The following is a 106388-nucleotide window of genomic DNA, read 5'->3' as shown; positions in this document are numbered from 1 at the left end:
CATTAGTGAATACCACCTTTCTAATGAGCACTGAAAAAAAAAACGTGTCTGTTGATGTTTGAAGGATGGCTTATTTTTTTTTTTGTATTTCTAGTTTTTCTTGCTGGGTTTCACCTCGGGCGCAGAGCACATTGTGTGTGCGCAGATGTGCATTTGTTAATAATGTAGCAAAGAACAACAGTAATAAGTGCTTAGTACAAGGCAAGCTTTGGACACAAGACAAAGGTTTAGCTTTTGGTTCAGATCTATTGCAGTCAGTTATAAATAAATGAAGCATTTACTTTTTAAATTAAAACATTTAGGCTACTCCTAAAAAGCAAAGTGTTCTCAGTTTTCCTGTAATCTGAGAAGATGTCGGAATATCTGGAGAGTGCTGGTTTGTGTTAGAAAACGTCTTCTAGGTTTGTTTTAATGCAGGTCCTCAGTTCAATTTATGTTTTTGATGTACTATTACGAAAGAGCTCAAAGATTCAGCCTCTGGCGATGCCACGTAGGAAGCATTTATAACATTGTTTAAGAGAAAATGAAAGGAAAATTGTCTGTCACATCTTATCCTTTTCCCATCTCAGATGAGAATTTGATATAATATTGATAAAAAAAAAAATTCCCCACTGAGTTTGGTGTTTTTCAAATTTCATTGACTTGAATTATTCATTTAAAAAAAAAAAAGTATTTTAATGGCTTTTTAATATGAATTTAATCATTTAATATTTCCGACCTTCAATTGTTTATATGATTTTAATTATATTCTTTCCTTTGTAATGAATTAGGAAATATTTGACTGCTTTTTTTAAATAATAATAAAATGCTTTTTTTCAGAGCCTTAAACAATAATCCAATATGATTAGATGGCATGCTTTGCCTATATTATCTTCCTCATGGCTAATTTTAAGTTATTTTTAGGGGTGTTTATTAGCATTAAATATGTATTCACCTTTGCTCCTGTTCTCACACCTAAAGTGAAAACCATAGGGGAGTTTTTTTTTTTAATAAGTGTTAGTGCTTTCACACATCTCACACACTTATGTAGCTTAATGCATTTAAAATAAATGTGTGAGACAAAGCAGACAAATCCAATTTGGCTCTATAGGCCTGTTTGTGTATTTGTAATAATCTAATAATCCTTCTGAATGGGGTTTGGGATTACGACTGGTACCAGATTGAGGTGTGGGTACCAGACTATACCCGCCGGGTGTGTAAGAAAGCACATAAATACTTCCAGCAGGAGCATCATTCATGCCTCTCTGGACCCGCGTGCTTCAAACTGGGCGCTCTAAATCTGATCTTCATTAACCTTTTACCCCCTTCAGCCCTAAAAGCCTGGGAGGAGGCCTTTGAAATGTCAGAGTTAACAACAACCCTATTGTGCCAGATTTATATGAATAACATTTTGAAAAACTTGTCAGTGATGTGCAATGTTTTTTTTTTTTTTTTTTTTTTTTTTTTTTACATATGGTTTAAAAAATAAATCATCATCATTATTATTATTAATAATAGAAGTAATAATAATAACAAAATTATTATTTATAATAATTATTTATTATTTATAGTCTAAAAGGTCTAAATCTTAAAGAAAAAATATTATTATTATATAAAATATTATTATTATTAATATTTACATATAACATTGTCTACATTTTGATGTAACATTTACACATAATTACTTTAAAATAATAATTGTTATTATTAAAAATATATTTTTTTATAAATGTTAAATCAACATTAATTCTGAATAATAATGATAATAATAAAAGTAATTATTATTTATGAATGTTACATTAAAATGTAGACTAAATCTTAATCTTAAAATAAATTATTGATATTTAATGATATTTTGTATTTAATAAAATACAAATAAGCCCTTCTTTAATTGAATGTTTTATTGTATTTTAATAATAATGTAATTTGGCGCCCATTTGAGGACTGTCAACACTGGCTGATAACATGAATACCCCGCCCCCTCCTCCTCCACCTCCACTCCCACTCCTCCTCCACTCCTCGTCCCCGCCTCCATATTAATCAGATATTGCCCGATCAGGGCTCCACCGGCACGGGCTTTGTCATGCGCTTCTACCGCCGTTGTTCAAACCGGGTGCGAAAGTGAGCGCGAGCTCCGGTTGTTATATTGCTTTAAAACCAGACATTCTCAACCAAGGGAAAGATTTACACCGGATTCGTTGGCGCAGAACGCGGATAGAGTTGAAAGTTGGCGTTTTGGTGAGTTCCTCTGGTGTATTTCGAGGCTTTTGTCTCTGATGTCTGTTGCTTTGTTTTAGTGGCTTGTGCATTTAGGTCACACGAGTTTAATTCGAGTGTGTTTTTGCAAAGGTTTGTTTCCTGTTGCGTTCAGTTAGTCTCTTCCTCCTGTACTGGACTAACACTGCACTTTTATTTCTCTATTAGTGAAAAGCATTCATTGAGCTAAAGAACTATGGTAAGCCGTTTTCATATTTATTTCGTTAAACCAACAGTATCTATCTTTATTTTACTAGTATTTATATTTTACAAGTAATGCAATAGTGACTAGTGTATTTTTCAAATTCACTAGTAACTATTCATTAGGTAGCCTACTTATTCATGTAGTAATAAGTATTCAATTAGTCATTAATATTTATTCTTTGAATGCTAGTATGCACTACTTGCAACTTGCATTTGTTTTTTGCAGTATGCAGTGACTAGTCAGAATGGCTACTACATGGTTCAGGAAAATCTTACTTAATAGATACCAGCAACAATTGGAATACATGCTAGTCTAAAATGAAGTTATTACCTGAACCTCGGATCACTATGAAATTGTTGAAACGAATAAATATTAAGTTGTCAATATACCAGTATCAGCATGCTGTAAATAATTATTAGTGACCAGTTGAATAGATGCATATACTACTAAGATGATAGTCATTCTTGGAATACTTACTAGTAATATAAAAAGTAGGCTACTAGTAACATAAATTGGATAATTTTAAATGATAAAATGGCTTGCCACAAAAAGAGTCCTTAAACCCCTTTCAAGAAAAAGGTTTGGTCATTCATAAGGTGATCCATTGATAGTTCTACTAAAACGCTTCTGTCGATTTCTGCTTTGTGCGATGCTGAATTTACTTTTGTTTTAGCAAGATAATAGATATGCATCAGGTAGATGCATTCGATAACCTATAAGCTATAACTTCCAGCAGAATGGGAAAAAAAAAAAATCTGCTGACTTGAAAGGACTAGTAGAATTACAAAGGAAACGCTCAGATGATTTTTTTTTTTTTTTTTGTACAGAAGCTGCACAAATATTTTTAAGCTTTTGTTCTGTTTTGACTTCAGCTCTTTAACAGATTGCATTGTTTCATTAAATTGCCTGGGGCTCAGGGAACTCTATATCCCCTTTTACCATTCACACTGACACACACGCTCACTCTTTTTCGGCGTTACTCCCCCACAACATGTGGTTCTAGTTCCCGCTGAGCTGAAGCCGCCGTCAGCCGCAGACAGATTGCCCGGGCGTTCGGGTCTGGTGTGGGGCCAAATGTAAATATTGTGGAAGAGATGGAGTAATTACACTGCTTTTGCCCGGACACCTTTGTTCCACATGAGTCGCAACCTCTCCCGTGACCAGACGCCCAGAAGGGTGTGTGTCTGTGCACTGGGAGTCAACTTGGAGGTCACTGGGTCACGCTGCAGCAGACCATAGAGAGGTCATTTTTGTGATCAGCTGGTTCGCTTCATTTTTAAATGCATGGGGTGATTAGTGGGGTAAAGTTTGTTTTTACATTGTCCGTGACCGAGCTCCTGAAAGTGTTTGCGTCTGTTTTGCATGCCCATTGGTGCGCTTAATAAGCTTGATTCCTCACGTGCCTACTTATATTCATAGGATATTTGAATGAGAATCGCACACTTTCCGACCTTCGAATGAAAGAAAACACTTGTCCATTCCTCGCACGCTTTCTCTCGTCTCCTCATTAAACGTCTGCATGGCTCCGGCTTGGTTTTCCTCTCGAGGCCCAGGAGAGCAGCTGCACGTAGGACTCTGTGAAAGCTCCCAGATGTACTTAGCAAAGCCAGCTTCTGCTGACCGCCCGTCAGCCGCCCTGTAATAGGAGAAGTTTATCTGATCTTAGAGATGGCCCATACAGAAGCTATAATAGGGGGATTTGGTGCCATTGGTCTAAAGGAGATGTGTATGAGTTGGGGGATTTCACTCCGATGTTTGGCACTTCGAAAGCGTCGACTTGTGATATTTTACACCTTCATTGATGAATTTGTTTATGCTGTACTGCAGAGATTCATTGTGGGTTTTTGAGGAGACTGAAAAGAATTTGCAGACATTAATGTTATTTGGTTTGCAAGGCAAGTCAATTTTTTTATTAGCAAACTCGCATGGATGCATTTGATGAATTTAAAATGAACATAACTCAGAGCACTGTCTATTTTTATTTTTTTTTCGGTGTCATTTTGTACATCTGCTTGGCAAATCACTTTTTTATTATCATTTTGTCTTTGTTCAGTGCATTCAAATGCCTTTTTTAACACTTAACAATATTTTTAAGGATGTAGGGTGCTTCAAATGAAATCCATAGGGTTCTCTTTTAAATGAGACTATAAAGTAGGCACTGCATTTTGAACCAGCTACAAAATGAATAACACATTAACTTGCCTGCTCAGAAATATTCATAGAAAATTGTTTGTTGCTCTATGCAAGATACAATTGACTTGAAATAAAATGCAAAGATGCTGTTCTAGCTGTGCCTGTGAACTCCTTCCATAGCCCATACTCGTCACATCTTGTCCCACAACGTGATAACCGATAACGCACTCATCCAGGTGGAGAAGGGGGTCATTCTTTCTCCCTATAATGAGGATTACCTGTTGGCCACAGAAAAGAGGCCTTTGACCAGAAAGCCAGTGGGGGGGAGGCCCACAAAACAATAGGGCGCTGAAAAGCACATGCCTCCTGTGGGGCACAATGGCCAGCTGAAACTGTCTCTCCTCACTCCGTCTTAAAGAGGATCTCTAGACAACTCAATTTTTGCGCTCCCCGTATTTAAATAGCCACTTTCAGGGCTGTAATGTGATACTTCTAATATGCAAAATGGCCTCTGAGGAAGAGAATTCGGCAGTACGAAGAAGCGGTCAAATTAAAAAGGAAAATATCAAAGTTTGTAGCTCGTCTCATTCAAATTGCAAAAGAAGTGACTTATTTTTATTTTATTGTGTTTGTGTTGGGCGGGTGAGGGTTGTCTTATTTATGTATTCATTGCATATTGTGATAGCCAATGGGATGATGCTTTGTGAGACAGATTGGTGAAACTGCAGTAAGAGCTTATCATTTCATGTTGAATGTCAGTAGAAATCATCTCATTTAACTTGCGGATATTGCACATGTGAATAGGGCTCAATGTACAAACTAATGTAAACCTTTGGTTTATAGTCATCTTGTTCTACTATATTATTCTACTATATTGTTGTAACCATGATGCTTGTGATGAATAACCAGTTGATTTTAGTAGGATAAAACCTACTAAAAAGTACTATGGTGGGTCTATGGTACAGTATTGTGGTATTGTATTACTTTAATATAAACCATAGTACAGTATGATAACCATATTTATATACAATGCATAGTATTTTACATTATACTCAAAAAAGCATGTTCATGGATTTTTTTTATAATGCCCAAAAAATGCTGTAATCATCAAATTAAGGTATAATTAGATTCATATTTTTAATTAGCATAATATTTGATTTGAACATTTTTGTAATTGTACAGTATTATGTATAGTATTATAACCTTTCATTTTTTTTCTCCCACACCTTTAGTCAATCTCCCGAAGACTCCTATTCCAGCATTGGGCCAGTCCAGTCATTCTTGGCGCCCAATGCAGTCCCCATACCGCCTGCCGCACCCTCTGCCCCCTCTGCCAGTGCGCAAGGGGGTACGAGGGAGGAGACCTAAGAGCCAGACCATCGCGATGCTGAAAGAAGCCGCCGAGGCTGCAGCAGCCGCAGCCGCCACGTCACAGAACGGCCAAACGCAGTCCAATACAGCCAAGAGTCCCATGAGCTCACTGCTCACTCCCAAACCATATAAGAAGAGGGGACCCAAACCCGGCAGCAAGGTACAACTGCTTTTTTGTGGTCGGATGAGTCAGTTAAGGTTTAACGGGATTTTTTATTTTTTATTTTGATGATATTTACAGTTAAATTCTTAAAGGGATAGTCCACTCCAAAAAAATTGTCATTAATAAGTGTTAATTTAATTTATATATATATATATATATATAATCGTCTGTTAATTAATTTAATGCTGAAATAAAACAAAACTTTTTTTCCCACTTAAGTTGCATTTCTAATTTTCATTTAAGTTTTTAATCATCTAGTATTTATATTGCATTTTAAGTACTAAAATTACCGAAACTGTAAGAAGAATACATTTCTTTTTTAAATATTAAAAAAGCACATAACAAATGAAAACTAAAAATATTAACACATGCTATAATGCATAAATGCTAAATAACTAACTTTCACTCAAACCTGTATGATTTTCGTTTTTTCGAGGAACACAAAATTAGATATTTTGATTGATCGATTGAATCTGATGTCATTGGTAGCCAACATAATGGGATTTTAATGATATAAAAAAATGAAGAAAGGGAAAAAAGAAAAAAATTGCCCTGGTAACTGATCATTATGCAGCTTTTGTTTGATTTGAGGGTGGGTCGTATGTCATGAGTGATTATCTAAATTAAACATTAACACTTCTTCTATAATCCTTCCCCATGAACGGTACATTAAACATGCTGGATTCACAATCATGATAAGGCTTTTGTATCCTTCTGCCATTGTTTTGAGATTTAGAAGGTGGGCAAATGATAGTGGGGTTGTTTTGTGAGGGTGTATTGTTTTTTTTTTTTTATCTCTTGCTCTCTGTCTTCCACCTTTACAGAGGAAACCAAAGGTTCCTCATTCACTTTCAAGCCCCACGTTGTCTTCCTCAGTGTCAGATGGGAGACTGTCTAGTCTACAGACAACAAGAGACTCAGGAGTCTTGTCCACTGGTAAGCTTTTGTCTTACTGCATTTCAATACAGTAAAATGTACTCAAAGCAATTCCAAGTTGTGATCATGTATGAATTTATTTACAAAACTAAAACAATATTTTGGCTTGAAGCAAGCCTCATAAACAAGCACTGACACTTCACACAGAAATGTGGTTCATCAGGTTGAAGTCTTATCTTAAGTGCATCATGGGCCATGCACTCCTCAACCTTCACCTGACCATCCACTCTCACCTCTTCTAGTTTGTGTGTACGTGAATAAACACGGAGATTCGGGGCCGCACCTGGACCGTAAGCTGTTGTTGCAGCTGCCCGATCACTTCGGGCCGGGCCCCGTGAACACGGTTCTCCAGCACTCGGTCCAAGCCTGCGTGGATTGTGCGTTTCAGCCCAAAGCTCTGTTCGGCTTCCTGCAGTCTCAGTCTGATGGAGGGGAAATCATCAGAGGTTAGTTTGGATCTGCTTTAGAGTTTGTGTGATCTGCGTTTCATTTAAGGGGGATTCTTTGTTTAGGAGGACTTGGCTGCCAGCAAGAAAAATGCTTTTTTGAAATAAAATTGTATTTATTGATAGGTAACATTTTCTCTGAAATATCACAATATATCCACATCATCACATATTATATTACTGAAATCTTCTTGACGTGGCCATGACATGTGATGCATGTTTTAACAAAGATGAAACATAGTTCAAAGTTTTTTTTTAACCTGAGGGAGTCAAAGGTGCCCCAACTGGAAGAGTCATCCACAATCAAATGTGTTTTGAGAACTGAATGGCATATTGATGTAAGACTTAAGCTCTGTTTGATTTCGTATAGTTGAGTGCTGTTTTAAGACTGTCAACATGTGTGTGCTTTACAATAAAGAGAAAAAAGTAAAAGCATGGGTGTGTGATTGACCTGAAAAGAGAAGGGTGTGTGTGCATGTTTAAAAAGAAGTGTGTGTGTGTGTGCACAGCTGATGTCATCAGACTGCGAGTAATAAGGGATGACATCTGTGTGTAACCTGGTTTGGATCATTTGATTTGGGTGTCCCTAGGGGAAGTGTGTATGTGTATGCGTGTCTATATTTGTGTGTGTGTGTGCAGGGGGTGGGGCCCACGCTAGGACTGTAGAGCCATCTGCTGCGACGCCATGGCCCCTTAATCGGCACCCATTTAGCCAGATCACCCCCCACACACACACACACACACCAAGCAAACAGCATTTGGAGGGTTGGGACTAGATTTAGTTTTTTAATAGCACAAGTGATGTATTCATGAGAAGCATACTAAATTCAACATGCATTCTGTGTGACGTTTAAGAGTTATACAGTGTTTTTTAATTTTGCACCATATCTACTTTGATTCAGTTCGCTCTGAAGGAGGAATCCACTACGTCAAGCTCCCCACTGCCTCCAGTGCTTCGTTCGTTTTGCGCTTTCTGGAAACTCTGTGTCACCATCTGCAGTGTGATAACCTGTTCAGCAGCCAGCCTTTCAGTCCACTAACCACTAACACACACACACCGTATGAAAGGAGCAAATCAGGTATGTGTGCGTGTTATTGTTAACTGAACTAAAACTATGCAGAAATTGAATTAAAAATTATTTGAAATGAAAAACTTAGTGCCCCTATTATGCTGTTTTAAACATTCCTAATTTTGTTTTGGAGGACTCCTACAATAGGTTTACATGCATCCAAGGTCAAAAAACACTTAATCTCAATCAAGGATTCAGTCTCTCTAAACCCCTCCTTTCCGAGAGCTTCCTCTGCTCTGATTGGTCAAATGCCCCAGTCTGTTGTGATTGGTCTTCCGCTTACAGTATGTGTTAGAAACCAAATGTCCATTACCATATTTGAATTTGTAACAATGGCATTGGTTTTGCCGTATCAATTCCAGACCGAGTCCTCATCCTTTGGAAGTGCATGCAAAGTGTATTCGCAGCATAGAAAGCAGCATCTTCTCAACATCTCAACTCCACGAACCAAACTCTGAGGCCTCAGGGCGGGTCAATGTAGACGTTTTCGTAGGCTGGCATTATGCAATAGGCTGGCATTATGCAAATTCGTTTCAGAATCGATTCTTTCTTTTAGGAGACAACTTTATTTTCTGTGCACTTTGATCTTTGAAACTTTGCAGACACTCACAAACAGCTATATTACACATTGCGTGAAAGATAATATTCAGAAAAGCATAATAGGGGCTTTTTTTAATGTATTTATTTGACTAAATCTAGCTTGTGATTTTTAAATCCTGTGGACTTCCAGAAGTGATCTATATCTGCACTCTTCCTCTGTTGCAGTGAAAGAGGAGACATCAGAAGCTTTGTCCGTAGCGCGAGGTACCAGACGTTTCAACCGAGATTCAGCTGCCTACACCGCTGCCCTGTCACCAAAACTTCAGAGAACAGAAGCTCTGCCCTCAGACGGTACGCCCCGTTCAGCTGTTTTTGCTTGTTCGTATCTGTGAGTGAATGATACCGATTGAGTGTTTATGCCACACTACCTGCAGCAGGTCCTGGCCAGTTCTGATTGGTCGAACTTAAAGTGAATGGAGGATGGGGTTTTCTTTAGGTGGAGTTAGGCGCCTCTGTTCATTTTCTTATTAACTGCGCAAAATAAAACAATTAATAATGCAGACAGACTCCTAATTAAATCGTCTACATTGTAACTAATTAAGTGTCTGAGTTTCATTAGGGTGAGAATAACCTGCCAGTTAGGGTTATTTTTACTGCTGTGGGTGATTTATAATTTGCCAGACATGGGTGTTGTGTGTTCTGCTCTCATTAAATGTCTCGTAGATAAAGCTCATTGCCACAAATTGAAGAGAAAGTTAATTTTTTATAAAATTGCTAGTAGTGTTCGCATATGTGTGTTAGAGGACAATTATAAACTCTGAGACGTGTTGCTACTTGTTGCGTCAGATTTCTATTCATGCAGAAGACAGGAATCCTGTACTACATTTATTTTGGTGAGTTTGTGTTAGTTAAATGCTGTAGGTGTGTAGACTTATAGTCTCGAGCGTGCAAGTTAAACCTTCTGTAACCCTGTAATTGTGACACAACTAGTGAGTGTTTATTATGACTACTTTCCACATTTTAATGTCAGAAAAACTATGAAATGGGAGTATAGGATTTATGTAATGACCAAAAATGTTATATTTCAGCTTTATGAAAGCAGTGACAAGTAGCCACAGCTTCGTTAAGTACATCCTGAGATGCTTTTTAAATGGTATATTCATCCATTCAATTATATACAAGATCATGAGAAACAAATTCATTGTTCAAACCTTTGTAGCAAACTACCCTTGTGTATTTGTATTTTGGGGTTGGGAGGATCAGTAAGATTTTGTTTTGAAAGATATTAATAATTTAATTTAGCAAGGATGCATTAAATTGAGCCTTTTACATTATTACAACATGTTTCTATTTCAAATAAATGCAGTTCTTTTGAACTTTCTATTCATCAATGAATCCTGAAAAAATTGCTTTACGGGTTCTGACTCTTTTCAATATTTGATCATAAAAAGAAATGTTTCTTGAGCACCAAATTAGCATATTAGAATGATTTCTGAAGGATTATGTGACACTGAAGACTAGAGTAATGATGCTGAAAGTATTTGCTAACAATATTTAAACTGTGTTTGATCAAATAAATGCAGCTATAGTGGGAATAAGCTTCTTTTTTTTTTTTATTAACGACCCCAAAATTTTTAACGGTAGTGTATAAATGTGTTTATTTCAAACCATATATTACCAAATAATGACCTAGGTATTAATGCAACTTTTCACTCTTCTTTGTGACAGAAACCATTGCCCATGCTGAAAATGGTGCCACTACAGACCAGCAGTTCTCAGAAGAGTCAATGGACTCGGCCTCCAACTCTGTGGCCCCCCGGCCCCCTGCCCTACGCAGCCCGTCTGAGTATCACCCCCCGGCCGGAAGCAGCCCGCACTACCCCTCTCACCCCCCACCCCTCCGCAGACTCTCCTCCAACCCCTCGGAGCTGGGGCCCGCACGCACACACAGACGAGTGGAAGGTAGGCTATGTAAGAACGCTTTGTTTAAACACCTTCACACACACACTATTAATAACATGTAAGATTGCTTGTAAATGACCAGACTTGTTCATGCTTATTTATTTATTTTAAACAGCCCTAGTGCTCTCAGATTTATAGGTAACACTTTGTACTCACTGTTTCATGATATAAAATAAAAAATGTATAATTCTAAACAGATCATTTTGCACAGTTAATGTCAGACACTACTGATCTGTATATAAGCATTGTTTTTTTTAATGATTTATTAATGATAGTTGTTAAAGACTTGTTTATTTATTTTAAATAGACCTAGTGCACTCAGATCTATAGGTAACACTTAGTAATAACTTTAATTTATAATATTAAAGTTGGCATGAAACGGAAGTTGCGATAGTCTTTCATTCCCTGTATGTGAGTGAAACGAGTCAATGACTTCTCGAAAAAGGAAAAATGTAGAGCGGGACTTGATTTTGCCCATCAGGAATTGATTGGATGGTTGATCTCGTGATTGACAGCTTGTCCCGCCCTCATGCCAGTAAACACATCATCAGAGAAAAGAAGAGATGTCTTGCAGGAGGGAAAGGAAGCTATTTTGAAAAATAATTACGAGGGCACATAAACTAAAAAAAAATATGATGTGCACAGATAAATCATTTGACAACTGCAATTTTCCATTAAAAATAAGAATTGTAAATTTGGATATCATGGTGACATTTATATTAACCGATTATTTCATGCAGTTAGAAATGTCATGACACTTTAAACAACTGATCTGATATACGCTTGCATGTTTTTGATGATTTATTTTTGAGTTGTTGAATGATTGAAAGTCTTCAGGGGTTTTGAGCTGTTGGTGTCTGTGCTTGTTGGCATTAGTCTTGTGTTTGAGCTCTAAAAGCAGAACCGTTTCATTGTTCAACTCCCTCAGAATGCTTTCAGACTGGCAGCTTGGCTTACGCGATCACCGCTGCTCTTCGGAGACTTGGATCTATTTCTATCGTGGGATAAACTCCCATATCAGTTCCGCACAGAGTGCTTGTGTGAGGACCAGATGTATTTTCTCTAATCAAATGTCAAATGGCACAATAGGCTTTGATATGGATTAAAGCCTGTTAGCGGCTCGGGGGGCCATATTTATTTAAATTGCATCTCAGAGTAGGAGCGATGTTTGGGGTTCAGTTTTATTTTCCATATTAAAGCGACTGAGAGCTTTAGACTGATTCAAGACCAGCACTCATTCAGGGAGACATAATGTTCAGTTTCCTAAAAAATATGTGTTGGTCAATTTTTGGGTTCTTTGGACCTCTAGCATGACATTTTCAGTCGTGGGCTATATTTGAAGCTAATCATACTATTCTTATTATTTCTTCTATATGTGAATAATATTGTCATAATATAACATTATGCAGTTTTGTTCTAAACATCATTAGTTCATGTTGAAGTATTAATTTAGATACGAACACATGATTATTCATGTACCCTTATCATAAAGCGTTACCCATTTTGTCATTTGTATGTTTTTTGGTGCCCGTTGTGGCGATTATTTTATCATCCAAAAAAATCCATATGTGCAAGTAAAGACCTTTTTGTAGTTACCATATTTATTATTTATTTATATATTATATTTATTTGCTAGCTGCTAGCTCAACCACTGGTCCTGATCATCAAGCAGCAGAGAAGGATTCCTCCAGAACGTCCAATAAGTGTCCGTCATCATGGAGTATAGAGGAAGTGATGCAATTTGTGCGTGACGCCGATCCACAGGCGCTGGGCCCACATGCAGAGCTCTTCAGGAAACATGTAAGATGTGATTTTCTTGACTTCTTTCATATGTTTTTTTGTACTACTTTCAAGTTAAAAAGGTTTATATGTTATAAATGATATAGTAGATGTTATAATGGATTGATTGTTTTCCACAGGAGATTGATGGCAAGGCCTTGATGCTTTTACGGAGTGACATGATCATGAAGTACATGGGGCTGAAACTGGGTCCTGCTCTCAAACTTTGCCATCACATTGAGAGACTCAAACTGGTGAAATAGTGGTTGGAACCTTCCGAGCAAAATCACAGAGGATCCACTAGAGGGCAACGGAGGAAAACGCAGGTCCACTCCATTTCAGAGTCGACACCAGAGACTTCAGTCAAGATTCATGGATATTTATTACCCGTGACATGGATGGTCAAAGGTCCAACATGCTGACCTACTTCACCTGTACTCATTCCCACTGGTTTAAACATTGGGGGAAAGAAAATACCTGCCAAATATTTCCTTTTTTTGTGGCAAAAATGAACCACCAGATTGACTTTTCAAAACTGCCTAACTTTGTGTGTAACCAAGGATGTTCACAATGGCTCTCATCTAGAAACAAATTCAGTGTAGAACTGCAGCTACAGATCTCAGTACCTCAGTGATATGATGCTCTGCGTTTACAGACAATGGTGGAGAAAGCTGAATCCCAAAGGATTTCACTGTGTTCATGTGTCGTGTCCGGTACCGTCTACACGCACATACAAATGTTCACTTTCCACTGTATTTTACTGTTTACGTCTGTTGAAGATGTATTTGACTTTATGCTTTGGGCATTGAATATGAAGGGTTTTAGTGCCGGTGAATCAAATTTCATTGTTCACTATTTGGCGTAGTTTATTTAATTGGACATATTTTCATTGTTTTTTTTTTTCTTTGACATTTGAATTGGATTACACATTGAATTACATTTCAACATGTACTACTGTTTCATAAAGTAACAGAAAAAAAAATAAAAATGATTTTTTAAGTGATATAAACCAAAAATGGTTTTGCTATGGTCTATAAAAAAGCACCAATTTTTAAAGCACAAACTTTTAGTTCTGACTGTTACTGAAGATGTCTACTATTGCTCTTTAACTCAAGTCAATTAATTACTCAGGACACTTGTCATTTATTCATATTTTGTTATGTTTTTCCCTCTAAAAAAACCAGACTATATTAATGTCCACACCAGCACTTCATGTGACACCCATGAAGGTGGACATAATGTCACATGGTCCTGAAACTTAGAGGTTTATCTACATGGAGAATGATGTACGGAGCATGCAGCAATTCCAGAAACGTATGTGGTTCTGTTTGTGTACATCATACAAATGTGTACTTAGTTCAGTATTCTATCATTTAGTGCATTTTTTTTATTTAATAGGTAGAAACTGTTGCTTTTGAGCGCATTTTGTCTGTTTATATAATGGATTGTGACTTTGGGGGATGGAGCCTTTTTGTTTTGATATTATATACATACATTTTTAGCTCCTTTTAGATACACTGTATTTACTTTGCTCTTATACTCAGGTTGAAATATTTTGTATTTACTTATTTGAACACTTTTCTACCATTTGAATAAATAATTGCATTTATAAAGTTGTCATTTGCACCGTATTTTCAGTGGAAAGGCATTTGCACGTCAAAGATGTTATGCTTTGCTTAATGTTTTGCTCAAAAGAAACAATATATGAGCCAGTACATCATGAATCCTTTAGATTTGACATTTAATTAAGTTTAGATTAATAAAAAGCAAATCCCTTTAGCATGCACAAAAAGAGCATAAACATTTCACACAGCCATCTTACTGGTGGTCATTTTACATACAGACAAAAGCATATACTATAAACATGAGTTTGAGCTTCAGGGAACAGATGTATTATAACAATATAAAACAATCACTCACAGAAGCGATCGAATGTTAAAAGCTTCAAGAGAAAAGCTTTGGTGTAGTTCACCCAAAAGTGGAAATTTTGTCATTTACTCTCTTTTCAAGTATTATTTACTGAGTTGAGGGCGAGTACATTTTCATTTCTGTCTGAACTATCCCTTTAAAGGCCCCTTGAACCATAAGGTGTGTGCAACTGCAACTCTGATACATGTTACATTGATTCAACTTCCCATTTTCCATTTTGTGGACAATATACAGTTTCCATGCAATCATTCCCTCTCCTCGAATGCTGTCTCCAGCAGAAGAGGTTAAACCCGGGGTAATAGGCCCATATGTTACTATTTACGAGAAAATTGCAATTTTTTAGTGGCTGAGTAGCCTGCGGTGCATTTGTCTCTGGAGAACACAAATATTCACACATATAAAATAGGCAACATCCCCAAACCATTTGGCCACTTACCACTACAGCATTAATGTAATGTGTGAATCAAGCTGATGATAGCTCAGATTGCATTTGAATTTCCTGATGAATAAATATTTTTGGTCTGTATGGGATATTTTCATTCTAGTGTATGGTAAGTTAACATGAAATACAATGAGAATGAGATACAACATTCAATCCAAAAATGATACTAAACAGAATATTCTTTTATAATCATTAAAAAAAGTATTTTATAATTTTGGTTTCACTTTGTTTTGATGGTATGCATTTAGGATGGTCCTGTCCTGGGCAGTCAATATGTTTTGATATATTGACTGCCCCACATAAGATCTTGGTTAGCAATCATATAAATGAATAATATTGAGCAGATGTAAGAGCTGCTTTGGGTTAAATTGCAAAGAACAAATCTGATGAGAGAAGACAGGCCTTTCAAACTATCATGAAAAGTTTGTGCTTTTTATCTGGCCTCCACAAGTTAACTGTTGTGCAACTAAATGTTTACTTCATATCTAAATTCATGGATAACAAAGCAATAAACACTGTGTACCAAAGGAGAACTGTGGACATGATGGGAAAGATCAGATCATATGCACAGTGTTCCTGTTGCTAAAGAAGAGTGGATTCAACTTTATATTTGGACATTGTAACTTCACAAGTATTTTGGGAAAAATACTCTACAAAGGTTTAATTTTTAAAATGATTATTATTTTCACAAGTGGGAACAGGTGAATGTGATTTCGCCAAGTACAACAACTTTGTTGACCCTGGGACAACATTCCAAACAACCAATAATATATGAGAGACAAGTTTACAGTTTATGTCAAGTTTAGGCTTGCAACCAGGTGCTTCTACATCAGTGTTGTTCACCTATTATTTACCTCTGATTTTAGGGATAAGTTATGGGTAGGTTAGGTTTAGGGATAGGACTACATTTTCGGCTAGGAATGTTGTTCCAGGATCAACAAAATATGTTAATTCAGGAACATGCCTTTCTTGAGGGTGAATAAGTAATGACAAAATGTTCATTTTTGGGTGAACTGTCCCTTTAAAATGCTCTTTAAATCTAATTTACAATATTCTGTTAATTGTGAACAGAAACAATCTTACCTTTTTCTGAAGTTGGCAGTTCAGGTGCTGTTTTAACCAATTATATCTATGTTGTCGAATTAATTTAGTGTAGCAAGTCTCAATTCCTTTTGAAAATTGTATCACCGGATAGAAACAGCAGCCTTGCAGAAGAGTCAGCTCTGTCTGTCTGATAGCTGCAGATCTGTGAGAAGGTATGTAGAGAATTAACTTTAGGACGGCCCCTTCTGTGCTGCTCTATCCTCTGAAATAAGGTTGTCCAGTTCAACATTATTGACTTGACTACTATTTCAGGTGACAAAAGATACAAATTGAACATGTACCAATTTAATGAGTGCAGTGCAGTTTTAAACCTGACTTTAAAGTTTCTTTTCTTAAATTGGGGATCTCAGAGTGTCACTGGAACAAATAGTTTGTCAGAAGTGATGGTGGTCTGTTGCCTCATGTCGTCTCTGGTCTCCTGACTCTGAAAGACCCATTGTCCCATTCAGCCTCAAAGACTGCAATGACCTTCAACAATGAAGTGCACTAACCTCAGGGGCCAAAGGGTCTACCTCTGACTAACACCCTCCAGCCATATTTCGTCTGGCGCTTAATCACTTATCAATGGCTCTTGTCTAATCTCTTATGGAAAGTTCAAAATGGATCCTGAGGGCTTTGTTCACTTGTCTGAGTGACATCTCACTCAAATATAAATACAGTTTAGTCAAGTTTAAAAAAAAAAAACTAATAATAATGTTATGACTGAAATAGATCATGCTTGGTTACTGAAAAACAATAATAAAATTTAAAAGGATTGTTACTTATGCTCAACATGACAGTGCACTGCGAGTTAAATAATTATAACCATTTGCGCAACGTGTCGCCGCATAAAACGTTTTTCTGTTATTAGATTTTTTTAACAAAAATTTAATTTGTAGGCTACTAAGCGTGGCCAACTTCTGGAAAGGAATCAAAATCTTAGCGAAATTATGAATTTACTGAGTAGGCTAATAGCCTATAGGCTAGGCCTACTGTTTTGTCAAGGTTTTTTTTATTTTTATTTTTTTAACCAGAGATTGGTAGGTCCATTAGTGAACAAAATCATTATCAAGCCAATCAGAAGGGCGGTCTCGCTCTGCACTAGCAACGATATGGATAACAAATTCATTAAAAAACAGGCAATTTTAACATTATTTAAAGTACTTAGAAATTGAAACAATCTTTGTAATAATACACTTGTTTGTTCACATTGAGTAGAGTTCACGTTTTTGCCTACATTGTCACTTGCCTACATCATTTGGCCTATGTCACACAAAATTATATTCAAACTCACATTAAATTCTTTTAACATTAAATAAAGTACATGATAATTAGAACCTGAGATTATCATTAGGTCTAGGCTACCATATAGGCCTACTTTGTATTTTGTTGTTCCAGCCGCAACGTCGCAGAAATAGAAACAGTTCGCCATCGCATGCTGGTTTGGACAAATATTGTCTATTCCTATTCCTGTGTTAAGACTAGTTCTCAGCTCCAAAATTATTTGCTGGAGAGTTATCCTAATCTACTCAAGAGGAGTAGCCTAACAAGATGGCAGCAGAGAGAGGAGGAGACCACACACTTTCCAATGACGATATAGGCTATGGAGTTATACGATGCTTGATCGTCAAAAAAAAAAAAAAAAAAAAAAAAAAAAAAGAAAGAAAGAAAAAAAAAGAAAAGATGCTTGAATGTCAAAGTTTTGCTCTCCCTTTCTTGTATGAGCCGAGTTGCCCAGTTCATGGAGAAATGGCCTCCTCTTGTGGCGTTTTCTGGAATTTTAAAAAGGCCTTCTCAGTCTACAAAACAAAGTCCCAACTAAAGTTTCAACACCTTCCTTTGTTTTATTAGTCCAGAATGAGCAGTAAAGTTACTGCTTTACAGAATTACAGCTGTGTTTTAAATAGCCTACATTGTAACTCACTGTGACTGTGGACTGTCACGTCAAGCTTGATGTGTCGCCATTTGGAAATAGGAATGACACTTTTCTAAAACAACAGTCGCATTAGAAAAAAAAAACTCAAGTCGGAATATTTTAAACGAAAAATAGCCTACATTGTCAGGCTCAAATCAGGGTGTCACGAAGACCAAAAATGTTATTTAAATTAGTGTTAAAATCTAAAAAGTCGTAGGCCAATCGATAATTCCCAAGCAGTGGTGGGCCTACATCAAGCAGATCATTTGATTGTGAAAATAAATGTTGTGATGTGCATGGCATCTCGGTATTTATAAATCTTCACCCCTCACTATACATTCACATAATTGGCCTTAAATCACTTATGGGCTCTATCTAATTGTAAGACGTTTAATTTGTTCTTGTATTGAATCAGTATTGCATCGAGTGCATGTAGGCTTACTATGTAAATCATACTTCAGACATCCAGTCATTCTTCAATGCAGTCACATTTATTGGCTTTCTCTATGCACAGTTACTAAGCAGTCACTTGAGCTGGCAAGAAATGGTTCAAATTTACAATGGAATTTTCACAATGTTTACTAAAAAATAAATACAGGACTGAGAGAGTCGCACAGCTCAAAAATATACAAAGGCTTGGAATTAATGTAAACCTTTAAAACATGTTAAAAAATGAAACATTTGTGTCTTGTTTTTTTTTACTTTAAAAAGATCATATGTACATGTTTATACAAAAATACAAAATGGATTAAAATCTCTTGAAGCGGAGCTTGTATGCAGAGTGAGATTTGTTTCCTGATTATTGTAACTGAATGAGATGCATCTTGTCCCCAGACATAATCACGTTAACCCTCATTTTTTATTTTATAGGCCTATTCATCAATTAATTTATTATAATTTGCAATTATTTCACAACAAAACACATTTAAAACCATTTGGCAAAACAGACTGTGCTTCTCCATTAATGCAGAGTAATTCAGCAAAAAATTTGTCTAAGAAAATTAAATTAAAAACAAAGAAACAGTCCAAGATGTATATTTCAGTTACAACAAAGAAAACAATAAAATAACTTTTCTGTGTAGTGTCTTGTGTTTTCTTTCATTCGTTCTTTATTGATATGATCATTTTTGTGTAGTACCTTGTACCTGTTTAAAACAGTCCAAAACTGTGTTGAGGTAAAACAATGATACAGATAACACACTTTGTGATTTCCCTTCATTTTTTTTCTTTAATATTTTGCAAATAAGGCCCAAACTGCCTGGCTAGCTTCACTACAGGTAAGGTTGATACCTCAAATGTGGCTACTGTTATGTTATGAAAAATAAAATAAAACCAAAAAGACATATTCATTGCTACATATCTAAATGTTTGAGTTGTCACGAGTGTTGTTTTCATGACTGCTTTTGCATCACAAGTACAGAGAGATAAATATGAAAAGGAAACTGATGATGCCAATGGCAACAATGACAGAATATGGCCTGGGTATAGAATTCAAAGCACCATAACATTTAACTACAGTTGTATAACATATAGAATAGCTTATTTGTTCAGAATGCAAGTTTACAGCTAATTAGAAGAATGTTTACAAGTTCGGTATCTTCATCATTGGCTGATACACCCCTGATATGAAACATTTTTTTCTTATTTTATTTAAATAAAGCTTTATCATTATTCTTTTCCAAATTCATTAACAAAATAATTCTCTGGATAAAATATCCCATAATTAAAAATACTTTTTTTTTCTATTAAATGTTGCAATCTAAAAGAAGATTTCATAGATTTAGTTCTAGTATATGGACACAAGGGAAAAAAAGTAGTCTGTACTTCCAAAAGTCTGTAGTTATAAAGCAATGCTAATTGCAACAACCATCAGACAGGGTTGTAATAAAGGAGAAATAAGACGTGGCACATTGCAGCTCCTATTTAAGAGAAAATATCTGTTCTGTTAGTGTCTCAGAATATCCTGGAAGATTTCTCTACCGGTATAAAACGATAAAAAGAATTAAATTCTCAAACCTCTTGGACATAATACTTGACAAACCAACAACAGTTCAGAAAAAAGGCTGAAATATTATGTTTAAGTCAATCATCCATGTATATACAGATGAGCAATGGATTTTAAACTGCTGCCTGTTTGCAGTCATTTCATCTATATATCCCAGAGATTGAGATATAAATCAGTTCTCACATTACACTTATCCCTAAATATAATTCTATCATCATCATTTAAACCAAATGGCCCCTTATGCTTCAATCTGTTTCCTCAAAACTCAGCTCTACACAAATAGTGCTTCATTAGATTAGATTGTCCAGTTCCTCCACTAAATGGGAAAAAAGCTCAAACTGTGTATACAGTGATGTAAAACTGCTAATTTCAAACAAATCTATACATTTTGTACATTTACTGAACATAGCACATACTCAACATATTCAAGTGAAGGTGGAAATACATTTTAAGTGGAGATGTGACATGTTCTAGTGTTTTATTGCATGCTGTACAGAGGATGAAGAAACTGAATTACGACCACAGTGAAAGAGCGTTAATCAGACGGATGACTAAAAATCGATCTTTTCACAGCTTGTCACCTTCCCTCCAGTGGCACAGTGTAGGCTTGACAAATTAGCTAAGTCCTATGAGTTTTGAACTCCGAGAAGACTTCAAACTCTGAAGAGTTTAACTTTAAAAGTGAATCCATTCTTCTTCAAATGTACAGTATGCTTGATTTTAAGGGTATTCACAGAATACATTGAGATTGAAGTGAATTTCTCTCGGAAGTCCTCGTTTCTTCTGCAGTCACAAAAAGTTTCCATGTTGGGTGGTTAAGTAAATATACATGATGACACCTGAAGAATGTGACGAAAATACACAACCCAATTTGGGTCTTTGAAGAAACGGTAAACTAAACACAGGTAAAAAGAGTTACATTTGTTTTCGTAATAGTTGTTGGAATGCTGTTTGAGAGATTGAGATTCAAACAGACACACACCATAGACGTTCCATTACTCTAAACGAAAAACTAAAACTGGATTACTTCTTTCTGCTCACCTTGTTTTTTAACATTGCATCCAGGTTGTATAATGAACCAATTAAGTGCAAAAGAATGAATGGTTTTGCAAACCAGTCCACTTTTAGAATTATTTTCGTGACATTTCTGGCTTTTTGTCTCAGAAGTCTTTCCCCCTGCACACTTAGACACCCAGCTAAGAAAGGCCATGGTGCGATTGTCCTCAGAAAAGCTTAACATCCACGTATTCATGTAAATTAGTGATGGATGGTGGAAATAGAATTGTTTTCTATCATATTAAAAAAAAACAAGTTACCTTTTCAATATCTTGTTAAAATGACAAAGGATTTCACCTTTTCATTTTGTGAGCATAAAAGTGTGGGATTATGATTGAAATCATTCCTCAAAAATGATCAATACAGTATTGGGTAATGCAAAAATGAATGTACTTCCATTTTTTTCAGTTGACTTATAGTGTACAAAAGGAGCTTAAAGAAATCAATGTTTTTTTTCAAATCACAAACATCAGGGGAGAACACTAGGCAAATCATAATGTGTACAGCACTCTCACACAGTTCAAATAGAATGTTTTCATATTATAAAATATTTATCATTTTGCTAAGTGGATAAAAAAATGATTATACCACTAAGAGGAGCGGTCATCGTGTGGACTTCCATCTGAGTTCTCAGTCTCTCCTTCTGATATGGCCTGCATTGGGGCAGTGTACAGCCGACTCCGCGTGCTATAGCGACTGCTGTTTGCCGCAGGTGGAATCCTGGAACGTCCCTGTCTGGAGGCAGCTGACATGGTAAGTGTTTTTGGGGAGAATCCCTCACTGTTGGCCTTAGGGAATGAGCTCGGAAGTGGATCACCACTGCTAATGGAATCCTGTAGGGGTAAGGGGGGCTCTTCTGGTTGCCTTGCAGCCTCTAATAGCAGCTCTGCTTGAGTCTTGGGTGTGATGGGGCTCTTAAGGATCTCTGTAGCAGACATGCGGTAACTCGAGTCTGAGCGACTACCCTTCTTTAGCAGCAGGAGTTTAAACTCCTCACTGGATGTACTGGACTTTTTGGCACTCCTGTAGATGGGTCCTGAGGCTCGCTGGAGGCAGGTTGAAGGGACTGAGGCAGCAGGGGTAACCGGGCATACAGTAGGATTGCTGACAGGGGCGGGTGCAGGTGCTACACCAGGCCGACTTTTTCCACTCATCTCCCCTGAGTCTTTACGTCCCAGCACTTTCCTTTTAGATCTGCAATATTTTAGTTGATGGTGTATTAAGGTCACATACATGTGCATTGTATGCCATAATCACTTTCCATGTCTGCATGCAATGTCATCCAATGTCATCATCAAAACCAAAAGTCATAGATACAGAGTGATTCGCAAAACCCTGCATTGGTAGGTAAAACAATCAGGCTTACCTGTGTATCATAGCAAACAGATCTTCAGTTGTGCGTAGTTTGTTGGGGGATGGAAAAGCATTATCATCATCAGGTTTAGAGTCATCAGTCAAAGGAGAGGATGAATTGTCACTGGGAGTTGATTCTGTCAACATGCAAAGCATTCATATATCAAGTTCAACCTCAAAGTTATACATTTTACAGCTTTAATGTGAAATCAGTCTTTTAAAAAATGTATGCTAGGCCTTCTACAGTTATATAATGTGAAAAAGAGGTTGAACAATATATTGGTTTTACTGATTAATCAGCACCTACAGTATGGTTGTGTAGTTGCTGTTTTGGAATAGCGGCCTCTAGAGGTGAAATAAAAACAATCACTGACTCTGCCTGGAGTTTTCTGTGTTTTGTGACTATGCTATGCACAGAGCCAGAAACTTTAGAAGTTGATTTAAAATATTGAAAGAAAAAAGCCAAGGCATGTTTACAGTACTTGTTATCATTGCATATAGTCATGGTAATATAAATCAGATCACGTTTAATATCTTGCCGTTTTTTACAGGACAATTACCCTTGCTGAAGTAGTCCTCTGTGTCCGGGGTCGACTCTTCTTCCCTTATGTCCTGTGAGGCACTTCTGGTTGCGACACCTGATGTCTCATAATCCTCCTCTCTGCCTTGTACATCGCTGATTGTGTAAATGTGCGATGCCTCTTGAGTTGAAACAGGCACTTTGTCAGGACTGCTGCACAGTACAAAATTGCTCCTCTGTATTTCACTATAAGCTGGAGGCGGCATTGTACTGGCCAAACACACGGGCTGTGCTGAAGGCTCTGGCCGCAAAAGTTGATTTATATCTTGTTTTAGTCTCCCTGGTGATATTGTCAGTTGCACATCTGGGTACCTTCTGCTGTCTTGTTCTTGCTCAGAACTTTGAGATGACCTTGTCGAAGAGTCTTCTTTTTCAGGACAAGGATCTACAGTTCTGAAAGCAGTCATTGCCCAGTAAGTACCAGGACCAAGCCTCTCCTGTCTCACTCTAACTTCCTCCTGGGGAAGAACAACATTTTCCACCAGTGGAACTTGTGATTCACAGAACTGTGCCGTAGGGGGTTTGTAGGCTGGCGGTTTCCGGTTGTGCCTATTGCTAGAGGACGGGGCGTCAGTTATTACTGTGGAACACTTGGGGCGAGTTACTGGATTTACACTGGCCAGAGCATAACCTTGGTTCCCTTCAGCTGGTCTACAAATAGATCGCAGTTGCACTGATCTAAGAACAGTTGGAGTAATAGCCAAATGGGCTGAGCTGGATGCTGTGCTTGTTGCACTCTCTGAAGTGGAAGCTGCAGCTGCAATGCGAGCCTCTGCAGCAGCGGCAGCGGCGACGGCTGCAGTGCGTGCTTCAGCAGCAGCAGCAGCAGCAATGGCAGCTTTCTGCTTATTCTGGTGGAGGATGTGCATCTGATTTCTGTGAGCAAAGTGCTTGCTGTGAAGAGCACTTAGGTCGAGGTGACTGGGGGGTATGGCATGGAAGTCAGTTTCCCTCCTGGTGAAAATGCCTGGGTCTCTGACTAAAAGCTGTGGCTGTTGTAGGGAGCAAAGGGAGGACTTCCTTTCAGGGACTTTGGGTTTCCTCTTGCCACTGGTTGGAGACAGGGGCCCTGGGAAGAAAGCGGAGGGGAAGGAAGATGTAGGTGTTTCAGACTGACTGGAATATCCACTGGAAGGGGATGCTAAGCCTGCCAGCTTTTCAGGGGAAGCCAGCTTGAAGTCACCTTCAGGTGGAGGAAGAGTTGGGGAAGTAGGTCTGGACCTGGGTTGACAGGCTTGCATTTCTGCACTTTCTGATGACTTGATGCATTCAATAACAGTTGTACCCGTAGCAGCACTAGAGTTGGACAGAGACCGGTAAGGGTCATTTGATTTTAAGTCACTGTGGAGCCAGAGGTCTGCATAGTCTGCTTGCACAGCACCTTCATCCTTAAAGGAATGTGTGTCTGAGGAACTGAATGGAGAGGAGCAGTCAAGTATGTCCCTGACATTCTCCACTCCCCATGCGCCAAGTGACTCGAGACCTGCAGTCTCAAGGTGCCCTGCAGAACCAGCCAAGTCAAGCTGCAGTTTCATCTCCCTGGAAGACAAGGGCAGCGGCAACTCGCAAGTAATCTTTGGTTCGCTCTGCTCTAGAACGTTCACACCACTGCTTGTTTCCTTTAATGAAGAGCTACGTTTTGGTGGGGGTGGCTTGGCCTTTGGTTTTTTTAAGGAGAGACACGGTCTGCCAAGTGTCCTGGTGGCTCTGTACTCTGACTGAGGGTATTCACCCATGTCAGGTGCTATATTCCCACTTGGGCCACAGTCTGGGTCAATGGCTGCATAGTTGTAGTAGCTTCTGCTACCCTTAAGACCACAGTCAAAGTGCATGGAGGAATAGAATCTTTCAGTGTCAACGATGTAGTGCATCTCAGATTTCCTAGCGGTTGCTTGGTCACCGAAGCTCTCGTAAGTTTCCCCACTAGAATAACTGGGGCAGCTGACGCCGCTCTCATCCTCTCTGGAATGCTTTGGGCTGAAGTCTTGGGGGCAGGGCTGATCCTGCTGTTCCTGTGCACAGTTCCACTCCCCATCACTAGCAGTGCTGACACCTGCATCATCCATCTGATCAGTAGCCGATGAGGTAAAAGAATTGGATCGTTGCCCCTGTCCTTGTGGCTTGTCCATGTGGTAGGGATCAATTATGAAGCCAGTGGAATCATCAATGACATGGGACCCAGTATTGAGGGAGAGCTCTGAATCACAGTGTGAGGATCCAGTCAGGGGAGGGGAGGCAGCAGGCGGAAGAGTCTCAGACGTCTGCGATGGGCAAGTGGAGCTGCTTCCGCTCCAGTTGCCACTTGAGGACTGGTGATCCTCTTTATGGTCGATCTGGCTGCCAAGCACTCCTGTAGTAGAGGCAGAGTGAATGGGGCTGCTGAAAGTATCTGAGCTGGATGAAATTTCACAGCTTCCCATGTCAACTTTGCGTGGGAGCCTGGATCTCCCTCTCTCCATCCATGCGTGGTCAGGGCTTTCCGAATGCTGCATACGCTTGAGAGTTCCAAACTGTAGCTCTGGCATGGCTTGGTCATCAGTACTCTCTTCCTCATCCTTTGGAATTCTCTGTCCTGGACCTGGCAGGAAGTCCTCTGCTTCATACGGAGAGAGCTCCTCATCTTCCTCTTCATCATCTTCATCATTGTCATCATCATCATCATCACTGTCATCTTGGTCCTCGTCCAGAAGTCGGCCACCCTCACGTGGAAGACTTCTGGAACGAACACGGGTGGCTGTTGCTGCAGCATACACGGTATCAGAGCGATCCGGCAGGGAGGTGATGTTTCCAGTGGAGTGTGAGAGAGAAGCTGGAATTCCCTGACCCCTCTGGGCACGGATACGCCTCCGGGATGGAGCAGCAATCAGGAAGTCATCTGTCTGACAGCCAGAGTCCTTGGTGTGCAATACTCGGCCACTCAGGGAGAGCTCCTCATGCCACAGTGACTTGTGTGGGTTGGCATGGATGATCACTGTTCTCTCTCTAGCCACAGGTGATTCATCAGAATCTACCGGTAAATTAGAAAATCAATAATTAAACTTAACTATATGCAGATAAAATGAAAGAAAATGTTATATGTAAAATGAACAGAAGTTTTTATATATAAAGTTCCTTTGATGAACTGGAACTTTAGATGGAAAGTATCAGCTGGCCATACCCATGTCTTGTTGAACCCGTTTGGGGATGCCAGTGATCGTTTTTCGCCTCCTGAGTTTCCGACGTCTCTGTAAAACTGACTGTGAGTGAACAAGAGAGCAGCGAGCACTGGCTTCTCTGTCAAATCCAACACCTATGAAAAAAATAATAATACAGACACTCAGTACCAACTAAACATAATTATGTCATAGTCCTTTTTTGTGTTAGTTTGTATTGAATCTGAAGTAGTTGCTTTACCAGAAACATTTATTGGAATTATACAGGATGAAATCACGTGTGAGTCATTCTTTACTCTCTCTTCTGGTGTGGGAAGAGGCAGGCCTTTGGACCAGTTTGTCTGTTTGTCCAGGGTGGTAGGTACATTGGGAACAGGACATTTAGGCCTATGGCTCATCACTGGCAATTCTCCATCTGTTTCTGTGTTGGTACCAGCCTAACATGGGATGATATTACAATGGTTAGCTCTATTTAGAACCAGATTGATGATTTAATATGTCAATCTAAATACACAGAATGTAAACACACAGTTGAATGTAACAATAAAATGTTATCTACAGGATCACAAGATTTTATACAGTGGCCCCCAAAACTTCTAAAAAAAACCTTATCACTTAATGTTTGAATTTCACAGCAAATATACAATAAAAATACAAAATAGCTAACTAAGCGCAAACTGATGCTTGACTTTCCCCTCAAAACTAACAATGAAGACATTTGGCAGCAACTATATAAAGTAGTCATGCACATACACATACAGTACCAGTCAAAAGTTTGGAAACACTACTATTTTTAATGCTTTTGAAAGAAGTCTCTTATGCTCATCAAGCCTGCAGTTAAAAAAAAAAAAAAAACAGTAATATTATGAAATATTATTACAATTTAAAATAATGGTTCTCTTTTTTAATATACTTTAAAATGTAATTTATTTTTGTGATGCAAAGCTGAATTTTCATCAGCAAGTACTCCAGTCTTTGGTGTCTTATGATCCTTCAGAAATCATTCTAATATGCTGATTTATGATCAATGTTGGAAACAGTTGTGCTGCTTAATATTTTTTTATAACCTGAGATACTTTTTTCAGGATTATTTGATGAATAAAAAGTTAAAAAGAACTGTATTTATTTAGAATAGAAATCTTTTGTAACAATATACACTACCGTTCAAAAGTTTGGGAACAATAACTATTTTTTTTAAAAGAAATTAGTACTTTAATTCAACAAGAATGCGTTAAATTGATAAAAGGTGATGGTAACGATTTATATTGTTAGAAATGTTTTTATTTTGAATAAATGCTGTTTTTATGAATAAATGCTGTTAACGTTTTACTCATCAATGAATCCTGAAAAAAGTATTCCAAAAAAATATATTAAACAGCACAACTGTTTCCATCATTGATAATAACTGAGTATCAAATCATCATATTAGAATGATTTCTGAAGGATCATAAGACATCAAAGACTGGAGTACTTGCTGATGAAAATTCAGCTTTGCATCACAAAAATAAATTACATTTTAAAGTATATTAAAAAAGAGAACCATTATTTTAAATTGTAATAATATTTCATAATATTACTGTTTTTTTTTTTTTTTTTTTTTTTTTTTTTAACTGCAGGCTTGATGAGCATAAGAGACTTCTTGCAAAAGCATTAAAAATAGTAGTGTTTCCAAACTTTTGACTGGTACTGTACATGTATTGTCAAAACAACACAGATAAATGTGAATAAGAAATGCAACTTTGAGATGATGAGGCATAAAGCAAGACAAGAGATTAGGTACTTCTTTAGAACAAGATAAAAACATGCAAATGTAAAAAATAATATCTTTCATGAAGGTCAGGTTTCACCATAGAGAGTAAATAAGAAAGGAAATCGATGGGAAAATCATGAAAGAAATCTGTTTTATTTACACAAAAAGAAGCGGAATAGTATTCAACATCAAAGCAAAAACTATAAGGAAGGATCTTACTATATCAGATCTCTCTGCAATGCCAAATGCAGTATATCACAGAAATATAGTAATATATTTATATATTATATATGCATATTGTCCCAAATGATACTTAGCTGCCCCATTTAAAATGTTGTCAAATAACAAACTTATAAATGATCATTTATATTATAGCGCATATTCAATAACTAATTCTGGTTATAAATACAAAAATATCTTATGAAATAATTTACTTAATTATCATTAGGATTTACTCATACATGGAACTATGATGATGTTTTTAGCAATTCAAAATATGAATCTGCAAAAGAAGAGCAAACAAACTAAATAGCTAAACAGACATATTTACATATGGAGGAAGTCTTGTTCTAACATGATTAGGTTAGGACAAGGAGAAAAAGAAAATGTTAGGAGTTAGAGTTAACAAGCTGTCTTTGAGTGGGCAAAATACCTTTCTCATCCAAGGAATGAAGTTACAACACTGAACAGGGGAGGAGGAACGGGAGCGCTGATACTAAAATTAAAAGATGGAAAATAGAACTAAACCAATGACAAAAAAAAAAAAAAAATGGCATCATGTATAAAAAATAAAAGTCTGATGTGATGTTTTTATGAATTCCATGGAATGAACATGCTGTCAGGAAACAGGGACAACATATACACACACTGGCTTGTGGTTCACATCTGCAACATACAAGCTGAAATGAAAGGTTGTAATCTGATGGAGAAGGAATTTACTAAATTTGATTGTTATGGAAGGATTTGAATCAATCTGGCATCCCCTGGCAATTAGGCCAGGGTTCCATTTTTACATCACAAAATGATGTAATTTACCTTTCTGAGGACGGGTTTGAATTCACCCTCCTTGGCCGGTCTCTCCTGCAGCAGTTAAATGTAAGGAACAATACAGATAAAGAACCCAGAATATATTTCACCCACCCTTGAAATCACATGCAGCAGCTAACTTCTTGTGGATGTTACCTTATGAAAACATGTAAAACATGCAAAAGATGTAAAAAAAAATAAAAATAATAATACATGTATAAAAAGACAAAAAAAACAAAACCCTTACTCCAATCACCACATGGTAACATGTTTTCAGACCAACGTTTGAGTGTTCCTACACAACTCTTAGTTTAGTGACATTCACTTCCCTGTACATTCTCCAGGATACTGAGCGCTTGGACGAAGCAGCATTTTAAGGCCAATTCACACTGCACCGATAGACGCCGACCAATGGCGACAGTCACCAGATTACAGTCCGTCACTTCTCAGACATTCCAAAACCCGACAAACACTGATTCAACATTTTCAACTGGCGAAAACGAGAGCCGACCAGCACCAACAGGGGAAACACACTGATCCGAAAAAACCCGGCGGTCAGTGCAGTGTGAATTGGCCTTTACAATATGCAATTATGCACTGACAATTTAATGTAAAAAATAATTATAGGGCATTAAACGTGCATTATTGATTTTTCTAGCAATTTAACATTCAATATTTTACATGCAGTAAAAAAATATTATTTTCATGTCCCATACTGGACACTGAACACGGAATTTATGTAAAACAGAAAAAAAGTAATTTGCCATTTAATATTTGGTTTATGAACTTTTTTCTAGGGCTGTCAAACGATTAATCGCATCCAAAATAAAAGTTTGTGTTTACATAATATATGTGTGTGTATGGAGTATAATTATTTTCTATATATAAATACACACACATGCATATATATTTAAGAAAAATGTGTTATTTATATGTAAAATATTTATATATAATATAAATTATATATAATATAAATATATATACACAGTATATACATGCAAATATTTCTTAAATATATACATGCATGTGTGTGTATTTATATATAGAAAATAATTATACACCGTACACACACATATATTATGTAAAACAAACTTTTATTTTGGATGCGATTAATCGTTTGACAGCCCTACTTTTTTCATAATGTTTTGTAATGTTCTGGGGTCTTAGGAAGTCAAACAAAACCTTTTGAAATGTGACAAAATATGTTATAATGGGATGGTATCACAGAACAATACAATAAAAGCAAACAGATAGTCTTTACCTTCCTCTGGATAGTCTGCACATCACTCTCTCTAACGCTCCTCTCCTGGTGTGCATGGCAGGAGAGAGTGTGCTAGCTTAGGCCAAAAATATTTTGTTTGTCTTATAACAGTTTATATTTTGCAAGATAAACAATTATAGTACTGGATTAGGTCACCACTTGACATTCTAAATACATTCTAGGTCCTTGAAACAAAACCAGCTGAGAACCACTGATCTTTGGACCTCCTCTCTATAGAGTGGTGCAAGACCCGGAAGACTAAATCGCCAGTGGTTCCCGCAAAATCTTCCAGTGGGTTTTTATAATGCGGTGTTTCAATTTATGAGTACAATAAGATCTTTGCGAAACATAAGTTGCCGATACTTGAATGTTTTGTTCTACAGCATAAATTACACACATTCACACCCCAAACTTTCTGATTTAGTTACTTATTAGAAATATGTTTTTTTTTAAATAAACATAACAGCTCCAAAATGTGCATTTTGGGTGTGTGTAATTAATGTTGTAGAACAAAACGTCCAAGTATCATCAACCTATGTTTACCAAAGTTCTTATTTTACTCATAAATTGAACCCCCACTATAAAAACCCACAGGAAAATCTCAAGGAAACCACTGGCGAATGAGTCTTCAGGGTCATCCCTGCGTCCCAATTCAGAGGCTGCATCGCAGGCTGCATTCGAAGGCCGATTGCGTCCCCGCGGCGCGATGAAGACTGTCCAAATTTGAAGGCTCCTTCAAATGCATCCTTCGTTTCCCGTGAAATGAAGGATACAACTGATGAATCCTTCGCGGCCTTGCCTACCCCAGAATTCAATGCAACAGTGACGACAGGATATTTTTGAGAGAAATTGCCAAATTAGTATTGGGTTTCAACTTACTCAAATATCTGATGATAAAAATGTAAAAAAGCGGTTCAAATGTTCACTTATTTCTTACTAAGATGTGATTATATATAGTTTATACTCTTTATTATATACAGAAAAGGACCATGGTGAACATATTTAAACAGTTTTTGAATCCTGTTTTGTTTTCAGACAGTTTAATATAACTTTCAAAAAAGTCTAGAATAAACGTTACTGTCACTCATCAACGGCAGCTGTCACAGTTGCTAGGTGACAAGTCCTGGAGTCCGACCGGTCCTGGAGGGCCACTGTCCTGCAGAGTTTAGCTCCAACCCTACTCAAACACACCTGAACAAGCTAATCAGCGTCTTAGGATTATTAGAAAACTACAGGCAGGTGAGTTTTATCAGGGTTGGAGCTAAACCCTGCAGGACAGTGGCCCTCCAGGACTGAAGCTGCCCATCCCTGGGCTAATCCGTACCATTTAAAAAAGTTCAGTCCAACCTTCACGGCCTTCGAAAGGATGCAGCCTTTGAATTGGGACACAGCCTATATGTACTACATGAGTGGCGATTAAATGTTGAGTGCCTTACCACCAGGCGTGAGTGTCGCCCCCTCTGCTCCCGCCGTCTGAGTTTGTGAGCTGAAGGGAAGGTTGGCATGGGCGGGGCCACAGATATTGATATGGTGACCCGACCACGCTCTCTGCTGGTTGAACGCTGACGCTGCTGCTGGTCTGTAAAGTACACACACACACACACACACACACACACACACACACTTAAGTTCACTAAGCAATCAGTCTAAACTAAAGTATGAATTATGACAACTTCTGTTTTACAGAATTTACAGACTGTCAACTGATAACTAAAATGTTTCATGTGTAGAAGGCCTCTAATGCATACTGACAATGTAAAATCAATGTTCTGGTCACATTTTATGTGTAATTAATGTAAGTAAAATTGATTCAAGGGAAAAATATGAATTATGCTATGATGGTTCACATTGAGCTTAAGGCAGTGCCAGATCAAATTTCATCATTCAAACACAAGGTGGCAGTATGAATCAGATGTATGAATCACTAAACTCCTCCAACATCTGCCTCTAAATGCATGTCATTTTTTCCCTTATACAGATAAATTAATATCTAATAGTATTTAATTGTTATTGATTATTATCATTATATAAAATTAATTATCTGATTATATAGATCCACATAAATTTCAAGTAACATTTCAAACTCACTTATTTAAAAAGTATGGTATGCAAATATAAAATGATATTCACAGGAAAAATATTTCCATATATACTGAGAATTAAATAGATTTCAAAGGTGACATATAGCGAGATTGGAAGATGGAAGTGAGAGGTTAGTGACCTCTCACTAAGGTCAGAGGTTCATTTCCAGGTAGACTCAGTAACTTGATAAATGTTTATACAGATTGAGGACAACATAGAAACACTTTATTGATCCCAGAGGGGAACTCCAGGATCATAATTCTCATCTATCCTGATCTATCACCATTGTGGCCCTGGGCAGACCACTGAACCACAGGGGGAATTTGGTTACAATTGTTGTGATATAAGATACGTTTGGATGAAAAGAACTTTATAAAAAAAAAATCAAATGGCCATTTTGACCCCACTATGGTTTGAAACAAAAAAAAATGTAGGCTCAAAAGCCTCACTCAGTACCTCTGTGCAGTGCCCGCAGGTTGAGCTTGGCATGTCGGTGTAACTCCTCGAGACATGGTGGCCGTGTACAAGTGTGGAACAGATTGTGTTGCTGATTCCATGAAGCCTGATAGTGGGATGTCAGTTTACTCTCAATGTCCAGATTTGATACAGCTAGAGAGAAAAACAGAGAAATGACAATGTCAGGAATGTCAACAGAATTCCTATTGGAACATCTAAGAATCCAACAGTGAAAGAACAAGTTCCTAAGAACAGACATTTTTTGTGCATTTGATTTGATTGAATATTATGCAATCCTTATCAGAACCCATTGTATTTGTCTTGTGTTGGAATCACATGGAAACTCTTGAATAGTTCATGGTAATCACAAAGGACTTACAAATCCCGAAATATATTTGTAAATTTGTGATGTTCTACAAACTGTGTTCTAAAAGAAATACTTGTTATTTTGTGTTATGTTGGAATCCTATAGGGCATTTCCATGAGGACCCTTCAGAATAGGCTCCAAATTATGAAGGAAACCCCAAAAAGGATCCTATATAAACCCACAATTTTAAGGCATTTACCAAAACATATTCAAGCCCCCCAAAATGAATGAACAATTGACTCAAAAGCTGTTTCATGGACAGGTGTGGGCTATTTCTTCATTTACGCAGGTAAAAGGTCTGGATTCTAAGTGTGGTATTTGAATTTGGAAGCTGTTGTTGTAAACCCACACCATGCCGTCAAAGGATCTCTCCATGCAAGTCAAACAGGTCGTCATTAGGCTTAAAAAAACACAAATCAAACAGACAGATAGCAGGAACAATATGGCTAAATCAACAGTTTGGTACATTCTGAGAAAAAAAAAAAATACACTGGTGAGTTCAGCAACATAAAAAGCCTGGACGTCCAAAGAAGACAACAGAGATGATTGCAGGATCTACTCTATGGTAAAGAAAAACCCATTCACAACATCCAGCTAAGTGAAGAACAATCTCCAGGAGCTAAACTTGTCAAGAGCAGACTTCACGAGAGAAATGCACACTGTCAAGCCTCAAGAATAAAAAGGCCAGATTAGACTTTGCCAAAAAACATCTACAAAAAATCCTGACCAGTTCTGGAAAAGCACTCTTTGGACAGATGCAACTAAGCTCAATCTGTACCAGAATGAACAGAAGAAAAAGGTATGGAGAAGGCTTGGAACAGCTCATGATCCAAAGCATACAACGTCATCTGTAAAACACGGTGGAGGCAGTGTGATGGCATGGGCATGCAAAGCCTCCAGTGGCACTTATTGATCATGTGACAGAAGACAGAAGCAAGTCTATAGGGATATACTGTGACTGTCTGCCCAGATTCAGCCAAATGAGTTAATTGGACGGCGTTTCACGGTACAGATGGACAATGATCCAAAACACTGCAAAAGCAATCCAGGAGTTTTTGAAGGAAAAGAAGTGGAATATTCTGCAATGGCCAAGTCAAAAACCTGATTTTTAACCCGATCCAGCATGCATTTCTTTTGCTGAAGGCAAAGCTAAAGGCAGAAAGACCCACAGACAAACAACAACTGAAGACAGCTGCAGTTAAGGCCTGGCAAAGCATCAGAAAGGAGGAAACACAGTGTTTGGTAACGTCAGTGGGTTCAAGACTTAAGGCAGTCATTGCCTGCAAAGGATTTTCAAACTAAATATTTAAAAATATAAAATATAAATAATGGTTGCAATTCCTAAACTTTTTACTTGATATTTTTACTTGAGTAAAGTCTGCACTTCAACTTCATCTTGATTGTATCATTTTTATTTGATTTTATTCTGGTGTCATAAAGAGCCAACATTATGAAAACTGTGCCTGTGTCCAAATATATATGGACCTAACTCTGTGTGTGTGTATATATATATATATATATATATACAAAAAATATACATATATATGTAATATATAAAAACATATATATATAAACATAACATTTTTATATACATATATATATATAAAAAAAAAAATATATATATATATATATATATAATATATATACATATTTTTTGTAATTATATATTAATATATATATTAAAGGAGCATATAATAATGCATCCTTTCAGCATTTAAATTGACAGTAAATATATTTATAAATGTATAATAAAAAAAATATTTCTAATAAAATAACTTACCTTTGAAGTTTCTATTTATTAAAGAATCCTAAAAAAATATGATAATAATAAGAAATGTTTCTTGATCACCAAATCAGCATATTATAATGATTTCTGAAGTATCATGTGACACTGGAAACTGGAATACTGATGCTGAAATGTCAGTTTTTCCATGACAGAAATAAATTTAATAAATAAATAATATTCACAATATTAATGTTTTTGCTGTATTTTTTTTTTTTTTTAAATCTAATTAATGCGACCTGGGTGAGCAGAATACTACTTTCAAAAACATAAAATCTTACCGGCCCAAACTTTTGAACGGTAGTGTATGTTTCCATTTTCATTCACTGTAATCAATATTATGGATTACAATACAACAAATGACATTCTGAGATGAAGGTGGAAGACGGCTTCATTAGTATTTCTCCCTCTATCTTTTTCTCTTTTGCCCAGCTTCCTGTCTCCTCCTCTCTTCTATAAAGGAGCATCTGCCCATCAGTATTCAATGCACAGTGGTCCCCTTGAACTACCCAGAGTCATCTGTATCCAAGCAACCCTTCATATCTAATTTACAATGAATTAGCAGATCCTTATCAGGCCGTGATCAGCAGAATAATACCCGAAATGCATTTCCTCTCTTAGAAGACCACAGAGAAAAGGTGGAGGGCTGATGATGATGGTTGCTTAGAAAAACACTGGATTTTAAAGCAACAAACCCTTTGTTGTAAATGGAACAAATGTCTTAGGACATATGACTCGAAAGTGTAATACAAAACAGAAGTGGCTTCTCATGGAAGGGTCTGGGAAAAAAAATTCCCCAGACTCACACGAAGGGTTTTCCTGAAGGACGCCCCAAAGGGCTCTTATGTTTCTGAAAGCTATGTCTAAATATGATGCAGATAGTTCAAGCTGACAGTCAGAGAGAAAACATTTTAGTGCTTATTAACCATGAGGTAAACCATGACAATAGCCCAGTCTTTTACAGAAATGAACACAAGGCATCTCTCTCTCTCTCTCTCACACACTCACACACACACACAAACCACTTTCTATAACCTTAACTCTAAACACAAGCAGAGAACCATTAAAATGAACAATGTTTTTGAGTGGTTTTACTCAGCAATGCTAACCTAATCAACTAGTTAAAGACTATTTCTGCTTGTTGAAATGTGTCTGTATAAAAGGGAAATCAAATGTCACTTGCCCAAATTAACTTAAAATAACTTGTATAAAGATATTTTATTTAGTTGCCAGTGGAAACTTAATTGTATTATTTCGATTTAAATTTCATCTTAATATTTCAGATAGGCTTTAACTACTTGTCTCTTAAACACATCTGATTGACACATCACTGATGTATTCAGACCTGAGCTAGTGAGTGGAATTTAAATCTGGATTAAGTGCATTCATGCTTCAATTGAAATTAAGAGCCTCCCATTGATAGTCTCCAATAATACTTTGTCGCTGGGAGTGGGCCAGTTTTAGTTTTTGCTTCATCTATTTAAAGTTGCAGTTTGTAAGTTTTTTTGTGTTCAAAATGTATATAATAAGCGAGTACACCATGAATCCATTTTCCAAACCGTGTTTTTGTCTTATCCTGAATCACTACGGTACACCTATAATAAGTTTTTATATTCTGAGTATTTGAGAATGGTTCGGGTCGTACCGCTGCGGAGTAAACCAGTACCTGCTACAATGTTCTTCCGCAAGTTCTGTTTATCAAAAGTTACGGACTGCAGATTTAAGTACCTTATTAATTTCCCCAAGTATTTTTTTCAGTCCTGTAAGCAATATAGAAAATAAACTACTTCACTGTCTTTACTGACATCAAACATTTGAATGGTATATACATATTTATAATATAGAGAATGCAATAGCAGAATTCATTGCGACAACCTTAACGAAAACTATAAATCCAAGATGAAGGACAAGGTGAGAAAAACACTGATTACATATAATTATATTTATACCTGTGCATGATTATACATAAATGGATACACATACATGATTATACATAAATGTTATAGGCCTACATATACATGATTATACGTATATATACATGATTATACAGAAACAAATACATATACATGATTATACAGAAACGTATATATTTCATTAAATACCAGCTTTGGAAAGAAGTTGGTGTTTTGATCTAAGCCCTAGGGGTGGGCGATATCTCGATATTTACGATATATCGAGATATTTTTTAAACTCGATATGGATTTTGACATATCGTATATATCGATATATTGTTTATATTTAATTCTGATTTCGCCACTTTGCTTGTTTGCCTTCTATGTGCTGTGCTCGCCGTTGCCGTCCTCCGCCTGCTTGCTTTTGTTCCCCCTCCCCTCGCGTGTTGTCTCATTCAACCAAGTCACATCAATCTTTCCCCGCCCAGCGAGTGCTTGAAGTGCGTCCGAAACAGCGCGCGCGCGCGATCAGTTGTTGTTGGTAATTTTTTGTGTAGCGTCGCCTCTCGCCGCATTGCTTTTGTTTGAGGGCGCTTAATTTACAAGTGCTTAGTTTACATCACTCACACTTAACATGCTCCCCTGTAGAAACGGGCCTGGCAGCTCGCGCCAGGTCTAGACACGTGAAAGTTTCCTGATTGTGACGGATGGCCGAATTTACATGACACATTATAAATTAGCGTTAGCCTACCTATTCTGCTATAGATACAGTGCCAAAAAGAAGAGAAGAGGATAAAGGTGGATAAAGACAGAGGTAAAGTGATGTAATGAATGAACAGTTTATCTAATTGCATAGTAGTAAGATACTGTAATTTAATGGCAGTTATTTTTACCTTAAACTTTATGCTAGCAGTTGTTCTGAGTTCTCCAGAGGCCTAAGACAGTGTGATTTTGTAACAATCATGTCAGTTTTTAGACGCATTTTTATAACTTTTTTAAATTAATGTTTTACTCTACAGTTGTGCAGTTTTTGGGGGATATATGGCATTTTTTTAATTTATTTGCCAAAATTAGTAATGCTATTTATATACAGGTTTATTAAAAATAGTGCAATATGTATTATTTCTTCCTTTATTTTACAGTTAAATTATTATTTTTGTATACAGGGATTTTTTTTTTTTTTTTTTTTAATGTCGCAGAAACACTTTGTTCATACATGAACTGCCTACCTCAGTGGTTCCCAATCCTGGTCCTGGGGACCCACAGCTCTGCACAGTTTGTATGTCTCCCTCATTTAACACACCTGATTCAGATCATCATCTCGTTAGGAAAGAGCTCTATGAACTGAACTGGGTGTGTCAGATAAAGGAAACATATAAAATGTGCAGAGCTGTGGGTCCCCAGGACCAGGATTGGGAACCACTGGCCTACCTATTTGCACTTCAATAAAAAAAAGACTTAGTAGTATTTGGCATATTTGTTTTTGCAGTAGTTTTTGGGGGGTTATTTTTCCTGTAAAGATATCGAGATATATATCGTATATCGAGATATAGCAAAATATATCGAGATATATTTTTTGCTCCATATCGCCCAGCCCTACTAAGCCCTACCTCACATGCTCCTCATCTCTCCTCCCCTCCATTTGAACGTGTGCTGTAATGATGTGTGAATGCGGTGAACAGACTATTACTCAGCACTGCTCTGCTGTTCTTTTCGTTTCTGCCTCGCATTATCAAGCACTGATCCTCATGCGGCACATGCGTGACCTGACCTCTATTGTGCACGCTCTGTAATCATTCCCTCTGCAATTTTGGACAAGACATTCAATTGTAAATTAGTTCAGTTGAAGAGGAAGTATGCTTTGTATGAAACATAGTAGGGTAGAGTTACATATAGCATGTTGTAAGATAATAGTCTGAGACTCTTATTATGCCATTAGTCACAGTTAAGGGGCATTTTTTAAATAAACTCAAAGCACACATGGTTTTCATGCATGTCTTAAATGAGCAGTACACAATTTAAATCACAAAAGCAGCAAAAGTCTCAATGTCTAGTAAAGTGCCATTGAACACCGCAGTTGCGGGAGAGTTCGATTCACGTAGAGGTCAGTGCTTATTGAGCAAGCAGTACGCTGCAGTATAATTGCACCAGAATGCAAAGTAAATGAGTTAAAACGATGGTCACCTATATTGTAGTTCGTGAACTACCTGCATTCACCTCTGCAGGGAACCTAGATCACTATCCTTGTCTGAAATCTAGTCGTCTTACCTGTTGTGCCTGCTCTCTGGCCTGTGTTTTTACTACCCCTCTTTGTCCTCCTCCTTTTTTTCGAGCCACAGCCAGGTATCTTCCTCTGAGAGTTACCCATCTCTCCCTGGACTGAGCATACAGAATGAAGGAGTGAAGGATTCTGCTAGAACTACTGCAAGACTGGGAGAGCTGCTCTCTCTCTCTCTCTCTCTCTCTCTCTCTCTCTCTCTCTTTTCTTTCGTTCTGTCTCCAGCAGGTGCACAGTCAGCAATGTGAGTCAGGACTCTGCCAGCAGCAAGGCGAAGAAAAAGTACTGACAAATCTCTAATTAGTTGTACAGAAGGACAATACAGAGAAAAAGGTTCTAATTAAAATAATGAAACTACCCAAAATATTCACTGTTATACAACCATACCATACCATATACAATCAAGAATCCACTTAATACAACAACACAATCCTGCCTCGAAAATATCACAGCTCATATCACAACATGCGACATCAACATGGAACTATTTTGAATGTTTAAGTATAGATTTTTTTTTCTTTATAGAAAGAATTTAAAATTAGTTTTTCATATTTGATATACACTATGGCTCAAAAGGTCAGGTTCAGTATTTTTTTTTTTTTTTTTTTAAATATGTCCTTTATGTTTATCAAGGCTGCATTTATTTGATAAGAAATCCTATAAAAACAGTAATACTGTAAAATATTATTACAATTTAAAATAATGGTATTATTTATTTTAATATACTTTAAAGTATAATTTGTTCCTGTGATGGCAAAGCTGAAATTTCAGAAGCTGTGACTCTGAAGTCTTCAGTGTCACATGATCATTAAGAAATCATTCTGCATATGCTGATTTGGTGCTCAAGAATTCGTTATTATTATTATGATCATTTTCAGGATTCTTTGATGAATGGAAACTTTTATTTGACATATTTGAAATAGAACATAATCAATTACGTTTGATCAATATAAATGTGTCCTAGCTGAATAAAAGTATTAATTATTCAATTTAATTCAAATAAATTAACGGTTGTGTATTGGCTATTGGTTATTAGTCTATACTGATTACAAAATAAAAGTGCTCACCATAAAAGTCTAGATCTCTAACATGCTACACAACACAAAAATTGTACAAATGTAGGCCAATAACGAACCATTCGAATAAAATAAATCACGGGCAACCAAAAAAAAAAAAAAAAAGGCTTTCAAATAATAAAAAACTCAATGAAACACCTATGAATTAATGTGAGGTTCCATTCTTTTTTTTTGCTATAATTTATCGGATTTAACATATCAGCTTGATATCGCTAAAATGAACATCAATATGACCGCCAATGTATCGGGCATTTCTAAAAACTATGCAAAGTAAAAAAAAAACAGACTACATTAAATTACATTCATGCAACACAAATCATCATTGCAGTTCTTCTTTTATATACAGATGCTCTAGTCATTAGCAGTCGGAGCGCTAGCGTAGTTGAATCTAGGTCAAGCTTGCCTAGCAGAGAAAGACTGCTGAGATCTTGCTGGGGTAAATCAAATAGTGAATTTATCTATTGGTAGACTTAATATTAAAGCACTAAACGGCATTAAACAAAAACATGAGAGACCCTCATTCACTAACTGATCAATGATAAAAACATTTTATTACATAAAAGCAGATTGTTAGCTGTAGCCGTCCAGCTGCCTGCTGTATGGATGGAGATAGACTCTTGCTGATGGGGGCTGGGGACTCTGTGTCTCACAGCTGGTCCCTCTGCAGGAGAGCTTAATACCCACTGATACTACACAGCACTAACAAGTCTATGGACTAGATCTATTAATATATCTGAACCTCTTCGAGGAGCACTTTCCTTCCCATACAGCAGGGGATCCCTAATGTTTACACCGGCTGAACCTCTTGTGACCCGTTTTATTATTACGTTCCAACTGATATGCCAAGATACTTTCAGTAAATTTAACATTTTAAGAAGCTGTTTTTGTATATAAATTAGCGAAAAACTATATTATTATTTAATTTTAACACGTTATATTGCCATTTCTATAAATCTCATGAACAGTGTTAGGGGTAATGCATTGCATGTATCGTGAGTGATGTAATCAGATTACTTTTTCCAAGTAACTAGGAAAGTAACTAGACTACTTTTAAATTTATAACAAAATATCGGAGTTACTTTTTCAAATAAGTAACGCAAGTTACTTTGTTTTCCTATTTATTGACTGACACCTCTCTTGTCCCTGAACGATTTGTTTGAGCTGCGCCCTCTACTGTACAGGCATGAATTAGCATTTCCTTCAGCACGAGGCTTATTCATTTCAATTTTGGTGTGAAAGGTGTCAAAAACAAAAAAGCAAGCCCAGCCCAGGTGAAAAAAAAGTATGGGTAACAAATTTCTGTCCATAAAAGTAACTAAGTTATGCAATTAATTATTTTTTAGGGAGTAACGAAATACTGTTATGAAATACTTTTAAAAGTCATGTCAACTGGTGACCTAACATGGTACCAAAACTGGTATATTTTTGCATTATATACTGTACTCTAATGTTCAAAGGTTTGTGGTCAGGAAGTTTTTTTTGGGGGTGAAAAAAGTATGCTTTTATTCAGCAAAGGACGCGCAAAATGTATCAAAAGTGAAAGTAAAGACTTTTATATTGTTGCAAAAATAAGTGATAAGTGACATGCAATATAAATAAATGAAAGGTTTCCTATGGATGTGCTTACATGCAATTTACTCCAGGTGAAAATGTTATATATCACTAGGTATAATTTGTGTAATGCATAAAACGTAAACCAAGACCATGGAAGAGGAAGGCTAAACATCATGACACAGTACAACTCATACATTTATAATTTATTTATATCCCCAAAGGTAAACACAGAGCTATTTATGCAGATGCGTGTTTCCTTAAATCCAAAGCAGTTCATCCTAAAAGTACATCCCCCCCCTCCATTTAAAGGGGGTCTCTGATAAGATAAGCCTGATTTGAGGGCACCATGGCTGGCTTGAGAGGCCCTGTGGAGACTTGACTTATAGACCTTTACAAATGAGCCATAGCAGAATCATTGAAGCATGAGGACTGACCGCTGCCTCCTGTAGTGCTGACCACTGCACTGCTCCGCACACACACACACACACACACACACACACACACACACACACACACACACACACACACACACACACACACACACACACACACACACACACACACACACACATTTTAAAACCAAACTCAGCTTATAACAGTCAAAGATTATGGGTGAGGATCAAGCATCCATTTTTTTAAAAGCTACTTATTCACTTTGATTCCTGTTTTAGGTCCATCATTCATTCTGAACCTTTTTCTCCACAAATAATAGAAGAGAGTAATAAACAGATTTCAGACAGAGGACAAGATAAGCAGATCAGATGGGCTGTTGAGTTTATATGTAGGGCATCTCTCTCTCTCTCTCTCTCTCTCTCTCTCTCTCTCTCTCTCTCTCTCTCTCTCTCTCTCTCTCTCTCTCTCTCTTAATAGACTCTACTTACTGCCAGTGTGTCATTTTAATAATTCATATTTTCTTAAAGGGATACTTCACCCAAATATCAATTCTGTCATGTTGTTCCAAACCTATATGCAGTTATTTTCCCATGTTTTCATCTGTTTTTCAAAGATTCTTCACATTTCTTTTGAATAAAATGACAGTTGACACTTCACAGTGACTGGATGTCAAAAAGCATCATAAAACTATACCACAAAAGTAGTCCAAAAAACTTGTGCACTACATTCCAAGTCCTCTGAAGAAATACAATAGATATATGGACTACGTTTGCAGTGTTTTTGTCCTTTTTGAGGCATAAAAGCTAAAAATCGTCATTGTATGGTGAAAAGCTGTGTGACGATTCTTTAAAGTGTCTCACTATAAGTTACTTATAAATATAAAAATAACAGCATGCAGGTCTGAATCAACACAAGCGTTAGTATATAATGACAATATGTTCATTTTTGCAAAACTATTCTTATAATCAACACCCTAAACTCATCAGTTCTTCGGAGGATAATTTCTTTTTAATAGACATGTGTCAAATCACCAACCCTGCATGCTCCCCACACCACAAATACATAAACTATGGAAATGACAATGCCACACAAACCTCTGAATTCATGAAAATTGAAAATATTGTAACTGTTATTTAACGATGTGGAAGCTGACGTTATCGAGTATGTCACTCACTTTGCAATAAGAAAATGCCCCCAAAAATCAAAGGGGGTGAAAATGCAATATGAGTTTTTGTCTTATATGTCTATAAGAAATATTACACAAGCAAGAGTGCGGTTTTTCAGGAATATCAGCATAATTGCAAATGTGATGTTGATTTTTATACAACTGTTCAATAAACAAGAAGTTCATATTGTAAGTTACATTTAGACACAATTTTGTAAATTTTGTAAATAGATTAGACTATCTCTTTTTGCTCTATTTTGTCAATGAAAATAGTTCCAAACAAAGCTGCAATAGAACTGCAGTGTCTCTGTTCCTGAATCAGCTGTTTGAACGAATCAGTTAAATGAATGATTCAATGACTCACTCGATAAGACTTAGGCAGTTTTTTTTAATTGAGTATCATTTCATTTCATTAAAAAAAAAAAAATCATATTTCAATATTCAAATTATTAATAATATTGTTATCATCAAAATCCCAGAAAAATATATTTTTGTCAATATTGCACATCCGTAATACAATGCAGGGAATAAAGCTCAGCCATCTAAAGCCTCCATGGAAAAGAAAGACAACAGTCGATCAGCATCGCCAACGCTGTAATTCAGCATGCAACAACACAGCACTTTATGGTTTACACAAATGCATGATCCAACATGTCACACCAAACATGGACAGACAGTCTGTGTGACAGAGACATCATCACTATGGCAGGCATAGCGTTTCTAGTACAAAAACAATCTCAGATAGAGAAATAACAAGGTGGATGGATTAGCAATTCAGAAAAAGAGTGAAAATGGTTTGAAAGTAAATCGTACACACATTTTTTTCAGTGTATTCCAGGAAAGAGAGAAAAAAAACATTAGACAAGAAGAAGAGATGCAAATATCTTTCAGTTATATAATAGAGTTTGGACTGTCTCTATACCAAACAGTAACTGATCTATAAACGAGCTACATTATTTCACAAACAATATAAAAATGAATAGCAATTTAAACCACAGGAAGAGAGAGAACAGAATTCTATGACTGGACGAACTGGAAAGGAATGCACGGAAGGACGTACCTCTGGATCTGACAGGAACACAGCAGGCAAAAGCCATTGTTCAGGAGGAACAGCTACGCCAACTGTCCCTTAGCCAGGTCAGCTTCCCTTCAACACTCATTCCGTTCATCTTCATGCATGCTAGCGCACAAGCTCACCTGCTGCGCTTAGCAGCCGTCAGCCACATAAACAGACTAACCCTTACACCAGAGTAAGCCCATCTGCAGCATCTGCACTTACACTGCTCCATCTCCACCTCAAGTCCCCCCCCATTTCTAGGGGCATAATGCAGGTGGTACAGTCTAGTCTGCACTCCGTTTGCCCTTAATCTTCTAACGGGCCAGTGTAAGAGCTGGTCCAAAGGGGGATTTCAATCGGGAATACAAAAAGAAGGGTGTTTTGATATGATTATTCCTGGAAAATCATCCACAGAGTTTGTACAGATACAAATAAATTCGTTGTATGCCCATAAATTAGCTATACATCCATCCAGAGGTGTTTCTGTGGAATTATTTGTGGAATTTACAAGTAATTTCTAAGTGAAAATTGTTTAAAATAAATCCTACACCATTTTTTCAGTCTGAGACCCAGAATTTTTTTTTTTTTTTTCATTTCATCACATTGTTTAGTAGCCTGGCAAGCCAGACCTACATCAAGATGTTTGGTCTGGCAACTCACCATAGACACGGCTCAATCCGAGGGGCGGGATAAACGGCTGTCTTTCAAATTCCCTCTGCACGCAATAGGACAGTGCTTCAACCAACCAGGGGTGGGTTTCCCGAAAGCATCGTTGGCCAACTATGGTCGCAAGTTCCGTCGTTACCAATAGAGTTCAATGGACATTGCGATGAACTTGCGACCATAGTTGGCCAACGATGCTTTCGGGAAACGCACCCCAAGAGCGTTTTCCCAACAGCGGAGCTTACGTTAGTTGATAGATTCAACTTTTGAATCTGGCTGGCAAAACTACGAACACATCTTCCTTTTTTAAGAATGACTTAAGTGCCGTTCTTTGCTCTTTTCTCAAAGAAAAACTTAACTCCAAGTCCTCCAGAGTCGCGGCCAAAGCCGATTTGAAAGACTGTTAACCAGCAGCAGCAACTCTTCTTTGTTTTCAAGTAACAGTTAGCAGGGAACCGTCGCAACTCTGTCGTCATTATGTTAAGCCCGCCCCGCCTACTCTATACACGACGTGATTGGCCTGACCCAATTTGAGTTTTTCCAGCACGAAAGTCAATGGAGAGTTGTTAGACTACCCTGGACTAAAGTTAGACTAAGTTGTTAGACTAAAATACATTTTGCTGCCGTTAGGGTGCGTCTAGATTTCTAGGCTAATTGTTTAGAGCATAAGAAACAAATGGTAAAAAAAAAAAAAAATTGTGAAAAATAATATATATATATTTTTATTTTTTTTACTAAAATATAATGTCCACTACAGTGGACAAAAGTCTATTCCTGGGTCCCAGGAGGGTATGACAGGGAAGAAAAAAAACATCAAAGATGGAAACATCTTTCAGTTATATTAAACAGGGTTTGGATCATCAAAAGTAATTGATATAGAAGAATTAATGAGCTGCATTATCTCACAATATTAAAATAAACAGCAAATGTAACCACAATCATGAATACAATATGGAACAATAATACTGGTATAAAGGCAAAAGAAAAAAGCTTTTCTGTCTATAAATAAACTATAGGGCCTAATCCAGTTAGGAGCTGAGGAGTAATTTATTAAAATAGTCCTCACACATAATCATTCATACATAAAAGTCTTTTCAGCACAAAGTAACTGATACAAATAAAACTCGAAACGTTGTATTATGTCATAATAATAGCTTGTCGCTTGGTGTAGACATCAAAGTGAATGAGAGCCCCCATGTGTGCATATTTGAGAAGTGAACATCCTTGTGTGCATGTGTGAGCATGCATTTGTGTGTGTGTGTGTGTCTGTGTGTGTGTGTGTACTTGTACAACTATCTTTGTGAGGACCAGTTTGAGTTTAAGACCATCAGAGTGAGGACAAAGAAAGTAAAGGGGGACATTTTGGCCGGTCCTTAGTTTTAGGGACAAGGTTATAATTAGGTTAAGGGTTAGGGTAATGGTTTGGGTTAGGCACTTAGATTTGATGGGTAAGGTTAAGGAGCTGGAGATTGCATTGTGTCAATGAATGTCCTCACAAAGAGCTGTACAAAAATGTGTGTGTGTGTGCGCGAACCGTACACACCGCAGTCCTGGAATAATACAGACCTTCCCGTTAATCCATGTTAATCTGGTCATCCTGTGCCTGTGACCTTGGCTTCAAATGGACTGACAGTAGGAGAGTGTTTAGTACAGACAGAATCACGTTGGCAAACATAAAAACACAGGTTTGACCGCTTGGTCCGGCAGCTTGTGGCTCTGCAAGATGCCCATTAACAGCACATATTCACAAGCCAATATGGCTATCGCAATGACAGGCGTCTGAGGTGAAATTGAGTTTATGTGTGATTTTTGTGGTCAGTTTAAACTGCAACATGCAGTATGTAAAAGCAGAGCAGATAGTTGATGACAATAAAAGGAGCATTTGCAGCATTGTCTGACGATGGTGTGATGCCTAAATGCACACTTTATCGTTTGCAGACTTGCAAAAGTCACAAGACATGGGTGGTACTATGGCGCGTCAGCGTGGCCCGCATGGAGCACACCTGTTCTATTCTTTCCTCATCCTCTCTCTCGTCACACCCTTCCTCTGCCTTTTACTGCGGCTCTCTTTAATATCACATTTTATGTGTGCAAACGGACCAGAAACATGCCTGGAATGCACTAGTTCCCATCAAACACCTCTCTCTATTTCTTTAGATATGCACCATTTTCTTGGAGCTAAAAATCATTACCACTGTTCAGAAAGTCTTAAATGTCACGGCTTAAAAAAAAAAAGTCTAACAGCTGTTGTGTTTCTCTATCCGGAATACTCTAGCTCTTTTTCCAGGGATCACTCTTCTTATCTGCTTCCCATCTGTATTTCTGGCCACACACACATTTACTACTTGTATTGGTATTTCTACTTTCTAAATCATGAAAGTGTGGGTATGTGGGTTTGCATGTGTAAGAATTTCTCAGACAGGAAGCGAAAAGCTTGTTTAATCACACTCTGCTTTGATTTATCTGGGACTGAGGGTGCTTTGTGATCCTGCACTCGCAGAAAAAAAGATACAAAAGCTGTCATCGGGGCGGTACCCTTTCAAAAGGTGCATATTAGTACCTTAAAAGGTACATATTGGTACCAAAAGTGTACATATAGTACCTTAATGGTAAATATTAAAGCCTTTTTAAAGGGTACCGTCCTAGTGACAGCTTTTTTTTTTCTGAGAGTGTGTGATCCATGTTGCAAGACTGAACTGAAGTACACAAAATAATAAAAAAAAAGAAAAGATGCCAGCTCAATTTATGTAACAAGCTTACATCAGGAAAATAATGATCAGTGACTTTAAAGCAGGAAAAAGTTAAGGAAACGTGCATATTCAGCACCACTCTGAATTTTAATCAACTTAAATTTGGTTGAATGATTAAAATGGATGGTGATGCACTTTGTTTGGTTAATTAAAAAACAATAAGTGATGAAAATAATATGTTGGGATTTTAATCCAGGTTTGTCAATCAAAAAACAATATTTTCTCAACACTGGCCCCTAGTGCTGAAAAGGAGACAGGGCTGGTTGCAGCTCAAAATTCCTTATTTTCACATGCTATATAAAAGAATGCTGCATTCAGCAAAAATGTAAAATGGTAAGATTAATGTTTTTAAAAAAAATCTTTTATTATTCAACATACAATTAATAGGCCTACAATCCAATATATGTAAATTAATTGACTTAAATTTGTTTCTCTTTATAGATAATAGAGAGAGAGAGAGAGATGGAGAAAAGAGTGAGGGAGAGAGAGTTATCAGTGTTTGAGATCAGTGTCACAGACACCTCTAGGATAAACGGGTGGTAATTTGTCATTTTACAGCACAGGATCACAGAGCCAGGACACCTCAGCTCCTCCTCCTCTGCCATCACCTGAGTTCCCAGCAGGATGTGGCTATCACACTGAGGCTAATTATGCTAATCACATAACTACCTCCAGACATGACCCTTTTGAAGCCCACCTTAAGACGGGATGTCTGCTGCAAGTGCGCACATGCAGAATTTGAAATGGAGACAGCGTAAGGAAATTGTGCTGTGGAAACAATGTTTATGAGAGTGGCTAAAAGTTAGCTAAACAAGCTAGACTGAGAAACCTGCCACTAGCAGAACCAAACAAAGTGACAAAAATAATCATAATAATTTAAAAAAAATGTGAAAGATGTCCTAAACATTACACTGAAATACATAGGAATGCTAACAGATAGCTTTCTCCAGGTACTGTAGACTGAGTCAATGCCACAGCGTCAGGCCGCTACAACTAACAAAGCATTGTTGAAAGCACCAGTGTTTACATTCTTAAGAGAACTCGACTAACAAACAGCTACTTATAGTCATCTCTGCAGATTAAACTGGGATTGTTGAAAGTATTTTAAGAAAAAAAAAAAAGACTTCACCTTTAAGCAGTAGGCAGAGCTCATATGCTGTACATTGGACATGTACCATGGTCAAAGTTCAAAGTTTTGAGGTCTGTAAAATTTCTTATGGTCACCGAGGCCGAAAATACAGGATTAACAGTAACATTGTGAAATATTATTACAATTTAAAATAAAAGTTGTCTATGTGAATATATTTTTGAAATGTTATTTATGCATGTGATGGCAAAGCTGAATATTCAGCATCATTACTCCAGTCTTCAGTGTCACATGATCCTTCAGAAATCATTCTAATAAGCTGATTTGCTGCTCAAGAAACATTTCTTATTATTATCAATGTTGAAAACAATTGTGCTGCTTAATATTTTTGTGAAAACCATGATACTTCAAAAAACTGCTTCAAAATGCCATTATATTAATCCCATAATGGAATTTGCGTACTTAATACAAATTGCGTGCAAATACAGAGTTCTTCCAGCCATTTAACTAATGCCACATATTAACACACACACATACTGTATGACAGAAACGCACAAATCAGACACAAAAGATGGTCCACTGCATGTGTGTGACTATAGCTGGCTCAACATAAACATGCTCTCCAACAGGAAGTCTCAGACACACACTGCTCTGTCTTTCCAACTTATACAAATACACAAATATTCATATGCTAAGATAAAATATACAACGTTTTGTGTGAGCAAATGAGCAAGTGTGACGCACTTCAGAACACTGTCCAGAATACATATACAACATGATGTCATTCCTTCTTACATGTGGTCTAACAGCAACCACAGAATAACAGAGAACAGGAAGGAACCGATGGATTGAGTCTTTGTTGAAACGGCTTCCATTTCATTCGGCACAATGCACGCAGTAACGTTACACACACAAACACACCTGCGTAATTCAACATTCCACAAGTCCAATAAGGTCAAAGTTTGTAAAGGATATCCTGGGCTTTATCAGTGCCCATCTTCATTTTGTGAGACATTTTCAAGGACAACAAAGATTAATCATTAAAATGGGCATATATAATTTAAAATAATAAATAAAATGCTGTATAAAGTTCATTAACAATGAAAAAGTTTGGGGTCTTTGTGTTCTTGAAAAAAAAAAGTCTTTAATGTTCACCAAGGCTTAATTTATTTGATCAAAAATACAGTAATATTGTGAAATATAATTACAACTTAAATTAACTGTTTTCTCTTTGAATATATTTTAAAATGCAGTTTATTCCTGTTATGGCAAAGCTGAATTTACTCCAGTCTTCAGTGTCACACGATCCTTCAGAAATCATTATAATATGCTGATTTGGTGCTTAAGAAACATGTGTGCTGCTTAATAATTTTGTGCTACATTTTTGTCAGGATTTTTTGATTAACAGAAATTTCAGAGAGTTCAAAAGAACAGCATTTAATAAAAATAGAAATCTTTTTGCAACATTATACAGTGAATGTCTTTACTGTCACTGTTGATCAGTTTAATATATCCTTACAGAATACAAGTATTTAATTATTTTGGAAAAAACAACCTTACTGACCCCAAATTTTTGAACGGTATCTATGTGCACTATAGTGTTGTTATTTTATAGTGTTTTATTAGTATATAGTGTATATGTATATGTGTATACTTTTTTCATTGTTATTTAATGTATGTTAATTAAAGTAATGTATGTTATGTAATGTATATTGCTAATTAATATATCAATTAATCTTAATTTATACAACTTGAAATATTAAAAATGTTGTTTTTAGGGAGCCCTCATCTCCAAAATCCCAAAGAGCGTGCGCATCACCTGCCAGGCCATGTCTCTTTTTACCATGTCAACTGTCATAGTGTTTCAATGTAGAGACAAAAGGGAAAAGTGAATAAAAATAATTACTCATCATCTTAAACATCTGTCTCAGTAACTATTCTTGTAAAGGAAAGGATGCTCAAGGGATTCAAATTAGGTTAATGAAGTTCCTGTGTCTTACAGTGAACTGCTCTTGGGACGACGTCTCTCTGTCTGACTTATTCTTTTACGTCAAGAGATCGCTGGGATGTGAAAATGAGAGATGTGTGTATGAGCTTTAGGTTGTGTCGTTCAGAGCGTGGCTGCTGTTTGCAGTTGGAAATGGGTTAATGTGGGTAAAGGGGGCTTCTCATGCACACGCATGTGTGTTTAAGAATGCCACTGCAGCAGGGTGGGGTGCAGCAGCACTGCAGAGCCCATGGGGCAAGCGGAGTGTGTGTGAGCGCGTGCACGAGAACCAGCCGGATACAAGAGTCCAGTGTTCACAGTTTCTGCCCATTATGGCCGTCAGTAACGTCAGTCCCGTCTCATCGCCGAGGGGGATGGGGTCTCCGTGTGTATATGCGTATGTGACATTTTGTGTCAGACGTGTTGGTGAATGGTACAATAAAGCCGTCGCCCATGTTATTTTTAACTCTCTGTCTCCATGGAAACCAGCACATATGCTGGGAGCGATGCACCCTGCCGAATGTGTGTGTGTGTGTGTGTGTCTGTGGAGATGCAGCAGTTCATCCTGCTTCATCTGGAGGAAGCACACACACGTTGCACATGCCTGCCGCAGTGTGTGTGTGTGTGACAGTGTGGGTGTCTTATGAGGTCGGATCAAATCACAAAATCACATCTGATTAACCATTCAGAGTATAAGCAAATTGGTATGCCAGTCATACCCAAAAAACGAGGCGGAGGGATACACAAACCAGTAGCTTGATTTAGATTTACAATAATATTATCAGCTATTCAGCATGATACACAGTGCCAATTCATATTCAAGCCTGTACCAGACAGGCTTATTATAGAGTAGCTAAAAAGCACTAGTTATCCAAACTAAAGCATTTATAACAGTTATGTAAGGTGCATAAAGCCATATATCTAGACAAGACCTGCTATAGGTTATGTTATGTAACATAATAGCAAATGCAAATGCAGGAAAGAAAAAAAAGAAAGGTGAATTAAATGGTAAAGATATAATAATATATATATACAGTATATTATATATATATATATATATATATATATATATATATATATATATATATACATACATATACATATATATATATATATATATATATATATATATATATATATATATATATATGTATATATGTGTGTATATATATATATATATATATATATATATATATATATACACACACATATATATACACACATTTATATATATTATATATATATAAAGCTTGCCATATATATAGACAAGACCTGCATTTATGGGAACTGCAAAAAAGAAATAAAAGAATAAATAAAAATTTAAATTAAATAAAATAGCTTGCCTGTAGTATAACTACTTTAAAATATAAGTAGCATTTAGCTTTGGAAAGCTACAGTTTTTAAGCAGCTTCTGCAACCCTGAGTAAATCATTACAATACTATGTGCAACAATGACAATATAATTCGCTAACCTTCTGTCTATAGTATTAAAATAACCTATGATGAAACAGGCCAATGCAATTTTCGAAATGGAATAAACTAACTATGTAGTGCAAAAGGGGATGTTAAAGGAGTGTGAAGACAAATCAAAGGGTGAAGTCACGAAAACATGAAGCAGATGTCATAAGAGAAAGACAAAAAAAGTGTACAATTAGTTTATAAACTTCCTCTCTTACCTCTATCAACTCATGATCTTTTGAATAACATGAAAACCAGCCTCTACTCCTGCATTTTATTGCATCTGGTCAAAAGAAATTATTTAAAAAAAGTAGGTGGAGTGAGAAAAAGGGTAGAACAGAGAGTAAATATACATAAACCATATACAAAACGTGTACAGAGCCCATGTTTTTACATTTCAATTACTTGTTCCAAATCCAATTCTCACTCCTGAATCTGAAAACTTCATAAGTGCAGAGGTGATACACGGAAGCTGACCTCAGATCAGCACTATCTGCAGAAGTAGAGCTCTGCTCATCAGTAAGGTTGCCAAGCAGACAACCATTTATTCCCACCTGCATTTCTATGTTACTATAGTAACAGCTTAAAGATTAGTGCATTAGTTACAGCATCATGCACAGTGAACTCTTCATGATATAAGAGTGCTTTACACATCCATCTTTTCAATTTTCTTCAAACTGTTTTGCTTTTGTCCTTCTCAGGTGTTCTGGCTGTTACTCATCTTTGAATTGACTGAAAATATGACTGTGACAAATGTAGTGACTAAACAAAAACAAACATGTGGTTTGGACCACGACGACCGGATTCGATATAATGCAAACAGGATCCCACAGAGAGCAGGAGCCGAACAAATAATGGAACGGCAGCAACAATAACACGCTCTGGGTGACGATGTGATAAAGGCGGTTTTATGCTAACAGCCAGAGCCTGACGAATGTAGGTCATGTGCAAGAAAGACACATATATACGCCCTACTACACAGCGCACGCATAATTCACAACTTTCAGAAGGGCAGTGCACTTGGAAATCGAGAATGAAGCACTTAATGTGTGACCTGAACCCACCTCGGCCTGCCACTTCACAAATAAAATATGCTTATCTGTTAAACACATTAAAGGGATAGATCACCCAAAAATGTTTGTCATCATTTACTCACCCTCATGCTGTTCCAAACCTGTAGGAGTTTCTTTCTTCTGCTGAACACAAAAGAAGATATTTTAAAGAACGTTGACAGCACCCATTGACTTCCATAGTATTTTTTTTTACTACTATGGAAGTCAATGGGTGCCGTCAGCTGTCTGGTTACCAACGTTCTTTAAAATATCTTCTTTTGCGTTCAGCAGAAGAGAGAAACTAATATAGGTTTGGAAACTATCCCAAAGATTTTGTGTACTCACATACTAACGTACTTGATTTAATCGAACAAACAATGAGAGTATCTTTGGTTACATAAATGCTTCGCATTTTCAAATTACAAAAACGGGCAAGATGAACATAAATAACCATTGTTGGACCGTCGCAACTGCCATCGACGACAATGAGGTTTGTTTCTACGGTGGCCCTGAGGGACAGGTTTTCCTTTTATCGGGACTGTGCGGGAAAAGGCAACACATCTCATGTCAGGTTTCTAGCCAAAACCAACACTCCATGGAGAATCATTTATGTGCATGTGTGTGTAAATGTGTGAGTGTGTCTGTATGTATGTTTTCTACCTCCCTGAGCAGCGATCGCACAGTGACCTATATATCCTTCTCTCCGCTCCTGCAATGCACTCAACCTCAATTATTCATAACGCACACAAACATTTCAGAACAAAGAAGAATCGCATGAAAGAAAACGGACCATTACATATAACATTGGAGGTAAAATAAACCAGTTAAAAGGAAGGTATTACAATAATGGGAATAAAATGTAATAGAAAATGGAAAAATAATGCAATTAGACAACCTTGATCGGGCAAGAGAAGTTTAATTTAATTTGTTTAATTAAAAATAATAGGTATATGATAATGTATTTTTAGTTTATTTTATATATTTAAAAAAATAATACAATATTTTTATATATAATTAATCTTTTTTTTGTTTGTTCTTTAACTATGAACATTTTGAGCTTATGTAAACAACGCACCCAAAGAAACCAGCCTAATTGTACAGAATTTCCCTACGACCAATCATAGACATTAAATATTCAAAATTATTGGTCAATCAAAATGTGATTTTCAATAGTTGATTCTCTTCCATCCCATTCCTAAATATGTGGTTGGATTCAAGTATTTACAAGCAGTCAAAACAAAACTCCATTCATACATGCTCAGTCTACCATGTGATAAACATTTTCTGTCGACCAATCAAGCTTTTGGAAGGATTTCCATCTAAACTGCCTGCCAGACAAACCTGCTGTCCAGCCAGGCTTACACAGCAGGCCTGCATATGGTCAATCCAGTCCACAAACCCTTTAACTCCTGCCCGTAATTTGCACATAGCTTTCCATTCCACACTGCATAGTGAGACCTAGGTAGCAATATAAAAAGAAGTTGTGGTTTACTCAAAACCGCCACACAACGTTCAAAAGAATTAATATCAGCACAAACTAACTTACTTGAAGAAATGTAGGCCTATATGCTTTGATATTTGCATAGCACATAATAATTATTCAGGTCAGTACAATTAAATGCATTCACTGAATACATTCTCACCTTCAAAAAATGTGAATAAAAGTGGTTGACAGGAAGAGGGTGGGGTAATTTATGAGCAGTTGGTGTAGTTTATGAGTGTATTTTCTGCTTTTCTGCACAATGTTTTGTTTTTATAGCACACGGTTAAAACCACAACCGCAAATGCTGTGAGGAAAAAAAAGGTATGGTGAGAGGAGAATTGAAGTAAGTGGTAAAGAAAGATGGAGAATTAAGAGAATGCATCCCAATTACATCTTTTACTCTCATAAAAGGCAGTTCCTCAAGTGAAATTCCTTTTTTTTTTTTTTCATATCCAAAATCCAATTGAGCAGCTCTTGATCTTGTATATAAACACAGCTGGAAGAGTTTGGTTTAGAGATATGTTTAAAAACCTCTAATGTTATATGTGCCAATCAGAAACATTCTGCTTGTGAATGATTTTGCATGTTTAGGTTTGTCTTTGGAGAGTTAGCAAAACATACAAAAAATTGCAAAAAGTTAAGTCTTATAGGTAATTAATCACATAAGCATAAAATAAAAAGCATAAAACAAAATAGAAAAACATGATTCAATATTACATATATTCTAGCCCAGGGGTTCTCAACCTTGATCAAACTCATTTGCCTGTAGGTTTCTAGCAAAGCCACTTGAAGGCAAGCCTGCAAGGTTAGCAAAAAAAAAAAGCGTAATGCCCACTATCGCTGTGGTACACAGGGAAGGAGACCACAGGCCGTTTTTTAATGGATGTCAATGGAGGACAGGCTTCACTGAATAAACTGCTTTTGTGGAAAAATGGCTTATCATTTAATGAATCGACTGCCCATCGAGTAATCTTCGACATGTTTGCTCTGAAACATTCCTTTTGGATTGATCTATTTTTAGAGTTTACTCTGAAAAAAATGCTTTTATAAGTGAAATCATGGACAATTGCGCGACAGGTATGATTCAGTTTACACAGCACTTCTCATTCATTTCTATGGTATCCGCAAACAGTGACTGACTGTCGCGCAACTTCAATGACCAAGTTAAGCTTTCTCCAATGGTAGAGCAACAGACCCTAATGCCCATAATGCCCTGTAACGCTCACGCCGAATGAATTTGCCAGAAGATGCGCCCACATCCGAATAATCCATCCATTTTCCAAACCGCTAGTCCAATGTGGGTACAGCATATTATCATACGGGTATCAATTCCTTTTTGCTTGATTATTAAATTGTTTTATTAAGGCTTATACATAGTTTCCATGACAGAGTTCAAGATAAATCTTTTGATCTTACTACTGGAGCTGCCAGTTTGCTAAGTTTCAAATGAATATTAAACAGCAAGCACAAACTATGCAAAAGCGACAGCCCTTCTGGCACAGTGTCCGGAATTTACTCGCTCGTTTCATTCACTTTCAAGTGGACTATATTAGAGGAGTAATGTAGGGAATAGTGAATGAGGGTATGAGCGGCGATTTCAAACACAGCCCATCTCTGTTTCTAATGATCCTGAAGACCTTGATTATCTTGTTCAGGTGTGTTTGATTAGGGTTGGAACTAAACTCTGCAGGAAAGTGGTCCTCGAGGACCAGAGTTGAGAACCCCTGTTCTAGCCTATGTTTTTAGTTAGACTGCATTCAAGATAATCTGAAAAAAATCAAATGCTAATTTACGTTTTCCTCATTTGCTTGCCATTGTATGCCACGTCTGATAATGCAAATAAAAGTTGCAACCGTGTAGTGGGCTTCTGGACATTAAAAGCTGGCAGTATGTGATGGTTCAAAAATAATCTACCCAGGATTTTTGCGGACTGCCTAAAAATGTTTCTGAGGGCTAGAGATACAAACAAAGATTAAAAAAAGCAGGGAAGGATCGCATGAAGGGTGTAATCCCTTCAGATAGAGCAGATTTGAGAGGAGAGCGGAAACTGGGTGAGATTACAGGCTGCTACTTATTTTTCACTGGGGTTTTTTTTGACACACAACAGAATATGCAAAAAATGTTCAGTGCTTTTTTCATTTTAATTTGAACGCATTATAATGATACTTGCTAACTCAATCACAGATGGTATATGCATCACCACAGTTTGCCATAACCACAAACCACATGGTCGTAATGGTGTAGGGACATAGTGGTCAAATGGAGAGAGAGAGAGAGAGAGAGAGAGAGAGAGAGAGAGAGAGAGAGAGAGAGAGAGAGAGAGAGAGAGAGAGAGAGAGAGAGAGAGAGAGAGAGAGAGAGAGAGAGAGAGAGAGAGAGAGAGAGAGAGAGAGAGAGAGAGAGAGAGAGAGAGAGAGAGAGAGGTGAGTAAAGGGTAAAAAGAGGTTAAGAGGGGTGGAACCGAACACTGCTTCACTGTCACATAGTAGACACGCTTTTTTCTTTCTATGGAAACGGGGGAATCTCCTGTCATCTGTTGGTTTGGGTTTCCCTGCAGATCACAAGCATAGTAAAAGTTTACAGTCTCAGTCAATATAGTGTTTAGTCTAGTATGTTTAAAATTGTGAATTTGTAAGCTTAATTACATTTTCTATTATTTATTTGATTTATTTGTATCTTTAGGAATAGTTCATTGCGTGAAGTGTGAACCATAGTAGTTTCATACCTGAATCCTGCTTTTTTTTTTTTACTCAAGACAAGTAAAATCTTTTTGCATTTCCCTACAATGACAGCTCATGGTGACCACATCTAAGAAGCCCCAAAAACAGGCACGTGCACAGAATAGATAGACCCCAACTGCCCTTTTGACCTCTGACTAGATAAGTGTGCCTTTTTCAAGACATTTTTATGTTAGTTTTTGTTTAAATTTGACCCGTGGCAGCAATCCTCAGCCACTACAGCGCTCCGCAGAGTCTCTCGGTCTTCACTGCCTTCATTGGTGACAGCCAGGTAACAATCGTGTTTGCCCTAAACTTTGGCTCTGTTTGTCACTGCTGAAAATAAACCATTATTAATACATCTCAATACAGCCAGCGTCCTTAGGCAATAGGCAGCCCTCTATTAACTCTATCCCAGCCAGCGTTTTAGTCAAAAGTTGCCATTTTCACAAAATTTCCATGGCCTCTAGAATATTTTGTTGCATGAATATTTTATGTGAACATGCAATATATCAAAATCATGCATTGCAAAAAATGTATCAACACTTGAATGTGGGTAAGTTTCAATTAAAAAGCAACATTGAGCAAAAAGCTGAGAAAATCTTACTAATAGTGAGTAAATAATGATGGAATTTTCATTTAGCTCTGCACTAACATGCTAAATATAACACGCCGATAGGTTCCAGAAAAAAGCAACTGAACTCAAAGCTTCTTTTGTCATATAGACAGATCTGTAACAGTATTTAACACTAAAGTATTAACTTACAGTTAATTCTTCATTGGTTTGGTTTGCCCAAGTCACCTTGGGAGTCTTTTGCTCATACTTAAGAATGCTAAGCCAGGCATTAGGGCTTGGACAGAAGTCTGTCAGGAGGCAAAGAACACGCCATGGACCAACCATTCAGCTTTTGAAGCTTAAAAGGAGAGTTGCACGAACAGACGACTATAATGGCTCTGCTGACTGATTGCAGGTGATTGGTTAATTAGCTCTGGTTGTTACGGTGGTGACCCCATGACGGACCACAGCACAGATGTCACCAGCTCCTTTTACAAGTTGAGACTGTGCATGTGTGCTTGTGTACGCGTGTTTGTTTCTCAGAAGCGCGAACTGGAATTTGTCTCACCCCTGCTGATTTAACCCCCCCCCCCCCCCTCCCCTCATACACACACTCTTTTCTCATCATTCAAAACCTTGACAGCATTTGTAAAGATCCCATGCCCTTTACCAGCCCTCCCCTGCCCCCCTCGGCCATCCGTGACGCCCCCACAACAACACTAGCCATGTGTAAGGCTGCTGAAAGACTGGGAGACAAAACAGTGCCCATGCAGAGGACATGGCAACAAGCACCTCAAAAAGCAAGCTCCCAGCCTCCACAGCCGCAATTCCAGGTGTTGTTCAGATAGAGTACAGAATGATGAATGAAAACTCTGGAGAAAAGCACTCTACAATTAAAATCACAAGCTTCAATGGAGCCCAAAACATCTTTGTTACACTGATGGCACAAACTCCGCAGTTTATCACGCATATAGAACAACAATATTCAGTCATAATGCTAACACTCCCGTCAAATCTGATCTCATAGGAAAGCGTAGCTGTTATGAGGTGGCGATTTAGTATGAATTTGTATGATGTGAATCGTACAAAAAAAAAAGATTTTTAGCACTAAGTTAACCACCCCTTAAAGGAGAACTTGGTAACTTTTTTAACTTAATAAAACTGTCTAGAAATCATTTGGATGGTTAAACAACCTGTTCTGGTGATATTGGTTTACTTTCCCCGCTCCCCCCAGCGTTCCCAGGCGGAAAACCAACCTTGCAACTTGGGGACTACCGTCCCGGCAAGATAGAAATTGGAAGTCTCGTGAGAAACGAGAACGAGAGCGAAACACGAATTGCTTTACGGCAATTCGACATAAACACACACGCATGTATGATGTATTACTCACCTCAATAGACATAGCTCCACACGATACGGTTGGCTTGCTCCGATCAAAACAAACGCACACGAGCAGAAGGGTACACGGTAGAGGGGGAGGAGCCCGCCGCAAGTGAGTTTTTTACGACCGTGTTGTGAAATATACGTCCCCCCACAGCTGTAGGGGGAGCTCGTGGGGAAAACATGCGACAACAAAAGGAAAAATCAGCGAAGAAGTGACTAGAGTTCGCTAGAGTTGCCGAGTTCTCCTTTAACATGACCGTCACTGGGGCTTTCTTTCTTCTGTTGAAAACAAAAGAAGATAATGTTGTTAATCAGACAGTTTGATGGTAGCCATTGACTTCCAGTAGGGAAAAAAAATACTATGGAAGTCAATGGGTTCCATCAATTGTCTGGTTACCAACATTCTTTAAAATATCTTCTTTTGTTTTTTTAACAGAAGAAAAAAATCTCATACAGGTTTGGAACAACTTTAGGGTGAGTAAATGATGACAGCATTCATTTTTGGATGAACTAAAAAACCTACGTTAACAAATATTTTTGTCAGTAATTCCACTAACAAGATTAACACTGGTTCACTGACATGTGGCTGAGCTATCTTAGCAAGCAATGGAGAACTAAATCCACTCCATCCTTTCAAAGTTACTGAGTGTTAGCGCTAATCCAAAACTTCTTTACACATTATTGACATTAGCGAAGCTTTCAGTGTGTACTTGCAGTAGCAAATGACAATGCTTCCTTTTCAATTTTGTAAATCTTTATCGAACAAAGCACTCCAAGGATCCTTCTATATGCAAAGCCTGCTCACATGAGCTAAGGATAATTAACTTGTGACAAGCTCCAATCCAATGCCATAGACCCTGAAGAATAATCTGATCGGAACGCTCAATCGCCTCCGTCTAATCTGGAGATTTGCGTGGCTCGGATCAAGTCCATGCTGGTAACTGGCTTAGCACCAGCACAACTAATGAGAGGTCAGCGCAGAAAGAAAGAGCAAACCCTAAAGCCCTTCAAGTTCAACTCTGTGGTCAGATGGGCCGTACGCTCAATGTTATTATATTCAAATCACAAGCAAAAGACACCCAAAGGCTTCATGCTAATGAAGATCTGCTAAACAAGTACTGGAATTAAAAAATACACCCTCTCAACATCCCCCCCCCCCCTACACCCCCACTTTTTGGTGCCTGTAAAAAAACAACTGCAAGTCTTGCATAATGTACAGAGAGAAGGCATTCATTATAACGGCCACATTGAGGTCAAAGCAAAATGGCAAAATAATCATTACAAAAAGACTAAAATGTTAATTTTTTCTCTTTATAAAAAGTAGCTGAATTCCAGATGGACTTATAAATGTTGGTCATTTTCTCTTTTCATTCAACAAGAAATCTAGCCTTGCTAAAATTATCTTGCTTATACAGGCCAAAGATAAAGTAGCTTTAGTGACTTTCATCATGCAGCACCAAAACGATGCTATTGTGACATTTTCCCCTCAGCAAATCCAGAAGTGGATTCACAATAAATACATTGTATAATATGACAAAGAAAGAATGATAACTATGCAACTAGCACACTATATTTTAATTATGTCAAATTATGTCATTCACCGATAATCTCATTCACATTCATGTACATTCAAATATTCAGTGTGGAAAAATAATCAAAACACATCAAATTTGAATATATACACTACCTTATCTCACCCAGGTGGCATTTATTTGATCAAATATACACAAAATCATTAATATATTTTGCAGTAATATTGTGAAATATTACTACAAGTTTTTCATTGTAATATATTTTCAAATGTGATGGCAAAACTGAAATTTTAGCAGCCATTACTCCAGTCTTCAGTGTCACATGATCCTTCAGAAATTAGAAATGTTACCAAATCAGCATAACATATATATATATAAATCATACTAATCCCAAAATTTGAACGGTAGTGTATATATTCAAATCATCCAAACAAAAAGCTGTTCCTCACACAAAGCTATGGCTTCATAACACAATTCATATGAAATACTATTATGGTACTTTTAATTATGCTTTTATTGTTATCTTTGGTCACCATTCACTTTGCTTGCATGGAAACGAGTAGTGTGAACATTCTGCCAAACATCTTTCATTTTTCTTTCTATTTTTGCATCTGACAAAAGTAAGAAAATACATGACTGGAAATACATGACTGTGAATAAATTAAGACATTTTTTAATCCTAACAGTTTAGCCTTGGGTAAATCAACACGGCACCAGATTGATGCCTGAATGTCACTTTAATGCAGTGCAAGAGTGAGATTTTGGTGGTGCAGGATAGCTGTCAAGTAATAACTATCCTGTCGGTTAAACTGTGCTTTAAAATCCGTCGATTCAGGATAAACAAACGAGAAAAAGCAACAGCAGATGGTGCCACAGATAGAGAAATATAATGACCTTAGTTAGTTTCAGGATCACTCGCCTTGATCTATTAAAACCATATGGCTGATCTGCACTTCACGCCTAGGGAGAGTAATTCTGCCTCCTCCTCACGCAAAAGGACGCGTCCTAAATACAACACAAATTCCCACAAATACACGCATATATACTAGTGGTCCAACGGATCACAAAAATCATGGTTCGGATCAATAAGAAAAAAAAGGGGGTTAACATTGATTACTTAAAGCTCACTTTAAGTACTTAAGTACAGAATAAACTTCTAGCCTAACTAATAAAGTTAAAACATTACTAAAGGCAAGTGAACAGACAGTAAAAAGAACAAACTGTACACCAATTACAAGCTTAGATAAATACAACATAGTTACAAATAAAGTAAGGTCTAACTGTAGTGTTATTATTCACTGTAATACATTATTTTACATTTAATTATTACATTTCTGTAATATAGATTAATCTTTTGAAAACTGTGTTTTGTTGTGTGATTAACATTTATAGGCTGCTGTCACTTTAAGACCCCATGCACGCACAGATCCAGTATAATGATACACATCCGATTTCTTTCTCAACTTGTTCACATAAGACATAACCGAATGTGTTTACGAGAATACTTCCCGAGACGATTATTTTGACTGACATAAATTGTGTGTATGTATGCGCTATGTGAAACACGCCTCTCTCTCTGTGTGTGTGCGGTTCGGGTGTGCGCACAGATAACAGCGTGCGATACTGAATTAAATTCTCTTTTGCCTCTTCTAGCGCTGGAATGGTTTTAAAATCTATTGAATGTGTAAACTAGCAAGACAAAACACGTGCAAATGATAACCTTTCACTCTATTGCGGTTAAACTTGCAATTGATCCGCGAATCACATGCGTGCTGAACCGTGGGACCTGGTCCGTACGGATCACGGATCAACAACGATCCGTTTAACCCCTAATATATACTTTTGCACACACAATGACACACACTAGTGAAGGGGGGGAACCCAGTGGAAATTACAAGGCAAGTTAATTGCAGTTTGGCACATCTGTAATTATTCAACTGAGTAAAAATAGTCGCCTTCAATTACTTGATCATAGAGTGGATGTAGATCTGGTTCTATCAGACAAATGAGGCTTCTGTATTCATGCTCTAATTTGTAATTGGTATATTTCATTCAGTATCTCTTTTTTGGATCTTGATCCTCGTGTATAAGGTTCAGTGTGAGAGTGTTTTAACACTGTCTAGTGGAGCAGCTGCACTAGCCTGCAGCCCCGCAGCACGCCACTACTGCTGTCAGCACACGACACATCAGCCCACTCAGCAGACCACACAAAAATAAACTCATACAGACTGATCTAGGGCCAGATGTCTCGGACCAAATCCTTTCCTTAAGAATTATCAGACAAACCGCTCATCTAATCACTGATCAGTGACAAAAGGCCACACGAGTCTCTTAACAACCGCACAATGATGCCAAATCCACACAAGATGAAGTCCATGTGGGCCAGTAACTGAAAGACTGTAGGTCTAAACCCCATAGAAAGCGATTTGTAAATTTTAACCCTTGTGTCCTCGAGCAAGGTATACCGCCGTTGCTCCAAGAGTAATATCCCTGCATTATATACACAACTCATTACACAACACAACTTGTTACTGGTCTCTTTCTTAAAATAAAAAATAAAAAAAAAAAAAAAATAAAAAATAATAAAAAAAAAAAAAAATAAAATAAAAAAAATAAATAAAAAAATAAAATAAAAAAAATAAAATAAAATTAAATAAAATAAAATGTAGGGATTTATTTTGTGATAAGATGAATAATCACTTACATACTGTTCAAAAGTTTTGGGTTGATAATATATATATGATGTATACTAACTAATATATATATATATATATATATATATATATATATATATATATATATATATATAATGCTCACCAAGGCTGCAAATATTTGATCAAATATAAAACTAAATGTAATTTATCCTGTGGTGGTAAAGCTGATTTGTATTTTAAAGCAGCCGTTACTCCAGTGTCACATGGACATAAAAAAATAATTAAAAAAACATTCTTATATGCTAATTTGGTGCTCAAAAAACATTTCTTATTTTTGTCAATATGGAAATAATTTTTTTAGGATCCCTTGACAAATAGAAAGTTCAAAAGAACGGCATTTATTTGAAATAATTTTGTCATTTTTAAATAACTTTACTGTCACTCTGATCAACTTGCTGAATAAAAGTACTAATTTCGTTAACAAACTTATGAACAATAGAGTAAATGTACTATAAATTCATGGTGCATCAACAACCAGTATCCGGTTTTCTCTGACATCTTCCACCCTTTTGGAGCATTTAATGAATAAATCTGAGGACGTTTGAGGACATGTAAAAAAATAAATAAATAAATAAATAAACCCATAATCCATACTGACTCGTGGGCAGGGGGTGTTTGGACTGCACACTTCAACATCCTGGCTGGAGATTGCTTTAATTTGTTCCCCAGTAATGGAGTAATAGCAGTTAATTCCTGAACTAATGAGCCCGGCTTTGCGCTTTGCTTTTTGTGTCTGTTCTGCTTAAGCCACTCCTAATCTGTTCATGCTGATATCCCTATATCTGTCCAGATATGATTTCAACATCATGTGACCCTCCAGGGCGTCTCTTTCAGGAACAGTATGGGCAGCTGTCCTTCAGACTGGGGAAAAAAGCACTGTATGATGCTTACCAAAGGCAATCTGTTGAGAGAATGGTGTGGTTTAAGACCACACACACACACACACACACAAACCACACACATACACGTACACCTATGGACTACAGATGGGGTCTAGTGTCTAATTCTATCATCAACACTTGACAAACAACTTACCTATACAGATTTTTCTCCTGAAACCTGAGCAGCGAGGAGAAAAGACACAAGGGATTTGTTATAAATCAAATAAACTGCCATTCCATTCGTGTTCCATTCAAAATGTGTGGTAAAAAACAATTAGAATGCCACAGGTCGGCATGAACGTTCCTGGCAGATCCAGAACAGATGCCATATTTTGGTACCATGTTTTTAGTCACACCCTATAATGCAGTGCTGTACTGTACAGTGCAGTGGTTTTTTTGGACATGGTCAAAACTTGCACAGATTTATTCCCTAAGGCTCTTAAAGTCACACATAAAACAAAACTCTGCTTAGAACTATTACATAAGACAGAGTTGTTTTTCTGGCTCACTCTCTATTCTCAAAGTGGCATGTGTTTTTTGTTAAGGGATAAAAATAGCAAACGAAAGCTTGCCCAGCCCCAAAGAAAAATAGTTTTTAGTGGACGGTAAATCACATTCAAATATGAATATTTAATTGTAGATACAGCTGTCATCTCTCTTTATAATATAATATAATATAATAATTTACTACAGCATTAAAGTGTCGTTCAAAAATTAAAAATCCCACAACAACTATTTATATGTAAGAAGTCAGTTGTCCACAGTAATTCATAGTAATTGTTTTATTTTGCATATCGCCTGGACTCTTTTATTAGAAGTCATTATCAAAATATTATTCATAAAAAACAGCAATAAAAAAAGTTGACAGAGCAAATAATAATGAAATGAGAGGTCAGTTGTCCACACAATGTAACCTTACAGCATTACTGCATAGTGAGTGACTTCTATTGATCCATTCCTGAAGTAGATTAAAGATGACTCAAATACAACAGCCCTGTTTAGAGTTACAGCTTTGATACACTGTCATCATCATCATCACAGCCCTCTCTCATTTCTCTCCCTCTGTCTGTCTGTCTTAATTACGGCTATTCCCTCTGTTGTGACTCAATCAGCCAAGTTTTTCCTCTCTGTTTTCCCTCACTCTCTCTCTCGCTCTGTGAGACCGACCCATCTCTTGCAGCACGAGCAGCCAAACAAACACTTCTCCTTCTGTTCCTCTGACACAGAAGAGCATTTCCTTCAGTCAATGAGATAGGATTCCCACTGATTTTTGTATGCCACTACAGCAGCACCAATGGAATCGCAGAAATAACTGTTATCTAACAGGTTTCACAAATACTTTTACTGGCCATTCTTTTGCGAGCGCCCCTCGGTCTTCCATTGTTCAGACAAACTAGTTAATTCCAAAGTACACAGCTTATTAGTTAGTCAGAAATTTACACTATTCTAAAGGGGAGGTCACAGTACACATTTCGTTCCATTGACTTCCATTCATACGCATGCGAATGTGACAGACCAGAAACGCAAGCTCATGCGAAAAGTTTCGCATTTCGCTGCTTTCCAATGTTCAAGTTTGGTGAACTATGACTAGCGAATTCGCATCAGGTGAAGACAGTAGAAGATAAATAAGTCATGGCATGACCTCTGGGCTGAATTAAAAGAACGTATTACTATTTGTTATATTTAGAATTCATGTTTAAAAAAAAGACGCTGCAGAGTGTGACGTCATATCATGGCGTTACAAAGTGTCAGTAGAAATTTTGTGTGCTCAAAGTCTAGTGTGACCGCGGCCGAAATTACGTCCGAAATTTGCCCAACGTCAAAAAAGAGCAATTCTTAGAAAGACACTAAGAAAAGTCAGTAAAAATACTAGACTTAACAGAAAGTATGCTGGTCATTTTCTCCCAGGACTATTCATTTTTGTATTGCCTTCAGAAATGATGACAGACACGTCTCTCACTGTTTGCGGAGCATAGCGCTCTGTCTGGGCAGATCGCCAACTAAAGTCAAACTGCAGTTTAACCCATCCATACATCCAGTGAATTGAGGGAGGTGGTTAATGATTTCCCAAGGTGTCCTTTTGAGGTCTGAAAAATTCCCCAAATTCTTGAGCATTGCTACATGCCATAAAAATAAATTTATTGAGTATGGCGTCAGACATTCCGGAGTAATCTGACAGAAAATCATCAAAGAGCTAATATAAGGACATATCAACATAAATCTGTCTCTCTCTAGCAGTGTATCTATGAGGAGAAAGGGAAAAATGAGAGAAGCATAGCTCATCCTCATCCAGTTGAGTTCACACGTATGAATTCTGCTTATTTCATCATCATAGCTGCGTGATCAAAGGTATGCCGAAATTACTGGCAGGCAGAAAACTTGATTTAGTCTGAACATAAAGGAAAGAAGAACCCAAGCAGGCCCATGCCAGAAGCTTCCCCTCTGTCTGAACTAACAAGATATCTTATCATGGAGTTCATTGTGAAGATCATGCTGTTTTGCAATCCAGAGTTAAGTATGTACTTTAGTGATATTCACTCACACAACTTGGAGTAATGATAAAAGTTGTTCTCTGTGCAAAAATGACAGAGAAAGCAAGCAACTATTGTGAAATACCTTTCTGATTTAAAATACCCAACCTTTCTAAAAACCCAAATACCAATCCAATCTGGCATAACTATAAACATAAATAAAAATAATATACGTTGACAGGCCTGCTGTACCAAGGCACTAAATGATTACCATATTCATGGTGTTTAAATATACTCCAAGGTAGGCAACATGTCGATAAAACTTGCTATTTGTTGTAAAATGTCTTTACCTTCAGTACAGAGTCGTTCACACGCGCCATCGTGCTTGTGTCATAATAAACAGGTTTTTCATCGCTGTCAGACGATATGATGCATTTCATCCAGAACTCTTTTTGTTCTCCGTGTTGTGTTTACTGTGACTGTTTGTCTCAGTAAACACGCTATTGTATGATTCAATCGTGAATCCATTCAGACATTTTCGCTAAAGGCGATTGATGAGCGATCAACCCATCTCGAAAACGTGATTCAATGCGCAAACAGTCGATTCATTTATCCCCGTTTGATTGATTCATTGAAAAGAACCGACTCAAAAGACTGTTTCATTCGCAAATCAGTTTAGTTCTGATTCTAAGCAGCAGAAAGAAAATACGGATACACGATTTATCCTAAATTGCTGAAATTTTGGGAAGGAAAATGTTTCTCAGGGTGGTATAAGGTACAGTATAAGGCATTCTCACCAGACATGGAATTATCAGCAAAGAAAAATATAGACGCTCATGGCAGAATGCACTACAGTCTCGCCGCCCTCGCGTGGGTAAAGAAATACGTTTGCTGCCATTTCTGTCATTAGAATGATTTGATATGATGTTACTTTTCTTCTTTTAGCTGAGGACTGGTTAAGTTGTGGGATAATTGAGACCTGTTTATGCATCAGCTTTAGCTAGCTATACCCTTCACGTCTGTTGCATGACACAACCATTTTATAGATAAATAAAAACATTTTAGATATGACATAGGATATTATTTAATCCCTTTATGAATCAATTTTCAGAGTGGTTTATTTTCAGAAATGTCATCCTACCAATATACCAAAGGCCACTTGTACAGAAAACAAACAAAAGATGAGATTACAAATATTTTTCCACTCATAATGGTGTAGTTACAGCATCTACTACCAGCAGGGGATAACTGGTCAAACATTGGTTTAGACTGTCACTTCCCATCTCAGTTACCCCGTTAAAAGTGGGACATGACCTAAAATGTAAAATTGAACTATTGCTGCGACTGCTTCAGAAAGCAACCCAAAACTGACACAAACAGCCTTATAGTTGAGTTATGGTGACAATCCCCAACTGAGAAATGGTTCCGTCCATTTATATTTTATCATAAGACATATTTGGGGAAACTGAATGATAATTTCTCACTGTGCCGAATAGCCCATAAGAGGACAAGGAGTCTTTAGATGTCTGGTGCATTTTGATAAAACAGTGTATTTCACAGAACAATTTCAAGTTCATACTTACATATAATTAAAAAGAGTAAAGGTTATGCGTATTTGGCATGCTGTCCGAGGGGAGGGCTCCGAGCTCTGAATTTGGCCCAAACCTAGTACTCCCCCTATTCCAGGTTGGGATAGGAGTAGATAGAGTTGAGGAGGGATACTGGAAAACTGTCATGAAGCAGAGGTAAGTCTGCTGTATATAATATCTTATCTCACTAATTGAATTTGGTTACATATCTGAACATGCTCCTACCGCACTTTAATAAAACATAAAAACAGTTTTGTAAATATGACTGAATTGGATTATACCTGATAATTATGTTATCTAAGTCTATGCAAACTATCATTTTTGTTTTTTCAAGAAAATGCCTCACTCTTTCAGTCTGATCAAAATGGTGACTTTCTTGGTCCATATGACCAAGGCTAACATACTTTTCCCGCATTTACTAATTTGACTGTTTCTCAGCTCAACCTTTATTTCTGAGGCTTTGTTTTAAGAGGATGCAGTTTTCTTTTCCATCACGATGAACAGTTCTCAGACAGGCCTCATAGCCTTGATGTGTCTGCAGTGAAAATCAAAGTGCATTAAACATTAAAAGTACTGTCAAACTCAGAAGTAGACCAACTCTAAGGGAAAAGTAGAGCACTGAGAAGGCTAGAAGGCAGAAGGCAAAAAATGTAGACTCTATGATCCTTGTTGTGCTCTTCTATTCGCCTGCATACTTAAATATGTAAATAATGTATTTTAACTGATTTTAATTGTTTATAACAGAAAAAACAAAATGATAGGACTGTCTCAAAACCCAGGGAACCTAATCCCAGAATGCATTGCAACAAGCTCAGTTAAAAAATAAATACAAGATGGCAGATAAATGTGGATTATAATATACTTCACTGTAAAAAAAAATGTTGGTTTAACTTAAAAAAGTAAGTAACCTGGTTGCCTTAAAATTTTGAGTTAATACAATGAAAGAGATTAAAAGATTGTTATCTGAACTATGCACATGAATTATCTAAGTTGATTTGACAAAAGAAAAAATGTTTTGTTAGCTTGGGTAGTTTCTGAAATCTGTTCTTCTCTACCTCTGTAGGATTTGAATGAAACTTAAAGGGTTAGTTCACCCAAAAATGAAAATTCTGTCAGTAATTACTCACCCTCATGTTGTTCCAACCCCGTCAGACTTTCGATTACGTAGAAGCCTATGAAGGAGTGAGCCAGCACTCAGATTTCATCAAAAATGTCTTAATTTGTGTTCCGAAGATGAACGAAAGTCTTACGGGGTTGGAACAACACGAGGGTGGGTAATTACTGACAGAATACTGACAAATAGTAGGGGCAAGTACCTTGCCAGAGAGCGGCGACACCTGCCACTAACCCGCAGACACAGGTGCTCTCTGACTTCAGTACATGTGCTCGCTGCTCTTTATGCTGTTCTTTTTAGGATGGGGGTACTACTACAGGATGTGAGGGAGGGGTTTCTGCTCAGTACATGCCGGGACAAATAGCGAATGGCATCTTTTTTTAGATTAAAACACTGTGGTCTTGATGGACAAACAAATCCATTGGTTTAATTTTGTCTTGACGGAGTATCAGTGAAAGCTGGAAGATCCACTCTGCTCCACATCTCTTTTATTTTAACGCTACGTAGTCTGTACTACTTCTCTCAAAAGTAACCTATACAATTAGTTTATGAATATTTAATGGCAATAAAAGAAACAAAGATTCTCGCTGGACCTGCTGGTCTTACAAATTATTCATGAGGTCAGGACTTAAACTCTGCCGTTAACCGGATGTTTAAATGAGTGAGAGCATGGGATAACACTTATACAATAAAATATAAGGGATAATTAATGCGATGCAAAGTGGAGGGTAGTTGCTTCTGCGGAGTGCATACAAATCGTTTAATGCACAGTTAGCCGTGGATTATCCCGCTTATACCATGGTCATTTGCCAGCATTGACCACTTAAAAGCTGTCATTTAGATCATTTACAGCTCGTTAGATCTAGCATTCTGCCCGCTTTGAATCAGCAGTGCATAAGATTACATTTATTCGAATGAAGGAATTATAGCATTATATGTCATATTCCATAGAATTATTGTCATACATATTTCTTTGATGGATAGAAAGTAAAAAAAAAAAAGCATTTATGTGGGTATGTACTCTGAAGTTTTGACTGTTGAACAAAAAATTTTGTAACAATGTAGTCTTTACTCTCATTTTTGATCAAAAGATTAAAAGTAATAATTACTTCTAAAAGAACATTGCATCCCAAACTAAGTGTGTGATACATACATACATACATACATATATATATATATATATATATATATATATATATATATATATATATATATATATATATATATATATAATGTATGTGTGTGTGTATTACAAAGATGAGCCTGACATTTCTAAGAAAAATACTGCAGGGCCAACCAGAGGTACAGGTCAGCATAAACTCTTGATAGTAACACAAAGCACCCATTAGACCATAAATATTATATTTTTTCCCTCTTCCACTTCCTTTGAACCTGCCTAATACTTCATTTTGAGCTTATATTTGAAGTAAATTATAACCTGAGAGTGTCATTTGCCCTTTGTGTGAACTAAATTACCTGAAAGGAAGTAGTATAACACTCTTTACCATTCCATTGTGTTAACCCCTATGTTAGAGACAGCCCAGCCCTAAGGCAAAGAGATACAACTGAAATATATTCTCAACCAAGCAGACCAAGCATTAGAAACAAAAACACTGTTCTATTTAGGAATTCTTATCTTACTTTGAAGATGTTTATAAAGTTTATATGTTTATAAGGTTGCAACTTGTAACATAGAAAAATCATTGAATATATACATGATTTGCTCATAAAACACAGAGCACTTTTACTACGTTTAAAGTTAGTGTGCTTGGCATGAAGTTTGCCACTCTTGCACTCAGGAATGACTCCTGTAGTCAAGCAAATGATTGGCATATGTTTTTACACAAATGCCGCCAGCTGAAGTAAAATATACAAATAAAGGTTCCTTTTTAATTAAAGATTCTCTCTATAGAACAGCTTCGTTTCACACCCTAAAGTCCAGAAATAATGAATAATTGTTTGTTTTTCTTTTCTCAATAACCTATATGTGTAAATGGGTGAATATATATATTTATTAAAGTGTAGGCCATGCATTTAACTCATTTCTTGCCATATTCTCCACATTCCACAAAGCATCTAAATGTTTTGTGCTACACTTGGGATTCCAACATATACTACGCAGTTTATATAAAAAGATAAAACGCAGTTTTATCAAACTGTAGCATGTTAGATCAAACATCAGATGAAACCATCAAAACATCAAAAGTAAAAGCATGCATATCCTTATTTTGACCTGAGGCAATGCACAAGTGCTCACGGTAGACTTGTTCTCTAAGACTGTGTGTGTGCAAATGGTGGGCAAACGAGTATTTAAACTATGGGCTGCAGCACTCTCTGAATCTGACCAATCAGAACTGAGCACACAGTGGCCCGGAGCTGAGAGGATGATGTGCCGTACATAGCTACTTTAATTCCAGGCCACTGAGACTCATTTATGTATGATACTTATCAAAACGGAACAAGACAGAGAGCCCTCGACCTATTATAAGACAAACAGAGAATGGAAGAAGTGTGTGCTAAGTGTGTTTTCTGGCTCGCAAGTGTTTGCCTGTGTCTTTTATATGCGTATTTCCATTTACATGTATTTTTGTATGTACAAACAAACAATATCATTTTCTGTTCATGGGTACTATATGCACTATGTGAGGGTGGGGGGTGGGGTGGGGGTCTAAAGCTACAGGACAATGAATTTGGCTCCAGGGGCTCTTAGAGCAAAGAGAGTGGATGCTGCAGTGGGCTCTGTTAAAAGGTTAGAGCCCCTCTCCCTCAGGCTTCTGTTACTATTCTGCTGGTATGGAATATATATATATATAATACATGTATTTTTCTAAACATTTAATGTCTTAAATGTTTAAAATGTCTTATTTTTTACACCATGATTGAACAAATACACACACACACACACTATATATATATATATATATATATATATATATATATATATATATATAATATATATACCGTATATGTATGTATATATAAACTATTGTTAACGTATAATAAATGCTTAAAACATTTTTTTTGCTCATTTGTTTATGCAAATACCAATGTTAACAAATAAGACCTTATTATAAAGTGTTGCCATATTTTTAAATGCCATTTCTATTTTCACAGTTTTTTTTTTTTTTTTTTTTTGTAAGAATAGCAACAATTATGATTAAAACGATTCAACCTCAGAGGTTTCCTTAGATCATACATATGCAATGAAGTTTTCAACAGTACAAAGTTGAGGCTGTTTCTGTTTTAGACACATTGATGAGGGTGTTAAGCGTAACAAGTCAAAACTGTTTCTCCAGTCGCTACGAGTCGACTTTTCTCAGTCTGATGTCTTTCCCTTCATTAGTAAAACCTGCAAACGGCTGTATGCTCTGGGAGAGATCTTGTCTAATTAAACAGGTCCGGGGCCAGGCAAGGTAATCTCTACCCATCCTCGCTGGGGAGGCCAGATCACAGGCCTTCTCACTTCCAGGATGGAAAGAGAAAAGCGTCCCAGAATGGATTAGATCCATGACTAGACACAATGCTGTGTGAGGTACTGTAGCTGTTTTTGTTCTGTGCTGTTATGCAATGTGATGTATTGACATACTCAAATATTTCAAGAATGAATATCTCTTATTAAAGGGTTAGTTCACCCAAAAATGAAAATTCTGTCATTAATTACTCACCCTCATGTCGTTCCAAACCCATAAGACCTTCGTTCATCTTTGGAACACAATTAAGTCGTTGTTTTTGTTTTTTTGCACACAAAAAGTATTCTTGTTTGGAACGACATGAGGATGAGTAATCAATGACAGAATTTTCATTTTTGGCTGAACTATCCCTTTAAAGGTATAGATTACAGTATTTGCAGCATTGTCTTGGCAGGACCAAGACTAAGGAGCATATATGCAAATACCTCAAAATGTAAGAACAGTTTTAATTTTTTCCAAATAATCAACAACACTATCTGTCAGCTTACACACACATGACACAGCGACATGATTTATATGGACCCCCCTCTCCATATATATTGGACATACATTACATCACATTTATTGCACTAGATACCTTAATATCCCACCTCACTATAGCCATTTTAAAACTGTGACAATCACAATAATAACAACAATTCACACAACTGTCATTGTTACAGGATGTTGCACTAGCTATTTTATGACTTTGACTTTGTCTATTGTTTGTAAATTGCATCTGTTTATTGTGTGAATTTATTGTCTGTAACACTGAGTTACTGTGCTGTGCATAGTGTGTTTCTAAATGCATGATGTTTGCAACAAGAATTCTCGGAAACTACATTGAGTAGTTTTAATGTTCTAAGATCTTTAGCTAACATTCTAGCAAGATTCTCTCAAAGTTAACGGTAACGTTAATAAAACGTTCATTCAAAGTTATCTGATCTTCAATAATGTTCTCAAAACGTTAGAAAAAAAACATTTATACCTTGTTCATGGAAGTTTTTTTTTTTTCTGAAATGATTTGGTTGGACGTTTGCCTAACATTGTTTTTAAAATGTTACTTCTTGTTTCAGAACGTTCAAAGAACTTTCAAAAGCAACATTCCCATAATGTTTGCAAAAGGATCAAATGGAATGTTCCCTTAACTTTCACATAACCATGAATTTTTCTTTAAAAAAAGTTTATAAAACTGGACGTTTTGAATGTTCATAACTAAATATGAACATTAGCAAAACGTTCTTAGAACATACACTCACTTAAAGGATTATTAGGAACACCTGTTCAATTTCTCATTAATGCAATTATCTAATCAACCAATCACATGGCAGTTGCTTCAATGCATTTAGGGGTGTGGTCCTGGTCAAGACAATCTCCTGAACTCCAAACTGAATGTCAGAATGGGAAAGAAAGGTGATTTAAGCAATTTTGAGCGTGGCATGGTTGTTGGTGCCAGACGGGCCGGTCTGAGTATTTCACAATCTGCTCAGTTACTGGGATTTTCACGCACAACCATTTCTAGGGTTTACAAAGAATGGTGTGAAAAGGGAAAAACATCCAGTATGCGGCAGTCCTGTGGGCGAAAATGCCTTGTTGATGCTAGAGGTCAGAGGAGAATGGGCCGACTGATTCAAGCTGATAGAAGAGCAACTTTGACTGAAATAACCACTCGTTACAACCGAGGTATGCAGCAAAGCATTTGTGAAGCCACAACACGCACAACCTTGAGGCGGATGGGCTACAACAGCAGAAGACCCCACCGGGTACCACTCATCTCCACTACAAATAGGAAAAAGAGGCTACAATTTGCACAAGCTCACCAAAATTGGACAGTTGAAGACTGGAAAAATGTTGCCTGGTCTGATGAGTCTCGATTTCTGTTGAGACATTCAGATGGTAGAGTCAGAATTTGGCGTTTAACAGAATGATAACATGGATCCATCATGCCTTGTTACCACTGTGCAGGCTGGTGGTGGTGGTGTAATGGTGTGGGGGATGTTTTCTTGGCACACTTTAGGCCCCTTAGTGCCAATTGGGCATCGTTTAAATGCCACGGCCTACCTGAGCATTGTTTCTGACCATGTCCATCCCTTTATGACCACCATGTACCCATCCTCTGATGGCTACTTCCAGCAGGATAATGCACCATGTCACAAAGCTCGAATCATTTCAAATTGGTTTCTTGAACATGACAATGAGTTCACTGTACTAAAATGGCCCCCACAGTCACCAGATCTCAACCCAATAGAGCATCTTTGGGATGTGGTGGAACGGGAGCTCCGTGCCCTGGACGTGCATCCCAGAAATCTCCATCAACTGCAAGATGCTATCCTATCAATCTGGGCCAACATTTCTAAAGAATGCTTTCAGCACCTTGTTGAATCAATGCCACGTAGAATTAAGGCAGTTCTGAAGGCGAAAGGGGGTCAAACACAGTATTAGTATGGTGTTCCTAATAATCCTTTAGGTGAGTGTATTTTTGTTAGCTGGGTATTTAATTAAATGATGTAATGATTGTATTCAATTTTGTAAATTAAAGTTTGGAGCTGTTGGTTCTTACAAATCATCTAAACCTACTTTAAGATTGTTTCAAATGAAAAAGATCTGGAGTGGATCTACATAGACAAAGGTCACAATTAAAGTTATATGGCCAACTGTCCATTCAAATTCAGAAGGGTGTCGTTCCTGGCACCACACACCATCACTGGAATAACATGACAATACACTGCAATTATAGGATTAGGATCGTTTACACTAATCGAGCCATAAAGGGCTATCACACGCACAATGAGATAGTTGGAGGCCCCCAGCACAGTTGTTCACGACCAATGTTTTATAATCAAATGCAAGGTAATATTTCTTAATTGTCCATCTTTTCTTAATGCTTTATGTCATAATTAATTCTCTAAACATAAAAACCATGAATCTGAATCTTGAAATTAGTGAAAAAAAGTCAAGCTTCTCAAGAATTTTCCGTCTGTTAAAGAGTGCCAAAATTACAGACTAGCATAAGTTTGTGCTCCTCAAAACTTAAGACAACAAAATCCCTCGCTTTTAATCTTTTTATTTTGACTGTAAAGTCAGACACAGCAACCAGCTTTAGCATAACACTGTCCTCCTTTAATCACGCGACATACAAACACATTCGTAGACTGTACTCTATCATTGTTGGTAATTAGTTTCTTTTATCTACATTAACCAGACTACAGGATAACACCAGGGATGAATCCAACCTTTTTGATGTGGAACAGGCTTTTGGAAATCTTCTGGATTTTGGGCTTTTCTCGGAAGCCCACAGTAAGAATCATACAGTATAGCTCTGACTGTCTTCAGGTGTTTGATGTTTGAGAAAATCAAGCCTTTTGGAGGTTAAAGTGAATGTATAATCATCACAATGTTGATTAGAGACATGCCTGAACCCTAACAAATGAAAAAAAAAAAGCATAAATGCCTCAATAAAATAAAAAATAAATAAAAGAAAAGCTGTTACTGTTGTATTTAAGAATAAAAGTGATAAAAGATATTTTTGTAAATATATTTCTGTAATAACATTTAAATATGTTAGACAAACATCCAATTAAAACATTTCTAGAAATGGCTTAATGAACAATGTATAATAAATAGCGTTTTTGTGCTAATGTTTTAAGAACATTATTAAAGACTAGATAACGTTGAATGATCGTTCTATTAACTTTACTGGAAGAACTCTTCAAGGTTCACCCTTCATGACTAGCCAGAACCTTAGCCAAAGTTTTGAGAATGTTCCCTTTTAGCTGGGAACAAGGCTAACATTTTAATCAATGGTCAAATCAGTTTGACATTAATTTCCAATGTCATATGGATATTTTTAGTTTGGTGCTCTTATAAACTCCGATGGCACATAAAACAGGAACACCCTGCCATCAAATGATAAGTGGATCAATCAAAGCAAAGCTCATATCTGAAATGTCCTTTAATTCCTGCCAAGAAGAAAACATTGTATTATCCTGCAGGGGAGGATGTCAGTCTACCCAGGTACGCCAATAAACCCAGACACACTGCCAGCTTTACCTCATTCTGCCAAGCTACAAGGGCATGACATGCTCTGAACTCTGCAACATGACAAATAACAACGAGTCCTCCAAAATGCACACTGATTCTGTAAGGAGCAGAGGAGCTGTAGGGGTGAAGTAGTTTTGGTCCGATGGTAATAATCACTCAGGGAGAAACAGATTATTTCAGCAGGTCCTAGCTTGACCTACATGGCTTAATCTTTTTTTGGGTCAAATCAGTTTATTCCTGGACGTAACCAGGTTCAAAACACGTCGCAAGGCATTGGCAGGAATGCAAACGTCTGTAAATGTGCTAGTTTGAAGTTTCTATTTGCCTCAAAGCAGAGGGGGAAATCTCCATCTTTCTAGTGCAGTGTTCATGCTCTGGGTTTAGCCCCACTGCAGCTTAACATCCGCTTATAATTAAAGCTATACAGCAGCACCCAGTGCTGAGGCTATGATCCACATGAGGCTATGATCTCCTCAGAGGCTTGACAAGGGCGCTGAGGCTGTAGCATTTTATTTCAAAGAAGGGGCCTGGTTTCATCTGCCCATGCATTTGAAATGATGTAAGAGGAGGGTTTTTAAATCACATATTTTATGGATATCCCTCTTTCACTATCCTTTTTGGACATTTCTCCATGGATATGAGGTGGATGTTGCTTTGCATTTAATGGTGCATCCAAACAACTGGGGTATTTATTTTCTCTCCACACCCTTAATATCCAACAACCTGGAAGTTTGATGTAAAATGCATAATTTTCTCAGAACATAGCCACTGTTTAAGTGTGGGCGACAAGGATATCTCGTCTCGTCGTGTTTACATGTCACATCACCGATAACCTTTAGGTTAGATTTATCGTTTGCATATAATTCTGTTGTATAGCTGGATGGGTGCAGTGTCAGTTTAATATGACACAAGGACATAATAGTTTCTTTTATATCGGCTTTATAATAGGATTGTGAAAAATTTAGCATAATAATTTTTTTTTTTAGCGCATGGCAGATGTGATTATGCAATTATGCGTTTTAAACGAAGACACTATATAATTCTTATTATGATCGAAAAATTACTCAAATAAATTTTAAATAAATAAAAACCATGTCATACCTGCAGAGAAAGCTGTTGCGTTTACCTATTTTAATAAGCAGTGGAATTGAAATAGCCATGGCACCTACACGCCCCTCTCTCCAAACAGCTGCTGAAAATGACCAACAGTCTCCTTGTGTCTTAAAAATCTTAACGATCACACATATAAACTATAAAAAATAATATGCAGAAGTGGGTTACTGTGTGGCAAGACGTTTTTCCGATTCGCAGCGAAAAGCGCACCCGGTCACGGTGCAGGTGTTGGTTATACGCATACAGGCGTGTGACACATTATAATTTGCTCGGCAAAGCTTCGAGGCAGTGTCTACATGTGACTTGTTACATATAACCAACATACTCATTCATTCTTTTCCAATAATTTAAAAAACACCCCACTTTCATGTGTAAAATCACCAAGCCATTTAATTTACGCGTAATGGTTTACTTACGCACAGCCTCCAGTTTTGGATCCAGCGCACTGGCGGTTTGCTGAATTTTGCCTATTTTGTTCTGCAAAGCCCAAACCCGTTGGTTTGTGGAGATTATTTCGTTCTCAAGCTCCTGAAATAAGGAGCAGGCGTGTTTGGACAGGTCGGAGAGCTGCCGCAGGGTCCGGGATAGAGCCACATTGGTGATAGAGCACAGATCCTCGAACAGTAACCCTTCATCATTAGGGATGGGATGTCTGCACAGCAGCTGGGGCTCAACGATCCGTTTGGCAAAAGGCATTTTTCAGTAGGTAAATGCAAATCCCCCATAAATGAGTAAATCAACTAATCCAACAGAAGATTCTGGTGCCTGTCAAGCAAAAATCCACGAATCCTCCGCGCAACCCGCCATCACTTCAGCTCTCCCGTTAGAGGAGCTCACACAAGGGATGGAGGTTTCTCAGTGAAAATCTCTGCTCCTCCTCTGGTCCTGGATGCTTTTTGGTAGGCTACTGGGTTCTTTCAGGGCTTTGAGGCTGAGGTTGGATTGAGAGAGGCTTTGCAAAAACACGGACTGGTCTACTTGTGCCAGGAGCGGAGAGAAATTACACATTCTACTATGGAGAAGGCGTGCTACTTTAATATTAATTAGGGCACGATGACGTCGTCCAGTCAGGTGCTTCATTAATATTCACGAGCCAGGCCTTAACCGTATTAGTTTTTAAAAGAAAAATGCTTCCATAGAAGATGGTCTAACAGGCACTCGTGTATAGCTTTGATTAATTCATCTAGTCAAGCAACCAGTGTTCTAGATAGAAGGTGTTCTTGAAACAATTAGAGACTTGTAATGCATTTTGTTTTAACAGCTTTAACTCGATGTCTTTCTGTTGCAGGCAAATTTTACATTTTGCAACTAACCCTAAACCAACCTCTATTCCTTACACTAACCCTATGTAGGCTACATGTAGATATTATTATAACTCAGCACAGGCTACTAATATGATTACACTGTAACATGGACACCTTAAAATAAAGTAACCTTATTATGCATTAAAAATATTATTTTCTATTATAATACAACTTCAAAATCATTTGGGAGGGTGTGGTGGTCATGTATGGTATAGTGATTTCCCAGCTAACGTTCTGGCAAGGTTCACTCAAAGTTATGAACAATTGTCAAAACGTTAGCACAAAAACATTATTGTTCATGGAATGTTTTTTTCTGAAACGTTTAGTTGGATGGTAGTCTTTTTATATCTATCTATTTATATGTATTTATTTTTAAACCACATTTTTAACTCTTCCTGCAAAGTTACAGCACAATATATACAGTCTCCCATATAGACAGTTCAATATCTTTTCAATCTGCTGAAATGAAAAAGTTCATTCACAATCCCTGACTAGTTAATGCTCCTTTGTGATTTCCACAAAGGTGACAGCGTAAAGTACCCGTGCCTCGTTTTGGAACAGCAAAGGCTGCAGTATTACATCAGCACAGCGGTTTTCCTGTTAGAGGAATCGTTCGGATAAACTTTATCCACTCTTTTGTCGAGGACTTAGAGATGCTTAGGGCTGAAAACACTGTTGTTCAAATACGCAAGGTTAACTGAACAGTGGTAGCTTAGTGGTGTGTATAGATCTGAGAAGTGAATGTGATGACCAAGGAGTTACTCTAACTTTTTCAGAATTTAGACACTATTTTTTTATTAAAAAGATGAATATAGGCTAATGAAGATCATTGAGTCATGAGAGCCACTCCAGATAAAAGATCTAAATATGTGTATATCAGCCTCTCGTGGTGAAATCAGTGCAGTGCAGCAGCTAAAATTCAAAGGATTCAAAAAGATATCACCATCTGGTGGTCATATTATGCAACTGCGAGAATTGTGATGGCAATATATGGTATTTATACAAGGAAGTGTCTTATTTTATCATTATAAAATAAAGAAATCAAATATAGAAAATAAAGATGCAATCTGGTTAACAGATATTGAGGATAACTTGAATCACAGGCTGGTTTGATAAAACATGGTTGCAAATTGCATTTTAAATACATTTAATATTTAATTAAACTAATTGAAAATGTTATTTTTCACAAAATACAAGGATCAAAATGGAAGTAATTTTAAGAACACTGAGAAAATGTATGATAGAAAGAAAGTGTAGTGATTAATCACGATTGTATTAGTTAACATTTAATCACGTTTTGTTGTGTGCTGGATTTTATCTGACAAAGATTATCTTACTTTAACCCAACCTTTGCTTTAAAACCTCACATGGAAACCATAAAACAGCCACACAACAGATAGAACCACATCTTCTCATTGATGGATGAGCTAAACTAAACATTAAACAGATCTGTTAGCAATCTGCTTAAACTCAGAAAGTTGAAACTAAAAACTGAAAGTTTGTCTGAGCATTAGACTAGTAATTGAAAAGAGAATGTGGGGTTAAAACCCTGCGTAAAGGCTCCAAATTAAAATTTTCTAACAATTGCAACAATTTATGGCATTATTCCAGAAGAAATTTAAAACATTTATCTGTTCCTCAGCACAATATCCAGCTGTATAAATATCTTTCTGTTCAATCCAATTTATTATGAACTCTCTGAGTCATCACCTTATCGTGATAAAGAACTACTTTAGCCTTTACGGTCAGTGATTTATGCTTTTATAGGCCTATATTATGTTTGCACAAAGGACTCGCTGCTCAAGTAAAGAGGTCTCTTTATAGAAATCAGTATTTTTGGTGTGTTTTGCTTTAGCTGTTACTGAAAACAACAGGTAGCCAACTCTGCCCGTATAAGCCCACATTTCAATTAAATATAATAAAATGCTGAAATGACGCGACAAAAACAGATAGAACACATCAAAATCAGTGATTCTGTCTACAGTTGAAAAAAAAAAAAAAGTGACAAAAATAGAATGTGCCAGAAATGTGTACCCGGATGACTTACCACTTCCCGCGAGATGTGTGCATAAGATGGAAGTTTTCCTATCCCATGAGGCCACGGGAGAGGATTTGTGAATGGCAGTGAAGGGACGAACGAAACCATGGACGAAACTGACGCAGGTCACATGATAATGACAGCAGAGCGACGAGTAGCTCTTATGTTGTCCTTAAGTAATTACTTAAGTTCCTACTCAGGAGAGTATGGCTGCCTGCATCCAAAATCAGTACGAGACAAAGGAAGTATGTCCGAATTCACATTCTGAAGTGTGCACGATGGACACTTATCCTATGAGGCCATGGGTGGGAGAGGATTTGTGAATGGCAGTTAAGCGACGCAACTGACGCTTGTAGGTCACATGATAATGACAACATGGCGGATGTTGTACGTCCAGATTAAATTCATACAATATAGAACGTACTTTAGTGGTCATGAAGTACTTACTTATTCAAAATATACCCACTCAAAAGAGTATGCGCTAAAATAGGTATAAGATATAGGCCTACTACTCTTACTATGTTAACCATATCTTTCTATGGCAGGAATAGTAAGAGTAGTATGAATTCAGCAACGTGTTAGAAGAAAATGTTCTACATAGAACCTTAAAGGGTTTTTCCAGGTGCTTCATAGAACCTGTTAGGAGGTTCCCATCATGGGATTTTATGGATTTAGTTTTAATTAATTAATTTAGTTTTAATCTATTTTTAAAAGTAATTTAATTGTATGAACTAAGCAGCTCGTAAACATACTTTATCAATAGAAAAAAGTGAAATAGCCCCTTAATCATGAAAGTATTATTCAATCATTTAAGACATTTCCAATTAAACCTTTAAAAAAACAAATTCTGGATAAATTTCATGTGCACCCTGGCAACTGTTCAGAACACTCTAGCATCATAATGGCAGTTGGTAGGTGTTCTACAGAACTTGCCGTTTTATTCATAAAAAACTTCTCTAAACTGTAAATATGGTAATTTGAGCAGAAAATATGTTATGCAATGTCCAGTGAGACTCATTTACTGGAACCAACCCACCTGCATTCATACAGAATGTTGCTCTATTAGGTTATGGCACTGGTCAAAGGGCAAAGCAATTAAGTTGCCTCCAATAAAAGCATGCATGGGGAAAACAACAGAGTCAGTGTCGGTGGGATACGCGCTGTCATGATGTGTGCTCGGTGGCTCCTGCTTTTGGCCATGGCCTCCATGGCCTGCTCTCAGACGGTGGAGGAAAGAGCCAGGGAATTCTTAAATCAATTTGATGAGGAGGCATCTAATCTCGTGTACCAGTATTCCCTTTCATCCTGGGCCTACAACACAGATATTTCCCAGGAAAATGCAGATAAAGAGGTAAGTGTGATGTAAACAGACTACATCTAATTTTGGGGGAAAATATGAATTGAACAATCAGTATCACCTGGATATGGATGTTCTTGACAAGTTAAGAATCTTTTTCGAGCTTTTGAATAAAGTTTTTAACCAGTTCGACAATTGAAATGACAAAATATCAAATTTTTAGGGAAAATATTAATTGAAAAACATCAGTAGAAACTGGATATGGGTGTTCATGTCAAGTTGAGCATCTCTTTCTATCTTTTGCAGACAGTTTTTAACTCGTTTAGTTATTGAAATCACAAATTATCTAATTGTTGGTGAAAATAATAATTGAACAACGTTAGTAGTAATTGGATATGGGTGTTTCATGACAAGTTGAGCATCTTTTTCTATCTTCTACAGACAGTTTTAACCCATTCAGCTATTGACATCACAAATTGGGTGTTCTATAATGAGTTCTCTTTAAACTTCTCTTCAGGCTCAAGCATATGCAGTCTGGAGCGAATACTACAACAAGAAGTCAGAGGAGTCCAGTGCCTTCCCTATCGATCAGATCTCCGATCCAGAGATCATAATGCAGCTCCAAAAGCTCCAAGATAAAGGATCGGGGGCACTTTCACCTGACAAGGCTAGCGAAGTAAGTATGACATTGCTGATTTACAATAATGTCACCTCACCCATGTTTTCCACCACGCTAACATGTTTCACTTCTCCTGCATGCGGATTAAAACTAAAATGCTCTGAATGCCTTGTGTATCACAGTTGAGGGATATAATGTCACAGATGAGCACAATTTACAACACAGCGACTGTGTGCAAAATGGACGACCCCTCTGACTGTCAGACTTTGGAGCCAGGTAATGTCCGCATACATATCACCATCCTAATGATAAAGCGAAATCTCAGGATCATTAACAGATACCTTGTTTTCATACTCATGATAATAAAAGAGTCTGTGTAAAAGGCTTCTATGATCTGCTTCATTCATACACGTGTACAAACCTGAAAATGGGAACTGTCAGTTTCTATTCTCAGATCCATTGTTGAACGTGGTTAGTCAACATTGATGTTTATTAGAAAAAGGATATAATATTTGAAACATAAGGTGAAGGAAAGGTAAAATGGCCAGAAAGGTTTGCTGTGTCATAATCCTTTAAGATTTAATAAAGATTCAATAAAGATTCAATAATGAATCATCAGGCCCAAACACTACAGAAAGATTCACAGAATTTGAGAAACAGATGTTGTCTATTCAGTTAGTTCTCAATAAGAGCTCTCAGTTTAATTGATCAAAGTGAAATCCTCAGAATTCAAAGATTTGTACCCTAAAAATTTAGCAATTTCTTTATCAGATTTGTAAGAGAACATAAGGATGTTTTTATTGTCCACTACCTTTCAAAAGTTTGCGGTCAGAATCCCCCCCCCCCCCCCCCCCCAAAAAAAAAAAAAAAAAAAAAAAAAAACTGTTTTCAACATTGATAATAATAAGAAATGTTTCCTGAGCATCAAATCAGCATATTATAATGGTTTCTAAAGGATCATGTGACACTAAAGACTGGAGTAATGATGCTGGAAAAGTCAGTTATGCTGAAATAAATGACAAAACAGCTTTTTAATAATAATACTTCACAATACTACAGTTTTTACTATATTTTTGATAAAAAAAATGCAGCCTTGGTGACCATAAGACACTTCTTTCAAAAACATATAATATCCAACCCCAAACTTTTGAACACTAGTGTATGAATGTCTTTTTAACATAAACTACCAATTCACCTGACTACATTTTTCTTTCACTAGGCCTAGAGAGCATCATGGCAAACAGCAGAGACTACTACGAGCGTCTGAATGTGTGGGAGGGCTGGAGAGTGGCGACAGGGATGAAGATGAGACCCCTGTATGAGAAATATGTCGATCTGAAAAACGAAGCTGCCAAACTTAACAGTACGAACTCTGTTCTTTTATGAAATAGGTTTTTAGTTAGCAGAAATGATGTTACACTTTTGCTTTTATTGCTTTAACAGCTAATCTGGTGGTGGCCAACAATAAAAGTTGTTCACTTAATTTTGTTTTTTTTCTGAAAGGGTACGAAGACCATGGAGATTATTGGAGGGGGGATTACGAAACCATTGATGGACCCGAATACAGTTACTCCCGAGACCAAGTTATGGAAGATGCCAGGCGCGTTTACAAGGAGGTTGGTCAAAAAAAAAGTCGAAACAAGACTTTCTTTGGTTTTGATTCAGTAACTCACACTTAATATGATGTTCCAGATCTTACCATTGTATAAAGAGCTTCATGCTTATGTGAGAGCAAAACTGCAAGGCGTCTATCCTGGACACATCGCTTCTGACGGTTGCCTTCCAGCACATCTGCTTGGTAATATATGGAATATTATTAAGTGATTCACAGTGCCAAAACAGTGGTATTCATGACAGATAATATAATACATATATGCTAATAGGATATAGCGCTGTCTGATAAAATGTGGAGATAATGGTGATATTTTCTGACATTTCGCATTCAGGTGATATGTGGGGGAGGTTTTGGACCAATCTGTATCCTCTCATGATCCCGTATCCAGAAAAGCCTGATATTGATGTGAGCTCTGCAATGGTGGCCCAGGTAAGACATGTGACTTGTTTATTTCTATACCCTACCCTTTTGCTCTGAGCTGAGCGTCTCTTTATCTCCGAGGTTTTATCTTTTATCTTTATATATGTTTAACAGTACAAGGTCAGTTCACATTTTATTTGATCAAAGATTAAATGTAATCTATTCTATTAATCATTTTGTTCTTTAGCTGGAGCAATAAAAGCATCCCTGAAGATAATGGAGTCATCTCTTTTTCTTTTTTTTTTCTAATTATTTGATACCACTGTCCATTTCAGGGCTGGGATGAAATGCGCCTGTTTAAAGAGGCAGAAAAATTCTTTATGTCCGTAAACATGTCTGCAATGTTTGACAACTTCTGGACAAACTCGATGTTTATTAAACCTGAAGGAAGAGATGTGGTGTGCCATCCTACCGCATGGGACATGGGAAACAAAGAGGACTTCAGGTGGGGTGATAATACTGCTTTGCTTGGCAATGATTAACTGGTAGATAAGATACTAATTTCAACAATTCAATTCAGTTATTTCCTTTTGCTATTTACATTTATTTGATAAAAAAACCTTAATACTGTAAAATATTACAATTTAAAATAACTTTCCATTTGAATTTATTTTAAAATGTAATTTATTTCTGTGATGGCAAACCTGAATTTTCAGCATTATCATAAATAGAACATTTCAAAAGTATAGCAATTATTATTTTAAAATGAATTTTTATTTTTTTACAGAATCAAAATGTGCACTAAAGTGAACATGGATGATTTCTTAACTGTTCACCATGAGATGGGACATAACCAATACCAAATGGCCTACCGTAACCTCTCATACCTGCTGAGAGATGGTGCTAACGAAGGCTTCCATGAGGCTGTGGGAGAGATCATGTCTCTTTCTGCTGCCACTCCTTCTCACCTGCAGTCATTGGGCCTTCTGCCTGCTGATTTCAAGGAGGACAGTGGTAAAGGGCCATTGCATGCCGAGTCAGGAGTCTGACTTCATCTAAATGAACATAAACTGATTTTAGCAGATCATTCTTTACCAAAACGTTTTCTGTGTGCACAGAGACCGAGATTAACTTCCTGTTGAAGCAGGCCCTCACCATCGTGGCCACTCTGCCCTTCACCTACATGCTGGAGGAATGGAGGTGGCAAGCCTTTAAAGAGACAATTCCCAAAGACGAGTGGATGCTCCGTTGGTGGCAAATGAAGTGAGTGAAAAGAAGAAACGTAGGATCAGAATCCAAACATTGTGAAGTTTTATTCAGTGTGGCTCATCACATTTGTTACCGCAGGAGAGAACTAGTTGGAGTGGCTGAGGCTGTGCCCAGAGATGAGTCGTATTGTGACCCACCTGCACTTTTCCATGTGTCTGGGGATTATTCTTTTATCAGGTAATGCAATCTGTATTAATAAAGGGTTGTATTTGACAAAGTGCTGATTGTCTTTGTCACTGCATAAGTTGCGTTTTTATTTGAACAGTCCTGATATCAAATCTTAAAACAGTCCATATTTCACATTAGTTGAAAATGTGAAGTCTGTGTTAAAGGCAATGCAATAAAAATACAGTTTACCAGAAACGTCTTTATATTGAGATCTTCGCAGACCGCACAGAACAAACATACAACGTGACCTCTGTAGTCCAATTCATGAACAAATTTCGAGCCAGTTCTTTTTAGTGAATAGAAACATACATTGCATATATTCCAGACACAAATGACTCTTTTGAGACGGTTCTTTGTAGTGAATAAGAACATGATGCAGGACCAATGTAGCCGATTCCTGAAACAAATGATTCTTTTGAGACGGTTCTTTGTAGTGAATCAGAACAAATTGCGTGACCAGGGTAACTCAATTCCAAAAACAAATGACTCTTTTGAGCCAGTACTTTCAATTGAGCTGGTTCTTTAAAAAGAAAAAAAACCTTATTGTGTTATTTACAGCATTAGCTGAGAAAGAATATTTTTCATATTTAAACAAAATGCACTTTATAAACCAGTGTTGGGTAAGTTACTCTAAAGAAGTAATTCATTACTAGCTATTAATGACATCTTCAACAGTGTAATTAGATTGCTGTACTAATTCCTCTCTCTATAAGTACTGTATTACTTATTACTAGTACTTTCTAAAAACCATATAAATCTCGACCAGTTGAACAATACAAGGATAGACATGAAACTGTTCTTTTAAATCTGTCAAATAAAAAAATTGCATAAATTTTTCTTGAACTGACCAAAGTATTTAAATAATTTAAATCGACAATTTTTTTATATAGAATTGTTCTATAGTTTATACAGTATGCAATTACATCAGAAGTAACTGTAATTAAATGAGTCTCTTACTTTACGTTTTCAAGGGAAAAGTAATTAATTATAGTAAATAATTTAGTAATGTGTCACACCCTACACCGATTATAACTGAGACATGAGCCTACCACAATGAATCAAACCGAGAGCTTGTGAATCTGAAATGAATTGGGAAATCTGCATCTGTAATAATTTGTATAGCCGGAATTATTTTCTGAATTAAGTCAGAATTAAGTCTTTCTTTGTGCAATACAGTATAGGCTAAATCTTTGGCTAATAGTCATATGAATAGCTATGTCTTGTTTCTCTAATAGGTACTTCACTAGAACCATATATCAGTTCCAGTTTCAAGAGGCATTATGTGAGGCAGCTGGCCACACCGGTCCCCTTCACAAATGTGACATTACCAACTCAACCAAAGCTGGGAACAAACTCAGGTGTGCAGAATGCTTTGTGTCTTTGATATTGCTTACTGATATACTTTCTACTTTTAACTTTACACTGCAATAGACTTATATTCTTTGATGGTCCGCAGACATATGCTTGAGTTAGGCCGATCCGTGTCTTGGACTCGTGCTCTGGAAGATATTGCAGGAACCACGAGGATAGACTCCCAGCCACTGCTACATTACTTCAGCACTCTCCTGGATTGGCTAAAGCAGGAGAACCAGAAGAACAACAGAGTGCCCGGCTGGAACGTCAATATCAACCCAAGTTAGTATTTCATTTGAACATAAACCTTACTTTTCTTTTACAGAAAGTAAAATTCCTCCCAGTTAATGTGAGAAACTGATAGATGTAAGAAAGCAAAAGTAACTACTAAATGAGGGGTTGTACTTAAAAATGGTTAAATTTCTGTAGATTCTATTAATAATAAATCTATGGTTAAATTATATTACCCTCATCCATCAATACAGTCCAAATAAAGTTCCAGTATTGACATGCCAACATACTGTCTGTTGAAAAATGACAACATTTTTCATTAGGCGTATTGTCTTACTCTCAGCTTCCTATATAAATCGTGCAGATTCAGAAAACGCCTTCAAAGTCAGAATAAGCCTAAAATCTGCCATGGGAGATAAAGCAGTGAGTCTATTTCAATTTTAACACTCATAATGAATTACAGATACAAATAGAATGTTAATTTGCTAATTATTGTTCATTCTTATCTCCAGTACCCCTGGAATACAAATGAAATGTATCTCTTTAAGTCCACTATGGGCTTTGCCATGCGCCAGTACTACTTGGAAGAAAAGAATATAGAAAAGAATTTCATGTAAGTATCCTTATCCTTCACGAACCGCATATCAGAGTAATGAGACCTGAATCATTTTCATCATAAAATGAACATATTTGTTGCACGCAGGCCAGAGAACATCCACACGTACAATGAGACCGCCAGAATCTCCTTCTATTTTGTTGTGATGGATCCAACCATACCAGACACAGTTATTCCTAAGGCAGACGTAGAAGCGGCTATCTGGTATTTCTTGAAACCATACTATATACAAATATAGAAATAAAAAACATTAAATATTGTATATTGAATAATACATTATTATTATTTAATTATAGAATATTATTTGTGTATATATATATATATATATATATATACTATTTTATATATGTATATACTATTATATATATATATATATACTATTTTTTATATATACTATTTTATTTATATATTATGAATATATTTTAATATATTAACTATAAACTATTTTATTGATATAAAACATTTGAAAACTGAATATTATTGTGATTATTCCATGTTTTATTCTTAATCTCAACTCAACAACTGAATACATTTTAATATTTTGGAAATAATTGAATGAATATTGGGTGCCATAAAATAACATAATTATGAGGAACTAAAGCAATTGTTCCTGTAGAATTTCCCTTGTTAACTCTTCACAGGCTGTCAAGAGAACGTATCAATGGTGCATTTCTACTCAATGATGAAACACTGGAATTTGTTGGGCTGCAAACAACATTAGCTCCACCCAAAGAGGAAAAGTTCACAGTTTGGCTGGTGGTGTTTGGAGTGGTAATTGGAGTAACTGTGTGTGGAGGGATTTATCTTATTACCACAGGGATATTAAACAGGAAGAAGTAAGTACTAGAGGGGAAGCCCCTTCAAGAATGAGTCAATCATCGAACGTGGTTTAGAAACATTTTAGTGACAGTGAATTATGCAATTCTTGTTGGAATTGCATCATCATAACAGCTACATACTGTATAGCTAAATGCATTGTAGACAATATTAATATATATACACAAATATGACATAATCCAACATCCTTTTCTGGGACAATACTATAAGTAACACTTTATTTTTGGCATCCATATTATGGATTAAACACATTATAAAAATTATTTTCTATAGAAATAGTGAAATATGAGCTTCAAAAATATTATTGAAATCCACATTTTGACCACAGCTAGTTTGCTGTTAGCTAGCATCACAGAATTATGGCTAATGTTCTGGCAAGGTTCTCTCAAAGTTATGAACAAACATTTTTCCAGTAACGCTGACAGTCAAATTGTTAGCACAAAAATACATTGTTCATGGAACTTTTTTCCTGAAAAATGTCAGTTCGTCAGAATATTCAGAGAACATTCAAAAGTAACATTCCCATAATGTTTGCAAAATTTTATAATGGAATGTTCCCAACATTCGCAAAAAAAAAACGTTTAACATTTGTTTTTGTTTTTTAACAAACTGGACATTTTGAACGTTCAGAAATAACATTTTCATTACTTAATTTGGACGATAGCAAAACATTCTTATAACAGATTTTTGTTAGCTGAGTGACTAAATGATTATATTTCCAAATTTTTCAGGAAAGCTAAGAAGGCCGAGGAGACTATGAACCCATATGATAATTCAGATGAAGGAGAAGTAAACAAAGCCTTCGAGCAAGACATTGAACAAACAGGACTGTAAAGAAAAAGGGTTTTTCAAAAACATCTCTGCTCTAACATCAGAATTGAGAGTGATGAAAAAAGCTTCAACATCATCGCATGCGTTTGGAGACTTTTTTATTTTCTAATACAATGAACAGATCACTTTTTCCCCCCAAAAATGTTTAAATGTCTGATGTAAAAGTGTAAAAAAGATACATTAACACATAATGACAAATGATGAATTTACTGTAACCATCAGGATGGCTCAAATTGCTAATAGCTTATACAGACAGATGTAAATAGATTAATATTATGGATAAAGTACTTAGAATGTTGTTGTTGTTTTTTACATACTATAAAAACATACCCAGTGATGTGGCACTACAATATAATGAAAAGCAGTTCAGCATAAAAGTGCAAAAAAGAAGCACATTCTAAATAAAATCTTTATTTTAAAATGTACAGGTTTTTGTGGCATCAGTCTTGATTAATTCAAAGCAGTTGCTGGATGTAAGTCTGCCTCTTTCCAGTTTCACATCGCCACTGTCCACAGTGTGAATGAACCATCCTCTGTGGAGCGCTGACTCAAAATGCCGGTGACCCGACGGGGCTATAGTCATGTAGAAAACAAGGGCTATTTTTTCTGGATCATCTCCAGAGATGTGTAGCTTTTTTTTGTCGTAACTCTGAAATAAACATAATTTTGTTAAACTGCAGCTTATGGGACAAAAAATCGATTGGCGAGTAATTTTGCATGAGCAGGGAGACTTTGTAAATATATCTTATTTTCTGAATTTTATATCCCAATGTCATGCCGTTCAGAAAATATTAAGATACAAATGACACAATATGCAGCCCTAACAAAGCTCGAATGCAAAGTCAAGAAACAGAGAACATTATTGAAAACTTACTGTAATTTTCAACATCTTTTCGTCTCCTTCATTGGTGCAGCAGAAGTAGTTATCTGTGCCAGTGAAGTTCAGCACAACAGGAACATGCAATTCTGTGTCTTTGGTGGCCATGCATCGGAAGATGGTGATTTTTGCTGAATAAATTCAAAATATGTGGAAGAAATGTCATTTTTAAAACAAAAACAAAAATAGGACTGCCACAAGGAAAAGTGGCATAAATATCTATATTTTTTTGAACACATTTTTATTATTTGATACAAACCTGACATAGTGTCCACCAAACATATCTGATCACACTGACCGGATGCAATATACTTTTTGACTGATTTTGACTTCAGGAACAAATTGTTTTTTTCATTAATCAGTTTTCCAATTTGTGTAGAAACTGTGAAAAAGGCAGCAGAATTAGATATTAATTAATATTATTATTAAATATGGGGTTGTAGTTTCTTATGAACAACAAAAATGGAACGGTCACTTCAAAATTAGTTAATTCAAATGAATAAAAAAGGTGAGGAATAAAAGATTATTGAATGTTTCTTACTAGCGCCAAAATCAGCTTGTTCAGAGGTGACCACAACTTCATTAAATTGGTGATCACAGCTACAGGAAGGTTCGTCAGTGCTTTGGTCATCAACCAGATTGAAGCTCATGTTTGCCAGGGAAACAAGCAGCTGATCGTCATCATCGAAACAGTCGTCCTCAATGTCCTCATCTATCGACTCAGTTTTCACAGGATGTGACCGTTCCTGATGCCCACCATTCTCCAAATCTTCCTCACTTAACATCGTCAGGCTGAATCTCAGTTTCATCTTCCTTTTCGTGCCAAATGTGGTGTCCTCAGATTCACGCTCTTCTGTTTTTCCAGGGCTCGGATGGTGTACAATCTACGAGAGGAAATTATTTGCTTCAGTGCAGTTGAAAACACAAAGGATTTAGAAATTAACCACAATGAGGTGGTCTCGGAAATATTTGTTTCAAATGCCGCCCACACATGATCACATGATCATTCTGACTTGGCTAAAAGGCCATAGTAAAAAATCAGTTTCATTTCTCTCTTGTGTCATAAACATGGATGTGATCGAGTAGAAAAGGATCCTTTAAATAGAACATCAGAAAAGGCCTTGATTTTTCTGCTACTTATCATCTAGAGTTTATCTCCCTTTGTGAATAAATAGAGTAGGAGTGACTATGTCAGGAGTCACTAATACAGTGTAACATTACATGTAGGATAAACTCACAAAGACGAAAGGAGAATGCTAGAACATCAACTTTAATAAATAAACTGCAGACATGAATAATATACAGACCAACATAAACGAGAACTGACAAACACTGAGGGAGAACTGAGGACTTATAAGTAGGAACCAAACAAATGAGCTAATGAGATTAATTACAGAACACATTAACTAAACAGAACATGTGTAAACTGGGTCACAGAGAACACGAAATGCCACGTGTTACTTACAGACATTGATCAATTACTATATTTTTATCAATATTTTTTATTTTTAAATTTACATTTATTAAAGTAATATAACATACCTGTTAAAATGAACTTAAAAGACAAAAAAATGACAATTTTATTTTTTTGCTACTTATCTAGAGTTTATCTCCCTTTGTAGATATAGATAGATAGATAGATAGATAGATAGATAGATAGATAGATAGATAGACGATAGATACTGTAGAGACGATAGATAGATAGAGACAGACAGAAAGATAGAGATAGATAGACAGACAGACAGGCAGACAGACGATAGAGAGATAGAAAGATAGATAGATAGACAGAAAGATAGAGAGATAGATAGATAGATAGACAGACAGATGATAGATATACAGATATACGATAGATAGATAGACTCTAGATATATGGATATATAGACAGAAAGATAGAGAGATAGATAGACAGACAGACGATAGATAGATAGATAGATAGATAGATAGATAGATACATAGATAGATACATAGATAGACAGACAGATGATAGATATACAGATATACGATAGATAGATAGACAGACTATAGATATATAGACAGAAAGATAGAGAGATCGATAGACAGACGATAGATAGATAGATAGATAGATAGACAGACAAACAGATGATAGATAGACAGATATACGATAGACATACGATAAATAGATATATATACGATAGATAGACAGATGATAGATATACAGTAATACAGACATTGATCAATTACTTTTTTTTGTGTAAAACTTTAATAACACTTCATTTGTTAACATGAATTAACAATGAACCATACTTCTACAGCATTTATTAATCTTAGTTCGTGTAAATCACAGCATTTGCTAATTTTAAGATCAAAAGTTGCATCTGTTAATGCACTGTGAACTAATATGAACGTACATTTTATTAACTTACATTAACAAAGGTTGTTAAATGCTGTAAAAATAGTTTTCTCATTGTTAGTTCATGTTACTTAACGAATTAACTATGTAATACCTTATTGTAAAGTGTTCCCTTTTATTTTGCTAGGCTAATTATAAAAAGATTAATCTGTTGGAACAAAATTGCATACCTCTGCTGCCATGTTGATCAATGTGCTGATGAAAGAAGAATGTGAGCCCTGACTCTGGAAACACTGCCTTTTCTAAGTTAGTAACTCTGATGTGGTTGGAAAAGGAAGTTGTAATAGAAATTACACAAACGCGTGAGGTAAGGCGCGTGCTCATTGGCCATACAGCTCTCTTTGCATACCAAAACAAATTAACCAATGATTTCAAAATGTTCACTAATTAAACCTATCCAAAGCATGAGGTAATAATATAATATAGCCTACTTGTTAAAATGAACTTAAAAGACAAAAAATGTTTTTAACTCTATGACAAGCTGGGGTGCGTTTCAAGCCATCATTCCAACGAACATTGGCAAAAAGCCAGGCAAAGTTCAACGACAGGTTTGGAGCGGTGGTTAGCTGTGGTTAAAAGCGTTTCTTGTTTGTCGTGATATGATATCAATGAATTCTCATCTTGAGCCAAATAAACAAGCTGACATTCAGTACAATCTATAGGCTATCTTTTATCTAGAATAGACATACAAATGTCGTTTACGTCTTTTAATTTGTCAAGAGATTTAAAGCGTCGTTCTTGAAGAGTGCGCACGTGCGAACGTGCTCTAGTAGGGTAGATGTGCCCTAGTAGGTTAGTAGGGTAGACTGGGTTCAGTTGGTAGCCTACACTTTTTGCTTTTTCCGTTACCACACCAAAACTAGGGACTGGAAATAAGTTATTTTTTCATATGACACCTTTACTTGTCTACTTAAATATTAATAATTATTAACATCCATAAGTAGCCTATAGGTCATATTTGCAACAATTAGCTCATAAACACAAGAAGCTTTTTTGTTCCAACTGTACCTGTACCCTAGTAGTTGAGACACCCATCCGTAATACTGCAAAGCTGCCTAACCAATTCATTGCAAATGTAAAATACCTTTAAAAATGAGAATTCAACAGTTTTTAGTTCCATTTAGTATTTTTATTTGATTATTTGTTTGGTTAAAAGTAGTTCATTTGTAAAATATTGTAGTAATGGCAAACAGCGATACAATTAATTTCAGTTCATCATTTCATTTTAATAGTAGGCCTAACAGTTGAAAAGTTGAGTAACAGTAAAAAAACATTGAACAATTGCAAACATCAATAATAAAACAGATCAAATGCAAACAATAACCTAATAAATAATGAATGTAACTTGTGATCTTACATCGTGTAACTAAACTGCACGTGTTCCAATATGATTCTAGTTGCGGGTACATTTGATAGGCTACACTGTGTCTCAACTGTACCCCGCTGACCACCTCGAACATTTCTCTAGATTTGACGATGACCTTGCATGACACAAAGTCATGCAATATGTCAGTTTTTAAAGCACGGATAAAGGTTTACGAAAATGTAAATTAACTTTAACAGTCATGTAAGGATTATAAGATATTTAATGTAGAAGGGACGTGGTGAAGTGAAAAATGTACCTTAGAAAAAAACTTTCGCCGATATTGACTGGAGAAGCGAATGTAGGCTACTTAAAGGGGTGGTATAATGTGCTTTTCGAAAGATGTCAAATAAGTCTTTGATGTCCCGAGAGTGTGTATGTGAAGTTTTAGCTCAAAATACCCCACAGATATTTTTATATAGCATGTTAAAATTGTCACATTTTGAGGGTCAGCAAAAACGCACCGTTTTTTGTGTCTGTCCCTTTAAATGCAAATGAGCTGCTGCTCCCGAAACAGAGGGCGGAGCTTCAACAGCTTGTGTCCTTTTACCTCACACAGACATGCACTGAAAATTTCAAAAACCTTTAGCCTTTTATGTTCAACCCGAAGTCAGAAAGATGGAGAGACTCAAAAGAAGAAGTGACAACATGTAGACAACTTTTCTGATTGGTTAGTTGTTGAATTTATGTAGCTTATGTGTAGTTCTCGTCTAGTCATTAATTTGCATATTCTGTCTTCATAATCTATAAATCGTGTTCTGGGGCAGGGTTTATGTAAATTTTAGGGTTCATGATGTCACTAACCCGGGAGGAATGTCATGTAGTCCCTACCAGCCGTTTGTTGTAGTCCTTTGAACTTTGAGCGTCATAATTTTGCAGATGTTGTATATGCTCAAACAGCAATATAACACATTCAAGTTAGAAAAGTGAAATCATATTCAACCACCCCTTTAAATTTCCCATGAACGAAAAGGCATAATACGCATGTGCGAAGCATTTCACAGATCAGGGGTGTGTTTCCCAAAAGCATAGTTAGCCAACTATGTTCGCAAGTTCCTTCGTTATCATAGTTCAACGAGTCTGTGTTTCCCGAAACCATCGTTCCAAGAACTTCCAACGAACATTCGCAAACAGCATTCGCGACAGCTCTCAACCTGTTTTAGCATATTTCTTGTTTGCATGACATGTGGAGTCAATAAATCCTTATCTTAAGTCAAATAAGCAAGCTGAAATTCAGTACAATGACAGTCTGTATCTTTTATTTAGAAAACATACAATGTAATTTACATATTTTAGTTTATCAAGAGAAGCATCGTTTTTGAATAGTGCGCATTTAGCAAACGTGCTAGTAGCCTACGCAAGAACGAGCCTATGACTGAATCTGGAAATAAAGCAAAATAACTGAGAAAAATGAGAAATAGTTCTCAGATGCCGTGTCTGTTGGCTTATTTATATAAAAACAAAGCGTTAATTCGATCTCAAACAGTTTCACCAACGTGGTTGAATGACCAATTTGTGACAATACGGTTTTGGGATCGTGACTAGCGCTTCAACGATGCTCTATGGTAGTTAAGCAGCGAGTTACATCATTGTACGGGAAACCTGAGTGGTTAATGTAGGTGTAAAATGTCATAGTTTGGTTGTTGGAGTGATAATGAGACTGGTGGTGTGTGTGGGGATTTACCTGCCACTGGGGCATTCTGCAGCATGAATAAATAATCATTAAAGGGGAAACACATCAGGAATGAATCATTGTTTGTTGACTTACAACTGGTTAAGGATGATGCAATTCTTGCCTGTGTGACACCAGTCTATGTGTGACACGTTTGAACATTGATTACATTTGGCACTTGACACTTGATGTTCTCTGTGATTTTAATATAAAAATTCAATTAATCTAAATTACGCTATTTCTTTCATAATATTAGTAAAAAGTAAATAAAGTAAAATGAAATGTAAAAATAGGGCTGTGAATTGATTTTTATAAGGTGACTATTAATCACACAGGTTTTAATAGTGATTAATCACACCTTAAAATTCAGGTTACACTTAGTGTCAAATTCTCACTATTAACTAGTTGCTTATTAGCATACATATTACTTGAATATTGGCTGTTTATTTAGTACTTATAAAGCACAGATCAATGCCTTATTCTGCATGACCATATTCTAGCCTATATCTCTTAATCCAACCCCATACCTAACCTTAACAACTACCTTTACTAACTATTAATAAGCAGAAATTATGAGTTTACTGAGGCAAAAGTCATAGTTAAAAGTTAGTTAATTGTGAGAATTGGACCCTAATCTAACATACTTTAAATATACATAAATTATATATATATTCTAATTAACATTTGTTTAATGACATCTTTTCAGGAACTGGAAAAACCCGATGTTGAAAGAACTGATTAAATTTTTTAAAGCATTAAACAGTCAACATTAGGTCCTAATTACAGAAATGATGTTATTTCTCTAGCACTAAATAAAATACAAATTAAAAAAATATATAAAATATTGTGCAACTGCAGTGATATTTTATCAAACACATTTATATTTATTGATTGTATATTAAAATATATTAAATAAAATGTGTTACGCATCTTGTAAGTTACTAGATAAATTTCAATTGTGATAAAAAAAAAATGGTGCAATTAAAAGCATCTCTTCAAAAAGCATATGTTAATAAGTGACTATAGAAACATCATAATATAAATTATGACCATAACTACCCTTGGTACTGTTATTGGATAAATCATCATTCTGAAACACTGAACTTGATTCAAAACTTTATTTTATTGAAATTTGATAGAAGATACATAATACATAAACACACAAAATGATAAATTATACATGAATGTAGCAAAAGCAACTGTTCAAAGTTGTTAGTAGCTTTTAGCTTACACAGACAACAGCAATAATAGTTGATATTATAAATATATGAATTACACACATTATATGTTTTGCAAAGACTTCTTTTGCAAAGTTTCAGCATACACTGTAAAAAAATATGACAACATATGTTTTTACATTGCTTTAACTCATCAAAATAAGTTAAGCCATTTTCAAAAAATGTTTTATGTTATACAAGGTTCAACTCATTTTTTAAGTCAGTTTAATGTAATTTGAGTTGAAATTACTTAAACATCCAAGTTGATGGTACTTAAACATTTAAGGCAGAAGCTTTTGTTTCACAGTGTAAAAAGCAACTAAAAGAAGTTAGCAATTAAAATAAATATGAATTATATGTTAGTTTAAAAAAATATCAGTTTAAAAGTATAAATATATATAAAAAACTGACACTCATGAATACAACTGAATATAACAAGGTAAAAAAAAAAGAAACATGTCAGCAAATAGTATACATACTGCAATGGCAGTAAAACAAACCATCCTTTGGAAGAGGCTGCATTCTCTAAGGCAACCTAACACTTAAAGTAATTTAAAATAAGTGATAACTTTGACCAATGCTTGGCCTGCAAATCCTCCTAACAAGCTTATCTGACCAATTTATTTAGTTGCCAAGCCAAAGAATTTATTAGCATTTTTAATGGGGCACTAGGCTTCATTAGGGTTGGTCACGTCAACTTGAATCAAATAGTAAGGTCAACTCATTATGTTTGGGTTAGGTTGTAATCACCATTATATTTGAGAACAGTTCCCAGTTATGAAATGTCATATACAAGTATAATACTATACAAACTCTTCTAGTCATTGTGACAACCATTAGGTTTCTATCAAGAATTCTAACATGACCGTCTCTCAGTGTTAATTAGGATAAAAAAGGTGTTGGGTTTACAAGTCTGTTCATCTCTATCTATGTCCACTTCGTCTACATTTTTTGTGTAGATAAACCATCCTGTGTGGAGAGCGGACTCAAACCGCCGGAGACCGTCTGCCGCAGTAGACATGTAGAACACAAGGGCCCATTTCTCTGGGTCATCAGCACAGATCGTTTTCAGGTTTTGTTTTTTATATTGCTGAAAAACAATAAAAAACCTTGGTTTAATCGCAGTTTAATCTTACTGACTATGTTTATGCTTAGTATTAAACATTAAATTTAAGTTCTAATACTCTAACTAAAACCGTAAACTATAAATATGTCCTAATAGCATCTTCAACAAGACAACGCATCAGCAATGAATTAAGACCTACCGTAACAGTTAAAATCTTTGTATCTACACCATGCTTTGTGGTGCAGCTGAAGAAGTTGTCTGTGTTAGTGAAGTTCAGCACAACAGGAACACCTGTAATGCCCGTTAGGGTCTTGTAATAGTAGATGGTGACTGGTGCTGAAAAAGCCAAAGCATTGCAAAATATATTTCAAAATATACTTATGAAGCAAGAGAAAATGAAGAATATTGCTGCAAGACACAATTACCTGGCCAAGTATACTGTAGCAGTAACTAGTACATTGCAGTTTATACAAAATCCAAATAATCTGCATGATTTAACAAATACAGTAAGTGTAATTTGGTAATCAGGCCCAAATTATGACTGCTAAAATAAAAGATAGAGCAGACAAAGACATTTTGAGAAAGGAATTTCAAACTGAACTGAACTGGTACCAACCTGACATGGTGTTATCCAAACATATATGATGATTATATGGGGTGACATACTTTTCCTTAATGAAACTCTTAATATACAAATTATCTCGTTCGTTAAGCAGACTCAATTTCCTTGGAGAACCTGAGAAAAAGGAAGCAGAATAGTTACACAATTCTCAAAAAGTCACATTTGTTTTTGCATTGGATTCCTTAAAGGGATAGTTCACTCAAAAATGAAAATTCTCTCATCATTTACTCAACCTCATGTCGTTCCAAACCCGTAAGACTTTCGTTCATCTTCGGACCACAAATGAAGATATTTTTAATTAAATCTGAGCGCTTTCTGTTCCTCCTCTGGCAGTCGACGCAACTACCACTTGGTAGCTTCAAAAAGAGAAGCTAAATAAAGAGATTGTAATACTAATCCATATGAATTGAGTGGTTTAGTCCAAATTTTTTGAAGAGACATGGTGGCTTTTTATGATGAATAGATTTAATATGGGCTTTTATTCAAACATTCATCAGACATGGTAAACAGAAGCTCAAGCATACTTTCTTGTTTTGCGAGAACCAGTAAGGTTAATTCTTGTGTTACGCAGCACATTTGAGCATCAGCAAGAACCAGTGAGGTTTGTTCTCACACGTCAAGCAGGTTTGGATGAGCTTCTGTTTATATTCGCTGATCAATGTTTATATGTGAATAAAAGCCTAAATTCAATCTGTTCATCATAAAGCGATCAGGTCTTTTCAGAAAATATGAACCACTCGTTTCATATGGATTACTTTTACATTCTCTTTATGAACTTTTTGAAGCGTGTGTTTCAAAGATGAACTAAAGTCTTAAGGGTTTGGAACGACATGTGGGTGAGTAACTGATGACAATTTTTTGTCATTTTTAGGTGAACTATCCCTTTAAAATCTGCATGGGCATTATTGTAGTGTGTTTTTTTTACGGCTGTGCAACGATTAATTGCGATTAATCGCATCCAAAACAAAAGTTTGTGTTTACATAATATATGTGTGTGTACTGTGTACAGTATAATTATTTGTATATTTTAATACACACACTGCACATTCTATTCAAAATCAAAACATGAAGAAAAAAATGTATCAAATTTGTTATTACTTTATAGAAAGTGAAGAAAAGGGAATATTAGGCTGTTAAAAAAATAGCAGTGTCTGCATTTTTCTTTACAAAATCAAACATTTACTGTATAAACTGAAAAATACTTGAAGATTTAGCTTTCTTGTGAATCACTAAACTAATATTTAGTTGTGTAACCACGGTTTCTGAGAACTGCTTTGCATCTGTGTTGCATGGAGTCGACCAACTTCTGGCACCTGTGAACAGGTATTCCAGCCCAGGACAATTGCACTACAGACCACAATTCCTCTGCATTTCTTGGTTTTGCCTCAAAAACTGCATTTTTGATGTCACCCCACAAGTTTTCTATTGGATTAATGTCCGGGGATTGGGCTGGCCACTCCATAACTTTAATCTTATTGGTCTGGAACCAAGACGCTGCTCGCTTACTGGTGTGTTTGGGGTCGTTGTCTTGTTGAAACACCCATTTCAAGGGCATTTCCTCTTGGCATAAGGCAACATGACCTCTTTAAGTATTCTGATGTACTCAAACTGATCCATGATCCGTGGTATACGATAAATAGGCCCAACACCATGAGAAACATCCCCATATCATGCTTGTGCCACCATGCTTCACAGTGTACTGTGGCTTGAATTCAGTGTTTGGGGGTCGTCTGACAAACTGTCTGCGGCCCCTAGACCCAAAAAGATCAATCTTGCTTTCATCAGTCCACAAAATATTGCGCCATTTCTCTTTAGGCCAGTCAATGTGTTCTTTGGCAAATTGTATCCTCTTTGGCACGTCATTTTTTCAACATTGGGACTTTGCGGGGGCTTCTTGCCGATAGCTTGGCTTCACATAGGCGTCTTCTAATTGTTACAGTACTCACGGGTAACTTGAGATCTTCTTTGATCACCCTGGAGCTGATCATTGGCTGAGTCTTTGCCATTTTTGCTATTCTTCGATCCATTCAAATGGTGGTTTTCCGTTTTCTTCCATGTCTTTCTGGTTTTGGTTGCCATTTTAAAGCATTTTATATTATTTTAGCTGAGCAGCCTATCATTTTCTGTACTTTTTTATACGTTTTCCCCTCTCCAATCAACTTTTTAATCAAAGTATGCTGTTCTTCTGAACAATGTCTGGAACGGCCCATTTTATTCAGATCTTCAGAAAGAAATGCACTATAACCACCATGTACAGTACAGTACTGCCTTCGTCCTTAAAGCTACACTGTGTAACTTTTTTAGTTGATTCTTAGCAAAAAACACTTAGTTCTTTCAAAAATATATGTGCTCATTAATGTATATTTACTTCTTTCAAGTAATAAAGTATTCTCTTAAGTTTATAATCTGCCATTGAAAGTACATACGGGTAAGGGGTTCGAATGCCGGTCGCCATGTTGCCCCTCCATCTTGAAACTACATTAGCCAAAGAGGGACATGCCTGTAAATTCAAGCTTCGCCTTTTGCGTTTTTCACTCAGTGACACCGTGACGAATGCGAGGGGGAGATTACTCGCGAGCTCGCGATCGAGTGCCGGCAGATTTGAAAGATAGTGTGGTGTGTGTGTGTGTGTGTGTACTCACATTTGAAAGAGAGAATTAAAACCTCAACGCGACAGACAAATCAGCAAGACCATAGTCAATATTGGAGTAACTTTTCCCAGATGGAAAGAGCTCATGAGGAGAAAAGATTTTAAAACGGACGCCGAGGTTGCCTGCTTTCTTCTCGACAGGTAATTCAGCCTGTTGTAATTCATTTGTGTAAATTCAAAGTTTTATAGTTGCTTGTCTAAACATAGCATGGTTGTGCATAACGCCAGAACGACCTCTAGTATAACTTCATCCGCGTCAATGGTGAAAAAGTATTGTTTACCTTGTAACATAAATCTGTGCTGCGACGGATCACAGGTGATGAATAGTTTTAAAGGCGCAATTTTTTAAGCTATAAATAAAAAAGGACACTGAACGTTTTAGTTATTTTTAATAGCTTTTACTTTGTACACATTGTAACGTTAGCCTAATCTGATTATGCTGGGATAGCCGATTCCAAGGGTGACGTTTACCTCCTGACATCTGTCTGTAGTTTTATTCATTTTAGACGTATTGTTTATTATTGTCATGGACGAAGTGATAACTGGAAGCCATGTTAATCTTGGAATAATACGGCCACCGTAGGAGTTAAAATGCCCTCGGAATTGAGAGGAACAGAAACTAAAATGCATTGGGTAGTCATATACAATTTCACCGCTAGATGGGGGTAAAAATCACACAGTGTAGCTTTAAATAAGGGCCACTTATTGCCACTAGTTTTTTCACAGAATGATTAACCTCACTAATTGAACTCCACACTGTTATTATTTTGAACACACCCCTTTCAATTAATGATTCAGTTATACAGAATTAGCAGCATACATGTCATGACTGTTGGGTCTGTTGTTTTTCTATTATTCTACTACACTTACTAGTAAATTATTTGCCATGTAGAAATATAATTTCTACCAAAAACAGTGATTGATCTGATTAGTGATGTTGGACTGCTATTATTTTGAACACAACTGTATATATATATATATATATATATATATATATATATATATATATATATACACATGCAAATATTTCTCAAATATATATATGCATGTGTGTGTATATATACAAAATAATTACACACAGCACACACACATATATTATGTAAACACAAACTTTTATTTTGGATGCGATTAATCATTGCCCTTTTTTTTTTTTTTCATCAATTAGAGCATTTAAGAAATTTAAAAGATATAATATTTTTGTGTTGCGCAAACAATTGCACACATTTGAAAAATGTACAGATAAAAATGGCAATGAATCCAACACTAATTTCTTACCTGAGGTAACCTCAGCTCTCGCAGGCAGGACCACAACTTCATTAAATTTGCAATTCGTCTTTCCACAGTTGTTGCAAGGGTTGTCAGGGTCACAGCCTCGAGCAAGAACCAGACTGAAGCTCGTATCAGCCATGGAGACAATTAGCAAATTTTCATCATCGAAAGAGTCATCCTCAATGTCGTCCCACTCCGGTTGTGAAGGTGATGGTTCCTTGCACCCATATGCCTCCAGCTCAGACTCTCTCACCATCATCAGGCTGAAACTCATGAGCGTCGGCTCCTTTTTGTCGACATGGAGCTCCTCAGATTCGCACTCTTCTGTTTTTGTTTTGCAAGGATGATGTATGGTCTAAGAGAGATTATTTGACCAGCAGAGTTGAAGAAAATGAAGTCAATCTAGCTCAAGTACAGTTTTATTCCTCAAGCAATTACTCAAAAAAAACATGATGATGTAATCTCTGGACCTTTTAAACACACACACAAAAATGATCAAAATCAATTCCCTGACTAGGCGAAAAATCCCCAGTGAAAAGTTTCGCTTCACTTGTCTCTACCGGTCACATTTAAATGGGTAAGACCAAGTGAGTTTTATGACTGTGCAATGGTCTGTGTGGGTAAATGTAAAACTCACAAGTAAGGGAGATCCTTCAACCAGAAGTTTAGCAAGTGCCTCTGGAGTCAAATCTTCCACATTTATGTTGTTTATCATTAGGAGTTTATCTCCCTTGCTGAAAAGTTAAATATATAGATATAGATAGATAGATAGATAGATAGATAGATAGATAGATAGATAGATAGATAGATAGACAGATAGACAGACAGATAGATAAATATAGATTCATCTCATACTCATGAAAGGATATATATATATATATATATATATATATATATATATATATATATATATATATTTTACATCATCAATAATCCTACCTTGTAAACATTCCTTTGTTATAGTTTAAAAAGCCCTTCACTTCATATGAGTGTTTCCCTTCACATTCAGTGTGGAGCAACGTAACACCACCAGAAACAGGATTCCCCTATAAGATGTCACACATGAAATGTTTTTAGCTGGTACATTTAAAATGAACACCTAACATACTGAAGATGTCGATCAACTGTTGTATATCAAATCAGCTATAGATTTGCAAACAACAAACACTACATACCTCTGCTGCCATGATGAACTCAGATTACGATGTGTGAGTCTCGGCTCTGAAACACTGTCTTTTGAAAGTCAGTTGACCAGACGCTCTAGTTAGAAAAGGAAGCTAAATTAGTGTGTCACTAAACCAGTGTGAGGGTTGGCTGAAAAAGGAGAAGTGTAGAGTTCTAGGGAAAGGACATATAAGTGTAACCCACAATGCTGAGACAAGATATTGTTTGTGCCATTCATATTTTTCTTAAAGGTATAGTTCACCCAAAAAAATAATAATTCTGTCATAATTTACTCCCCCCTCATTTTCTTATGTCTGTAATCAAACAGTTGATGGGCCCCATTGACTTCCATAGTATTTGTTTTCCATATGAAGTCAATGGGGTCCATCAACTGTTTGGTTACTCTTCAAAATATCAAATTTTAAAGTTCAGCAGAAGACAGAAATTCATACAGGTTTGGAACAACTTGAGTAAGTGAGTAAATGATGACAAAATTATATTCTTTTAAAATATACCCTATTAAAGATAGCTTTTCAGTCTGAATAACCAAAAAGCAAGGTTTCATTGTCTTTTTCAATGCAGAGCACAAAACATATTTAACAGCAAACACTGTTTTGAAACTGACTTTTTAAATAGACATTATTGCTACTTTGAGGAAATAAGAAAATGAGGTTTTCACGTGCATAATGGTACACGTTTACTCTCCCAGAACACAATTGTACTGCACTTCCTCACACAAGGTAATATTAACAAAAGAAGAGGAACAAACTGGTTGTGTGGGAAGATGCACTTAGTGTGGAGCAGTGTCCCACTACCACTAGTGTAACAATACATTTACTGTAATAGACCATACAATTTTGAAATTGAAGATGTGCGTAGCTCAAGTCACTTTGAACTGTCCTTGTATGGAAAACTTTGAGAATGTCGAAGAATCTTCATGCAGCTCTTTGTACAAGGACAGTTCATGGTGACCATCGTCAAGGTCGAAAAAGGACAATAAACCACCATAAAACATAAAAGCCTCCAAATAGCTTTGTGTGAGGA

General features: G+C 36.6%; 5 protein-coding genes across 13 annotated transcripts in view; 2 read left to right on the top strand and 3 right to left on the bottom strand.

Moving 5' to 3' along the window:
• The window catches only part of scml2 (Scm polycomb group protein like 2), a 25605-nt gene extending 9167 nt beyond the window's left edge, over window positions 1-16438 (top strand). For 3 of the 6 annotated variants that reach the window (XM_079856924.1, XM_079856928.1, XM_079856927.1), the window contains 8 exons: window positions 5806-6104; window positions 6932-7043; window positions 7286-7489; window positions 8392-8568; window positions 9325-9450; window positions 10828-11061; window positions 12698-12861; window positions 12981-16438. In XM_079856924.1, coding sequence (XP_079713050.1) covers window positions 5806-6104; window positions 6932-7043; window positions 7286-7489; window positions 8392-8568; window positions 9325-9450; window positions 10828-11061; window positions 12698-12861; window positions 12981-13103 — 1439 coding nt within the window. In that variant the 3' untranslated portion in view covers window positions 13104-16438. Of the gene's footprint in view, window positions 1-5805; window positions 6105-6931; window positions 7044-7285; window positions 7490-8391; window positions 8569-9324; window positions 9451-10827; window positions 11071-12697; window positions 12862-12980 lie in introns of all 6 variants that reach the window. The other 3 variants (XM_079856923.1, XM_079856926.1, XM_079856925.1) reach the window with 1 other exon arrangement.
• A 2241-nt stretch (window positions 16439-18679) lies between these two features.
• On the bottom strand, window positions 18680-79404 carry nhsb (Nance-Horan syndrome b (congenital cataracts and dental anomalies)). Of its 3 annotated transcripts, XM_079856914.1 has the most exons (11): window positions 78952-79404; window positions 32931-33083; window positions 31829-31971; window positions 30393-30437; window positions 29141-29185; window positions 28758-28820; window positions 26597-26792; window positions 26361-26492; window positions 23184-26210; window positions 22637-22760; window positions 18680-22464 (listed from the first exon to the last, which is right to left on the bottom strand). In XM_079856914.1, exons 1-11 carry the CDS (start codon window positions 79229-79231, stop codon window positions 21861-21863), a joined length of 4812 nt encoding a protein of 1603 aa, XP_079713040.1. In that variant the 5' UTR covers window positions 79232-79404; the 3' UTR covers window positions 18680-21860. The 3 variants fall into 3 exon arrangements, with proteins under 3 accessions (XP_079713040.1, XP_079713041.1, XP_079713042.1); XM_079856915.1 differs by lacking the exon at window positions 28758-28820; XM_079856916.1 differs by lacking the exons at window positions 29141-29185; window positions 30393-30437.
• A 3544-nt stretch (window positions 79405-82948) lies between these two features.
• On the top strand, window positions 82949-91174 carry ace2 (angiotensin I converting enzyme 2). 2 transcript variants are annotated; one of them, XM_079858033.1, is made up of 18 exons: window positions 82949-83228; window positions 83692-83850; window positions 83976-84069; window positions 85013-85156; window positions 85297-85409; window positions 85486-85591; window positions 85740-85837; window positions 86104-86273; window positions 86556-86782; window positions 86887-87031; window positions 87116-87214; window positions 88441-88563; window positions 88662-88840; window positions 89154-89212; window positions 89302-89402; window positions 89493-89609; window positions 90047-90241; window positions 90974-91174. In XM_079858033.1, exons 1-18 carry the CDS (start codon window positions 82995-82997, stop codon window positions 91074-91076), a joined length of 2466 nt encoding a protein of 821 aa, XP_079714159.1. In that variant the 5' UTR covers window positions 82949-82994; the 3' UTR covers window positions 91077-91174. The 2 variants fall into 2 exon arrangements, with proteins under 2 accessions (XP_079714159.1, XP_079714158.1); XM_079858032.1 differs by having other exon boundaries at window positions 89133-89212.
• LOC307150648 (uncharacterized protein) lies at window positions 91156-94580 on the bottom strand. Its single transcript, XM_079858034.1, has 5 exons — window positions 94492-94580; window positions 92492-92834; window positions 92210-92332; window positions 91948-92081; window positions 91156-91722 (listed from the first exon to the last, which is right to left on the bottom strand). Exons 1-5 carry the CDS (start codon window positions 94501-94503, stop codon window positions 91489-91491), a joined length of 846 nt encoding a protein of 281 aa, XP_079714160.1. The 5' UTR covers window positions 94504-94580; the 3' UTR covers window positions 91156-91488.
• Window positions 94581-98462: 3882 nt separating this feature from the next.
• Window positions 98463-105440, bottom strand: il1fma (interleukin-1 family member A). Its single transcript, XM_079856651.1, has 7 exons — window positions 105356-105440; window positions 105120-105226; window positions 104818-104914; window positions 104187-104535; window positions 100256-100375; window positions 99839-99975; window positions 98463-99663 (listed from the first exon to the last, which is right to left on the bottom strand). The coding sequence occupies exons 1-7, from the start codon at window positions 105365-105367 to the stop codon at window positions 99430-99432; spliced, it is 1056 nt and encodes a 351-aa protein (XP_079712777.1). The 5' UTR covers window positions 105368-105440; the 3' UTR covers window positions 98463-99429.
• Window positions 105441-106388: the final 948 nt, after the last annotated feature.

This window comes from Squalius cephalus (genome assembly GCF_949319135.1).
Source record: "Squalius cephalus genome assembly, chromosome: 22".
Taxonomy (NCBI): domain Eukaryota; kingdom Metazoa; phylum Chordata; class Actinopteri; order Cypriniformes; family Leuciscidae; genus Squalius; species Squalius cephalus.
Note: the sequence above shows the minus strand (reverse complement) of the source record. Positions and strands in the feature narration are given on the sequence as shown.

Excerpts from the sequence above, each read along its gene's own strand:
- ace2 (XM_079858032.1), top strand. The coding sequence starts at position 82,995 with ATGCATGGGGAAAACAACAGAGTCAGTGTCGGTGGGATACGCGCTGTC. Across the intron at positions 83,229-83,691 it reads AGGAAAATGCAGATAAAGAG|GCTCAAGCATATGCAGTCTG; the intron begins GTAAGTGTGATG and ends ACTTCTCTTCAG. Across the intron at positions 90,242-90,973 it reads GGGATATTAAACAGGAAGAA|GAAAGCTAAGAAGGCCGAGG; the intron begins GTAAGTACTAGA and ends CAAATTTTTCAG.
- nhsb (XM_079856914.1), bottom strand. The coding sequence starts at position 79,231 with ATGCCTTTTGCCAAACGGATCGTTGAGCCCCAGCTGCTGTGCAGACAT. Across the intron at positions 30,438-31,828 it reads GGCGACACTCACGCCTGGTG|GAGAGGAGCGTTAGAGAGAG; the intron begins GTAAGGCACTCA and ends CATGCACACCAG. Across the intron at positions 22,465-22,636 it reads CTGTTTGCTATGATACACAG|ATCTAAAAGGAAAGTGCTGG; the intron begins GTAAGCCTGATT and ends AAAATATTGCAG.
- LOC307150648 (XM_079858034.1), bottom strand. Across the intron at positions 92,333-92,491 it reads ACAAGCTGATTTTGGCGCTA|TTTCTACACAAATTGGAAAA; the intron begins GTAAGAAACATT and ends CCTTTTTCACAG. Across the intron at positions 91,723-91,947 it reads AAAAGATGTTGAAAATTACA|AGTTACGACAAAAAAAAGCT; the intron begins GTAAGTTTTCAA and ends TGTTTATTTCAG.
- il1fma (XM_079856651.1), bottom strand. Across the intron at positions 104,915-105,119 it reads AACAAAGGAATGTTTACAAG|CAAGGGAGATAAACTCCTAA; the intron begins GTAGGATTATTG and ends TTAACTTTTCAG. Across the intron at positions 99,664-99,838 it reads CAAAGATTTTAACTGTTACG|CAATATAAAAAACAAAACCT; the intron begins GTAGGTCTTAAT and ends ATTGTTTTTCAG.